We start from the raw sequence: 144,179 nt of genomic DNA, 5'->3' as shown, positions 1-144,179 counted from the left end.
CGAAGAAATAACAAAGTTTGCGCAGATTTGGTCGCACGACTTCGCATCAGCTGAAATAAGAACATATACCGCGCATCGGTTTGAGATGTTATAAATGCGGTTCAGTGAACTAGTGGTTTGTACGGTGTGGCTGATCAGGACAATCGTGTACAATTCCACAATACCTGCTATGCATATGGGGACACCAGAATGCTCGCTAAAACAAAAGAAAACGCCGAATCTTTCTTAAAAAGTCCGTTTAGGCGCGGCAAAACTAAGAACGTTCCGTCATTGAAAATAAACCAAGATTATTATTAATGGATTAAAATAAGATGAAAAAAGAACAATATTTAAGAGATTTATATTATAACCCAGAAAGTGAAGTATCATATTCTAACGTTTCAGAATTATGGAATAAAATTAAATCTGATAATGAAAATGGTGCCGTACGGCACCCACACGGTGATTTAAAATATAGTGAACTAAGATTATGGTTACAAAATCAACTAACATATCAAATCCACAAGAAAATGGATAAAACTTATTTAACAAGAAAAGTTATGGTTTCATATATCGATCAACAATGGCAAGCTGATTTAATTGACATGAAGAACTTAGAGGAATACAACAAAGGATATTTTTGGATACTGAATGTTATAGATATATTCAGTAGATACGCATGGTCAATTCCAATCAAAAATAAAACTGGAATAGTAACAAATGCTTTTAAGAATATATTTAAAGAAGCTTTTCCAGATAAGATACAATTTGATGAAGGTAAGGAATTTTAGAACAAACATTTCAAAAAACTATTATCTGATAACGATGTAGATTATTTTTCAACACATTCAGATAAAAAAGCATCTATTATAGAAAGATTTAATAAAACATTGAAAACTAGAATGTGGAAATATTTTACTGCTAATGAAACATATAAATATATCAATGTGTTAGATGATTTAGTGAAAGGTTATAATAATTCTAAACATAGTTCTATAAATATGAAACCTATACAAGCTAGAAAAGAAGATAATTCAGAAATAGTTTGGAATAATTTATATGGCGCGTTTGTTACACATGATTTCGGCGAACCTAAATTTAAAATTGGACAACGCGTTAGAATATCTAAATATAGAAAAACCTTTTATAAAGGTTATACCCCTAATTTTACTGAAGAAATATTCAAGATTAAAAAGATAATATTAACTAAACCTTTTGTTTATAAACTAGAAGATCTAAAAGATGAAGAAATATTAGGTTATTTCTATGAACAAGAATTATCACTTGTACCAAATCCAGATGAAATAGAATACAAAATAGAAAAAGTATTGAAAACAAAAACTCTTAAAGGAAAAAAGTATTCTTTGGTGAAATATAAAGGATATGATGATAAATTTAATGAATGGATTTTATCTAGTAAAATTAAAAGAATAAATGAATAAAGATTTATTTATATTTGAACCGCATAATATGTTAGTTACTGGAGTAACCAATTGTGGTAAAACACATTTCATATTAGATTTGTTAGAAACTATTTATAAGAATCATTTTGATAACATAATATTATTCTGCCCTACTTATGAAATGCATAAAACATATAATAGAAATATAGTTAAGATGAAAAAGTTTATTATATTAGATCCTAAAACAGTAAAAGAAAATTTAGATAATTGTATTAAAATCGCAATTGATACTTATAAAGGATCAAATACATTATTCATTATAGATGATTGTGCAAATTTACAAATGATTCAAAAGTGAGAGAAAGTGAGTTATGTTATCTAGCTTTCTCTGGGAGACATTTGGGATAACAACATGGGTTTTAAATCAAAAATATAATTCAATTGTTAAAGACTTTAGGGAGAATATAAGATTTCTAGTTTTATTTTATAACAAAGATAAAAAATCTACGCAACAATCATTGGAAGAAAATCAAATTATACCTACTGAATTACATGATGAATAAATTAAAGAATAATAAAGGTTCAAAATTATTACTGAGTTTACAATTTCCATATGAATATAAATGTATAAAATAATTAATTATATATCTATCTAATACGTATTAAATACGTATTAAATACGTATTAAATACATTAATACTTAAAACCCCCTTTTTTAAAATAAATATTATTCATACAATTTTCAACCAATTTATTTTTATTTTTTTCAACTAATATATGAATAAGTTTGAAAATAATAAAGGTTATTTATTATTACTGAGGTTTCAATATAAATTTAAAAAAGAAATATAATTTAAGGTATTTTCAAATAATACGTATTAGATACGAATTAGATACGTATTAGATACGTATTAGATACGTATTAGATATGTATTAAATACCTTAATACTTAAAACCCCCTTTTTTATTTACTATTATTTTTTACAATTTTCAACCTTTATTACTTTTTGAGTGTTAGATAATCAATTTCTGAATCACTTTCACTATCAGACCCTAACAATTTATTCTAATGCTCTACCGTATCTTCATAAATAATTGGTTTATTGATATACTTATTAGTCATCTCAACTATATCTCTATTTTCTGATTTAAGTTTGATAGAATCTTTATTATCAATGCGCTTTCCTGTATTTTCATTATTATCTTTATTAGTGTTTGCTCCTAATATTTCATTTACAATGTTTGATTCTAATTTAATAGCATCGGTTGAATCTAATTAGGTGTTGCTAATAATAAATCTTCATATAATTCTTTACCATTTACTTTTTGATTTGAAACAAACTTTGTAACATATCTAAATGGGTGTTCTATAAATTCTTTTTTACCAACACGTTCTATAACATTAGTAATATGTGAATTTGTATTCATATGTTTATTCCAATTTGATGGAGCGTTTGAAAATTCGCCTTTACAATAATCACAATAATTTCTATTTTCACTAACATTTAATATTATTGCATTATTAGATGTAGAAGGTATTACATTATTAGATGTAGAAGTTATTACATTATTAGATGTAGTAGGTATTACATTATTATATATAGTAGGTATTACATTATTAGATGTAGTAGGTATTACATTATTAGATGTAGAAGGTATTACATTATTATCAATTACATTACTTAAATTATCAACAACACCACTTTTATTATTATCTATTTCTATTAGTTTAGTTTTATAAATTTTGAAAATAGGATCAAATATCAAAGCTATATTACAAGGTATTACATAATATAAACCATCATTATTTTCATGTGTATCGATGTATGGAATATGTTTATATACTTTACCTCCTTCCATTTATTATATATATTTTTATTAAAGTTAAAATTCTAATACATAACACTATTTAATTGAGAATTTACAATATTTAATTGCGCGTCAGATATAATATAAATGTGCATTTTAAAATTTTTGATTCCTTTATTCTTTGTCATGAATAATTGTATTCCATCTTTAGTGTTTTGTAATTTTTTTCCAGAACCATGTAATGAATTATCCTCTGTTGTTCTAAAATCTAACCATAATGCATATTTATTGCCGGTATAATAATCAATTTGATTAATATTACAATTTTCAGATGATTTTACTTTTTCATTCATAAAATGTTTTCTAATTTCTGGCCATTGATCAATCATTCTCATTCCTTGACAAAATACTTTATTTGCTATTCCTTCGATAGTTATTTCTACTTTTGTTATTTCAGGATTATAATAATTATCAACATTTATTGCGCCATTAATATATGTTGCAATGGTAAAAATATTAATATACCTTTAATAGATCTTCTTGGGAAGTTAATATTCTCATTAATAATTTCATCATTTGCATTAATAGTTACAGTTTTAAATTTATCAATATAATCATATAATAATGAAAATCCTTGATTGTATTGAGTTTGAATTATACTTGCAATATTTTCATCAGTTACTGTATCATATTCTAAACATATATTCGATAATTTATAACTCATATCTTTATTAACGCTAGATATTACAAATTCATTAACAGGAGCAAATGTTATTTCGAATATAACGTCTTCTTGAATTGCGTATTTATATAAAGGTGCATTGTTATTTATCAATTCAAAGTCTAATGGAATTTTATATTTGCTTCCATATATACTTTTTATCAATTTATCTGCGGTACGAGTTACTATTGCGTCATTAGCTCTTGATCTTAATTTATTTTGGTTTTCTGATTGAATGCCTTGAAATATCATGTTATTTCTATTTTCTTTAGTTAACCATAAATCTTTATTATGCATAAATAAATTATAATCATCTAATGAGAAAACTGTTTCTGGACCAATGTTTATTGTTAATTTTTTAATCAAATATCTTCCAACATTATCAACAACATAATTATTATTATTATCGATTACTTTTATATCGGCTGATGAATAAATACTATTTGGAACATAAAAAGTATTTTGTGTTTATCTCGGAATTCTAACGTATAAAGTTTCATCGGGATTAATATTTGAAGGGTTATGAGTAATTATATGATGTGATCTTTCTGCTTTAATAGCATTAGATATTCTATGATTCTTAGAAGGATTGATATAACTCCCACTCATTTATTTAACAAAAGAATTAATTATTTATTTTTATCATGTTTAATTGATATTTTTTGATATCATATTTACTAACCCAAAAATAATAGCACTTACAACTGTAATTGAAAATAAAATAATATGTTCAGCAGCAAAATTAATAATATTCCCTGCAGATTCAATATAAAACCAACAATTGATGCAATAATTCCTGGTAATGCTGCAGCAGATTTTTTAGATAGTTCCCATAAATATTTTGCTAATTTCTTTAAACCATCTTTAACTTTATCTTGTATAGAATTATTATCTGGGGGTTTATCCGGTTTATTGGGAGTAGGAGTAGGAGTAGATTTTAAAGCATTTGATATTGCTAAACCTATTGTTGTAAATACCATAGTTACAGCTGTTAGAATTGAAAGAATTGTTATACCTTCTAGTTTAAATAATAATGCTATTCTATCTTTTAATGATATTTTAGAATTTGGTTTTATCAACAAATCTTTAGAAATAACTTTTGATTTTTTAATATGATTAAGATCATATGATTTTAATAATGTATCTCTTTCTTCTTTTTGTAATTCTGTGTTATATTCTAAATCATCTATTTCTTTTTCTACAGCTAACTTTCTGCTTTCATAATCAGCTTCCTCTATTACTTGAAGATTTTTATTTAATTCTAATTGTTTTAATTCTTCATTTGCATTAGCTAATTCTTTATCTAACATGGTTATTTTAGAAAATCTCATCTTAATATTAGCAATTTCACCAGCTGATATTTGTACACCTTTAATTTCTCCACGTGCTTTTTCAGGAAATATGTTCAATTGTTCTTCATTTAAATCAAGTAATCCTTTTTCTAGTAAAGATAGTATTCGATTTATTCCAGTTTCAGGACCAGATGTATCTGATATACAATTCATCTGTTCTTAATCTGAATCTCTTAATCTATCAAATTGTTTTTCTAATGTTAATTGTAATTGATTTGAATCATTATCAATTTGTTGAATATCTCTTCTCGATGTTTCTGGTGTTGAAGATCTTAATTTATCTAATCGATTCCCATACTCTTCCATTTCTGGATCAACATCATTAGGATTTGGATTTGGATTTTTAAATGGTGAATATTTGTTAATATCAATATTAGGAATTGGTTCTTCTTTATTTATTCTATCGAGTGCATTCCATATAATTCTGAGAAATTCTCTACCACCTTTTGAACCTTCAATTGTAGATAATGCTCGCATTCCAGGTTCAAAAATATTTTCTTGACCCATTCTAGATAATTGAATTGATACAATTTTGTTATTTAAATTAACATTATAATACCAGGAATCATTTTTAAATTCCAAATTATTCGTGAAATATGGGTCATCTTTAAAAATTTGTTTTACAACATCTTCAGTATCAATTTCATCTATTACAACTTTTGGTAATAATTCGTTAACAATTGTATATGTTACTCTAGATTTCATTTTATATAATTCCATATGTTTATCAGGATATTTTTCTTGTTGTTCTACTAATAGTTCCATAAATTCTTTTCTTTCTGTTCTAGTTGAAATTCTACCACTTTCAGGAGCTTGTAAATATTTAATTAATTTTTCACGTAATTCGGAATTAATTCCATCATAATCATCATCTTCACCTAAATTAGTATTATATGCCGTTTTATTATCATTACTGAAACTTGTTTCATCAAAATCAGGTTGTTGTTCATCACTTATACCGGGTTCATCTAAAGGATCCATTCCAATATCTTCTCCACCTTCTGCCATTTACATAATAAAAAAATTTAAAATATAATATTCCTCCGATTACGATTCCTATACAAGTTAAAGCTAATTTAGTATTTTCATGGGATTTATTATCATCATTTAGTTTAATTATATCATGTTGAATAATATCAGTTTTAATATCTTCTGATGTATTGTAATATTTCATTTCAGAATCATTATTTAATTTAATATTATTAGTTTTAGTTTCTGTTGATTGAATGTGTTTTTTATTTTTTTCACCTTCCATTAATTTTGGAGCAGTAATTATCTTTTTATTTATATCATTTAATCCAAATGAATTATTTATTGTTGCAGTTTTAATTAGATTAATATAACCAATTATATTTCCCATCTTTAGTACTAAATCATTAGAAATAATTAATAGATTAGGTCCTATACAATAATTAAATCTAATATGTGATTTATCTAAATAATTTTGATATCTTTGTTATCAATGTTTTCTGGAATCGATCTATTTTTATCATTATGAATGGAATCTTCAAATAATACTTTAAATTGTTTCTGTGCATCGAATGAAGTGTTATCATTTCCAATTATTGGGGATCTTGTTTCAACTTGTGCACCTAGAATACATATCAAATAAGTTCTAATAGATTGATTTATTCTTAGTATTCCAGCTTTAGTAAAACCTTCACTATTTTCTAAAAAGAAATTAACCCAACCATTATTGTTTTGTTGTTGTATATTATTATAATATTTTGGTAATTCATTCCAATTTAGTGTTCTTATATCTGAATTTGTCATTATTTTTCCAAATTCTTTAGTAAATAATATTCCTAATCCACCCATTGTTCCAATTTTTGCTCTAAACTCTTTATTTGAATTAATATTAAATTCATTACATATTTTATAAAACTTAGAAAAATTAATATTATTATTCAATTCTTTAAAATATTTTGAACCCGGTAAAGGACATTCTAATTCATCTAATATTAATTTTATTTGAAAATATGTATGAAATCTAAAAAGTGATAACATCAATGGTAAACTTGGTTTGTTTAAATGATCATTCCAACTAATTCCACATCCTGTTGTTGCACAATAAACAGCAAAATTTAATTGGTTCTGCCAATACTTCATATTAGATTTTAATAACCATTGTTTTGCCTCATTTAAATTTTTGAAATTAATTGTATACACATGAAATATATTTTCCATCTTTACATGAAAATTATTACTTTCAGTAACATAAATATATAAATCAATTAATGAATCTAAAACTTCATTTCTATATGTAATATCTTTATTAAAATCTATTGCTGGAATATTATATTTAATTGATTTATTTTATTGGAAAGCTTTTGGAAAACTATCTACCATTTATATAATAAAAAAATTAATAATTTATTAATTCTTTCAATAATTTATCATGTTCTTCAACTGTTATATGACCATTTAAACTTATTATATAATCTAGTGTATTCTTTAATTTATTAATTTCTTTTATATTAGTTTTAATTTTTTCTTTATTACTTTTTATATTTAATTTTGAACTTATACCGGTTAAAACACTTGAACTTAATCCTAATACACCAATTGATATAGCTAAAGGTGTTAATGGACTGAATATTGCTAGAAATGTTATTACAGAACTAATTGTAACCGAACCACTTATAATCAAATAATATATAATTTTACTTTTTAAATATTTTTTCTTTTTTATCTTTAAGTCACTTTCAAATTCTAATATTTGTTTTTCTAAATATATTTTTAATTTAGTTTTATTTATATCATGAGGAATACTATCAATATTATCAACTTTATCATCCATTTATTTAGCCAAAAAAATTAATAATTAGTAAACTTATACGCTACAAATATAACAATAACTGTTCCGCCTAAAATCCAGATTATTTCATATTTCTGTTGTTCTTTACTCGGGGTATAATAATCTGATGATTTAGGTTTGTATAGATGTAATTTTTCTTTATTGGTTACCGCGTTATATAAACTCATTGCATCATCAACTGATTGAAAATCTCTATGTGAAATCTTCTGATCATATAATTCCTTGTTAATATAATCCATATAGTTTTGCCTCTTTTCTCTATATTTTTCTGCTGCTTTATTATATTTCTCTAATGCTAAGTTATGTCTTTTTTGTTCTGTTAATGAACCATTTTTATCAATATGTTTAAATAAATAACCACCACCAGTAAATGTTAAAGCGTTAACAATTGCCGATCCTATAATAGTTATAATTGCAGAAGCCATTTATTTAGCAAAATAATTACGCATTTATATGGGAGGAATATATTTTTGTTTTTCCAAATAATCAATAGTTAAATTAGATAAAGTAACTGCTAACGTTAATTTTTAAATATCATTTATATCAAATCTATCAACATTATCACTTCCCATTTTAAATACTTTTTTTAATACCATTGAATAACCAACAGTTCCAACTGATAGTAATGCGCCATTATATAATCCAGTTATTATCCACTTATTATCACTCATTTATTTATCAAAAAAATTACTATCATCAAAATATTTAGTTATCTTAGTGATGATTAATTCAACATTTATTTCATTACTAGTTTTATGATTATCATATATTTTGGTTAATATGTTTTTAATATCATCAATAATTCCAACTTCATTTAATTCATAATATTCTAAAGGTGATTTAATTAAATAAATTACTTTTTCTATATTATAATTTTCTTTATTAATCATTGATGCATTGTTAAATGATTTACTTTTTATATCAGTGATTACATCATTTAGTTTAATTCTCATTTCTTTACCATATTTAAAATCAAACCCAAAACATATACTCGGTCCAACAGTTATATTCATTTATATAGTGAAATAAATTACTCTCTACATCTTATTACAGGAAAGTTATTCAAATCAATTAAATATCCATTGTGATTTCTAATTTCTAATCTAAAATTATTAAAACGAGGAATGCATGGTTTGAAATCACATTCTGTTAAATTATAATTTATTTGCGTTCCAAATTCTTTAACATTCTTCAATGGTAAAATGTTTAGTAAACCAGAATTACAAGTTATATCTTTAGTTGCTTCGAATGTTTTTGTAGGATCGATTAAATTGCAATAAATATAAAAATGTGTGTAAGGTATTAAGTTTGGTGTAGCATCAACATTTGAATAAAGTTTTTCTGGCGTAATTCCTAACAGTTTAGCTATAGGTTTTTTAACTAAAAATTGATATTTTTCACTACGAGTTAACCTAATCCTTATTTTATCAGAACTATCACTTTTTAAAAATCTAATACTAAACCCGGAATTACTACCTATTTTGTGCCAGGCTTTTCTATTAATTTTTTGTGACAATGTATCTAAATTATATAACCATGGTTTTAGATATAAATGATACCTTTTATTTTTTCCTGAACTATAAACAATTGATGATCAATAGTTTTATCCGTTATATTATAAAAAGAATTACATAAACTTATATTAACTAATTTTAAATCTACACAATTCTTAAATTCTCTATCTAATTGTACTAGTAAATTATGTGATTTATAATCTGTAAGTTTTCTAGAATCAACAAATATTCTGTATTCTTTTAATTCTACCATTTATTTTACATATTTTCTCATTCGAAATCTATATCATTGTGCCCTTTTTCATTCTTACCTTTGTATACGAAATAGAAATCACCAGAACATAATTCTTCTAGATCTTCACTTGATAATCTATGAATTCTATCCGGTAAATATGTTCTGAATTTATATGTATTTCCTTTTAATCCTTTATATTCTAAGTGTATAACTAATTTATCTCCATAGTTATTAGTAACTGTATCAATATTTGTAATTAGATATTTCTTATGGATTGTTAATTCTGTTAACTTTTTGAATTTATAATCTACAGATTTTACATTTGTTATATCTTTAATTCTATCTAGAAATAATTTGTTGTTCTCACTGTGTGTTTGTTAACTCAGTAATTGGGAAAGTAGGCTTTCAGATCAGAGGGCGAGAGGGCGAGACACCACTCATCACCACAAGTAATTTTTTTTCCTAATAAATGGGAGATAGAAAAGCATTCTTAGCAACAATAAATAACAGAATAAAACCAGCAAAAAAACAATTTGAAATAAAAAAGTTAGTTGATGTTACAAAAGAAATTGAACATAAAATATTGAAATTAGAAAAGATAAAAACTAAATATGGAGAGAAAGTATCAGCTAATTTAAGCTACTGTAATGTTAGTACATCGCGAGAATTTAAAGTGTTTTTACCCGATAAATGGGTTTCATTGAGTACGGAGGAATTGAAAGATTTAGTAGGATTTAAAATAATATATCATGGGAAAAATGAAGACGGTCATCATGATTTAGAAATTGTTGATTGAATAAAAAATAAAAATAATGAATATCTAGAATCCAAAATGACCTTAGTCGTTTTATAAACAACTACAATCATACAGTACATCTGTTACATGTTATTATAAGAGAGTGCTTCATTTGAATATTGATCAACCAAACAGGTGTTGCACATTGTTGTTGTTATATAATAAACACGCAGTACATACAACACACACAAGCCAGTTAGCCGGTATTGAACTACCGCGTTTTCATTAGTTGCTGAAAGCGAGGTTTATTTAAATTAGCTCAGCCGTGACGACAGGAGGATAGTCATCATTCTCTCGTGATTAAAAGGAATATTTCAATGTTTTTACAGTAAGTTTTAGCAAAACCACCCGACTTGACTCACAGAGTTTTTAGGGGATAAGCATCCCGTTATTGAGAGGCGCCACGAGATACCTATCCCCAAGCATTTCTAATTACACCCCTGTGACCCACACCTCACCAATTCTCCTTCAATGGTTGACAGGAAACACATTATATTTAAGGCGCCTAATGCATTTCCTATCAACCCCTTACCCCCGAAAGGAGGAACGAAAGTCGAAACTGAAGGAGAACCACGGAGGGTGGACAAAGGTGCATTTTCGAAATGCCCCTGCAAGCCAAGCCCGGCGGCACTCCAGTGGTTGAATGAATTGCCTTATATACTTAGCTAAAACACCTAAGTAAATGTTGCTGGTGCTAAAAAAATATGTGAAATTTGAAATTATAAATTATTCCGAATGAAAAGAATATAAGAATGAAAACTGATAAATGAATTATGGATTTTTAACTTAATTATGATATAATTTTTAATCAAATTAGTAATCAATTACTATGTTAATTGATTAACAAATTCAAATTCAAATATTCAAATAAAAACAAAATAAATTAATAAAAATAATGAATATCTAGAATCCGAAATGACTTATCTGGACAATTTAATTGCTCCGCATAGATAGACAAAAGTAGTGAGATATTCAATTATTTTTTTTGCTTTTTTTCTAAAATATTAATCCATTTTTTTTTATTATCAATTTTGGAATTTCAGAAGTACTTTCATTTTTGATAGCAGTTGGTTCAGAATTATTAATAATATCATGAATTTTATTTGATTTCTTATACCAATTACACCCAATCAAAATGAATACAATTACAAATCCAACTGTAAAATATAAATATTTATCAAATATTCTACTATCAGAAGGAGTAGAAATAACAATATTTTCACCATTTTTATTAACATTTTTATTACTTATTTTTTCTTTTACAGCTTTTTTATATTCTTGTGATTTAATTCCTAATTGCCGAGACCATTCAATTTGTTTCTGAGTTCTCGGTTTTTTCTTCACAGTTAATTCCTTCACTTCTTTCACCTCGCTCATTTATTATAGAAATATTTTTACTTTCAATATTTGAAAATGTTATAACCCCAGTTGATAATAATGTCATAAATCCAACTTATTGAAATGATAAATATCCAATCCATTTATTTAATTCAGTCATAACTAAATAGTCATTTTTTAAATCGGAATATAATCTATTTTCATTTTCAATTGGTAGTATATAATTACATAATTTACTATAACCTTTTACTACATTTTCTGATATCGCGTCATTAATTTTAGCTGTTCTCGCGGCTTCATGAATCTTAAATAATCTAATAATTTCAACTGATTTCATTGTATCTAATTCATTATAAGTTAAATTTTTATCAACAAAATTTTTACATTTTCCAGATGCTATTAATATTTCTAATTGATGTTTACAATAAAGATAATATTCATAATCATTATTTGTTGTAACATTATTTAAAGCACCATCATCTGGAATTAATTTTGTTTCTGTTATTCCTAAATCATCTAAAGTTTTTTCAATTGGAACATCACCATTTTTAGATTTTATTTTCTTTTCACCTACCATTTATATAACAAAAAAATTAATTGTGTGATGTTGCAACTAGAATTTAACTAGAATGTAACTAGAATTCAACTAGATTAACAAGCTAGTTGAAATATTGTTGTGTTTGTTTATTTCTTGTTAAATCTAGTTGATTTTTGTTTCAACTACTAACAACTAGAATTCAACTAGAATGTAACTAGAATTAAAATAGATTAACAAGCTAGTTAAAATATTGTTAAATCTATTTGATTTTTGTTACAACTACCAATAACTAGAATTCAACTAGATTAACAAACTAATTGAATTTAAATAAATTCATATTTAAATGGGTGTTGTAATCTAAATAGTAATTTTGATCTTTTAATATTTTTCAACTTATCCATATATTCATTATGTAAATCATGTGGAATAATATCATTTTCCTCAAGTGCATTTTTCATCGATTTTCTATCTTTATTGTAGAATAAAACTAGAAATCTTATGTTTTCTCTAAAGTCTTTAACAATTGAATTATATTTTTGATTTAAAACCCAAGTTGTTATCCCAAAATGTCTCCCAGAGAAAGCTAAATAGCATAACTCACTTTCTCTAACTTTTGAATCATGTAAATTAGCACAATCATCTATAATAAATAATGTATTTGATCCTTTATAAATATCAATTGCTATTTTAATACAATTATCTAAATTTTCGTTTACTGTTTTAGGATCTAATATAATAAATTTATTATTCCTAGTAATATTTCTATCATAAGTTTGATTAAATTCATATGTTGGGCAAAATAATACTATATTATCAAAATAGTTTTCATAAACAGTTTCTAATAAATTTAATATAAAATAAGTTTTTCCACAATTTGTTACACCAGAAATTAACATATTATGAGGCTCAAATATGAATAATTCCTTATTCATTTATATATTTTTAATTTTACTTGATAATATCCATCCATTGAATTTATCTGGCCATCCAACCCATTTTACCAAAGAATATTTTTTTCTTTTAATAGTTTTTGTTTTTAATACTTTTTCAATTTTATATTCTTGTTCTAGATTTTCAGTAGTTAAACTTAATTCTTCTTCGTAAAAGTAGCCATCAACTACTTCACCATCTAAATCTTCTAATTTATAGACATATGGTTTTGTTGTTATTACCTTTTTTATTTAATATATTTCTCTAGTAAAATTTCGATCGTATCCTTTATCAAATATCTTTTTATACTTAGAAATTCTAACATTTTGACCAACTTTAAATTTAGGTTCACCAAAATCATCTACAAGAAATGCTCCATATAAATTATTCCAAACAATTTCAGCATTTTCAGGTTTTCTAGCATCAATAGGTTTCATTCCAATAGAAGAATGATAAGAATTATTATATCCTTCTATCAATTTTGGTAAAACATCAATCCATTTAAAAGTATTATTTGCTGTAAAATATTTCCACATTCTTGTTCTTAATGTTCTATTAAATCGTTCAACAACTGCTGCTTTTTTATCTGATTTTGTTGAAAAATATTTAATATTATGATTATCTAAGAGTTCATGAACAAGTGAATTATCAAACTCTTTTCCATCATCAAATTGTATTTTTTCTGGTTTTAGTTTATCATCCGAAAGAAATTTTCTTAAAACATTTGATGTTTGTACAGCATCTTTTCTATAAAGTGGGAAGCTCCATACATAACGACTAAAAATATCAATTATATTCAATAACCACCAATAATCATCATTATCTTTCTTAACATTTTTCATATCAATTAAATCTCCTTGCCACTGTTGATCTACATAACTTACCATAGTTTTACGAGTTTTATATTTTCTAACAATTTTTTTATGTGTTGTATATGTTGGTTGTTCTAACATAAATTCATTTATATCTTTATATTTAACTAAATTTTGTGGGATTATCTTATCTAATTTATCTTGTTTTACTTTACGCCATATATTTTTAGTAGAAGAATAAGCAACCGAACTCTCAGGGTTGTAATATAAATTTCTTAAATATTGTTCTTTAGTATTAGGAGTTTTTTTACCACCCATTTATATATCCTTAATTTTAACTTTATATTTCTAATATTGAATACTATCTAATTGTGAATTTACAATATTTAATTGCGCGTCAGATATAATATAAATATGCATTTTAAAATTTTTGATTCCTTTATTCTTTGTTATGAATAATTGTATTCCATCTTTTGTATTTTGTAGTTTTTTCCCAGAACCATGTAATAAGTTATCTTCAGTTGTTCTAAAATCTAACCATAATGCATATTTATTACCGGTATAATAATCAATTTGATTAATGTTACAATTTTCAGATGATTTCACTTTTTCATTCATAAAATGTTTTTTAATTTCTACCCATTGATCTATCATTCTCATTCCTTGACAGAATATTTTATTCGCTATACCTTCAATAGTTATTTCTACTTTTGTTATTTCAGGATTATAATAATTGTCAACATTTATTGCGCCATTAGTATACGTTCCAATGGTAAAAAATATTAATATACCTTTAATAGATCTTCTAGGAAAGTTAATATTCTCATTAATTATTTCATCATTTGCATTAATAGTTACAGTTTTAAATTTATCAATATAATCATATAATAATGAAAATCCTTGATTGTATTGAGTTTGAATTATACTTGAAATATTTTCATCAGTTACTGTATCATATTCTAAACATATATTCGATAATTTATAACTCATATCTTTATTAACGCTAGATAATACAATTTCATTTACAGGAGCAAATGTTATTTCGAATATAACATCTTCTTGAATTGCGTATTTATATAAAGGTGCATTATTATTTATCAATTCAAAATCTAATGGAATTTTATATTTGCTTCCATATATACTTTTTATCAATTTATCTACATCATTAGTTAATATTGCGCTATTAGCATCTGATCTTAATTTATTTTGGTTTTCTGATTGGATTCCTTGAAATATCATATTATTTCTATTTTCTTTAGTTAACCATACAACTTTATAATGCATAAATAAATTATAATCATCTAATGAGGAAACTGTTTCTGGACCAATCTTTATTGTTAATTTTTTAATCAAATATCTTCCAACATTATCAACGACATAATTATTATTATTACCGATTACTTTTATATCAGCCGATAAATAAATACTATTTGGAACATAAAAAGTATTTTGTGTTAATCGAGGGATTCTAACATATAAAGTTTCATCGGGATTAATATTTGAAGGGTTATGAGTAATTATATGATGTGATCTTTCTGCTTTAATAGCATTAGATATTCTATGATTCTTAGAAGGACTTATATAACTCCCACTCATTTATTTAACAAAAAAATTAATTATTTATTTTTTGATATCATGTTTACTAACCCAAAAATAATAGCACTTACAACTGTAATTAAAAATAAAATAATATGTTCAGCAGCAAAGTTAATAATGTTTCCTGCAGATTTCAATATAAAACCAACAATTGAAGCAATAATTCCTGGTAAAGCTGCAGCAGATTTCTTTGATAGTTCCCATAAATATTTTGCTAATTTCTTTAAACCATCCTTAACTTTATCATGTATAGAATTATTACCTGGAGGTTTATCTGGTTTATTGGGAGTGGGAGTAGGAGTAGATTTCAAAGCATTTGATATTGCTAAACCAATTGTTGTAAATACCATAGTTACAGCTGTTAGAATTGAAAGAACTGTTATTCCTTCTAATTTAAATAATAACTTTATTCTGTCTTTTAATTATATTTCAGAATTTGGTTTTATCAACAAATCTTTAAAAATAACTTTTAATTTTTTAATATGATTAAGATCATATGATTTTAATAATATATCTCTTTCTTCTTTTTGTAATTTTATGTTATATTCTAAATCATCTATTTCTTTTACAAAAGCTAACTTTCTGCTTTCATAATCAGCTTCATAAACTACTTGATGATCTCTATTTAATTCTAATTGTTTTAATTCTTCATCTGCATTAGTTAATTCTTTTTCTAACATGGTTATTTTAGAAAATCTCATCTTAATATTAGCAATTTCATCAGCTGATACTTGTATACCTTTAATTTCTCTACGTATTTGTTCAGGAAATGCTTCTAATTCTTCATCAGTTAAATTAAGAAATCCTTTTTCTAGTAAATATTGCAGTCGATTTATTCCAGCACTATTCATCAGTTCTTCTGAATCTCTTAATCTATCAATTTGTTTTTCTAATTGTAATTGACTTGAATAATTATCAATTGGTTGAGTGTCTCTTCTCGATGTTTCGGGTGTTGAAGATATTAATCTATCTAATCGATTTCTATTCTCTTCCATTTCTGGATTAAAATCAGTAGGATTTGGATTTTTAAATGGATTTTTAAATGGTGAATATTTGTTTATATCAATTTTAGGAATTGGTTCTTCTTCATTTATTCTATCGAGTGCATTCCATATAATTCTTAGAAATTCTGCGCCACCTTTTGAACGTTCAATTGTAGATCTTGCTAGCATTTCAGGTTCATAAATATTTTCTTGATCCTTTCTAGATAATTGAATTGATACAATTTTGTTATTTAAATTAACATTATAATACCATGAATCATTTTTAAATTCTAAATTATCTGTGAAATATGGGTCATCTTTAAAAATTTGTTCTACAACATCTTCTGTATCAATTTCATGTAATACAACTATTGGTAATAATTCGTTAACAATTGTATCTGTTACTCTAGATTTCATTTTATATAATTCCATAGGTTCATCGGGATATTTTTCTTTTTGTTTTTCTAATAGTTCCATAAATTCTTTTCTTTCTCTTCTAGTTGAAATTCTACCAATTTCAGGAGCTTTTAAATATTTATTTAATTTTTCACGTAATTCGGGATCATCATCATCATCATTATAATCATCATCTTCACCTAAATTAGTATTATATGCTGATTCATCATCATTATCAATATTAGTTTCATTAAAATCAGGTTGTGGTTCATCACTTATACCGCGTTCATCACCAAAAGGATCCATTCCAATATCTTCTCCACCTTCTACATCCATTTATATAATAAAAAAATTAAAATTTAAAATATAATATTCCTCCGATTACAATTCCTATACAAGTTATAGCTAATTTAGTAAATTTCATGGGATTTATTATCATCATTTAGTTTAATTATATCATGTTGAATTTTATCAGTTCTATTATTTTCTGATGTATTGTAATCTTTTATTTTAGAATCATTATCTAATTTAATATTCTTAGTTTTAGTTTCAGTTGATTGAATGTGTTTTTTATTTTTTTCACCTTCCATTAATTTTGGAGCAGTAATAATCTTTTTATTTATATCATTTAACCCAAATGAATTATTTATTGTTGCAGTTTTAATTAGATTATTATAACCAATTATGTTTCCCATCTTTAATACTAAATCATTAGAAATAATTAATAGATTAGGGCCTATACAATAATTAAGTCTTACATGAGATTTATCTAAATAATTTTGATATCTTATAATGTTTTCTGGAATCGATCTATTTTTATCATTATGAATTGAATCTTCAAATAAAACTTTAAATTGTTTCTGCGCATCGAATGAAGTGTTATCATTTCCAATTATCGGTGATCTTGTTTCAACTTGCGCACCTAAAATACATATCAAATAAATTCTAATAGATTGATTTATTCTTTGTATACCTGATTTTGTAAAACCTTCACCATTTTCTAAAATGAAATTAACCCAACCATTATTATTATCAATTTTATAATTATGATAAGCTCCAATTCTATGCATATAATCAATTCTTTTTATTTCATACTGTTCACCGACACCTTGCAATTTACCATGCGCTCTGAAATCGGAATTAATATTTATATTAAATTCATTACATATTTTATAAAACTTAGATATATTAATATTATTATCCAATTCTTTAAAATATTTAGACCCGGGTAAAGGACATTCTAATTCATTTAATATTATTCTGATTTGAAAATATGTGTGAAATCTAAATATTGTGTGAATTAATTTTAAATCAGAATACTTTAAATTTTTATCTAAGTTATTTAAATTATCATTCCAACTTATTCCACATCCTGTTGTTGCACAATAAACAGCAAAATTTAATTGATTCTGCCAATATTTCATATTAGATTTTACTTTATATATATGATATTCATCTCGAGTAAAAGTAACTTCATATGTATTAAATATATTTTCCATTTTAAAAATAAAAAACTGTGATTCATTAACATAAATTTCTAAATTAGTTAATGAATTTAAAACTATATTTTTATATGTAATATTTTTCTTAAAATCTATTGCCGGAATATTATATTTAATTGATTTATTATATTGGAAAGCTTTTGGAAACCCCATTTATATAACTAAAAAATTAATAATTAACTAATTCTTTTAATAATTTATCTTGTTCTTCAACTGTTATATGACCATTTAAACTTATTATATAATCTAGTGTGTTCTTTAATTTATTAATTGCTTTTATATTAGTTTTAATTTTTTCTTTATTACTTTTTATATTTAATTTTGAACTTATACCAGTTAAAACACTTGAACTTAATCCTAATACACCAATTGATATAGCTAAAGGTGTTAATGGGCTGAATATTGCTAGAAATGTTATTACAGAACTAATTGTAACCGAACCACTTATAATCAAATAATATATAATTTTACTTTTTAAATATTTTTTTTTTTTTATCTTTAAGTCACTTTCAAATTCTAATATTTGTTTTTCTAAATATGTTTTTAATTTAGTTTTATTTATATCATGAGGAATAATATCAATACTATCAACTTTATCTTCCATTTATTTAACAAAAAAATTACTAATTAGTAAACTTATAAGCAACAAATATAACAATAACTGTTCCACCTAAAATCCATATTATTTCATATTTCTGTTGTTCTTTACTTGGGGTATAATAATCTGATAATTTAGGTTTGTATAGATGTAATTTTTCTTTATTTGTTACTGCGTTATATAAACTCATTGCATCATCAACTGATTGAAAATCTCTATGTGAAATCTTCTGATCATATAATTCTTTATTGATGTAATCCATATAGTTTTGTCTCTTTTCTCTATATTCTTCTGCAGCTTTATTGTATTTCTCTAACGCTAAGTTATGTCTTCTTTGTTCTCCTAATGAACTATTTTTATCAATATGTTTAAATAAATAACCACCACCAGTAAATGCTAAAGCGTTAACAATTGCCGATCCTATAATAGTTATAATTGCAGAAGCCATTTATTTAGCAAAAAAATTACACACTTCTTATATGGGAGGAATATATTTTTGTTTTTCCAAATAATCAATAGTTAAATTAGATAAAGTAACTGCTAATGTTAACTTTAAAATATCATTTATATCAAATCTATCAACATTAACACTTCCCATTTTGAATACTTTTTTTAATACCATTGAATAACCAACAGTTCCAACTGATAGTAATGCGCCATTATATAATCCAGTTATTATCCACAAAAAAATTACTATCTTCAAAATATTTAGTTAACTTATTTATGATTAATTCAACATTTTTTTTATTACTAGTTTTATGATTATCATATATTTTGGATAATATGTTTTTGATATCATATATGATAAAATCTTCATCTAATTCATAAAATCTTAAAGACTCGGTAATCTTTTCCACATTTAAAGTTTCTTTATCAATTGTTGTTTCATACTCAAATGTTATTTCATTAGAAAATGCAATATTTTTGATATGTGTTATTACATCAATTATGTTAAATTTCATTTCTTTCTCACGTTTAAAATCAAACCCAAAACATATACTCGGTCCAACAGTTATATTCAATTATATAGGTGAAAAATTACTCTTTACATCTTATAACTAATTCATAAATTACAGGGAAATTATTTAAATCAATTAAGTATCCATTATGATTTCTAATTTCTAATCTAAAATTATTAAAACGAGGAATGCATGGTTTGAAATCACATTCTGTTAAATTATAATTTATTTGCGTTCCAAATTGTTTAACATTTTTTAATGGTAAAATATTTAATATACTAGAATTACATGTTGTATCTTTAGTTGCTTCAAATGTTTTTGTAGGCTCGATTAAATTGCAATAAATATAAAAATGTGTAAAAGGTATTATATTTGAATTACCGTCTACGTTTCCTGTAACAATTTGTGGTTTAATTCCTAACAGTTTAGCTAAAGGTTTCCTTACAATAAATGCATGTTTGTTTTCATCATCTAACTTTATTTTAATTTTATTAGAACTATCACTTTTTATAAATCTAATTGAAAATTTATCTTCACTTTTAAGTTTTAATCGTGCTCTCCGATTAATTTCTTGGGCTAATGTTTCTAAATTATATAACCCTGGTTTTAAAATTAGTTGAAACCATTTATTTATATTTCTAATATGAATTAAAAAGTCTCTATGATCAAAACTTTTATCCGATACATTGTAAAAAGAATTACATAAACTTATATTAACTAATTTTAAATCAACACAATTCTTAAATTCTCTATCTAATTGTACTAGTAAATTATGTGATTTATAATTTGTAAGTTTTCTAGAATCAACAAATATTCTGTATTCTTTTAATTCTACCATTATTTATAACATAAAAAAATTACCGCTCATCACTAAAAATTAATTTTAATAAAATTTTTCCTTAATAAATGGATGAGAAGATAGGATGTGAAATTTGTGGTGAACTTCTAAGAAACGTAATATGGCTCGACATATGAAAAAACATGAAGAAAATTATAAACCCCCTAAAATAAACTGCCCAAAATGTAATAAATTATTCTCAAGAAATTATGTTAAAAACATTCAGAGAAGTGTAGAATTAATGGCGCAACGGCTAATGTTGATAGTAATGAAAGTAATAGTAATTCTGCTGAAGTTGAACCTGAAGTTATTTGGAAAAGACCTTTCTTATTCTATGATAAGGATAATATAAAAGATCATTTCTATGAGCCTTGTCGAAAAAAATATAACCGTGAAAATATAGAAGATTGGGAGAATCATCAATTTCGCAAAGTACATATAGATAAAATTTCTAATAAATTTGAAACTGAATTCAATGAAAGAAAAAATAGTTTATTAGAAAAAATAAAATATGAGAAAACGTTACCAGATAATAAAGAAACAGTTGAAAAGTTAGAAAAACAATATAATGAATTAACAAGAAAACATATTATTGTAAATATTGTAAATTGATTATTACAACAAGTAATTCAAATCTACATAATAGAACAATAAAACATAAAGAAAACGTAAGAAAATACCAAGAGCTTAATGAAGATCTATTACCAATAAATTATAAACGAAAATGTCCACAATGTATTTATGCGACCTTAAGGCAAGAAGGTACTGTGTTATTTTGTGTTGATTGTGGATGGCAAAAGAATTTATTGGGTGAAGAAAAAACTAGAGATTTTCTCATAGATCCAAAATTAAATTATCTTGATGAAATTTTTAAAATATTTTCTATAGAAGATCATACACCAGAATATATGCAATGGCTTGAAAAAATGAAAATAATAGAAAATAAAAATGGTGAAATAACTAAGAAAGATATTATAAAAACAATTATTCCATCAACATTTAACACAAAACAAAAGAAAATGTATTTATATTTATTATTTAACGATTATTATGAAAAACCTAAATTAACAGAAGAAGATATGAAAAATATAAAAAAAATATTCAAACAAATATTAATGTATCATTTGGAAAATAGAATAACAGATTCAATAAATTATGAATTCTTTTTAATTAAGATTGTAAATTATTTAAACCTAGATATTATAATTCCATTTGATGAATTAACAAACAAAAAGAAACAAAGAGAGCGAGATGAAATGTGGAACAAGATAGAACTTTATTTAAATGAGAAAAATGGAATGGAAGAAGAACCTGAACAATTAAATGAAAATGAAGAAGCCAATAGTGATTTCGAGTATGATGATATTGATTTTATGTTTTAATGGCCATAAGGTAATGTTTTTATACCATCATCTAAAATATGCCTTTTATCATCAAATGGATTTAAACTAGTTTTTTCAACTTCATTAATGTACATCTCATGATCTTCTGATCTTAAACAATTCATTTTGTGTTTCATTACAATTGATAATCTTGAAATTCTATATGTTTATCAACCACATGTTTAGTTATTCCTTTTAACTTTTTAGCTTCATGATCTTTTGTTCTGTAACTATACATTTAACTTCTTATCCCAACAAATTCAATCATTTCATCACCTCCTAATTCATCTTTAAATTTACCAGGAATCTTTTTATTATCATTGCTAAATAGTTCATGATCTTTAGGATAATTGCTAAAATCAAAATAATGTTTTAATGTTTTTAAGTCTTTTGTTATGTCGTTTGTCTTGATTTTTAGTATGTAGGCGTCAGTATTGACCGCTATTAATGGAAATCCACAGTTAAATGTACCATCTTCAGTTGATAAATCATAAACATAATCTGTTGGGTTATATATTTCAAATAAATCTTTAACTTCTTCAGTTAACTCATTTTCTACATGGCTTAAATTAAAGCAATTTTGTTTAGATTTAATCAATCCAATATTCATATTAAAACCTAATGAATTGCATAATATATTTAATCCTGATATAGCAACTTTTCCTTTTTGAGCTAAAGATATTATTTTTCGGTTTTTGAAACTTTTTGAACCATCTGCAGCATAGAACCCAATGAAGAACCATTTTCTTAAATTATTTTTTGCATTCAATACATAATCTGGAACTATCTTTTCTTTTGTCGAAGTATTACTTTTCACTATTGCATGAATATAGAATTCATCATTATATTCTATAGCAAAATCTTTAGGATTATTCACATGTATTCTATAACATTGCGATGATTTCATAACATCTATGATTTTGAATGTTTTATGTGAATAAACTTCTTCACAGAATTTCTTAATTCTTTCTAATAATTTTAAGTCTTGATTGCATAAATACCAGCAATATTGAGTGCGATTAACATAATTATACACACCTGCTGAACCATCACCCATGAAAAATCCTTTGATAGAATATTCTTTTTCTTCAAATGTTTCGGGTTCTATATTATAAATATTATCAATTATTTCATCAAATGACATATGATTCATTCTTGGGGAAAATCTTTTATGTAATAATTCATCTCCAATTTTTATATCAGTTGGTTTTATTTCATCACCATTTCGTTTAATTAAACTATGATCTTCTGTAACATCAACAAATCCTAATTTAGTTCTAACTCTATAGATTTTCTTATTTGTTTTATGTCTAATAATATTCTTTAATTTTTTCCATCCATTTCTTGTCCAAACATCCATTAATCCATTTATTTGTATTAATTCTTTTTCACCATATGAAATATAACATTCATTTTGTTTTTGAATTATTTCTGAAATTCTTCTTACCAATATTTTATTATTACATTTTAATAATATTGGGGTGTCAGCTGTTACAGAATCAAAATATAATATTTCAATATGCTTTTCCCCAAAAAGTGGTTGTAAAACATTATAATAAAAATCATACATTAATAATTTTGATACTTCTAAAACAGTCGAACCAATAAATATAGGTTTATTAAATTTCATTGATGTTCTTTTTAATTTAACTGCTGTTAAATAATCTTCAAATCTTTTATTTCCTAAATGTCTAGGACTTGATTGTAAATGTCTTAATCTTTCAGAATTATTTACTAATTCAATATCATTTCTATTTCTAATATTTTCACATGTTTTTCCATAAAAACTATTGTTCATCAATTTAAAGAAATCTTTTTCAAAATCTGTTTTTGATATGGTTCTCTGTTGAGTATTGAAATCTATATATTTTTCTAACCACTTCGATTGATTAAATTCAATATATCTATGTACTTTCTTTAATTTCATTCCTTGTTTTAGATAAAATTTTAACATTCTATAATGAACAATATAATTGTATTTATTATTTTGAGTAAGTATTAATTTTTCTGTAAAAACATGATCTTTCGGTTTTATTTTCTTCATCTACAGTTAAATGTTCTGGGCAATAAGGTAAGTTTCTTGTTTTAAACTTTATATTTTCAGGATATTCTAAATCAACTACAAAGAAATAACCAATTGGTGCTTCATCTTTTAAACTCGCAATTGCGTTTTCCCAATCAGTTTTATCACCATTTTCAACTTCTGTTAATATAAAATTTTTATATGGTTGAGGTTGCATCATTGCCCAACCATATAAATTATTGGCGTCAATATATAATAATTTATATTCATCATTTGCTTTAAAATACCTATCTCCCATAACACCACTAATTCCACCTCTAATTGATTTTTCAAATAATAAAACCATATCTGGTTCTTTTAATAAATCTAATTCTACATTTGTATATTTTAAACCACATTGCCAGGTTAAACCAGGACTAGAGTAGCAATAACAAGGATCAACATTAAAATGATTCAAATTAACTTCTCTAAATTTTTCAAATATGTCAGCCAATATCATAACGTCTGATTTTAAATATAAATCAACTAATTCGCCATGATTTTTCATCTTAAAATGGTTCCAAATATTTAATGTTCTATTAAACACTTCGTCTTTCACATACTCCTCTTTTAATTGATCATAAAATTGATCTTTTAATAATTCTGTTACATTAAAATCATCATGTGTTTTATAAAATGAATAAGGAATTGCGCCTTTATATCTCAATAATTTAAAATCTTGTTCATTTGGATAATAATATCGAGTTATAACAAAATCATTATCAACTAAACTTTTTGATAAATTATCTAATGAACTTGCTAGAAATCTATAAGAGTCTAAAAATCTAATGCAACCAAATTGAAATGAAATATAATTTTCAGATGTTTTAGCTAATAGTTTAAAATCATATTTTCTTACATTTGCTTCATTCATAGCATTATATTCTTCTATTTCTTGATTAATTGCGCCCAATTTTCCCGATAATTGTTTTATAAATAGATGGGTATCATATCCTGATAAATTATGAAATAATATTGGTATGAAATTTACTTTTTTAGCTTGTAAATTGCAATCTTCATGAGCAGCTCCACGATATTTTGAATTCAAATGATTATGATCTCTAACTCTTTTATCAAATGAATAAAAACGTTTTTCACAATAACAACAATGAGTTGCATAATTAAAATCGATTTCATCTTCTTTTGTCATAACTATTCTTTTATTTTTGTTTAATAATTTTGTAAAATCACTTTCTAATTCAATCATTTTATCACAAAAATCATTAACTACATTTTCACCTCTAAAAGAAATATATTGACTTTCATATAATTCGGGATAATTTGATATGATGTCAATTCCATAAGCAGCAGCTCTTTGATGAACTTTTTTAATTGTATTTATAATTGGTGGGTCTTGTGTTGCGTCTTCATTTAATTCATTTCCTTTATCCATTGATTTTAATAATTGCTTTTTGTTATATATTTCTTTTCTATCTTGATCAGTTAATTCTTTATTCAACGATTCAAAATCCCCATAAATTACAAATGGAACAATATTCTTAAATTTATGATTAGTAAATTTCAATTTATAATCTTTTTCTGTTGGCATTATTAATTTACAAAAATCTTTATTATCACATAATTCTTTATGTTTTAGTAACGCATTCTCAGTCATAAATTTAGATAAACATTTTCTACATAGATAAATTTTATTATGATGATCACTTTCTGTTCTAAAGAATAAATCAATTTGTTTTAACCACATATAATGTTCATTTTCATCTTTTTTGTAATATAACAAATCTATAGCATTTTCATCATCATAATATTCTGTTAAATATAAAGCTTCCAATGTATAATCTTTAATATTTTCACCTTTTGTCTTTGGTAATTGCATTAATTCAAATACATTTATTTTTAAATTATTAACTTTTTCTATTTTAGGAATCATTTTTATAGTTACTGGATATTGATCAATTTTATATAATGTTTCATATTTCCGATAATCTGTTATTCTACAAACATTTTCCTGTGATGGATGTAAGCAACTAATAATTGACCATAGAAAACATTTATTATCTTCATTTTGAACATTTATTACTGCTTTTGTTGTAAATGGTAATTTAATATAAGATGATGCTTTAATATCCTTTTCTGTTGTAAAGTTTGAATCATTTTTAAACATTTTATTACTTTTTGATGTTTTATTCCTTTTTGTATTATAAACATTTAAATCTAAATATATAATTTCGTTCAATGTTAAGCCAGAACCCTCAAAATATTTTTCTTCAATATGACGTTTAAATTCATCAAATATTTTTTCAAACTTCTCTTTTATTTGTGTTTTTGAAATTATTTCTTCAGAGTGTGTTTGAATATTATAATTCATTTTTTCTTCTGACTTTATAAAACTTACTTTCCCAGAGATACTAATTTTTGGATATTCAACATCTGTTATCAAATCTAGTAATTTTTCTATTATTTCATTAAATGTACTATAATCTTCTATTGTTGTACCTTTAAAAAATCTAAATATAATAGCTGCAGGACCAATTTTACTATGTAATGTTTCTAAAATTTCAATTGTATCTTTTATTTCTAGTGAATCAATATAATTTCTAACATTTTCCATGTAAGGTTTATTTGAAATGGATTTAGTTTTTGAAGTTGGTTTTTTACTTTTTGAGGTTTATCGTCAAAATAATCTTTTCCTAAAACATTATTACTCAAATTTTGGCGGTGTTTTTGTGATTCGAGATGTCTATTATAATTCCTTTTTACTATAAATTCATTACAAACTTCATATTTTATTTCATCCACATTCATATTTTCTAATCTTTCTTTTCTTTCATTGGAATTTTCTGGAGTTTCAAAATCTATTACATTTTTTATATGATTTGCAGTTTTTTCATGTCGTGTTTTATGAGATGTATCGATGTATTTTTTACAATATTGGCAATAATATTGATTTTTATTAACATTATTGTTTTCTGGCTGGTGTTCATTCTCTCCCATTTATTAGGACAAAAAATTACTTGTGGTGATGAGTGGTGTCTCGCCCTCTCGCCCTCTGATCTGAAAGCCTACTTTCCCAATTACTTAACTCTCCATTTATAATACATATTTTTATTAAAATTTGATTAACACGTTAGAATTCTTTTCATTATCTCGTTCTCTTTTGTTTCTTCTCTTTTAAATTTTAAGTATTCATCTAAATTGCAACCATAAGCAACTGTATGAATTCCATCATCCAGAATATATCTTTTATCATCAAATGGGTTTAGACTTATCTTTTCAATTTCTTCAATAAACATTTCATGATCTTCAGATCTTAAACATCTCATCTTATGTTTTCTAACTTCTTCATTGAATATACAATTGATGTAATCTTTGAAATGAATATTCTTTTTTCTACTACACTTTTGGTTATTCCTTTTAACTTTTTAGATTTATGTTCTTTAGTTTTATATGAATACATTTTAGATCTAATACCAATGAATTCAATCATTTCTTCACCACCTAATTCATCCTTAAACTTCCCTGGAACTTTTTTATTATCATTGCAAAACAATTCATGATTTTTATGATAATTACTAAAATCAAAATGATGTTTTAATGTTTTTAAATCATCTGTTATGTTATCAGTTTTTATCTTTAATATGTAACTGTCGGTATCAAAATATAATATTTCTATATGTTTTTCTCCAAAAAGTGGTTGTAATACATTATAATAGAATTCATACATTAGTAATTTTGATAATTCTAAAACTGAAGCACCAACATAGATTGGTTTATTAAATTTCATTGATGTTCTTCTCATTTTAACTGCAGCTAAATTTTCATCAAATATTCTGTTACCTAAAAATTGTAAATGCCTTATCCTTTTACCATTACTAACTAACTCAATATCATTTCTATTTCTAATATTTTCACAAGTCTTACCATAGAATGCATTATTCATTAACTTGAAGAAATCTTTTTCGAAATCAGTTTTAGCTTCAGTTCTCTGTTTGGTGTTAAAATCTATATATTTTTCTAACCACTTAGATTGGCTAAATGAAATATATCTATGTACTTTTTTTATAATCATTCCTTGATTCAAATAAACTTTAACATTCTGTAATGTACTACATAATTATATTTATCTTCCTGAGTTACCATTATTTTTTCTGTATGAATATGATTTTCGGGTTTAATTCTTTTTTGATAATTTGATAGTTCTTCATGAGTTACAGTTTTATGTTCGGGACAGTAAGCTAGATTTCTAGATTTAAATTTTTTATCTTCAGGATATTCTAAATCTACAACAAAGAAGTAACCAGTATCTGAATCATCTGCAATATCTAGAATTCTTTTCTTCCAATCAAATTTATCATTATTTTCATTCTGTAAAACTTCAGTTAATTCAAATACTCCATAAGGTTGTGGTTCCATCATTGCCCAACCATACAAATTATTTGCATCTATATATAATAACTTGTATCCAGGGTTATCATTTACATTGAAATATCTATCCCCTAATACACCTGAAACTCCTCCTCTTATAGATTTTTCAAATAATAGTAATTGATCTATATTTGTTAACAAATCCATTTTTATATCTGTAAATTTTAATCCACAATCCCATGTTAAACCTGGACTTGAATAACAATGACAAGGATCAATGTTAAAATATTTTAGGTTTACATCTCTAAACCTTTCGAATATATCGGTTAATAATAATACATCTGATTTTAGATATAAATCTACTAATTGTCCATGATTTTCTATTTTGAAATGATTCCAAATATTCAATGTTCTATTATATACTTCATCTTTAACATATTCATTTTTTAATTCATCATAGAATTGTTCTTTTAATAATTCAGTTATGTTAAAATCATTATGATTTTTATAGAAAGAATATGGAATTGCTCCTTTATATCTCATTAATTTAAAATCATCAATATTTGGGTAATATTATTTTAATATCTTTAATTCATCATCAACTAATGATTTTGATAAGCTATCCAATGAACTATTTAAAAATCTATATGAATCTATAAATCTTAGGCAACCAAATTGGAATGATATATAATTCTCAGATGTTTTAGCTAACATTCTAAATTTATAAGTTGGTATTTTATCTTTTGATCTATTTGAATTTAATCTTTCTATTTCATTGTTGATTTCTTCTATTTTATGACATAACTGTTTGATAAATAAATGTGCATCATATCCTGATAGATTATGAAATATAACTGGTACAAAGTTAATTTTCTTAGCTTGTAAGTTACAATTCTCATGTGCGGCGCCTCTAAACTTTCCGTTCAAATGATCATGGTCTCTTACTTTTTTATCTCTAAAATTAAATATCTTTTCACAATAATAACATTTATCTGCAAACGCAAATGCTTCTTTATCTTCTTCTGTCATTATAATTTCTATATTTTTATTTAACTTTTCATTAAATTTTATTTCATATTCAATTAATAAGTCACAAACATGATTGATAACATTTTCATTTCTATAATTATAATATTCACTTTCAATTAGTTCTGGATAATCAGATTTAATATATAACCCGAAAGCAGCAGCTGATTGATGAATCTTTTTAATAGTATTTGTTTTTGGTGGTTCATCTGAAAAATCATTTTCATTAGAATTTAATTTCTTTCTTTTATGATATATTTCTTTTCTATCTTGATCAGTTAGTTCTTTATTTAATGATTCAAAATCTCCATATATAACAAATGGAACTTTATTTTTGTAATCATATTTTTTTAATTCTAATATTTTATCCTTTTCATTTGGTAAAACTAATTTACAATAATCACGATTTTCACATAATTGTGTATGATTTAATAATGCACTTTCATTACTGAATTTATGTAAACATTTTCTACAAAGATATATTTTATGGTGATCATTTTCTGATTTAAAAAATAAATCGATTTGTTTAATCCACATATAATGATTCTCATAATATAGTATATCTATAACATCGTTTGAATCATAATCTTTTGATAGATATAAAGGTTCTTATGTATAATGTTTTATATTGTTACCTTTTGTATTTGGTAATTTGATTAAATCAAATACATTTATCTTTATATTATTATCTCTTTCTATTTTTGGGATGTTTTTAATTATAACAGGATACTTATCTATCTTATGATTATTTTCAAATGGTTTATAATGAGTTAATCTAAAACTATTTTGTTTATAATCTTCAACTGGGTGTAAACAACTTATTATAGCCCATAGAAAACATTTTCATCTTCATTTTGTACATTTATTACAGCATTAGTTTTAAATGGTAGTTTAATATAACTCGATGCTTCAATATCTGGTTCTTTATAATATGATAAATTATTTTCATCTATTGGTTTTGATTTAGTTAACTTATTATATTTTGTGTTATAAACATGTAAAGTCATAAATATTATCTCATCAAATATTAAACCAGATCCTTCAAAATATTTCTCTTCTATTTTAGTTTTTACTTCATTATAACATTTATCTAATTTATCATCTATATGTTGTTTAGATATAATGTATGATTCAAAATCTCCATATATAACAAATGGAACTTTATTTTTGTAATCATATTTTTTGAATCTAATATTTTATCCTTTTCATTTGGTAAAACTAATTTACAATAATCACGATTTTCACATAATTGTTTATGATTTAATAATGTACTTTCATTACTGAATTTATGTAAACATTTTCTACAAAGATATATTTTATGGTGATCATTTTCTGATTTAAAAAATAAATCGATTTGTTTAATCCACATATAATGATTCTCATTATATAGTATATCTATAACATCATTTGAATCATAATCTTTTGATAGATATAAAGGTTCTAATGTATAATGTTTTATATTGTTACCTTTTGTATTTGGTAATTTGATTAAATCAAATACATTTATCTTTATATTATAATCTCTTTCTATTTTTGGGATGTTTTTAATTATAACAGGATACTTATCTATCTTATAATTATTTTCAAATGGTTTATAATGAGTTAATCTAAAACTATTTTGTTTATAATCTTCAACTGGGTGTAAACAACTTATTATAGCCCATAGAAAACATTTTCATCTTCATTTTGTACATTTATTACAGCATTAGTTTTAAATGGTTGTTTAATATAACTCGATGCTTCAATATCTGGTTCTTTATAATATGATAAATTATTTTCATCAATTGGTTTTGATTTAGTTAACTTATTATATTTTGTTTTATAAACATGTAAAGTCATAAATATTATCTCATCAAATATTAAACCAGATCCTTCAAAATATTTCTCTTCTATTTGAGTTTTTACTTCATTATAACATTTATCTAATTTATCATCTATATGTTGTTTAGATATAATATGTTGTGAATGAGAATTTATATTATATATTGGTTTATCTTCAGATTTTATGAATTTAACTTTAGAAGATATACTTATTTTAGGATATTCAACATCAGTTATTATTTTTATTATTTCTTTCATATTTTCTAAATGTTTTTTATTTTCTTCTAATGTTTTTCCTTTATGAAATTTAAACTCAATAGCTGCTGGACCAATATCACTTTTAAATGCTTCGGTTATATCTATGTCTTTTTTATTATCTAATGAATTAATATAATTTCTTACATCTTCCATGTATGGCCTTTTATTGTTTAATTTATTTTTTATGCTTTTAATTGTCTTCTGTTTCTTATCTTTATCAAAATAATCTTCACCTAAAATATCATTATTCTTATTTCTAATATGACTTTTAGATTTTAAATGTTCATTATAATATCTTTTATCACTGAATGATTGATTACATGTATCACATTTGTATGTTTCTTTTTCATTCTTTAATTCATCTAATTTAGTTTCTAATATATCATCTTCATATTCTAATTTCAATTTATTCTCTAAATGTGTTTTAGTTTTATTGTGTCTTGCTTTTTGGGATTTATCTATATTGATATTACATGTTGGGCAGTAGTACTTATTTGCTTCCATTTTAATACTAAATTTTTTATTAAAATTGATTTTAGAAGTTCAATGATTTATATCATGTATTATTTCAATCACACTTTACTAACACTTTTAATGTTTAAAAATCTAACTCACACAAATATGAATATTGAAATAATGTTGTAAATATATACTTTTATATTGAATAATCTGTCAATTTAAATGTTATTCATTTACATGAATATTTTAAGAGTAATAGGGGTAATGGGCTTTCAGGTTAAAGGTTGAATGGTCGAGTTCATTAAAAACAAAACATTAAAAGTAATTTAAAACTATAATATATTTTCATAACCGTGTGTATTTCAGTTGAATAATAGAATAATAATTATTATTAAAATATATTTGATTATATGAATTTGCGTATTGTAAATAAATCAATTGGTCGCGGAGCGGAGCGGTAGCGAAGTGGAGCGACCAATTGATTTAATACAATATGCTTTTAAAATTAAAATTATTAATATCTTAGAATAAATATTTAGTTATAATATAAAATACACACGGTAATGAAAATATATTATAGTTTTAAATTACTTTTAATGTTTTGTTTTTTAATGAGCTCGACCGTTCGACCTTTGGCTTGAAAGCCCATTACCCCTATTACTTCCGTTTTGGTAACAGTGTCGTCTTGAGATATCATAAAAGCGCCTTGGCCGACTGGTTTGAGGTATCCCCTTTCTAGATTTTGTGGGTTAGAATCATGCATAGTTTACGGCAGATTTCGTGTGTTATTCATCCCCTTTGATTACCGCGATAACCAGATGCAAATATAATAGGCAAATAACTTACTGTTTTTGCTACACATGGATTTACTGCTGCTGCTACGGCTGCGACTGCTGCTGTTGCTGCTGCTGCTTCGGTTGCTGGGACTCGTACCGGGAGTGGTCGGTCCATCATCTCTCTTCTGAAACAAATGTTAATAATAAACGTATTAATTCACGAAATCATTTTGCATTAAGAGACAGAAACGTAATATTTTATTTTTTTCATGTATTTACTTATCTATCTATTATAGTGACTTGTACATCACATATTAATACATAGATTTAGAACCCACCCGTAATTAAGACTTATAAGTCACTTTATACTAACTGATGTCATAATATCATGAAAAATAGACTTCCCTAAAGCGCAAGACCATAGAAAGTATATATCATACTGTAAAGACTGACGAGGACGGTACATTTCAGTTATAACAGTTCTATATCTCATCAACGAACTAACTCTTTGAATGACAACTTCAAAAACAAGAGTCCAAGCCACATTTGTTAGTTTCGAGTCCCGACCTCGCACTATTCTGCATCCAATTTTAAACAAGTAAAATCGTTACGATAAACTGCTTTAATTAGATACCCGCACCGCTACTGTCGCAATCGAGGATTCCACGTATGGCAGGCGAGGATGCGCCAGGTGTCGCTTGTAGATAGTTGGTCGCCAACGTTCAATTTCCTTCTACATTTCAATTAAATCTGAATGAACTCTTCGCTTAAATGAATCGATTATTCGTATAATGTGTTGTATATTTGGTGGGTGCTGTGATAATATATGGACACAGGAGTCTAAAAATCAAGTTCAAAGTTTACTGTAACAGTTATTGAACTGGATCATTTCTTTTTGCGTTGAAAGATTTTTAAAATTCTAAGAATGCATTCAGTAAATTGTTACTATGTCTACTGTAATTTACTTGATATTTAGTATTTGAATGAACCTACCTTGTAGTACTTGGTTATGCCGTTGATGGCACTGCACGCGTAGTCGGTGTTGACGTCATACAGGTAACGATATCCTCCGTTGAACGACATGTCCGAACATTTCTGATCTTTCATACAATCACGAGCGCACTTGATGATGTTTTGAACATTTCTGTTTGCGATCACGTGGTTTGTTTTCGCCCAGTTTTGTGAGTTTATCTCGCGGTGTTTGTCGCCTATCAAACATTCTGGCAGTCGAGTGAATTGTTGAATACGGAACTCGGTTAAAACCGCATCAGCGACGACGGAACAGAAAACACCGACCAGTAAAATGTTGATCGCGTTCATGATCTCGTCTGATGAAATTCTCATTTAAATGCGGCGGATGACACCAAAATACTGATTATATGTGCATTCCGAAATCTGGACCAACCTCTAAAAATCTGATTGGTTTTTAAACTAATCATGTCATATATAAATACAATTTTCATTGGCTTTTTCCCAAAGATTTTAACACTCCCCAAATGTATTTCTAGGACTGCGTACGTACGAAAGGCGCATGGTGTTTCAGTCTGATTGGTCCAACACATCCTCACAGCTCGTATTGTTCAAATTTCTGAAATCCAATTGCCTGAACATTTTGCCTAGAGCACCTAACTAAATCAATTAGTATAAAAATCGCTTGGAAAAAATGTATCCCTAAATAGAAAACATGAAGAAGAAGATACTGGACTTGAACAATGCAGTAGAATAAGTCTCTTCTTCTAACAATTATAATTTATAGTCGACTGTAATATAAACACATTCAACCAAACACCTGCACGCTTGTAGTTGTCTGAATTGAGAGATAGGGCTTTCATTTTGAATAGAGTTGATCTCACTGGGAGGCGATGTTTTGTTAAAGTGGATTTTCTGGTTCCCATATTCGGACCATACAGCCCAAACATTTTGAACATTACTGAATAATACAAAGTGAGCTTGTGTTCCGTTGACGAATTCCACTATCTAAAAACGAAGATTCTCTCTCTTATTTGAATTGTTTAACATTATTGTAATTTTAATCTTCTGCTTTTCTCTGAAATAAATTAAAATCAAAACTAAAATATAGCTGCAAAGCAGCGATAACGGGTTTTCTGCACAGTCTTAGAATCCTGTTCAACGGTGGATTTCGACAAAGCATTTGATAAGGCACAACATCAGCCATTACTAAACAGGCTATTAGGAAACAGTATCAATGATAAGTCGCCCAAATGGCTCAGAAGTTATCTCTGAACGAAAACTTGTAGCCGAAATCAACGGAACGCCTCATCTTGGAATAAGTCGGTCTAACTAGTGGAGTCACGCAAGGTCCTAACCCGTCTTCTGTTTAATGTCCTGGCAAATGACATACACAGTAATCCAATATATACCAGACCGAGTAAATTTCCAAAACAAACTTTACACGTTGTTCGACCAAAAAACTTAACGTTCCGACAAGAAAATCTTGTTCGAGTGAAAACAATTCTGTTTGATCGAACAATACGCTTTTTGTTTGAACCAAAACTTTCTTCATTATGACATAAAAATGTATTCGAATGAAAAGCTTTGTTATTGTTGAAATGAAACACATTTTGTCCCTGCAAAAAAATCTGGTTGAGCGAAAACAATTCTTTTCGAACGAATGTTTGAATGAAAACAATTCTGTTCGATTGTCGAAATACTTAATACTTTTGGTTGAAAAATTTTTTTACAATATACTAGTTCGAATGAAAATCTTTTCGAACGAATGTTCAAATTAAAGCGATTCTGTTCGATCGAACAATTGTTCGAACGAAAAACCTTTCGTTTGGACAAAAAAAGTTTGTTCAACTTTGTTCTAACGATTTTTTCAAATTGGTTCAATCGAAAAGAATATCATTGGTTGGAATGAAATAAATTTTGTTCCGACGAAAGAATTTTCAAGCGAAAGGTCGTTTGAACGAAAAAAAAGATATTTCTGTGGCTCCGCATTAACTTATCGCCGGACGTAGGTCAGCCTTGTGACGCGATGCGATCCTCGTGTTGCATCGCAAGTTTTGGTGCAAGTCGGTTGCGATACGATTGTCAGCGACTGTGTGCGACCAGTTTCTGCCAGTCGCAAGAGCGCGTCGTGTGTGCGACCAGTTTCTGCGAGTCGCAAGAGCGCGTCAGTCGGTTGTGACAGTCGTGTCGCGTCGCAGAAAGTAGAACACGTGCGACTCCTTGTGACTGGCGTTGCTGAAAGTCGCAACCCGTCGCAAGGGAGCGTAGGTCGATGAGTCGTTGCGAGAAAATCGTCGCTGGCGGTCGCAGTGATGGCATCGCAGTGAGATACAAGCCGTCGCAAGGCCGACCTACGCCCTGCTTAAGTCATTAGGAATTAATGAAATACCAGTTTCATTTATGATGAAAAATTTCAAATGAGAAGTCTGGCTTATAAAGCTGTCTGCTCAAAAAAATTTTCAAAAAACATTTTATTTTTGGCAATAAAATTGATAATTGTGATTGATCGTTGCAAGTCACAACCAGTTAATCACTAATTAACATGCATTTTAATAAATCTGATTACTCCTTTACAGTGAACTTATTTTTAACCTAGTAGAGGCTACTAGCCTATGTAGGCCTATGTATATGCGTAGGCCTAACATCTGGACAGATTGGTCGTAGGCCTATTGAATAACAACCCACCTAAATATCGTAAATTTTCTTTTGAAGTTCAATCCAATGAGTCCGTTAATAAACGCAACAATTATACTGTGTTTGTTTGAGACAGTAAAGCTCAGTACCGGTAGGCCTAAAGCCGCATAAAACTCGATAACCACTTCAAGCGACACAGCAAACGGTCTCCTTTCCCCCACAGCGAACGCTTACTCCGAATGTCAAGTGTGAGTCCAGCATACGGAGTGTGTTATACCCGTTTACTGTTCGTACAACTTTCCAAACAAGAAGAAATCGTGCGTCTCGTTTTTACTATCGGCCTTCATCGGCGGGTTCATCATTCCTCTCATAGCTATGTTATTCACGTTCTATAAACACCAACAGAGGACTTAATTCGAAAGGACGCAAGAAACGCCGTAAGATGGCGCTCGCTACTAACCAAGACTCGATGTTGTTGTTCTGCGCGGCGTGGACGCCCTACACGATCCACGCCGTAGTCGACGTGTTAAACTCGTCATCGATTTCGTGGTTCTCGATTTTGCTTCCGATTAAGATATCCATCATACTGCATCCAGTCATGTTCGCGCTGCTCAACCATTAAGTTCGCGAACGCGTACATGCCATTTTCTTCACGATACGATGCCCCGTAAAAATTACAAATCGGCGGAATTAGAATTGTACGACGCGTTTGCAAGTCGATCGAATACCAGTCAATCAGATCCAACGACGAAATCGAGGTATCAATGTGCAGCCTTGCATTCCTTCACACTATATTCTGTCCTGAACCCTTCAGTGCATCCCCTTTAAAACATTTTACAGTCCTGATCCGTCTTCGGGGGAATTTTCAACCCAGAGGTTCTGAACACATGTGAAGTATGGGCGATCAGCTATGGATAAATATGATAAATATGTGAGCTGATAAAATGTCTAATGTCTGGTGTTTGTAGTTCATTTTCAATTAGAAATGTCTCAGGTGAAGTTCTGAACACATGTGAAGTGTGGATATTCAGGTTTTTGAAATTTGAAAGTGTTCTGATATAATGTCTTATATCTTGTGTTTCTAGTTCATTTTATTAGTCCTCAGGTGAAGCCCTGAATATTTAGAGTGTGGGCGAGGGGTTCAGACAGCTAAACCTTTTCGGTGCCAAACTCACAGACCACTCTTTATGTAAACGGTTGATATTCTTTAGAATGCTGCGTGCAGTTAGTATTCCAGAAACCTCAGAAAAATTTGAAAGGAATAAATATGAAATTCGACGAAATTGAACGTACATATATTGGTTTAGAATGTAATGTTTTGTAATATCATAAATGATTTCAGGCGTTATAGCGGCGAATCGAGAGTGTGTTTTTATAAATTCCTCCACAATAATTACATTTATCTATAGGGTAATTTTGAATGTCAATGTAGTTTAAGACGATGTTATGTATTGAAAAACGATGTTTTCTGTCAGGTTGGATGTAATTCAAGACGATGTTTTCCATCAGGTTTGATGAAATTCAAGACGATGTTTTCTGCCAGGTTTGATGTAATTCAAGACGATGTTTTCTGTCAGGTTTGATGTAATTCAAAACGATGTTTTCTGTCAGGTTTGATGTAATTTAAGACGATGTTTTCTGTCAGGTTTGATGTAATTCAAAGCGATGTTTTCTGATGTAAGTGAGACGCAGTTCTTGAGTCGTAATTATTTTGTAAATGCGATGTGGCCGTTATTAGACCTCTGCGACACAACTGCCGGTGACGTAAATGATATATACACACGACGTGAATATTTAGGGTTTCTGCTGCTTTCGCAGAAACCCTCTTGTATTCCTGTTGAATATTATTATTATTATAAATGGTCCACTTTCCAGCCAAAAATTTTTCATAAAATGTAACTCCTCTCAGATTCGACTACCAACAGCTTATAAACGTAATTTTAAATTCTGCCAGAAATATAACTCAGCGCCTGACCGTTTCGAATTTGCGTAAAGTAATCTATTATGAATTAATCCCGCATAATTACCGGGTCTAAACAGCGACAGGAATAACGCAAAGAATCGTCATCCATTGATAAAAGTGCACTCCGAAAAGCCTAAAATTTACCGCACGACCTTGAGCTTCAAAGTCAACCGTTAAATCACGGAATCGGACTTACAATCAGTCCGGATCCGTCATTTCCCACGAACGATAACTACAGCCGGTGCGTAATAAGTGTCTTATGAATGAAACATGGCGGATGGTTGAAATCATTTTCGGCTTAAATTTATCGCGAGTTTTAGGACATCAATGAATTTCACGAAACCATGATCCTTAAAATGAGTCAATTGGTCAATTCTATTCGTAAATAATTTACGTTGGCTACATTTCCTGAAGATTTCTGGCTCGATTCAACGTAATATGGACAGAAATAGTAGGAATTTTCATACAGAAATTTACTTCCGCGTTCAGTCGACGACTCAGATCGATGACAACGACAGCAGTTTTTTGGTAATTTAAGGTGAGAATCCGTTAACCAGGGAATGTTTTACATGATTTCTTTATAATATTAGTACATATGGTAGCAAATGAGTACTCGGTGAAGCAATGATCATTGTTGGCTTGCTACTTGACCTAGCTTTTTTGGGGGATACACCTAGAATAGACCCTAAATGTAGTGAATAGAGACAGTGGAAAGCCTAAGTTGTTAGTAAGGGGCTGGTTTACACTTATGTGTACGACTACTTATTTCGATTACTTTCTTTCCAGCTATTATTCGTGGAATGAACTGGTCACTACGGTCTTCAATTTCTTTGCCGATTCCTGCAGCTGGTGGAAATAAATTTAAACCACAGTGTGCAAGTGTACGTTCCACAGCAAGCTTTTTCGTCATTGTCGTAACTTAAGCGCAACTGTCTCAGATGCTGTAAGTACTTGACGTTTTATGTAATTGTTATTTTTTTTCAGTTGCCATGTTTGTATATTTGGATAAGTAATCAGTTATTATACTTTCTTTCACTCCTCTATGATATTATATAACCGAGTAATTATTACATTTCATTGCTTAATTGCAGGTGGAAAGAGGTCAGATGGCATAAAAATCGACTGTGGCTGACTAATTGGTGCGATTAGATCAGGCGTTAATGTTTCATCAGGGGGTAGACAAATATTCGAAGAAAAATGAAAACTTCACCTCGTTGATCATCAGTTGATTTTGCTGTAATTTTTTCGCCTGGATAAATCAACTAGTCATTCAGTTCAAAATCTGTGTTCAATAGAATTTCTTTCAATGAAATGAAAATTTAATTGACTTATTTTTATGTAATCAAGATTGAAATTGAATGGATCTTAAAACCAGAGAAAGCATTCTTCAGAAATTTAGAAAATCCTAGACTCATAATCAAATTCTGTGAAGTCAGTTAAGGTCTTTTGCTCGAATCAAGCCGAGGGCTCAGATGGCTAAAATTCAATTCCTCAATGTCATATAATGCAGAGTATGAAAAAGTTTACACACTAAAAAACGTTGGGCTGTGTAAGTGTAATTTGGATAAGTTAGCAATATAATGACCGTCCTGGCGCGCTGCATCTGAGACATGAACAAGTTAGATTGTGTTGCTTCGATGCTTTGCCCAACGGACTCCTAAGCAAGATTACCTGCCAAATCAAATGTAAATTAAGAAAGAAAACAACACAATTGATCAATCAATGCCTTGCGTCTTCAAAAAAATCTTCCCGGAAATATTTCTTTTTCTGCCCACCACCTGCCTCGACACGCGACGTTCAAGTTGATACAAATGCCACCGGGGGACCATATCTTCGGTATCCTCAAAGCCATTTTGATTAGACTTTGTACATCAGTACTTTTTACATGGTAACCCTTTTGGATCCACATAATCCAGCATATTGTTGACCGAGGTCGCGCTTCTTTTTTACGCTTCCCATTGCAACATATGAACCAGGTTAGGCAGAAACCCGTTATCGCTGCTATGAAGCTACATTTTGTTTTAATTGTTATTGACGGATATTTAAAACCAACGGAAACAAATGACGTCTGTTTTGACAGGACGCGTTGCCGAACCGTGTAACCGTGTTAGATTTCTGCCGGTTTGTACTGGCAACTTTCAATTCTATGCGAAAGTGATTCGTCGCAGAAAAAAATGCGTTTTGACTTTGTTTTTCAGTATTTTTCGCGGTGAACAAGAATTGTCTTCAGGTAGAAATACGCTGTATAAGAACGCGTTTTTAGATTAAAATTAAGGCATTTTTCCTTAATCACTTGGAGCGCGCGTGGATCCGTATCTTATAGACTTCTGCTAAAATCACAAGTTAAAAAAAGAATCTTTTTAGTCCTTCGTGTGTTCATCACGATTTTCAATAAACAATTCTTCTTCATATGCCAGTCTTAATTTTCAATCTAGTAAATTGTAAAAGTTATGTAAATCGTAATTTTTTTTCTATCCTGTGATTTGCTAAAACGTAAGTTTTTTCATTTTTGATTTGCAAGCTTAGTTTTTTTTTCATTTCTCCCATCGTTTGGATCCAATTCATCACAACTTTAACCTATTAATTTTTTTCTGCAGTCCCTTTCAAGGATCTATGTAGAACATGATAAGAAAAAAGTGATTTTTTTATTATTTTTCTGTTACCTTCCATTTTAAAACGCCTATTACAAAAAAATATTACTTTTATTTTTGCCTTTGCTCTCCTAATTTTTCTTGAAGAAAATCCGGGGCGGATCCAGTGGTAGACTGATCAGAGCACAAAGACATTGGCATGAATACTGGAAAATGACATGTTAAAGTATCCACGCTGCCCAAAAAGGGTTTGGAGAATTCAACTCAAATTCCAGTGCATTTTCAAGCAATTTCTAAGCACTTGGGACATTGAGGAGAAGCAAATCGAAATCTTGTGCCGCGAACTTGTCTATTTGGTCAGCGGTTATACAGCTTGTCGTGCACGTGTAACATCAAAAATTCATAAAGATGGTATTTCGGTATCATGTGTAGGTAGTTTGTATGTATGCTGTAGTTGTTGGGGCCAGTTGCACAGTCGTGACTTAAGTCCAAAAGTATTCTTAAATCTTAAGACAGGTCTTAAGTTGTTAGATTGGCTAAAGAACTAAGTTGGTCTTAGACTGGTCTTAAGTCTAAGCCAGGACTGTGCAACCGGTCCCTGAAGTCACAACCCGTGATAACAACGGCAGTGACCATCGAATGCCTTCATGCGAGTCTGTTAAGATATCAAGAGTAAAAGTATGAAGAATATTCTCGATAAAGTGAATGCGTCAGTGGTGGTTTAATCATGCTCTCCGTGTTTCAAGCTAAAAAGGCCCGTAGATGCTATCAACCTCTATTCTGGTTTAGTGTTAGTTCTGATAAGATTATCGCAACGAATTCCACGTATTCGTCTATATCTTTTTAAACATAGCCAATTACGGGTAATACTCTGGGGCGTATGCGAAATTTAGTTGAAAATTTAAACCAGTTTTTTTTTTTATTTAATAGAAATAATTGCAGCTGGAAAGAAAAATATTCATTTCGTGTCTTTGCAGTAACGCGTAATTGGAGGAATTGTAATTAGCGTCGAGTTGGTGTTCGACGAAACGAAATCAGAACTAGAATTTCTAATTATTTTGCTTATTCGGTCACGTATTCGTTGTTCGGTATGGAGCAGCGACTGAGAGCGCTGTTTGTAGCGTCGCTGATCGTCTGGCGAAAATCGCACGCGCCGCCGATCTGCCCGACTCAGTGACGGTCGAGTCGTCTTGTAACAACACTTGGTACCCCGTAGGTTCTATGTCCGGTTACATCGTTTCACCGAGTTACCCGTCGTTAACGCGCGGTGTTGAATGTGGTTGGTTCGTCAACGGCTCTTCACCCGGGGGAACTTTCAACATCAAACTTTACTACGATATCGAGTCGTCGATATTCTGCCAGGATGACTACCTTCTCGTCGGCGAGTCTGACAGCAGATTCTGCGGTGACGGAGAACGAGAAATCCTCCGTAACGATTCGATCTCGTTGATATTTAGAAGTAACGTCGACGGTGCGCGAGGAAGTCGGCTTTATATCGTATATCGCCATCAACGAAGCCGTTTGAATTTGAGTCATAACTGTAGAACACCCTATCTTCTTCACTTGAGCAAGTTACAAACATCGGAAGGGTACAAATTCGCGATAAAAACATTACAATGCCAGCTCTATTTAGAATGGATCGGACTGGCGGATGATTATGCTCTGAATCTGACATTCGTAGAGGTTAGTTTCAAATTAATACGTATTTTTGAATCGGCTACGGTTAGAATTTATGACGGCTGGAACACCAGCAGTGAACCTATCGCCAATATACACGAACAATCCGGACAACCATCGGTAACATTTTATACGAAATCCAACAGGGCTACCATCTCAGGCTTGTCGTATTATTTCAAATTTCATGCGCAGTTAGTAGTGCAAATTTACCAAATATCCGATTGGAACGTCACTAATTCGTTGATTCAGATCTCTGACAACGAATCGGGAGTGCTCATTCCCGATGACAACAGTTTACACATAGTAACTCGATCAAAACACTTACACTGCTGGTCTATCGCAGTGCAGGTGTTACAGTACGTCGTCTTCAACTGGACTAGCGATGTCGTCACATCCGGTGACGTCATTGGTGTATATAAACTAGAAGGTTTACGCGTTGTAGGAACGGCTATTTTACTCGGTTACAACTCCCTGGAATCGCTTAGCGTAAAATCTGAAGGCTTTCTCGTCATACTGTGCGTTTTAACGAAGGGCGATAAGATCAAGTCTCGAATCGATGTTTACTTTCACACGGAATCGCTTTCCATGGCAGATGTTAGTGTTTTGTCGATGTCAGTAAGTACAACACAGTCGAACCACAATCGAAGCCTTCTTCCCTTCTATTGGGCTTTCCTTCACTAGAAGAATATATATATATATATATATATATATATATATATATATATATATATATATATAACCTGGTTAGTACGATTCGGCGTGCAGCGAAAAAAATTGTATACCGGTAAATGTTGGCTTAGTCGCAATCACGTTAATACGAAATTCCCGGTAATACGATGTAAAAATTTCACGATCTCCTATTCATTTCTATAGTAAATAAAGACTATTAGTACTATCGTCCACTTGAGTTCCCTTTTTTAAATTGACAGTGACAGTGAAAACAAATAGCAGGAGTATGATACGGCGTTTTAAGCTAAAGATGAAATATTGAGGTAATTGAGGATTTGTTTTACGAGGGTTACTACGAAATTCGGTTAGTACGGTCATTATGAGCGGGTTCGATGTTTCTTTTTCCAATGGGGGAGAGACCAGAGAAGAACCTTTGACCAAGAAACGCTGTCGCCACCAGGGTTCGAACCCATAAACCCTGGATTGACGAGACCAATGACTGGCGGCTTTAACCATACGGCCTCTGCGACTCTCACGTTTTTTTTCCATCGCACAAATCGTACTAACGAGGTTCCACTGTAATACAATCTACAGTTTATTTTTATTTTCTTCGAAATATCATGAAACGCCAAAATATGCATTTCCAACGACTTTTAATATATTTCTCCGCAGCCTTTAAATCATTTACCACTTTTTGCAACGTTCCGAGCTAGAAACGAGCCGACGATTTCGTATCGCGTCGATAGAATAATGTTCACATCCGAGGTCGACATCAACGACGATGAATTACGCATGTTGATTTTATCGGAGGACTGCGAACGAGCCGGATTTTACATATACGACGGGGGTAACTTAACGGCCCGACGCTACGGTCCGTATTGTCCCACTTCGACCAGGTACGACCGTAACGTCGTCAGTCTGATTACATCAGGGGGCCCGGTTACTATAGTAGCATACGCTTACAACTGGGACGGACAGTTGTTGGAAGACGGATATTACCAAGATATAGGATTTCAACCGACGGACTGTACGGGATACATGCTACAGGAAGGAGAACGCCAGATCGATATTACGTCACACTGCGTCGTAATTACGCCTGAAAACCGACGCCTTCACTTGAAGAACATTCATATACTATCAGAACACGAATATCAGATCGATCGATGTTTTCCTACTGATCAGAAACTACCGTGCCGCAGATTTATGGTTTTAACAAGTCAGTATCTCGATAACGGTCTCTTATTGAACAGCGTCACGATAAACAGCGATAACAGGTTCTGGCAGTATGCGCTGATAGTTAAACTGCGTCGTAAATGTCTAGGTTTGAAAAAGGTTAGGACATTCGGGGCTGGAACAATTTTCGAACGGTTTAAAGACAAATGCGGGATCATGCAGTCGCCGAACTATCCGGGGTTCGCGGGCTTCTTAGCAAGCTCTCAAATCTATCGCTTCGACTTTATTGATATGGAAGCAAGAACTAGACATGAACAGGGGTATTACAGATTCGTTATCAAACACATAGAAAGAACGCCGTGCTCAAAAACTTCTCCAAGAGATAAAGATGCGATTTTGTTCACTCAGTTGATTGGCAGCACGCGGCGCCAACCACTTGACTCGAAAATCTGTACGCTTGAATTTTCATTACTCGGTAGTGTATTTCACAGTTTAATCGCTAATGGAGTCTCTTTCCTGCTTAAAGACCGAGTGCCGACGTTCCAAATACAATATGCTATATTAAAAGAAGCAGCCGAAAGCGAAGGTAATCGCTGTAAATCTGGATTCATCGAGTCTGGATATCTTTCTTGCGTGAAATACATCAGACACGAACGTCAGAATTGGGAGAAGGCTGAATCGCACTGTAGATATGAGTACGCGGGACATCTACTCAGTATCAACTCAGAACAGGAAATGATGGCTATAAAAAGATTATTCGCGACAAAACTTCTGGACGAGGCATATTCGCAGAAAGCGCTCGTAATAATGGTTGGATTGAAATTGCAGGTAAATTCCATTCTAGAATTTCTTTTTTATTCAGGGGCATTTTAAGCGAATTGTAACTTATTTGAACGGCCCCGATCATATAGTAAATAGGCAAAATTTACCGATTATTGATACACGATTCTAGAAATCATGAACATAAAGGGAAACTCAATTGCTAAAGGAGGCATACAAACTAACTGTGTATTTTACAGCCGAATACTGATGGGCATTACGCGTGGACTGATGGCAAACCATTGAGCTACACGGAGTGGTATAAACCTACTAGTAACGAAACGATACCAGAAGTTATTCATGGATTGATATCTCCTCCTCGAAAACAACCGATAAATGACGTCAATATGCCGTGTACGGCGATGATACTGAATAATCCGCGAGGATCGGCGAACTGGGTTCGATTCCCGTGTCAAATCGAGGAGGTTCACACTAGTTTTGTTTGCGAATCAGATCGATATGATAACAAGCAAGGGGACATTCTAACAACGATTGCAAATGAAACAGAAGTAGCCATTAGTGACAATATGACGCTAAACACTATCACTTTAAACTCAACCTGTACCCGAAATTGGCTAGGTATAGCCGGACGGTGCTACCAAATACTGACAGACTGGAACAAACAACGAGGTTTAGATATCGAAACAGCGACGGAGATGTGTCGCGCTATTCGTGGTGAAATAGGCACGTTCACTTCTTTAACGGACAATAAAGTGAATAACGTTATCACTACGTTTAACTATCAACACCAATATGGCGCTGTGTTAGTAACTGATGGATGGAACAGATTCAGAGCGATAAGGCCAACACTAACCAGGGATGAAATCACGTATATTTATTCACTGGTTTGGTCTGCTCCAACCATTGATAACGCAACAGAAATAGGCGTTGTACATTCTGTTTTGTGTTCCTACAATGTAACTGATGAAGAGTTAGCTTCTATAAGCGGTTGTAAATCGTGGCAGTTTCGATGTAACGACGGAAGATGTATCAGCGACCATCGCGTATGTGATACCAGATACGACTGTCAACGCGGTGAAGATGAACTTAACTGTACGGATATACATCTAGACAGTCAGTTCAGCTGTAACGATGGACGGGTCATATCGATAAGTGGGTTCTGTGATTTCATACAGGATTGTCCGGATGGTTCCGATGAGAACTTGTGCTTTCATATTCCATGTTCGCCCGGCCAATACCGATGTAAAAGTGGTCAATGTGTCAGTAGGTCTAACAGATGTGACGGAGTAATGAATTGTCAAGACGGCTCCGATGAAATTTATTGCACCACTCAACTATGTGAGGGGTTCATGTGTAACAGTGGAGAATGTATCAGTTCCCAGTTGAATCAGGATGGAGTCGTGGATTGCAGTGGGAGTCTCGAAGAAGATGAATTAATATCAACTAATAATGTAACAGTAAATCCCATGATTCATTGCAATATTGAGAATCACTGTGTGAGCAACTTCACAAATCTTTGCGAGGAATCTGATGAACAAAGATGTTCTTTCGATTCTCTGCATTGCTATTCTAGACGTCACAGATGTGTTCTAGAAAGGATGTCATCTGGTTACCCGGTTTGTAGAAATCTCGAAATATCGTATTGTATACCGATCAGACAGGTGTGTGATGGTCAATCAGATTGTCCCAATTCAGAAGATGAACACAATTGCGAGACATTTTCATGTCCAGGAATGTTTAAATGTGGCCACGAAAATCGATGCATTCCGCAATCGGAAGTTTGTGATGGTGTTATGAATTGTAAATATACGACCGATGACGAGGCTTTCTGCAACGTCACATGCCCTAACCGTTGTAAATGTCAAGGTCATTCTGTTGACTGTAGAAATGTCGGTCTCACCGATATCACTGACCTCCTAGCGATTACAACTCGAATTCTAATGCTGTCAAATAACAGTAATTTTCAATGTGTCGACATTTTCTTCATTCGTTTATCTTCGCACGCTCAATATCTCCTTCAATGGTTTATCGCACGTTTTGCCAAACTCGTTCTCAAACCTGCGTAATCTTAACTCCTTAGACCTTACTCACAATAACATAACATCCTTATACGCGAAATCATTTTCAGGCTTGGGTAGTCTGAAGGAACTGTTTATAACAGAAAATCCAATTCGATATTTAGAAGAAGGAAGCTTCAGCGGTTTAAGATCGCTTCCAATGTTTGATCTGCACGGACTGCACATTTCGGTACTTGGTGCAAATGTATTCTCAGGTCTCTCCTCAATGACTTCATTAAATATCAGCAGCAATAACATCAACTTAATATCTAAACATGCTTTCTCTGGTTTAAACGAACTTTTGCATCTTGATTTAGCAAACAATTCAAATTACATTTCTACAGACAATGATACTTTCGGTAACCTGACATCACTAGTCTCCCTTAAATCTGATGCGTACAAATTTTGCTGCATGGCTCCGAATGTCGACCAGTGCCTTCCCGAAGCTGATCAATTTTCCTCCTGTTCCGACCTGATGGGTAATTCAGTTCTCCGAGCGATCATCTGGGTCATCGCTGCGTTCAGCTTTTTCGCCAACAGCGTTGTCATTTTACTTCGCATTCGACTATCATCATCCAAAACAAACAACAGTTCCTCTGATATCCTCATCATGAATCTCGCAGCTTGCGATTTTCTGATGTCGATTTATTTATTCTTGATCGCGGGTGCCGATTACGTTTACAAAGGCGTTTATTTCTTAAATTCTGAAATGTGGACGGGCAGTTCGTTGTGTCGTGTTGCCGGGATTCTAGTAACCGTTTCGTGTGAAGGCTCTTTGACTTTCCTGCTCGTATTAACACGTCATCGATACTCGAATATCACAGATCTATTTTCCGACAGTTTTTTCGTAACCCCAAAACACGTCACCGGTATTTGTTGTATATGCTGGCTTATACTTGTTTTAATCTCTTTGTCACCGCTTTCACAATTGCCGTACTTCGGTCATAATTTCTATGGCACAACCGGAGTTTGTTTACCTATGAATTTGCTCACCATTGACGTACACGCCTGGCAATATTCTCTGGCGATTTTTGCCGTGTCTAACTCGGCAATACTCGCTACGATAATGACGACTTATGCGCAGATGTACAGACTCGTATCTGGAAGCAGGTCCGGCTCCGGTAGAATCGACCCTACCGAGCTGGTTTTAGCGCGTAGGAGTTTGGTGATAAATCTTTCCAATTTATTTTGCTGGCTGCCGATAATAACCGTTCAGTTTTGCGCGGTGTTCCGGGTGGACATACCGAATCAGGTGGCGGCTTGGCTGGCGGTTCTTTTCTTGCCGATCAACTCGTCCCTGAATCCCCTTCTTTACACGATACTGACTATCGATTTGAAATCAATACAGGCAAAATATAAACGTCGTCGACAATGAAATACTAAAATGAAAGCTCCTTGTACAAAGTTCACATGTAACCGATTCAAATTGTGGATTCAAAAAGCCCCTTTTGAAATACGAATTTCTCTGCGTTCGTTAGAAAGAAGATAGCTCATTTTCCTTAGGCCAAATTTTTTCCAATGCTGCTCCTAGATGCAAAGATTGTTCTTAAATCTTAACTGTCTTACGGATGTCAATGTGACTAGAACAAATATGGTTTTATGCAGCTGTCAATCTGCTCTCTCTGTAGCGACACAACCCTCAGACCATCATCTTTCGAATGGCAAAAACTAGACGAGCACATTTTTCACAAAATGGCAAATGTCTGTCTAAAACTGATTGTTCAGACATGGCGCCCTAATTTATTTACAAAGAATGATATCTGGAGCACTGCCACAGGAGGTGGCGACACCTGGACGAATGCGTTTTGAGAAAATTATGAATGTTTGTCGAACCGTCTGGGTGGATGTGTACGGACAAAAGGTTGATAGCTGGATGAGACTGGCATTAGATATAAGCCATGCCTAAGCTAAATCTAAATCGAATAGGACTGATGAAGTCCGGGCAATCTAATTTTTGCTGCATTGGATGACGAATAAATTATCTCTTTCCATTGGGGTAAAAAAAGAGTAATCTTTGATTCCGACAACCTTCGATGAAGTCTTTTGACATTCAGTCATTCTGTCCGTAGTCTGAATTGGGAACAACATATACTAAAAGTGGATTAATTTGTGTGCATACATGGAAATTCAAGCCAAGCTGCTACGGTCTATATTATCCGGATTGTCGTTGTTTACTTGTCGTTTCAAAAGCCTTTTTCCTGAATAAAGATCTACAGTAGAATAATGAAGTGGAGGACTGCTGTTATAGTTTTTGGCCAACATATTTTAGAACCATCGCAATTATAATATAATATCGATTAGATTCGACGTACTCACGTGAACTCAAACACAAATCAGCGTTCACAAATCAATCATGTTAAGAGCAGCGTTAGGAATCAAACTTTGCTGTAACGATGTTCCAGTCGCCAAAGCCCGACCTTATTATCCTAAACAACAATCCGTTCGAACATCTACCCAAACGATTCTTGACAGAAGTTTCATTGATAAGTTATAATCAGTTATTTTCCCTGTGATATGTGACATTTTAAACTATCCTGGTCAGGTTAGTTCAGTCAACAGCAATCATTAGCACTGATCAGTTACCGAGGAAGCTCCGGAGTCCATTTTATATTTACTGGTATAGTCAGTCCGGTTGATTAAAAGCTCCAAACGACTCGAATTTAGTACCAGGGAGTATTCTACTTGCGATTTTGTTCAGAAGAAGTGTATGGTATTGATTTCACTAAAAATTGATTTACGTATCGGAAAAGTTTGCTCGAATTGAATTATGGAAGGAAATTGCAAAGCGAAAACCCAGTACCACTAACGCCGGTATCACATTCGTCGAAACTTGCGGGCCGCGTCGCGCGGGTAGTTTAAATACGTGAATGAAGGATTACAAAATGATTTTGTATAATTTTCAGAATGGATTCGAATCCCACAAAAAGCACAGGCCCTTAGCAACGAGCCGAATTTTTGGTTGAACTTTGTTATGGCTGTTGGTTGGCAGTGTGCCAAGAGTATGTTAAATCGCGGCACAAAATTTAGTGGTTATACTAGCAAGTAGAATTGATGCGCGGAGGTCAGGCCAGTAAGTGAATCTAATATTTTTCGAGAAAAATGCGAAAATCAACAAAAATTCTTCGCTTTCTACAAGTTACTTGTCTGTAATCTGTAAATACAGTTCAACGTTAATTAAATATTATATTATGTTATTATTGTTTGTATTGTGGCTGAAAAATGGGTATCTACACTTCTCGAAGATAAACCTTTTTCCCTTTTTACTAAACTGATGAAACCAATCCATTGATCAAAAACCTGTTTGACAGAACCCTACCGAAGGTGTACTACAGAAATTTCAATAAAAATGCAAACGGAACCATCTGGACAGAACTCAGGATTTAGACCTCAAAAATGACCCGATTAACTCCCGGTAAAACAGAATAAGCCGGAATTGCATTCAGCCAAGCAGGCTATAAATTACCGATTAGACTTAGGATGATTAACTGCATTCGTTGAGACCACAAATTTGCTTCGTCATATTCTGTATCCTGGTTTAAATCTACCGAGTGGATGATTTGTCGCGTACACCGAATAAACCAAGAAGTATAGATCCTTCGATTTGCAGCAATTTCTTGACCACGTTCAATGTCATGCGCATTTGAATTATCTGACAGACCAAAAACCATTCAACAATGTTGGGTAATCTTGCAAAGCTCCTTGAACACACTCTGAAATGAAAATGTTACATGAACAATCCAATAGGATTAGTTTGAAAAATCAGCAGCGCCATCCATTTCCGACTGGTTGCCTGACCATTCAATATGAAGTTCTAAACCGGTAACCAGTCTATCTATTTCATTACCGAATCACTGCGGACTGCGGCACGGACACGAAGCGGGTGTTTACGGAATATTTTCTGACGTGAAGTGGGTATCATTGCCGCCAGGCACTTTACAAACTGAGTCTGTTCGCCGCGAATCTAGTTTTGATCTACTAGTTTCGATCATATCTTATCCGTAGATCAGTAAACGCAAGTTCAATCCTTTGTCGAAGGTCTCGCAAAGATACCGCACGGCGCGGATCCAGACTATCGCACACCTGCACCACTGGCCTCTGTAACCACAGGGGTTTGGCGATGGGCTTGGATTTTATTTCCGGGTTGTTGATAATCTCGCGAGAATGGCGCTAAATATGAACTGCGAATAAATTCAAAATATCACGGAAATACCTTGCGTTATATTGTTTAGTTATCCGCTATAAAGTTTCGATAAACAATTGGTCGTTAAGAATCATTATCAGACGGTCGTCACGCTACTATATAAAATAACAAGGGATGAAACGCCTTCAGAGTTGTGCCAGCCAGAAAGTTGGGACAGTCACGTGACATTCTGATGATGCCATCACATTTAAAACTTTAACATGAAAAGTTAACATATTTACAGACCGATATCAATTGTCAGATTATGATTCATATGAAATAAATAACTTATAAAGAATAAATTATGATGAAATATATAATTCATAGTCAAAAAATGCATTTGAATGTAAGTTATTCTCAAACATTTTTCGTATCATAGTTTCCGTCTTATATGCTTCAGGTTCGCGTTCAGTCAAATGAGAAGCGTTAAGTCACGTGACTGTCCCAACTTTCTGGCTGGCACGACTTGAACTGCGTTTCATCCCTTGTGATTTTATATAGTAAAGCGTGACGACCGTCTGATAATGATTCTTAACAACCAATTGTTTATCGAAACTTTATAGCGGATAAATAAACAACATAAACACAAGGTATTTCCGTGATATTTTGAATTTATTCGCAGTTCATATTTAGCGCCATTCTCGCGAGATTATCAACAACCCGGAATAAAATCCAAGCCCATTGCCAAACCCCTGTGCGCCAAACCCCTGTGTGTGTAACCAAAGACAGTAGAAACGAAAATGGAACAGGCGGGGCTCCACGCACTCCGACGTGAACTATGTAGCGTTGCGTACATAGTTCACTTAGGGATTTAGGTCAATTTCTTGGATGTTACTATGAATTAGGCGTTATGCGTTTTCCGATTCGGTGTTTTTCATTAGGCGTTTTTCGAATACCGGTTTATACCCGAAGATATGCAGTTGGATAGATCTTTTTGTTTCGAAAAGTTGTCCGATTCGTGTGAAATAGGGGGCTCGCATGCGACAGTAAAAACGGTACTTGTGTAAGTAAGTGAACTTCATCATTGATATTTTCACTAATCTACTTGAATTCCAAAAAAGAACTGACAATGAAAAAGGGTTACAGCTGTGACTGATATCACTCCAAATTTCAATTCCTATGAACACTTTTCATATAAAGAAAACTATCAACGACGGTCATCCTTATCACCGAGATGATGTATTTTACCGAGATGACAGTTTTTAGAGGCCGACTAATGATGAATCCGCGGTCCAACAGATTTTCATTTCGCGACCCGGTGTATCGGTACAGTATGGTCAAATACACACCAGCAATTGTTTTTGACATATTGAAGTCGCCCATAGTCAAAGCAATAGTCAATGTAGGAATTTTCAATGGCGAATCCTTTCTAGTTTCACACCAAACACCATCTTCACCCTCGGCAGGCGGCGTTCAGACCCTGGCAGGTGAGGATGCCGTGGAGCGGATTCGGTCAATTTCAAATTGCCGGAGCAAACCTTATTTCGTCATGGCGGCTGAAATGAATCATGCTAGAAAACTGAGAAACATTTCCTAATAACTCTGGCTCTAATAAGGTAAATAGAAAGCGGAGAAGACCAGCTGTAAGCTGAACAGATTAAAATATAAGTTTCTCGTTTGGGAAGATGTGCTTTTTGTTGTAGGCCTATAATGGTGTATTAATTCACGAATTCCTGGTTGAATGGGACAGTCAGGAACACTTTCCAAAAACGGCTTAATTCTGCCAATTTCGGCGTTTTCCGCCAATTACGGCAGAATCAGCCGTTTATGGATCACTCAGTTTTGAAACTTTCACAGTCGTTTATGGCTTAATCAGCCAGTTTCAGCTCACTAAGTTTCGAGTTTTGCTCACAGGGGCTTGTAATTGGCTTGGATTTTACTTCCAGGTTGTTGATAATCTCGCGAGAATGGCGCTAAATTTAAACTGCAAATAAATTCAAAATATCACAGAAATACCTCTTGTTGATGTTGTTTATTTATCCACTATAGAGTTTCGATAAACAATTGGCTGTTAAGGATCAGTATCAGCGGGTGCGACGCCTTAGGCTACTATATTAAAATAACAAGGGATGAAATGGCTTCGCTTTTGCCTGTGACCGTATTGATGCGGCGAAAACCACTGCGCATGCGCGGCAACTTCCGAGCGCTAGTGAGCTGTCAATCAAACTACACATTATAGTTTTTCTACATCAATTCAAAAATTGATAATTTCCTTAGAAGTGTGATTGCCTTGGCTTGACATAGGTTTTTGAGAAGAATCAATTGAACTTGAACTGATCTTAACCTTTCGGAAAGTTGCCGCGCATGCGCAGTGGTTTCCGCCGCATCAATACGGTCACAGGCTAAAGCGAAGCCGTTTCATCCCTTGTTATTTTAATATAGTAAGGCGTCGCGCCCGCTGATACTGATCCTTAACAGCTAATTGTTTATCGAAACTCTATAAATAAACAACATCAACAAGAGGTTATTCTGTGATATTTTGAATTTATTTGCAGTTTGAATTTAGCGCCATTCTCGCGAGATTATCAACAACCTGGAAGTAAAATCCAAGCCAGTTAACAAGCCCCTGTGGTTTTGCTTTAAAGTTTTTTGCGCACTTCCGGTTCAATTAGCGCATGTTGCCGATGACGTCATAATCTCGAGCAGATGATAAGCTTTCATATGACGCTAGGATGGAAATTTTTGAGCTAGGTAAAGTGGTCAAATTTACGTTTTTCTAAATGATTACGTCATATGAAGCCAAAAAACTCCTGGAAAACTCTCAAAACTACTACAGCATGAAACAAGTTTATTAATCATGATTTTTGGTAAAAATAAATTTGGGAACTAGTTTTAAAAACTATTATAAAGTTTTCAAGTAAACGTTGCCATGGGTACACATAAAAACATTCGCCATTTCTGGCGTATTCCGCCGTTTTTGGCGTAGTTAGTTTTATAATCATAAACTATTAAGCCATTATTGGCAGTCCACTTGTTATATATGAGGATTCCCCCACCCACTTAGACGTTTTCCCTAGTGTCTACACGGTACCTTTGTTCGGAATAAAATAATTAATTTGCTGAGGTGAACGGATGTGTAAATATTATATGTTAAAAATAAAAAATAAAATTATTATTATAATTATCATTCTCATAAGACAAATCAATCATGGATGTATAAACTAGTGTATCAAAAATCTAGTTTTAAGTTTTGCCCATGGTCTTATCTTGCCTAATAAAGCATAGAATGGTTGAGGGATATATTGGACTGCATATGATGTTGGTTAATTGAAGGTAATTAACATCTTCGATGCCTCCAAGCTAATTGGACTTGTGATGGATAGTGATTGAATGAATTGGTGGCCGATGACGTTACAACTCAAAATCAATACAGCTGTATCTAGACTCATTTCAAAATACAACAAACATTTTCGAAACAATTTGGGATACATGTATGTATATATTTATTACATAGAATACAGGTATACAGAAGAACAGAATTCAAATACATTTGCCATCGGAAACCCGTACATTTATATTTAATTCTTTCTTGAAGCCTGGAATGGATCAATGAGATTAATTTTTCGGCGCAAATATACAAATGTATGCCAGCAGAAAAGCGATGATGTCATAATAGGGACTCCCATCGAACTAAGCACTATAAATAGCACCTGTAAAACTATCTAAGCTAAAAACGCCGTTTCTGACGATGTAGTTTAAAAAACTGTAACAGCTGAAAATGGCGGAAATGGCGTTTTTTAAGAACAAGCCAAAAATGGCAGAAAACGCCGATTTCGGTTAAATTGGCAGAAGCAGTTTAAAACTGAGTAATCCATAAATGTCTGATTCTGCTGTTATTGGCGGAAAACGCCGAAATTGGCAGAATAAGCCGTTTTTGGAAAGTGTTCCTGACTGTGGGATGTGGATGAAAACCTATTCAATTCAACAATAGCCATAATGGGCCTATTGTCAGGATATCATATTTAAACGATCGCAGTGGATATTTTACCATATACGGCAGAGTATTTATTTCTGCTATTTACTGTACATCGTTGCTGATTGGCTGATTTACGCCGCGCATGCGCACAGAGGTGCGTGTCTTCAAGGAAAGTGTCGAGAACAGAGTTAGAGAAAATCGGATGGAGCGGACTCGATCCCGGGCCAGTAAATAACTAGCGCAGCGTCATACCACTAGACCGCTTAGTCAGTATCCTGACTGTGGTTTAGTTTCACGATCGGATATTTTCACAAACCACAGTCAGGAATGGGAAGGAATCTTCCTCAGCCAATTTGACTGACGAGTAATTTGGCTGGCATTTCATTGTCTCTTAAGATATCCGTCTAATTTTTGTTGTAATCAACGCACAACAGATTCGTAGTTTGTCTGATACCTATAACACCTCACCTGACGATCTTAATCCATGTGCAAATCGGCCATAAAGTGAGAGTAAATTCAACGGTGGCCATTTTGAAAACGTGTGCATGGTAGGCCTACTGGCACCTGTGGACTGAGGCCAGGTCCACAACAACTAATGAAACAAAACGACAAAATTGAAAACATAAAGAAATCAACTCTTTTCACATTTTTCTTTAACCAGAATTTATTTTTACGTTTTTTATCGGCCTAATGGAAAACACGAACATTTGAAATATAAGTTGGAAAACCATCAAAAATAAAAATTGTCGTTTCGTCCTGGAAGTTTTATATAAATCCTTGTAGGTCACCTAGTCTATCATGCCACATGTATGCAATACACAGAAATGGCGGCTAATGGCGAAATTTGTGAAGAAATTTATTAATTTCTCAAAATAATGATGATTAATCGCTCGAAACATACATAAAAATTGGATTAGGCCTATTTCAAAAGGTACCTGTGTTAGTTTGTGAATTAAGCCATCAATTGTGGACTGAAGTGAATGGAAAGTATGTTTTTGAAGTGTTACTTTTTTCAACCGTGTTTTGGCCCTTGTCATCCCTAACGTTGGTATAAGCTCATCCGATTATTAAAAGCTTACCACCAATGATTAGGTAGGCCTAACTAACTATAGACCACTAAGCTCGCTGAAAAACATAGAATGTTTTAACTATCTATATATAGTACCTCACCTTACCCTAATCCTACCTATCCCTAGGGTTAAAACGGAACCCTCTGGACCCTCTTCTCACCTTCTCGTCTCGACACTTACCCTATCGAAACCCTAACCCTAAACCCAATATAATGATTTTATTGTTACTTTTTATTAGTTGATACTATAAATATATATGTTTTGTACGGTAAAATAGCGGAAATAAATACTTTGCCGTATACGGTTAAATATCCACTTCGTTAAAGGATTGCGCATGACGATGTATAGTGAGTAAAATATCGCTCATTGAAAACTTGAAGCGAGATATTTCATTGCAAATGAACTAGAACATAGCAGATATAGGTTCCAATTTCCGGTTCTGACAAACGCCATCAAACGAGTAATTCAAGAACTTGAATTTGTCGACATCCCGTATTGGGCAGGTGATATTTTGCCAATGGCGCGTTCTGATTGGCTAATTGATGCCGACTTCAGGGCTTCTAGTGGTCCTATTTTCCAATTTTTTACTGCTTGTCCTATTTTTATATGAAAAAGTCCTATTTGTCCAATTTTCTCTCATTTTCCAGCTCGTCGATCACTTTTTATTGACAAAAATGTTCTTTATATCTTTTCATATGATGTGCAACACCATTTTGAGTGTTTGGTAGAACCTGCAGCATTCATGTTCGGTAAGTCCTGGCTATATAACTTCTTTTCTAATCTTTATATCCTAACATGCCCAATCATTTTGTTCCAAATGTCACATGTTGCAGTGCAACTGGGCTTTGGCTATAGGCCTATGGGGGTTACAATCATGTATAACCAGAGGTAGTCGAGAAGTCAATCTCTTTTCATCCAAACATTTCGTTATATCAGGGTTCTTTATAACGAGGCTCCACTGTAGATAAGATTTTGAATAGTAATACCGTGATACCTGTATTTACCGGGTACCTCACTGCAATGTATTATCAGTTGCTGCTGTCAATCAGTTAATTGTGAAATGTTTCTTTCGAAAAAAAAGAAATGAAAAAATGTAATGAATTAATTTTGTTTTCTAGTTTCAGATTACTGAAGTTCATTCAAGACATCTGTGAATATGATGCTGCAGGTTGTATCCTCTCTTGATATATTAAAGTCCTATTTTCTGATGGATATCCTATTTATTCTGTGAAATTTTCCTATTTCTGGACACTCTTCCTATTTTTGTTTATGGACCAGATCACTGGAACCCCTGCGACTTAGAAAATTCAAGGAAAGTTTGGTGGAAAATAGCAGCATAGAGTGGGATTCCAACCCGGACCAGCAGAAAGCTAGCCTAACGTCTTTCCACTAGACCACCAATCTCACTCAAAACCACCCGTAAGTTTTTCACTGTCAAGTTCTCACCTTACCCTAACCCTATCCCTAGGGGTAAAAACGGACCCTTAACCTCACCCTTACGCTAACCCTATGGAAAACCCTAGTGAGTGAAGTGCATCTGTTTTCCTGAATAGGCCTATGATAGAATTAGGCCTATCTAACGTATTGTAGGAACCCTGTTAAGTAGACCTATGGCCATACTGGGTCCAATGTTGTTGGAATTCTGACTCACAATTGTGGAACTGGATCAAGGCCTACTGATTATCAAGGTAGGTGTAAAGGATTAGAATGAAATCGCAAGTTCCAACAGCTACAGTTCTCATATTTTGCATATGGGTACATCTTGGCTTGATTAGACGAAAAAATTAGTTTTCGCATAAATTATGCAAATTAGCAATCCAAGATGGCCGCCGAACTACCAAAAAACTAGCTTCTCGCTAAACATTCTAGCAACTTTCATTTTGGACTTAGGGTATTGTAACTTGGCAATAACATAGATAACAATGATACCTAGTGCATAAAACTCTTAGAGTTAGAATATTTTGAAAAAATATATACAAATTAAGGTTTTTACTGTGACGGCACACAAAACCACATATGGGTTTGGCGGTTAAAGCTTGATAACTTTACAACTAATACACATAGAGTAAAACTCAAAGTTTTAGGCACAAGAGTTACACATTGTCATTATGTATGCCAAATTTCAAGGCAATCCAATGATTAGTTTTTTCTCCACAATGTTTCAAAAACCTGAAAAATCCTGAAAAAGTGATTTTGAGAAAAACGACAAAATGTAACAGAATCAAACATTTCCTTTTAATTGAACTCTCCAGCAGCGTACATTATTCCTTCTTTATCTTTAGTTACATCTGAATACCCCTTTTTTAATGATCTTAAAGTCTTTCTTCGCTGTTTTACCCCCGCAGATGATTTACGGGTCGATTTATCGCACCGAATTTTGTCCGCGTCGATACAGGCTGCGATAGTGAATCGACCAGCGGCTATTCCGAGATAGCTGTACATACGGATAACACTTACAGATCCATCATTGAAATGAGAAACTGCATTGTATACTGCCTCTTCAACAGTTTCTTTTTCAACAAACACTTCCTTTTGGCAACGATCCCAAATAAGTTTGTTCAGGCATTCATTGTTATTTTGCGTTTTGCCGTGAACGCACTTACTGAGTAGTTCTCAATTAGACAGTTCATCGAACATCGGTGTCAGGAACTGGTACACTGCATCTGGTAATCCATGGCTGTGCTTATAAGTGGAGTTGTCTCGTTTAAAACCACACCATGAATCTGGGCCTTCTGGACAGAGTTGATGCATCGGTCGATCAGCGGTTGATGCAACGTGAGGAAGGATAGCTCTGGCGTCACGAACCATCGCATCAAGATCACCAGCGTTTGACCTTATTGCCATACCATAGTAATTCTGTAAAGTATCAACTTTTTTATCAGTCAATCTTCCAGCACTGCCAATAGTTTTACCATCACTGAGTTTTTTAGATTTGAACTCTGCTTTCTTTTTACGGCACCGAGTCCCCACTCTTTTTTGAACGTGTCCACAACACTCAAGTTTTTTCAATCCAATATCCGGACCATACGGCCTTTCTTTACACAGAGAACTAAATGAAGATGAATCGCCATCACCAAGGAACTCAGTATATCGTAAATTATGGCTGAGTTCGGAACGCAAAGCTATTCGCAAGGTTGCAACTGTTTCCATGGAACCGGCACTTCCCGTGTGATTTATACGACATCGGTGATCTGCTTTCCAGCGAAGATAGTCCATTGAATTATGATCTTGTTTCTCCCAGTACTGACAGCCTTTACATATATTTGAAAGGATTTCGTAGTCCAGACATTTACCGGTATCGACAGAAATCGAAGTGACAACCCCGTGGTGACTCGCGAAACCACGTCGCTGCCACGTTCCGTCAAACGATGCGGCGCAATCGACAATCGCGTCATCTGTCACACCTTTCTGTTGCCTAAGTTCATCGGCTGCTTGGTGTATACTCTCCTGAGCTACTGACTTGCTTGCAGTGTGTAAGTGACGAAATATAGTAGCATACGCTGGTCTACTGAGACCAGGAGGACTATTAGGATGGACGGCAAACTTTTTCAGTGCACTCCAACCACGACCGATCGATCTCGCAAATCCTACTTTACGACCGTTGATTTCCTTAGGACTCTTGGTTTTCGAAATCATTGTATTTTCAGAGGAAGGTAAATAGAATGTTACCGGACATTCAGTACATCGTATGAACAGTTTGTGATAGAATCCCATTCGACGAGACAAGTCTAGGTCACATTTCACGGTTTTCTGACATGACTTGCAAACGGTATTGTTTTCAATAAAATCACATAAGTTTTTAACACTGAATAGGACATATGCTTCTTTCGTAAGTTCATTATCATTCACAGACGGATATTGTTCGCGATTACGGCTTATTTTCGAAGTAGAAGCAGGTGTTCCATTTACTTCCTGGTTTGTAGACTGGGGGCCGCCATCTTGTTTTTTCACGTTACCCCAATAATGCCTCTTTTTACCTCGATTTTTGTTCCTTTTCGAACCCATATTAAACACCAATCCACCGCATTTGTCTTCACAATAGATATAATTCACTGAGTAGATGTATAAAAGTTGGATATAGAACGTTTTTGCGCAGTATTTTGAAGATTTTCAACAGACTTGAAATTTTCAGCTACAGAAAGGCTTCCATGTTGGATTCCTGGCATGAGTTTTGTAAGAGCCACTGTGATTGGCTGTTATTTAAAGATTCTTGGGGATGTCCTCTTTCATAGCCTGTTCTCAATTTATTGATATCACAAAGGAAAGTATACGTATCCAAGGCCCAAAGACGTTGCCAAGGGCCAAAAAAAAAATTTCAGAAAGCAGATACTAATTTTTAAATGGTTTTTTTTGCCAGAATCCGTTAGTTATTGTACACCAAATGTTATTTTTCAATAAGATATAAATATTTGCTGTTGGAAAATGCAATAATTGACATTTTGAAAATTTTCACAAAAATTGACATTCTAATCCTTTACACCTACCTCAAGTTTAAATTTCAACTTAGGCCTAATTTTTTTCGCCTTGGACTTGGAGAAAATCTGCTCTTGGCAATGTAATCAATGTTTGGTGGTATTTAATGCATCAATTCTTGTTTTTGTTGGCTTGATTCATTTTTAATTATCAATTACACATGTATCTACCCTAGACACATCTTCAGCCCAAAAACTGGCCCTGTCAGAATCAAGATGGCCGACTGGCAGCCATTGTTGTTCGCCAAAATCAGCACTTTTTACACATTTTTGAACTTTTTGAGGGAAATTTTGAAGACGCTTCGATCAATTACCTTGATCTTTCGATTATATTTGAATCTACCAAGGGCCCATCAGCATAAGAAAAATTGGGTTGATCGGATTCAAGATGGTCGTCCTATGACCTTTTTAGTGCCCAAAAATGTCAATTTTGGCCGGAATTCTGGGTCCTGTAGCTTCCTACTGGTTTGCCATTTCTCATTGCAATTTGTGATGGGTATTCTTTAGAAAGGGATGTTTTATACCTGAGACAGGTATTTTTGATCAGCCAATTATGACGCAATTGGAAAGTTGTAGCCCAAAACGTGTTCTATAGCCTAGCGCACATCGAAACTGCGATTGGAGACAACTAGTTGCAAGGCAGTTTTCGGCGCATGAGAGGAACTGGCTGGATACGATCAGTTGCTTGAATGTGTCGATGTGAGCGAGCTTACGATTGGTAAGCGTCGATCTATCTCCAGTTCCAGCCAGTTGCCCATGTTCTACTTTTGAGCAACTGGTTGTACTCAATTGCAGTCATATCCGTCGATGTGCGCGCTCTGGATCTCGACGATCGACACACGCCATGCAGTTGCTGCAACTGACCGGTTGTAACTAGATTTCGATGTGCGCGGGGTAATCGTTCGGTAGCAACTAGTTGTCTCCAATCGCAGTGTCGATGTGCGCTAGGCTCATGATTTCATAGAATTTCAAGGTCATTGGTTTTTTGTATATGGCCACCGGGGGGTGTTGAATAATACAATATCTTAGCATTTCTTTATTAAGTAGCCTAACTAGTGTTTCTATATTATATTCGTACCTATGCATATTTTGTAACCACAATCAATTGGAAAGTTGTAGCTCATGACATCATCTATGATTGTTGTGAGTTTTAAGGACATTAGTTATTCTATATGGTCACCAGGGGGCGTTGAATAGTAGAATAACTAAGTATTTCCTTATTATATTGGTACCTAGGCATATTTTGTTACCATGATCAATTGCAAAGATGTAGTTCGACATGTTCGATGATTGTGGTGAGTCCAGGTCGTTGGGTTTTTATTATGGTCACCAGGGCGCTTGAATAGTAGGATAACTTACTATTTCCATATTATATTGGTGACGAGGCATATTTTGTTACCACAATGAATTACAAAATTGTAGCTGCTGACATGTTCTATGATTTTGGTGAGTTTCAAAGTCATGGGTTTTTGTATATGGTCACCAGGGGGCCTTGAAATTGAAATTGTTAGATTGTTGAGCATTTCGAACCTCTTCCCAAGTGGGCATGGTGTCCCTTGACCCCTAGTTTTTCTGCTGTTATTTTGAGGCACTCTATTTTTAAATCCCTTAATATTCATTTACTTTCATAGGATTTTATATTTCTACAGATTCCGTTGTTGTTTTCAGGATGTACTTGTATTTCTATTTTCGTAGTAATTTAGTAAGTAGCCTAACTTAGTGTTTCTATATTATATTTGTACCTATGCATATTTTGTTACCACAATCAATTGCAAAGTTGTAGCTCATGACATCGTCTATGATTGTGGTGAGTTTAGAGGACATTAGTTATTCTATATGGTCACCAGAGGGTGTTAAATATTAAATTTTTTAGATTGTTGAGCATTTGACCACTTCCCAAGTGGGCATGCTGTCCCTGGACCCCTAGTTGTTTGAGTCATCATCTGATTCACACGGATTTTCTGGTTGTGTTGATATTGACCTTTTCGTTTTGATTCCCGCCGGTATCACATCAGAACATACAGTAGGAAGAGAATAAGTTTCTATCAACCCAACATCAATCAGATTTACCTGAGGATAATATTTAGAATTTATCATTTTTGATGGACATTTCCGTTTGACGTACTTTTTAGCTCTGCTGTGACCAAATGAGCTTCCGTCTTTGTCCTCATGAACTAAAATTCTGTCAGGGTTGTTGGAGCATTTGAAACCACCTTCCGAGTAGGCATGGTGTCCCTGGACCCCTAGTTAAGAGTACCTGCTTGTTGCAGTCCCTCAGAAATGCTGCCTTTTTCAACCTGAATAGACATGATGTTAACTGTGCAGTTGGATCTGTCACACCCTTGGCATGTTGCAGGAAGTTTGAGTCCTATCCCCTATCTAGATACATTCGATCTCCACATGACCTTGAAGGTCAGGTATGTTGATGTCACCAGAACTTTGGGCCAAAGGGCTTTCTCACTGTCAGGCTCACTTGCGGTCGTGTCCGGGCTGGAAACTCACGTTACCATATCCAATCTCGACCTGGTGACCTTTTACGCGGTGCTTGTCTCGGATATGACCCCTACTCCTGAAAAACACATTCAATCAAAATAAATTCCCATCCCACATGGGTCCATCAAACGTATTAGTACATACCATTTGTATACTCAACACTTTCCTTTGAAGGACATCTGTCAGCCAATGCACAGGTCGCTCGGCATTCATTGATCGTTGAAATCTGGCATAATTGTCAACCATAATCCTTGTATTGCCGATATTAACCGGCATGTGTTTTAATGTTCACAATTCCCTGTTTGTTGCAGGTTGATGTCTGTTTTCAGACAATTATAGTGATACCAGTTGCCACAATAATCGCACTCCACCATACGATCCCCATCGTTTAGTTCCTGACAGTAGCAATATTTAATATTTTTTTATTCTGTATAAATATTTTATTACTGAATATTTACTGAATTTATATTTTATATTCTGTTGCGAAACTCCAATGCACAATAACTGCGGACGACCAATATCACCTGATGCATCAGCACCCATAAATGATGTTACAATGAGCAGTTTGGGCAGATGAAATATTTTTCCTACATATCCGACTACTCCTGTTTCACGCCGACTCTTGTGTTGCACACTAGGGACATGGCGTTAGCAGCGCCTGCGTTTTTTTTTTTCGCAGTTACCATAGCTGTCATCATGTCATCAACATCATAAAGTTCGTGATGAAGCAACGTTTTTCCTGGCAATCATACGTGATAAGAAGTTTTGTCAATATTTGGCGCAAAAACATCACAGTCAAACATGATACCCCAGGAAAGAGTTCATTAACAATTTAAATCAAAATGTCCATAAATTCCCATCCCACATGAAAAGTATCGGTACATACTATTTGTATACTCAACAATTGATCTTTAATCGAGAGGGTTTTCCTTTGAACGACATCTGTCACCCAATGCACAGGTCGCTCGGCATCCATGGATTGTTGAAATCTGGCATAACTTGTTGACAAAAATCCTTATATTGTCGATATTAACCGGCATGTGTTTTTTATGTCCACAATTCCCTGTTTTTTGCTGGTTGATGTCTGTTTTCAGACATCTATAGTGATACCAGTTGCTACAATAATCGCACTCCACCATACGATCCCCATCAGTAAGTTCCTGACAGTAGCAATATTCAATATTTCCACTGTGTTAAGTGATGAAAGACCATTGGACGATTAAAGCTGGTATAATTATCTCAGTCTTGTTATGGATCCAAAAATCAAATCTTTGCTTACAAATGAGGTTGTAACTTTGACACAACGTCATGCAATGCTATGTTTATGTGCAAAATGTAACTCGTGCGGCAAATATCTGTTGGAAATGAAATTTTGAATGTCGCATTCATTTAAAAGAAATTAACGAATTTGTGGCTATCTTTTGAAAAATACCATGGATTATTTGATGTAAAATGAATGCTCCCTGCAGTTGGCTGATCTCCCGCAGCCAATCAATCTCCCGCAGCCAATCAATGTAAGGGCATATTCGATTATACGAAACGGGCAAACCGGTCTATTAATCTGCTCAAATATTCGTTTGCCATTTTGTAGGATTTACTTTCTCATTTCCCAGTCATTGGAGAGTCTTACTGTATATTTATTTAAATTTGATAGTTGTCCAAAACTATTGTATTATGCCAAAACCAGAGATTCAATTGATACGCTGCATCGTCAAACGCACGCACAATCAAACGGACGGCTGATGCCATCTACTTTCGACGCATGAACTTCCTGTATACATGATAACTTGAAAACTGTTTGAGATATACAGTCATACCTCGATTTTACGCCACATTTGGGTATTACTGATTTTGGAGGTAAATGGAGTGGCAGCAAATCAGGTCAAGTAGCTCAAATCCCTGCTAAATACCTACTATCTGCTCAGAACGATGTATATTGAAAGAATCTAAAACACATCCTTTCAAAATTAAAAACCTTTTTACAAAACATGTCGGGGTGCATCAGAACATCGTAGGCTGCAAGTAGGAATCATATCACATGTAACATTTACGGTACGTACGATATTAATCGGGATCGATACAAACATAGACATCGCTACTGTACGCTGCCTTAAATCATGGTCTTATTCCATTGTACGGAAAAAAATGGTCTGCTATTTTCTGTTGCGATGGATCTTGGTTCCTACATTTTTTTGTTTTACACTTGGCGCTGGCGGTGCCATCTAATGAAATAGTTTTGATTATCGTACCTTTGTGGGAGGACTCGACATGCAACACAGTGAGGTCATCGGATCGATGAACGAGGTCATCGGTATCGTTTTACGGTGGCGTTTCGTAATATAATCGAGGGCACGTTACTCGACTTTTATGATGGTGGTAAATCAGGAAATATTGTAGTGCATTTGCATATGATTGTAGTAGGAGATTACGTTAGTGGTGGTGGTACGCGAGGGGCGATTAATCGGGGTTTTTCCTGTACATTTTAGATGTTCAGTTTCCCATTAAATTTAGGCGGTAGGCGAGGTTGTCGTTGAATCGGGGGGGGGGGCGTTAAATCGAGGTATGACCGTAATCATGTAATTTTTATGGTACATTTGTGTATGATAATATGAAAAGGAAGTGTATTGTAGTGGGAACTTCTCCGATTCAAGATGGATTAATTATGGCCTACTTTCTGGTCGAAATAGCATGTTTTGAACTTTTTATTGATACGCTGTCTTCTGTACTTATTGCAGGTGCTTCCTCTGTTTCTTCACTCACCTGGGATTTATTAATGCTGTATGAGCATGCATTTTCACATAACTATGTTAATTTCCTACAAGCTATATTCTATAAACTCCGCTGGTCACATGCTTTTATTTGATTCAACAATTGCACTTTTATAACTCTTCAACACGCTTTCAGTGTCTGAAAGAAAGGTGAATTGAATCTAAGAACCATATAAATGGGTCTCTAAACAGATTTCTAATCCTAAGACCCCAGAATTTCTCAGGGTTCTGATTAATGAAGCAATGATGGATCATTTTAACTGATACCTGTATAGTATAACCATTTTAAATCGTCCGAACTACACAAATCATGATTGAGACAGAGGTCAGTCAATCATCTTACCTTCCTTTTCCAGAACTCAGTCCAGCGCCGCCAAAGTGTAGTTTCCGCCAATTATCTCAAATTCTCTCGCTCCATTTTCCCGTAGAAACATAATTGTGTAGAATGCGCGATTCTCCAGAAACTGTTTTTCTAGATAAAAAACATGCTCGCCGTTCAATTCCCTCACCCAACGGCACCACTGCTAATTAACCCTTTAGCACTTTTCTATTTTGATATTTTTTACTTTTGGGTACTTTACTTATTTCTAACGGAGTTATTTTTGCCAACAGTGTCCCATATAGTAAATGCAACATGTGCATTCAGGTCCACAAAGGTTATGTTTTTCTGTTAGAGAACATAAATGTCTACCGCACAGGAATGAAATTTCAAAGTTCATGACAAATATTCCCATCAGGTGGTTACCATGGAAACCAACAAGTTTTGGGAAGAAATTGACATATGAAATGTGTCTTTGTAAATTTATTATTTTTTCACCAAATAACATACATAATTCACCACATTTGGAGAACCATAATATATCAACAAACATACAAATATAGTAATGACTTAGTGATTATTTGCTTTTACACACAATTATTTCTCATTTCGGTGAAATATTACCCGAAATGAACTAATGAGAAAAAACAATACATTTTCTTTTTCATGTAAAGACACTGTTTTTGTTCAACGTGTCATGTTGATAACTATATGACAATAATAATGAGTTTATAAACTAATAAGGCCAAATTATCAAACCAAAAGCAATTGTTTATTTTCTTTATAGCACACTGGGGACTTTTGTCCCAGCGGGCTATTGTGTTCACTTTTCGTCCGTCGTTCATCCGGTCGTCCGTCCGTCCGTCCGTAGACGGAATCCAGTTATTTTGGGAAGTTTTGAAGACCCTTCAAGGTAATGTCTTGATATTTGGGTTACACATGTATCGACCCTAGACCCATCTTCAGCCCAAAAACTGGCCCTGTCAGAATCAAGATGGCCGACTGGCAGCCATTGTTGTTTGCCAAAATCAGCACTTTTATAACGTTTTGAACTTATTGAGCAAAATTTTGAAGACGCTTTGATCAATTACCTTGATCTTTCGTATATATTTGAATCCCCCCAGGGCCCATACACGTAACAGAAATTGGGTTGATCGGACTGAAGATGGTCGTCCTATGACCTTTTTAGTGCCCAAAAATGTCAATTTTGGCCTGAATTCTGAGTCCTGTAGCTTCCTACAGGTTTGCCATTTCTCATTGCAATTGCTGATGGCTATTCTTTGGAAAGGGATGTTTTATACCTGAGATCAGCCAATTATGACGCAATTGACATCTTGGTGTTATCGGTACTCATTCGAAGGTGGGAAAAGTTTTTCGACATTATATTGATAGCTGAGAATTTTTTGTTACTGCAATGAATTAGAAAGTTGTAGCTTAGAAGGTGTTCTATGATTGTGGTGAGTTTCAAGGTCATTAGTTTTAGTATATGGCCACCAGGGGGCGTTGAATAATATAAAATCTTAGTATTTCTATATTATATTTGTACCAATGCATATTTTGTTACCACGATCAATTGCAAAGTTGTAGCTCATGACATAATGTATGATTGTGGCAAGTTTTAAGGCCATTAGTAATTCTATATGGTCACCAGGGGGCATTGAATAGTTGAATAATTTAGTATTTCCTTATTATATTGGTGCCTAGGCATATTTTGTTACCATGATCAATTGCAAAGTTGTAGTTCATGACATTTTCTATGATTGTGGCGAGTTTCAAGGTCATTGGGTTTTGAACATGGTCACCAGGGGGCGTTGAATTGTAGAATGACATAGGGTTTCCATAATATATTGGTAACGACGCATATTTTGTTATCACAATCAATTAAAAAATCGTAGCAAATGACATGTTCTATGATTGTGGTGAGTTTCAAGGTCATTGGTTTTTGTATATGGTCAGTAGGGGGCGTTGAATATTGAAATTGTTAGATTGTTGAGCATGTGAAACCACTTCCCAAGTGGGCATGGTGTCCCTGGACCCCTAGTTTATACATAAAAGGTCAAATATACAAATTCATAAGAATCAACATCTACATATACTTGTGAGAAGAAATATTCCAAATACCTCTAAGTTAATGTCACAAAATCTTTGAAATATATGTGTGTTATCAGGCAAAAACCTCTTATGCAAAACTACTGTCAAGTGACAACTTCTGTTTTGATATAATCAGCTGTTTCATGCAAATCGATTGGATGGTTCCCAAAAACGAAGAAATATTACAATACCTGTTTTTCAGTGGAATCCAGCAGCATATGCAGTTACAGTTAGCATGTCCAATATTAAAACTTCAATATGAAAAGTGAACACATGTTAGTCCATTGAAAGTCAAAGTCTTCCGATTCTCCCCCATTACACTCCGGATGAATAGTGGTGTCACATTAGAAGAGAAAGTCCAAGAAAATAAGTTAATGAGCTTACTTTTTAATGCAGACTCAAACAATGTATCCAAATTGACTTACTTTTTATCTTTGCAAAAACAGAAAACCTTCTTATGAGGAATTAAAAAAATTAAATTAATACTCACTCATGTATCACCCCCTTAAACACAAATTCATTCTAATTCACAAATGTAAAGATTTATATCCTATCAGATATTCATGCTGTTATTAAATTTTGACTTACTTTGGCTTCTGTTCGTGTGCTTAAGTATGCAGACAAATTATGAGTTGTTTTTGCCTTTTAATTTTGAATAAAGAATAAAAAATGAACGGAATATCATTTAATGTAATTCTCCAGAGGACAAAATGTCTCATGTCCCTTAGATAGATATGACCTTAGAGAAGTCAAAGATCGACTTCTTCATATCAATATGGCAAACCAATAGAATTTAGTAATTGCCAAACATTCTATTGAATAAATGAATATACCTTTCTCTGGCTTAGTTGAGTCTCAACTATATCATCAGGATGTGAAGAGTTCTACAAAACATGATTTATTTTCAACTGATTTCACATAACTTCATATATACGTTCGGAATTATTCATCATATTAAATTCATCAAACTGTAAAAATCTAATCTTGCCTCACTTCAGTATAACTTAAATCCCCATTATCCACACGTTCCTGTTTCTTTGAATTACGACTGCCTTCATTTCCTGATCCTCAAACATCAGATGTGGTTATGCCCTACAAAATGTTAGCATAAATAAGCATAATTCACAATAATCTAAAACTGAAGAAACACAAGTGAGTACAAAATCCAGAGAGTAATCGAAATTCATGAATATTGATACTTACTCGTACATGTTCGTCATTCTCATGTACGTGTACATGTGGCCTAAATACTGCATAGATCGCCCCATTCAAACTGTGATCCTTCAGAAAATAATGAGCTGTCATTTTGTCCAGAATTTTTTAAATCCGAGAACTCGAATCAAGTAAACAAAACAATTTGTTTTTGAGTTTCAGGACAAGCCAATGGTCGCTATTACCAGTCTTTATCAGAAAATTTTGATCCTGAGAATCTATGAAGGCAGCAGATAGTATGCCTTCTAATTCTAGCAAACTTGCACACCTTCTTATGGCTAAAAACTATATTACAATAGCTGTAACCAAATCTTTGAAGACATTCTATCAATACATCTATGTTATAAAATCCTTCACGATCTTGTAAAGCTGATATATTAATCAACGGTCCAACTGTAGAATTTTCAAACTGACGTATCCACATTGTGTCAGCAATTTTGTCTAGCATATCAACTGAAGCTTGAAATGTACCATCTGAGGAGCCAAGGATGTTGTTATTCACAGCACACAGCCCACAATAATTAGTGGTACCTTGGTATTGAAAATAGTTTGAAGAAGTAATTTGAATTCAGATTTTCATCACTCAATTCGGCAACTACGATGTCTGACACAAGATAGCCCTATGGATGTCGCTTTGCATTTCCCGTAATTGCTGCAATATGAGTTCTGCTCGATTGATGATTTGCTGCCTTCAGTGATCAGGATTTAATGTACTGGTATTTATCTGAGGTTTATCTTGAGAAGATATGTGTTGATCATCAGTCCTTGTGAGGAGATATGATCCATCAGATAGATAGATAGAATAACTACATGAATAATGATGATCATAGTACAAATTATAGTAACAGTATTCATGACAATAATAACAGTAATAATGAATTATAATACAAGAGAAAATTAATTCAATAAATTCATGGTTAGAGGCAACGGTTAATGATAAATTCTTTACAATGATTTTATAAACGAACTTAATTTCAATAACTATGAGCAGATAATTTATTAAACCTTGAGACAAGAGAACAGATACTAGGCACTTTACGAAGATGATCAGGAGTATTTTGCCATATAATAGGTACTTGAGCCAAGAAAGAATTATGAAAAGTTTAGTGGTATGCTGTTTAACCCTGGCATAATTTCTACTTCTAGTATTGTATTTATGAAAGTCTGAGTTTATATGGAATAGATCAAAAATTGGGGTTGGTAATTTCCTATAAAAATGGTTGTATCCCAATTTGAGGACTTCAAACTTAATCAGGTCATCAAATTTTATGATTTTATATTTCTTGCAGATAGGTCCAGTTGCTGCATTAAAAGCTGTATTATCAATCTGTCGGATAGCTTTTTTTTGGATTTTGTAGACAGCATTTGATTATTTTGCAGATAGAAGTAGTCCCCAGACACTGAGGGAATAATTGATATGGTTTTGAATATAAGTAGTACATAATTAATTTGCTAGAGACCGGAAGTTTTTTGGTTTACCTTTGTCAGCAATATGAAGTTGGCATTGAGCCAATTCATGTAAAATCGTGGTACGTTTTTTTATGTGAGCATTTGTCTATTTGGTTCTCGGCTTAAACGACGTATAATCGATGCGATTAAAGATATGGCGAACCTCCGTCGATGACATGGTCAACATTGTTTAAATTCTATAAAAAACTGTTTTTGGCGGGAAAATTCTTAGCTCTCGCGTATATAATTGCAATGACCTCGTTTGAGGGGCGTTGTCTCTACGAGCGAATGTGATTGGCTGTTTTTGGGATATACGGGGAATTCCGGCGCTACTAAAATAATCATGGGAAAGCCATAGAATGGCGAACGTTTCATTGGACTAGGTGCCGTACGTGCAAATTTCAAATGCTCATTGCTGATGAGAATGTAATTATTGTCCGCCATAGGTATTGTTTCATTTTGATACCCGGTGATCAATTTGATCCAGACTGAAGTACAAGCGAACATTCACTTACACAAGGCCTATAGACTGTGCTATAGACTGTTGCATACACAAACACACGCTCGTACAGTATACACTACTATAGTGATACTGTAAACGCTGCCTGCTGGCGCGTCTGAAATTTCATCAACAGAAGATGAGCGCTATGTTTTCTGTTTGATATAATTTATAATAAATTGTAATTTCTTGTGACCTGAAAATATTAAGCAGCAAACTATAGGTATAGGTCGAGGTCTGAATATTGTAATGGTTAATTCCAAGATTTAAAATGATCTAATACTACGCTCCGGTGTTTTAGATTCCACGGCCATACATTGGAAGAGTTTCGTTCCCAAGACTCAATATTCAGCCACTCTCTGATATGTGACATCATATGAATTTTATTTGAATATTTTTTCATATTGTGAAAAATATTTCTTTGAAAATATAAAATAGTTTCCCTGCCGCGCCTACCTGTACCCTACGAAATTTTGGACGTGGACCAAACAAATGTATATTTTTGGTCTTATTTGACTACAAAATATTTCTTTGAGAAAGATGAAATACAATAGAACTTTGAAGTCACGAATTAAAAAGATTTTTCAAGCAATGCCCTTACCCCAAACAACCTCTAGCTTTCAAGGTAAACCACACTTTGCCCATGGGCAATTTATTTAACAGTTCTTAAAAGATATAGATTTTTGTTTAATAAATTTATTAGTTGTTTAGTGTGTAATTCCCAATTTAAATCCTCATCAATTTGAAGTCCTAAAAATTTACAGTTAGAAGAGAGGCCTAGGTTTAGGTTTTCAACTTCAATAGTTAATTCGTCATTACACACTACAGACCGTCTTGGTTTATAGAGTACACATTTAGTTTATTCTAAGTTTAGTGTGAGTTCATTGGCGTTGAACCAGACACTAATAGTTTTGAGGTCGTGCTTAGTGTTCTAAAAAAGTTTGTGTAAAAAAAAACATTTTTCGATTTTCTCTAACCAATTATAAACATGTCCTCTGATTCCGTAATGATCTAATTTTAATTAAAGCTTATTAATATCTAAGGAATCAAAGGCCTTCGATCTTCGATAAATCCAGGCAAACGCCCAATGAATAATATTTGTTTTCTAAATTGTTAAATATATTGCCAATAAAGTCTATTATTGCATGCGTGGTGGGGTGATTGGGTCTGAAACCATATTGTGAGGAATTCAGAATACAATAGGCTTACTTATCTAAAAAGGAAAAGAGACGCATGTGCACAAGTTTTATTAATATTTTGGATAGTACTGGTAGAAGTGAAATTGGACGATAGTTATTGAAAACTTGTTTGCTACCCGTTTTATGAAGAGGGATGACTGTGGCTATTTTCATGTTAGCGGGGAATACACCTTGGACTACGAATTGACTAACCATCGACTCCTGAGTGTCCTTGAACTTTGAGGTTCGTTTGAGGTCCATAAGCCGGCATCCCTGGAATCGTCATGGACTCTAAAAACTATTCTCTTCGTTTTAGATTCCATGGTATAAAATTCAGTTTAAGTCGTAATGTATTTAGGTTTTCCATCCTCTTCTTGGGGAGGTAAATAAAACAGTTGTTGTCCCAAATTCGAATTACTAGAATTATCACAAACAATGCTGGATCCAACTCTTGGGTACGATCCCCAGTGATATATGATATATATAGTGGCTATACAAACTATGTCTATTATGCAATCACTCGGCATTACACACGTGTAAATGCTTCTTCAGCTCGGTCAATTTTCATTTGAATGTTTGTGCAGCCCTGTTTCTGCCAGTACCTTCTAAAACAGCAAAAATGCATATGTCTCATACATATACATTTAACGGCTCAGTTTTATAGACTGGTATTTACTTGAAGCCAGGGATAAACTCAATTGAAAATGAATTTAGTTAGCCCCCAGGTAAAAGTTGATACCCAGTCTTTAAAACTGGCCCAGGATATTAAGTATTAATTGCTCATGATTGCTTTATAGTTTATAAAATGATGATTAAGTGAGAAACTGTGAATATGAATTATGATTGTCATACCAATAGTAGAATGAGGGTACATTAAGTACTATTTGTTACGATACATGCCATTGTACCTTTCGATCGACTCATGCTTTCACGACATTGCATTAAATATGACGCTCTCCTTTCAATATCCATCTTGTTAAAAATTGGATAAGTGAGTTCATGCGTATCCCTTGAATATCCACAAAAACATCCACTTTCAATAAAGAATATTAAATGATGTCTGATATTTCATCGTAACATTCAGTATCACAGAATGTGAGGAATCGACATATGCAGCCAGATCTAAAATTACATTTCAGATTTGAGTATAGCTGCGATTGCAGTGCGCGTCCAGTAATGATTTGTCGATTTCATACACACAAACACATGCATTGTCAATTCTTGAAAAATCTGTAAGGAAACAATAGAAGAAAAAATTGAAAATTTGCCTAAAATTTTTTATCAATAAATTTCAATAGCCTAGCCCAGTCGATGATCCAAACTATCTTACATTTTAGATTGAATAATGTTATATCCGAATGATGTATATTGTATAAATGGCTGAGCTATGAATGGAGTTTATTTGATTCAACTTAAGACATGAGCTAGGCCTATATCGATGCAATATCAATATGCTCTAATTAGAGTATTAGGCTACAATAATGCTGGTATCGGGCTACTAGCCTACGTGGATATTAAGCTAATGCTCTTAACGCGGGTATCCAGCTACAAGCCTACGTGGGTATAATTGAGCTACTAAGTAGTCTTATGCGGGTATCCAGCTACTGCTCTAAACGCGGGTATCCAGCTACTAGTCTAACGCCGGTATCAGGCAACTGTTGCTCTAACGCATGTATCAGACTACTGCCCTAATGCTGGAATCAGGCTACTGTCCTAATGCTGGTATTGAGCTACTAGTCTAACGCCGGTATCAGGCAACTGTGGTTAGTGCAGGCAACGATAGAATTATGATTTAACATTTCCCTACGAAAACATAACGATATCCCGTCAAACACTACAATGTCTTGAATGGTGCCACATCCAAAGCACATAAATCCATCCTCAATGTAAATGTGCAACAATGCTAAATAAGCATGCCACGCAAATCTGAAAGGTGCATATGAAAAATTCTTCATTATTTCTTCAGAGCTACACCCATAATCGTGTAGGCGCCAGCGGAAGTTATTGTGATATGAATGCAGTGTGGTTCCATCTGACACAAAATATTGCATATAGTCTTTGAAAACAGAATGGCACACAAGATACTCGCCCATATTAAGCAAACCGACCGAGCATCCGTCAAAATTCAGAATATCATTGCAGTTTGGACATTTTGATGAAAATAATTTACAAAATTTAATTCTATCCCTCAAGATGAGTGGAACCACAGTTGGTGGTTGCGTATGCAGAACTGTATCGAGAGGATAGCTACACTTACAATTTACGTCTAACGGCTTAAAATTAGGATCACCTTCTAGTGGATGCTATTTGTGATCACCGAAATATATTTTAGAAACAGACAAACACTGTCCCATGTTCACCTTGACTAGTTCAACATTCTCTCTGAGAAGGACTCGAATAACATCCCGAATATCTGGTACGACATCGGACTCATTATTAATAGATTGTGCAACATGTCGACAATTTTCTTTATTCTTGCAGCAGGTTAAGCATTTTAATGTCCAATTCCGTTTTGATTTTCTCTTAACTATTGTAATGGCTCCATATGTTTCTCCATCAAATCCGATACATTTGTTCCATTAATATGGACAATATTCTGAAGGAAAGCCACATTATGTCAATAAACTAGAGATATAGATATGATCACATTAGTTCGTGTGACTCGACTGGAGGACACATCAGTTCGTGTGACTCGACTGGAGGACACATCAGTTCGTGTGACTCGACTGGAGGACACATCAGTTTGTGTGACTCAAATGGAGGGCACAACTGTTCTTGCGATTCGATTGACGATGGTTTAGCATCCCCAAGACTACTGAGATATAAGAAAAATAAAAACAAATTTTCTCGGCTAAAAATGATACTAAAAAGAACCCGCAGTTTAGTGCATAGGACAATTTATTTATTTCAGAGATAAATTGCAACAATGTGTACAATATGAAAGATAATACATAATGTTGTAGAAAAATCACACGTGTAAATGTGAAAAATCAAAGGCGTAAATGTGAGAAATCACACGCGTAAATTTGAAAAATGGCACGTGTAAATGTAAAAAAGATAACACGTGTAAATTTGAAAAATTCACACGTATGAATTTGTAATTCACACGTGTAAATTTGAAAACCGTGTTAATGTGAAGAGATTCACACGTGTATGTGTGCTAATTTTCATGCGTTAATTTAAAATTGTTAATTTCAATGTAATAACGCATGAAAATAATCATGTCAATCGGAGAATTCGTGCATGGTAATACAAAAATGTTCCGTCATGAGTCATGGAATCTCCACACATGATGATTTAAATATGATAATCCTTAACATCTTTGGTTCATTTTTTATACCTTTTTACACAATGTTGTCTTCATATAGTTCATGTATGATCTTTTCACTTTTTTACATAAAAAATAACCCTAATTGAAACCTATTTTAAAGAATTAATCAGGGAATGTAAACTATCTTTGATTGTTCTGCATTAGACTGCGAAAGTTGGATAGGAATCTATGTGGGTTTTTTGCCATGCCCGGGAAGTGATGCTAAAACCCCAGTTAATTTTCAGTCATAATTACAATCTGGAAATAAAATATCAATTTTCATTTAATCTTTTATGTAAGTATAAGCAGGGTTTGTTTGTGGAGGGTAAACTCGAAATCTACGGTGACTCTGTGACTCTGAAATCTTGATTGATATGAATATTTAAGCTAGGAAATGCTGAAAATCATTGTGTTAAACGGGTTCCATCTCTAACAGAATCGTATCAACTCGAAGGTTCCACTGGAATCAAAATTTTACCTCTTTTTTAACATTTTTATACGAACCTGTTAAAAATAGGCAAATTGGCTGCGACTATCGAAAATTGCTTCCAACGTGCCTTAAAAAATAGCTTGAAAATGGTATAAATCTAGCTTGAAATGGCTTGAATTTCACCTGAGCTTGAGACAATGAACCCTGGTTATGTGTTTCTCCGTATCGCGTTTATTCCTTGTTGGAAGCAGTACTTCTAGCAGTTTAACAGTTTTCATGAACGTCAGTTTCCCATTAAATTTAGGTGTTTATGAATGTCCTCAGGGGAAGGAAGTTCAACGGGTCCTTTACAACAAACGCTTTGCAGCAATACATTTCTTGCCATGTGGGTGATTTTTTCAGACCACTCTGAATGGATGATTTTGGTCAGCATTTCCCAGTGATGAATGGGTGTGGAATCTTCTTCAACCTCCATTGTCCACACCATATACATTTTTAAGTCAATCACTCTGATTAGGTCATATTTTATTTACATTATGCTCTTTATACTATGGCACCTCCTGAAATGTTTGCTAATTGCTATCACTTTAAGCTAGATCTTATGGACAGGGCATGGTCATAGTCCTTAATATAAAAATCGTCAACCATTAGAAAGCTACAGGTCTTGCACATTCTAGTCAAAATAACCTTTTATCACATAAAAAAGTTACAGGATGGCCATCTTGTAAATATTGACGCAATTCTTCTAATGCTGGTGGGTACAGGAACACATATATTGTTCAAGATAATTGATCAATTTGCTTGTGTGTGTCTGACAATATATATATCAGTTAGAAATTTCAAAATTAGGTCACACTGATTGTCGCTGTACAGTTGCGATGGTACCTGGTACATCGGCTGTAAGAACTGTGAGAACATTCCCTTGATCTCCTCCATTGTCTTGAGAAAAGTCATGTCATTTGTGGAAGCTTGGTTCACCTGATCCCGGTCGGTCAACTGCTCCGCAGTCCTTGCGTGCTCGACTACCTTCCCGTACATGTCAGGCCTCATCATCATTACGTCTAACCTGATCGCCCTGTCCAAGCCGTTGAGGAAAACAACCAATTTGTCCCTGACTGATTTTTGAGCCAGTCGGTCTACCTGCTCCATCATTGACTGACTCCCCTTTCTTCTGCCGAAACCCGGAGAAGACTCTTCTCGGAGTTGCAGACTGTCTGACTCGAAGAGTTCTTTGAAGGAATGTATGATGCTAGTAAATTTAGTTGATTAATCTATTACTAAATCGTCATAGAACCGTCTAGCTGAACCCTCCAAATACTGAAACATAAAATTTGGCATTGGTCGTCCGTCCAACCTCTCGAGTTTGCTACATTTTCTAACAGATGAAGTGAGGCCGTCACTCATCAATGTAGCGAATTGCCCCTTGTGGAGTGGTGGTTTTTGTAGACTAAGGAGTGTGGTATCTTCTTTGACTTTCTTTTCTTTATGATAACGCCGCGACATGTAATTACCAAAAACATTAGCTTTGGTCGTTAGAGTCTGACACAGTTCAGCAGCAAATTCAGCAACATTTCTAACAACCACAATGCCATCTAGATGTCCAATATGCTTTGCTGACGTTGCTGCGGTATAGAAAGTTGACACCCATGATTCGGAGACCAATTTTCCCAAGGGACCAAAGACTTGGAATTGTAGACGAGCTTCGCTGTTCACAAAATTAGTTAAAAGGTGGCACCTACCTATTCAACAAAAAAATCTTAATCCCTTGTCCATGTCGTTTTTATTGGGTATATAGGTTCTAAGTAAGTAGATTTAGCGGTTTTTGTGGGTTTTGCATAAATTATGCAACTAAGCAATCAAAGATGGCCGCCATATTTTGAAATAACCATAATTTTCGTCACATCGTCCTGAGGCAAAAACCGTAAAGTTTCCAAAGTCTCTGTTTATAACGCATGCTCATCAGGATGTGTTGGGGAGATCCTCTAAGTCCAGAAATTGGTCGCGTGCGCATGCATCGCTACATGTGTATTTTTTCCTAAACTGGGTCATGTCAGAACTCTGAAACATAGAACTATAACGGAATGAACCTGCGTGAAATTTTGTGCAGCGGGAAGACACAGTTTGTTTGGTCAGAGGATCATTTGTATTTTTAGGTATGACAGGTGGTCAAGTGGTCTTGCCATAAGCTGAGAATCTAAGGTATATATCGGTATATTAAAAAGGATGAATGTATTTTTCTGCTACACATTCTGGATTTGAACCTAGGCTTAAGCATTTAAAAGTAAATCCTGGGGCTATCAAAGTTCATTATTTCATGTTCGGGATGTTGTAACTTTTTTACTCGGCAAACAATAACCCAGCGACACTTTAATCATCAAAGTTCATGTCGTAACGCTTGAAATACAATCAGTAATTTTCGAGTTTCGAACCTGATAGCGCCCCTTATAAGATGAACAGCGTAAATAAGATCAATACTTTTACGGGATTCGAACCTAATGGAAACTACAGCGACTATTAGTCATTAGAGTTGACATGCAGTTCACATGTAGTGCCGCATGCGCAATGTGCCGATTTCTCGACTTAGAGCAATTCCAGCACTGACTAATGCGCATGCGTTAGGTAGAAATGGAGACTTGGGAAACTTTACGGTTTTTGCCGTCCTCAGTCGATCAAACTGATTCTTATTTGACTAATTTCAAGTAGACATGTATATAAACTGCATGAAACTCTTCGTTTTTTATGTAGGATCACTTAATTTCATAAGACTTTAGAATTTTGTAAATAATCAACAAAATATTAAAATTTTTTTCAAACCTTTATAAGTTCCAACCAAAAGTTTCCAATGTATTTTATGCCTTTAAAAGGGTTTCGTGCAGTAGAATAGTTTGTACTTGAGCTACATTCCAAATTTTATGAGGATACCTTGAAAACTACACAAGTTACAGTGCAGCAAAAAATTTTAATATATCAAAAATTACAAAATTAGAATATAGCTGCGAAGCAGCGATAACGGGTTTTCTGAGCAGGCGTGCTATTCATAGTTTGAAAAGTGGATAATAGAAATATATCAATACGGGATACGCATTTAACGTGTCAAGTCACACCAATGCGGTTTAACATAACATAATTTATAGTTATAGTCAAATTGGGGGTTACTCGGGTCGTTTAGTTGTCTGCGGAGTCGAGTAGATTGGTTACCCGTCTGTAACATTGGTTACGGTAATGACTCGTCAGCTTGATGAGTTGAATGTATTATGATTGTGCGCCACCTGCATCTTCCGAAATAATGTTCATATAATTATTTGAAGGGAGGATTGAAATCAATCATCAACGTACATCTGAATATGTAATAGTCCTTAGTAAGTTTCTGTTGCAGAGGGCATAGAAAAGATTTTGAAATTATTTAATTAAAATATAAATTTTATTTACGAAAAATAAACTATTATGGTCAGTACAAATTGAAAATTCATAGTGTATTTTTAAGAACAAGCTTACATAGCTTTCAGAATACATCACGTACATTTGAATTTTATAAGTGATGGGTAAAAATCAACGTGTGACAGAAAAAAATGTAGTTAATTATTTAACAATATCGAATGTGCTCTCTTTTTAAACTCATGGAGTGATACGCAAATTATCACATGGCCTGTATTAAAAGATAGAACATACAAGTTGGATATTTATAAGTCGAAACATGTGAACAGAAACTAAAACTTTGATTTCAGTGACCAGTATCGAATTACACAACGACAATTGGCTTTAAACTCAACAAACATTATTAAAGAATGTTTCAAACAAAATGCTTTATATAACCACATGAATAAACTTGTTTTACAAAACAAGAAAGTACATTTTGAACTTTTGAATGGTCGAATCCCATTTATTCACAGTAACCTGTGATGTGGCGATCCTCGGAGCCATCATTCTTGATGACGTCACTAACAAGTGGTCACGGCCGTCGCGTGCACTCATTTCTTTGAAAATCTAGCTTCCTCGCGGAGCGGGACCTGGTGACGCTGCGGCCCGCCCCCTTCGCGCTGAGAAGTATCTTATTCCCAGTCAGCAAAGACAGGTTCTAAAGATCATAGAGTGCATCGCTGGAGGGTTTCCAATCCAATTTGAGTTGGTGCGGTGGCGCACTCAATGCAGAAGTTTTTGTGAATTTTTCAGTCAGCGACGGACGTTTATCGTTGTAAGTGATGTAATATGTAAAAAAATGCAGGGAAACCTATCTCAATTTGTTTTTAGCAATGCAGCGGAACTAATAAGGAACATTTTGATATATAAAATGACTATAGTACACTATCCCTGATGGAATAATAAGCTCCACTCGACAAACTCGTTCCCGTGCATTTTTATCTCTCTGTTTCACACACACAGCCCCTCTACCATCAATGCCTAACCCCTGTTCGACCAACTGTGGGCGTTTTCCTTTGAAACATAAGCCTTATTGTAAAAGATAAGCATTAATCTATGTTAATGCTGCATCTTTATCATGAAACCTAAGAAAGATTATTCTATTATTTAGGCCTATTCAAATTTTCTGTCCACTACCACGTGGAAATAAGACCCAGTCAAAATTGTGCATCACGCTTTGACGAAGAAATTGGTTCTAGGCTATAAATTTTACGACTCAAACGAATCTTTTCCTCAACAAAGCCGCTTTTAGTTTGATGCAAAATGAAATTTGCTTTTAAAATGTGTAACTAGGCCTAATCAAAAGGATATTTCAAAAGCAAACTTTGCCAGGCCAAGAGCCATATTGAATTCAATTTCTTCCGAACCATTATGCCTCTTTCATCATAACATTATTTATCCTATTTCAAGATCTTAGGCCTACAAGTAGAGAGAGGGCCTACGTTGGGTTCAAATCGGAATTTTAAGATTTATTTCATTTAATTCCAGGTTTTCACTGTAGATTATCAAAGACATGTGGCGTTTTGGGAGTTCATAGTTGTTTGATAATCCATCATTTGTAAGTGTAAGGCTATTTGAGGGATTCGAAACCGACATTTTGTAAATTTTTTAGCTTTATTACGTTTAATTCCAGATGTTTATCATGACACGTTTCATTTTGGGGGTTTGTCAGCGAGTTGGTATGCTGTCGGCAGAAGTAGTTTGATAATTCGTTTCATGTAAGTAAACAGCAATTTGAAGGATTCGAAAGCGAAATCTGTATTGTGAATTTTTTAGTTGTATTTTGTTTGATTCTAGGTGAATAGGACATGATTCATTTTGGGAGTTTGTCCGGGAGTTTGTATACTGTCAAATGAAGTTTCTTCGTCAATTTGTCGTATGTAAGTATCAATCTTTAGGTTATATAGGCCCTCATATATAATTCCTCAGATTTATTTTAATTTATTCCAGGTTGTTATCAGAAAAATATGTACTTTATTTCATAGGTTGGTCTTTGATTGAAAACTAAAAATGGATGATAGTTCTAAATTTGATGTTGATTCACATGACAGGCTATACAACCTTTTATACAGATATTTACCTTATCAATATAAACATGTATTTGCCATTTGCCATACAATTCAGAAAAAAAATTTCCCGTCCAAATTTTGAAACATCATTTGACTCAATTTTTCCTCCTAGAAAATTGCTTTAGCTCATTCCAATGTTCGCAGTAAAAGTGAATATAGCATGTATGATTCCCATCCATCAATTTTGTCTTGTTTCGTATTTTTAGCGAAAATCTCGAAAAAGTCTGACGTCGAGGCAGGTGGTGGCCAGACAAAGACATATTCTTGGGAAATATTTAAAGACGCATGGCAAACACACTTATTGTTCAATTTTTTCCTATCTTCATTTTGAAATTGAAGTATTGTAATAAACTATTGATTTATTTTTGTTGATCAACGCAACTAGTTTTGTTGTTTTCTTTCTTAATTTACATTTGAATTGGATGGTCATCTTGCGTAGGAGTCAGTTTGTCATCGAAGCAATACAGTCTAACTTGTTGACGTCTCAGATGCAGTGAGTATTGAGTTGCGCTGCTGCGATTGTTACCTGAATAATGCATTCCCCGATAGAGCTTTTTCTCACCGGAATTCATAGACAGAAGGATTCTTCGAGCACCTAGCAAGTCCCCTGTGCCTACCAAAGTGTTCTTCAAGAGGATCCTGGCAAAATGTGTTGTTAAAAACAAAGGACACTCCATTGTTAAGTAAATATTTGGTTGCGCCAATGAAACCCTTCACTGACAAAACATATTGTACATTTTTCAAAAGACCGGATAAAAATGTAAATTTGTCCAAAAAGAGTTGTTATTACCAGTTGTTTAGATGCCTTCATACGTCTATCTAGATAAAAACATTTTTTCCTTCTCAGCTTTTGTATATTCTGGTCTCTGTCCTCATCAATATGACTGTCCGTATGTTTAGATCTGAGAGTAGTGTTGCCGCATAACAAAAATCCGCACAATCCAAATAATCATTTGAGATTTCAGTCCAACATTGTAAACGCATAATGAATGAAAGAATCAAATATATATATAAATATATATATATATATATATTTACATAGGTAGAGTAGCGGGACGTCTATCTAAAACCGATAAATGGGGTGTAATTTTAAAACCAATAAATGGGGTGTTTATCATATATATATATATCCCATAGTGTCAAATGTCCCTCTTCGTGGTTTCGTACTGACGTCCCGCAACTAGAATCATATCGCATTTACGATATATATATGTCCCAAAGTATCAAATGTCCCTTTTCATGATTTTATACTGACGTCCCGTAACTTGAACAATGACGCATTTGAAACCAGTGCCATATGGAAATCCCGTAGTATGTAGTCATCGACTCCACCTAAATAAGTAGGTAGAGTCGAGTTGAATATCGATAGTACAGGTATATCACTTACTATCATCTCAATTTTGCATGAAATCACTCAGAGATATGCGCTGTGCTGCTAGGACCAATTTAGACCATCCAAAATACGACGAGCAATAATAAGACCTCAAAAATGTTTTACGTGAAACGCTTTCAACTTGAATGCAGAACATTCAATCATAGCTATCTCATGCATGTAGTACGTTCTTCGGTTGTGATTGTCGTTTTACTTATTCCTTAATTCGTACACTTCTTTTCTAGACATGACGAGGGCTGGCGAATTTTTTGGTTATGAGCTTTTTTAAAATAAAGTTGCATATCACCTTCTATATCTATTTTCAGAGTAGACCTTCATTAATAATCATGCTCAATCTAACTATAACAAACACAAAAATTTTGATAGGTATTCATTTTATTTCATTCGTAATTGTACATGTAATTCATTTTATTTCATTCGCAATTCATTATGTTACTCATTTTATTTTATTAGTAATTTAACATGTTACTCATTTTATTTCATTCGTATTTTACATGCTACTCATTCTATTTCATTCGTAATTTTACGTTACTCATTTTATTTTATTCGCAATTTTACATGTTAGGCCACACCAAAAGAAATCCCTGTTTCTCGGCCCAACCGACCCAATATTTCGTCGTTTCAAATAATCATTTTCAGAAAAAATGTAATTGCCTGCCGACCCTTTTTCAACATTTTGGGTGAAATAACTTTTTTCAAAAAATATATATGCAGCCGACCGACTACCAAATTCTCCATTCTTGTTAATTCTTGTAAACATTTTTTCTTTTTAATCAAATCGTGATGTCGGCACCGAGATCAACACCATAAAAATATTATATTGCATCGGATATAACAATTTGATTCTGGAAATGGTGCAGCCATGCTCAGACAACTTTGCTAATCGGACATCGATGGCGACCTTGGATTGTAAAATTCCAGGATTTCCGTGAAATATGTTCAAAATATATCTGTATAGATTGTGCAATAGGTTTTATAGGTTGTATAATTGTACAAACACCTCAATTATTGTAGTCTACTAGCTGTTAATCATGTTCCTGACTAAACATTTGGTCCAATAAAAATTATTTACGGCGATCTACCCTAGAATGTCGCTGAAGACGACTGATGCCCCCACATCAGGTGAAACGCCTGAGTGTAAGATACACCCCAAGCGTATGTCGACCTATTTATACAGGCAGGAAATTTCACAAAGTTATCTTGTACCATTTATGAACAAGGAGCCCGGAAATTGAAAATACAAAACAGCTCTTCGTGACCTTGACCTTTGACCCTACAGAACACGAATGTAATCAAGTTACTCACAGTCTCTTGGAAAACCCATCCAAAAAAGTAACCAAATTAACTCAAACCGTCTAGAGATAGAGCCCGGAAATGAAAAATACATAACAGCTTCTAGTAACCATGACCTTTGACCAACAGGACCCGGAATCTATTCACTTACCCACGGTGTCTAGGATAACCTATCCATAGAATTTCATTAAGTTATCTTAAACCGTTTTTGAGTTAGAGCCCGGAAATGAAATTTACAAAATGGCTTCCTGTGACATTGTCCTAAGACCTACATGACCCAAAATCTAATCAGTTACTAACCTCATATAGTACAACACAACTACATGTATAGAATTGGAAGGAAATCTGTCATAGGGTTAAGGTGCCAGGGCAAGGAAACCACTGCGAACAGACGCCAAAGTGAATACAGTGCCACCACAACGTGTTGTTCGGCATAAACATTCTCTACCTACCTACCCATTTTGGTGATTGCCCCGTCCGAGAAACAGGATTTCTTTGGTGTGGCCTTACTCATTTTATTCGTAATTTTACATGTACTTCTGGGGAAGCATTTGCTTTCCAGACAAATAATTATGTGTCCGAGTTCTCAACTGATTGACGCTTCTTCCATTTAATTTTTCTTTGAGCTCATTCAAAATGCAACCTGGCGCTGCTTTCCTCTTCTTGAGGTATGGTATTACAGCTTCAAAAAAACCTCATTTTTATCATCACTCCATCTACGCTTTACTATAAAGAAATATATGTGAAATAATTCCAATCACCTAAAATGACCATGAAACTCAACACAAAGGAAACTAGGGGTCCAGATACACCATGCCTACTTGGAAAGGCTTTCAACAATCCAACCACCATTTCAATATTCAATTCCCCTGGTGACCATATACTAAAACCAATGATCGTGAAACTCACCACAATCATAGAACATGTCAGCAGCTACAATTTTGCAATTGATTGTGATAACAATACATGCCTCAGTACCAATATAATATGGAAATACTAAAGGCGCTTTTATGAAATTGAATCTGATTCGGATTAGCTAATAGATGTCTTTAGCCTGCAGTCGAAGAGGACGCCACTAATCGCCACTAACTTGCAGGCCGAGCAAGTGAGTCGATTTAATAAATCAATTTACTTAATCGTTTCCATAAACGAGTTGATTTACCAAATCGGATTCACTAAACCGCGTGCCATAAACGTGAAACTTAAATCGATTTACAAAGATTCAGTTTCGTAAAAGCGCCTTAAGTTATTCTACTATTCAACGCCCCCTGGTGACCATATGCAAATCCCAATGACCTTGTAACTCACCTCTACCTCCACCTAGAACATGTCATGAGCTACCACTTAACAATTGATTGTGGTGACAAAAAACGCTTAGATATTAATATAATATTGAAATTCTAAGTTAATGTATTATTCCAAACACCCTGGTGGCCATATACCAAAAACCAAAGACTTTGAACTCACCAAAATCATAGAACATGTCATGAGCTTCAACTTTGTAGTATTTTTGATCAGCCAATTATCACGCAATTGGCGGCCATTATGGTATCATCAGTACTTATGCGTAGGTGGAAAAAACCACATTATGTTGATACCTAAGCATATTTGGTTACCACAATCAATTACAAAGTTGAAGCTCATAAGTACTGATGACAACAAAATGGCCGCCAATTGCGTGATAATTGGCTGATCAAAAATACCTGTCTCAGCTACAGAACCCTATCCATAGAATAGCCACCCAAATTTCAATGAAAAATGGCAAACCAGTAGGAAGCTACATGACTCCGAATTCAATATAAGGGCGCCTGTGATTAGCTCCACATCCCAACAGGTGTTGAAAAACAGATTAGGCCACACTAAGTAATAGTAATACCCTAGTTTCTCATCAGATTTTTTCTGGAAAGTGACAAGGGCGGCCAATTATATTTCTATTGTTATTCTTAAATAAAAAAGTTGAAATAGAGACTTATGGAAAAGATGCGGGAGAGAATTTCTTTTTACCAGTGCGAAACGAATAGCAAGTAATGCAAGTAGAACATACCGGGGTATGCAAAAAACTTTATTGAGAATCCAAAGCTCCCTAAACCTATAAAATCAAACTATATTGTCTCATTTAATCGAGACTGAGACAATCATTTTCGCTATTTGCATCCTTCCTCGAAATGAAGTAAGATGAAGCAAACCCTGCCGGTTATATAGCTGACTAACATATTATATGTCTCTACCTCCAGCATCTGTTTTAGTATATGTTGGCACAATAACTGTAAGGAAACAATATAATTTGTCTTTTATTTTTCTAAAATGAAAAACGTTACAGGAAACCAATAGGGCCCGATAGATTTTGTATGGACTCGGCAGCATCGTTCAATTCAATCACCGTTAACATCTACGGCCTGCACTAGTCCGTTGAATACGGCGCTCGAGGCGGACGACCGCTAAATCGCTGGCGACTATATCAAACATGTTGTCGCCCAGTGTGCCCCCCGCTTTAAAGTCTTTTCTTTACCGAGCGAGGATTAGTGCACGTGTCACTCTGGTGATTTTTTCCCACTTCATGAACTATAAATAATACATCAGCTTGAACATATAAAGCTCGAACTAAGGTTTATATTCACGCGACAGGCCAGATGGTATTTTAAAATTAAATTCACACCTGCTTTTCGAAGGGACCCTGCCAGGATTTTATTTTTACAAATTTTCAGCATGATTTTTCCGACCCGGCAGCTGCACAGAAACAAGGTATCCATTTTTTATTGTGTAAATCATGAAATGTGAAAGGTTACAGAAGCTCGCTGCAGTCTCCCAGGTAGGCTAATCATGGTTTATTAATCTAGTCCACTCACAGAAAAGAGTAAAACAAAGAAACGCCTACCGTTTAAGGTCTGGATCCTGAGTCTTTTAGTGAAGTCATCTGTCACGTACGCTTCCTCTTCGACCTCTAAATTAACACAAATACAGAACAACATTATTTAGTTGCTTGGAGGAACCAAACAAACGACATTGTTTGAACATCCAAGGCTAAAGCATAGATGTTAAATTAATTTCTCGAAATTAATTTATGAAGACTATGGGTCAAGGAACACCTTGCCCACTTGGGTCGCAGTTTGAAATGCTCAACAATCACTAAATTTGAACGCAATGGGCAAAAAATGAACTAGGAAATCATTATTCAAATATCTTATATCAATATCATATTATTCACCTTCATCATCAGAGTCTAGCTCTGAACTTGAAGACTGATCTGAATGTTCCTCTGGCAAATAATCATAATCATCACCACTATCATCGTCAAGTTCGATACCAGAAAGGACATGAACACCCGATGAATCCTCAGAAAACGTCTCTGCACCATCGGATTCGCTGGGTTCTGATGTTGAATTTTCATTGTTGACGTCATTTCTGTCAGCTAACAAAACAAGGACAGGTCATGTGAAGTTCAGAAATAATTTTTGAATAGTTAATTAAATAAATAAGCCCGAATCCTACCCGGGATTTCTTACAATAGGCATATGTTATGGCCCATAACAGGTGATTCTAGGACAATTGCCCCCGCCTAAGTAACTTTTAACCCTAAAGTAGCACAGATACTAACTTCTGATAAATTAGACTAACCAACTTAGAACTAACTAAATTTAGACTAGCTAACTAACTTTAGCTAAACACTAAAACTGATTCCAATAATTTTGTCACTAATAAGTGGACTAACTAAGTTTCCTTTGATATCGTAAGTGGATTATAATTACTTGAGGATTGTTTGTAAGGGTTTTGATCTGCTCAAGTAAACTAAAACTAATTTGAATGAATTTCTAAGTAAAGTTGTTGTTGGTTACATGAAGTATTTAGGTGATGTTAATCCAGATTTAAAAGGATTTACTTTGGGCGGGGGCAATTGTCTGGGGACAAATAGGATAACAGGTATAGGTCCCGTAGCATTATTTCTTACAATAGGCATATGTTATGGCCCATAACAGGTATATGTCCCGTAGCATATTTTACAGTGAGTAAGAAATAAAACTAGGATTCATCGTACCTGTTTCATGATCCGAACAATTAGCAGACCTGTCGACATTACTTTCAGCTAAAAAACAAGGACAGATTACATAAACTTGAGAAAATCGTTTTCAGAGATTTAATATAATCTGTTTTCAATATTTTTTCAATAGTTAATTGAATAAATAAGCCCGAATCCTACCCGGGATTTCATACAATAGGCATATGTTATGGCCCATTACAGGTATATGTCCCGTAGCATATTTTACAGTGAGTAAGAAATAAAACTAGGATATGTTGTACCTGTTTCATGATCCGAACAATTAGCAGACCTGTCGACATTACTTTCAGCTAAAAAACAAGGACAGATTACATAAAGTTGAGAAAATCGTTTTCAGAGATTTAATATAATTTGTTTTCAATAATTTTTCAATAGTTAATTGAATAAATAAGCCCGAATCCTACCCGAGATTTCTTACAATAGGCATGTTGTGGCCCATAACAGGTACAGGCCTATGTCCCGTAGCATTTTACAGTGAGTAAGAAATAAAACTAGGATATGTTGTACCTGTTTCATGGTCCAAACAATTGGCAAGGATGTCGACATTACTTTCAGCTAAAATTAAGGAAAGGTCACATGAATAATGAAAGAAATAAACATTGTTGTAGCTGAGTGTCAAAAAATACATCATGGCTATTCCATATCATAAAGTAAGAAACAAAACGCTAAATTAAAAACAGGAAATATTCAAAATTTACAACTGGTTAGGGTAACATTAACCAGAGTTACCCAATGACGGTTGCGGTCGGGACTCTCGTCGATACTTGCGGGCCGCGTCACGTCGGATAGTTTAAATACTTAATTTTTGTTAAATATCCAAAATAATTACAAAGAATATTCACAAAATAATGTCAAATTAAATTTTATTTTTTTTGTAGAATATTCGCAATAAACTAACCAATTAGATATAGATATAGGAAAAATATGCAATATTTGTTTACGGTTCATGTTCAACATTTGGTAGGGTACAGAGCTTAACGAAGTATCAATTGCATCAATTACGCTGTTTGAATGACTTGTTATAATTCGAAAAAACATGAAAGAGCAGACCTTTGGTCAAGGGGCATTTCTGATTTTTCAATATCAATGCAGACACCGATAGAGAATCTGAATGGAAAAGACTGGTAGGCTTATGCGACCCGCATCATTAATTACTTAATATTCGATATAGGCCGAGAAACCAGACTGAACAATAAGCGTCGATTGTACCAGGGCATTTTCCCTCTGACATTACCCTCTCAAGATATTCTTCTAGCAATAGTATAGACAATGAATTGTCTGTCGCCTTTAAATTGTATTCTACCTGCTGTCTTCTCTATTTTGCTGCATAACAGGCTATCTCCATGAACGCCCTCTGACCATTTGATGAAGCCATTGACTAAATCATCTGTCGCCCGGCAATTTCGGAAAGTCTGAACAATATGAATCATTAGTATCTGGAAGTCCTTTTTAAGTACAGTAACGGTTGCTCCATTGTCTATTGAACTTTTTGATCCAAACGGGGACAATAGGTCCATGGCCACAGAGACATCGACATAATATTTGGTGGCTACTTCAACTGGCTGTGTTTTTATTCATCAGTGCATTTTATACACATGTATGCCTTTACAAAGGATCATAGTGGACTAAAAGAAAGACAGATGAATGGATAAGACACATCCTTACCTTTCAATTAAGTCGCTTTTCTCCTGCTGGTCTTAGCATCTCTTTTTGGAAGCTCTGATTTTAGTTCAGATATTTTTAGATTTATTGTTGATAGACACCATTGAACGGAATGTATTAATGACTAGATTGATATCGAGTTGACTACAAATTACATATTTTTAGATATCTATCAGTATAAATTACCGCAATATACATGTACTTACTATAGGGTTGATAGCCTTTCTGTTACTTCAAATATGGAAGATATGGCCTATTTTCGATGGCATTAAGAAAATCATTCCGCAATTCTTGTTTCTCCTGTGGTAAATGCCTTTCCATTTCTCTATATTCTTTTTTTATTTCCTTGATCTCAATAGTAGAATAGTTCTTATTGAGCACTAAAGGTGCGCCAGTTAGTAGACTAGTTAAACTTGTTAGTTACTGTTGATATACTCCTTTAGTACATCTTTGCTTGCGACTAATCTTGGCTGTCCCTACGAAATAGAAACATTCTTGGTTTCGAATGGTTGTGGTTGTTCATGTTGATTGGATGTGGAGCTAGCCAAGATCAAATATCCAGCAAACCCTCCAACTCGATGCCATCACACAGTTAGAGTTAGAGTTTTCTTCTCAACCTTGACGTACACGCTAAACAGCTGGTCGATGTCTTCGTGTGTGTGACCAATGATCAGAAAACTCAACAGAATCTGAAACGATTAAGAAACTTCGTCTTTTGAATTTTCACTCTTATGTCTCAACTCAATCATAATCCACACAATAAGACCGTTGCACTGTAGTGCTCTTGAATTCGTTGATAATTTTTCATTGCAAGTATTTGGTGATGCAAGTCAAAAAGGCTTATTGTTCGTGTTGCTGTTGTTCAGTTGCTTTGCTGGTTTTCAAGTGCCTCCATAACTTGGCACCCGCTTACCTCTCCAGCCTGTTAACAGTTTACAGCCCAGTCCGAACACTTCGTTCCGGGTCGCAGAACCTTCTGTTAGTCAGATCATGTCGTCTTAATTCATTCGGCGGACGTGCATTTGAGACATTTGCACCTACAGTGTGGAACTCCCTTCCGCAACCTCTCCGTGATATTGACTCTCTGCCAGCATTCAAAGCACAGCTCAAGACATTTCTGTTCAAGTAATCATCTTCGTCTGGAGAGCGCCTCTGATAATAGTTCTGCAATTTACAAGGCGCTATAGAAATTTACAATCCTATCCTATCATGCGTGTATCTTGTTTCGGGGATTGAGACAACATTGGTTTTCTCCCAGTCTCGAGTAGCTCCATTTACTTCGTTAACACTCCCCAGGTTAGAGCTGATGATAGCTTTAACTGCTGCACGATGAGGAGCCTTTGTCTCAAACTCATTCTCGGTTCTGAGTCGTGGCGATATTGCCCATCCGCCGATAACCCAGCTGACTTACTAACTTGAAATTTGTCTTATGCCGAGTTGAATAACCTTGTCAAATGTTGGTCCTCCGTGGTTATTTCAGATCCTTACGATTGGCCTTTCCAGGATTCCGATGCACATCGTCAATCTGAATTGGCGCAAGAATCTATTAGTGTTGTAAATTCTATAGAGGTCCACACCTCTTTCTAATTCTATAGAGGTCCACACCAAAGGTGATTTTAAGTTCAGTCTTTGGCATTCATCTTTACTCTTCGTTGGGTAGATTTTTATGGACCTTCGCTTTAGCCAAGTCCAATTTGCCAAGTCCATATGAAACTTTCTTCCTTTGGCACAAAATAACTTCCAAACGAGGCTTAGTTACTGTTCGGAACTTTCAAAACATTCAATGCAGTTATAGAATCTCTAACCCTATTTCATCGGAATCCGTTGCTTATTTGTTTATTTAGTTACTCATTTGTTGTTGGAACTACATTTCCTTTCGGAATGAGCACATGCCCTGTTACGTATATTCATGCTTCACACGCGTGTATGTCACATATACTGCTGCTATGTAGTATATTGATATAGAAGAGCAGTGAAATTGGGAGAGGGGAGTGAATCTTGGAAATTGTTCAATCTACGAAAATTAATTGTCTAACAAACTTCGTACACAGTGTATGAAATAAATGAAATCGTCATGCCATGAATGTGAAGTGTCTATTCGAGTCAGTGGGGACGAAACTCGCAGTGTTGTTTACTCGGCGGATATGGCTACCACCATTCCAAGGGGTAATCTTAAACACCGACCAAAACCGTCCAATACCGCCTAAAACCGTCCAATACCGACCAAAACCGCCTGATACCGACCAAAAGCCGTCCAATACCGACCAAAAGCTGCCAAACACCGACCAAAATCCTCCCAACCGAAGATTTTCATTCCCAAAGCCGAATAAATATCAAGAATTAAAACTCGAATCGAATTTTGAAATTTTTATTGACAGCCGATCAAAATACAATCTACAAAATACACAATTAGACTTTATACATTAAGCACATTCGATTTTAATCTTCTAGCGTCAGTCGATCGTAATGCATGGGTGTTCCTAGACAGCGCTCAAACAGACCTCAACCTGCTGAAATGACATAGAAATGAAACCAAGTTATTTAAGGGTTGTCAAATAATAAACACAGCATTGAATAAACCTTGAACGGAGTCCACCTACCACATTCGACGCCGAAAAACATCCATGCTGCCCGATGCGCAAAGTTACGAAGTTTGACTTATTTTCATACCGCCGAAACATCGCTGAAATTGAGGAAAGAAATTCATGGTACTTCTTTAGGATTAACTCTAAAACAAAGAAAAAACATGGTAATATATCAAGTATATATCAAACTGAGAAATGAATAATTGAGTCCACTTACCAGCACACAAGTTGAAATATATGACTAAAGAGCTAGGACAATAGAGTAGTTTTGATTTTGAGTAAGGATACAGCATATCAGTAGAATGCAATTGGATAAACCCATTTCAAATGCCAAATCCATGATTAGAATTTTACTATCAAATGTGACAAACCCTTTCCGAATAACTGAAAAACAAATCAAAATGAATGTTGATTAAGAAATCTTATTTACAATCTATATTAACAAACTTTACATATCTAATTTTCTTCGAGCAGGTGTCGTTCGTTCACTTTTGGTTCGCTTTCTCTGCCCGGGCTTCTTCGCAGTTGTAGCCGTTTTTGGGATGCATAGAGTACCATCTGTTGAGATGATTAAGTTGTTAACTTTGCGTGGTGTTTTATATTTCATGAATTTTTCAAAATGTTTTGTTTTTTCATCTTTAGTTTTTGTTGCCCGTACTGCATGGCTGACTGCAAAATTTCTCAATTTCGGGGCGAGTTGGTAATTTCCTTGGCCGTGTAAAGCTCGCCTCATGTCAATATACTGAAGTCGTACGATCTCGTGAACTTTGTAATTAAGTCGGGCACTTTCTGAATTTTCCAGTTTATCGCCATCTTAATAACGTGATTCAATGACTCGCAATTGTTATTTGTCCAATTCGTAGGAATCCAATGGTTTCTCAATTTTGGTTCAAATACATACTTTTTAAGTTTTGGAACGAGTTTCTCAAAATAAGATAGAAAATTTGGAACTACACGCGTGATCTTCTCTCTTATATTCATTACCATGTTCTCGAAATCAAATTCACTTTCGCTATCAAAAATACCGTTTTTTCCAAATATAGATTTAATCACATTGTGTTTTATTTTATCATTCGCCCCGACCTTGTGTTGAAGGTGTCTCCGGACGTTTTCTTCCAAATGTCGATGACATAATACCTGTTGGGCGTTCGGAAAACTTTGTTTGATGGCTTTCAGTAGCGCTGTTTCTTCGTCGGAACCGACTAAAAGCTCAGAAAATCCGACCTGAGTAGTTATATCGCCTTCAAGTGCCGCTCTAAGATGGGGAAAAAAAACGGTAAGTAATACATAATCCATCCCAGTGTAGGTACATAGGGCCCAGCATAATTGGAGGTTCATTAGTTTTACAGCGTAACAAGTTGATATTTTTATGCACTGTAAGTGTTAGATAACACGGACGGAGATTGAAAGTTCGGTCAACACCTAAAACTTCAGGATGCTCGGCCTCAATACAAAACTTGCGAACATCGTGCAATTGTTCATCGGTGTACAGGATGACATTTGGTGGTTTGCCGTCTAGTTGTACGATTTATGAATTTGTTTTCTCCCATCATATTCATGACTGTTTGCATATCGTCCGCTGTATTTTTTCTGTTCGATTTTGTTGCGGTCTGGGCATCTCGTTTCTCGCGGTCGACTTTATATTTCGCATTTAGGACTTGCTTCAAATTACGTGGAGCATCGATCGAGTCATCCGCCTGAGCCATTTGCCGATATACTGTGCTTGGGTTATTATTCTCAACCTCTCTACATATCGTTTCGATTCTATCTGGTGCCGTGCGGATGTATTCATTTGTTGAATGCTTTGCGTGGCCATGAGCGCTTCTATTGGTAGGGAATCCACCGATGTATTCAACAACAGAAATTGTCTGGTTGAATTTAGCTGGTCCGTTTTCGATCCAAGAAATGCGCTTCTTATAGTCGTTTTTTCGTTTTAATGTTGCGTAGAAACGACGAAGATCAACGATATCATCGCGATTTGGCTGCGGCTCCAATGGTAACCATTCACCCTTGATTTTAGTACAATATAGACTGTTTTTTAGTTCTGTCACTTTGTAGCGATCACCTTCGGGATAAAGGAGGACTTTCTTTGTGGATGACGAGCTCGATACCCAAGCGCCGCAATCATCTGTAAAATTACTTTCATATTGTTTCTTTCTCCTATCGACATTCTGGCTATTGTCGAGCACGTAAAACAGATTTTCTTTAACGCCACATGGGATTTGAGTTAATTTTGGTGTGTTTTTTGTGTTTTCACAAATACCAAGTATATCCATGCTATCAAGGAAACGACCGTTCTGAAGACGTTGGTAATTGATCGACGTATCTTCTATAACTTCTTCTGACATTACTGAAAATTCATTCGTTCCCTCGACATCCACACACATACTGATTTCTCTTACTTTTCGACTTGCATTCAGTCCATCGGTTTCCTGAAATTCATCCTTTTCCTCAAGACTTGATTTCGGTGATAAATCCCACGATTCATCAAGAATCGGAGATGATGTCAAAAATTCACTTCGGTTGAACTCTTCGACTGGAATGGTTTTCTTTTCAAACTGGTTGCTGATTTCTGGTGTTGATGTGTGTCGTCGGACTGGACTGATATTTCGGCTCCGCTTTTCGGCCATTTCGTCGATTTCACTTTCTCTTTTGGTTGGAGTAAAATGGACATTCCTTTTCTTACGTTGTTCAACTCGTTTCTGCTCGGGTGGTGGCCCTATGTTTCGTTCCTTCATTGCCTTTTCTTTTTCCAATAGTGGAACGAAATGGTTTGGTAACCAAGTTTCATCTGTTCTTGGCCTTTCATCTGTATTCGACTTAGTCCACATTAAATAGATTTCTTGTTGATTTTGTCGTTTTCTTTTCTTGGCGATACCTTTGTCTCTTGGATTAAAATTCCAATTAAGTATTCTAGCGCAATGATAAAAAATTCCGTTGACTGCTGGGTACACGGACATTATTGGCCGTTGTAAAACGGTTGCCAATGCCTGAACTGTAAATATCGAAGAATATGAGTGGTTCTTGGCAGCTTCAAGACATGCCGTGTCGAATTCAGAACACTTTAGGAAGTCAGCATAATTACCATGGTTCTTATAGAATGTTGAATTCAATACCATTTCCATACAAGTTCGTACTCTCAGTTCCGTCGCCAATTCTTCTGTTCCTGAAAGTGCGACGGAAACTGAATTAAATAGACAATTTCCATTTCCTCGAACTCGAATTGGAATCTTATTCGATGGTCCGATCATTATCTAGCAGGTGTTTGCTGTACCCATCGACTTGAAGTTCTGACTCTTTAACTACGGGTAGTTGCATTTTCGACTCTTGGTCAGGGAAAAGTAACGTAAGCATTTTTGCTTCATCCTTTAGACCTTTTATTCCTTTCATCGCAGACTCTTCCAATCGTTTTAGTGCGTGGCCATAAGTTAATGAACCGTTTTCTTCGTGGCGGCACGAGTTGCAGCTATAATTTCCAGGCAGTTCACCAAGACTTTCCAATATATTTGCTGATATTTTCTCCCAGCTTGAATGGCTCCACATTTCACAGAAGGGACAATATATCGAATGATCTTTACATTCCAGGCTGCAAACACTACAAGGCCAACGGACCTTACGACGACGGGGTTGAATTTTTCTCGATGCCATTGTTTTTACGTAATTTTGTCGATGAATGATGGCCCTGTCTAAAAATTGTGACTTTATATAGTATTACAGAAAGTGTAATTACTAACAGTAGGCAACTAAAGTTGTAATTACCTATTCAAAATTGAACTGTCGTCGTTCAGTAAATAATTTGATCAAAGCAAGTTATTGTGGAAATTGAAACAAAAATTAGTCTCAGTTGCGTTTGCTTTGATACGCCAATTACGGAGTAAGTGAGTGACTCCTTCTAATGATCATAAATTGGTTTTTCAATAAGTGAAAGATATTAAATTACTTTAGGCAACTGACTTAAGTTGTAATTACCTATTGAAAATTGAACTGTGGTCGTTCAGTACATAATGATTAAAGCAAGTTATTAGGATATGAATAATTGAAACAAAAATTACTTGTCTCAGTTGTGTTTGCTTTGATACGCCAATTACGGAGTGAGTGAGTGAGTGAGTGAGTGATTCCTTCCAATGATCATGAATTAGTTTTCAAGTAGTGAAAGATTTAACAAAGTTAAACAGTTTCGGTACCTATTCAAAATTGAACTGTGGTCGCTCAGTGATCGAAGTGACACGCGTAGCTTGTTTTGAGAATTATCTGTGTGATTAGTTCAAAATTCTTTTGGTCGGTATCAGACGATGTCGGGTATCATTTTACTCGGCTTAGTTTTGGTCGGTATCATATTCTACTTTTGGTGGTTGTTACAATTTTGGTCGGTACTAATTTTACTTTTGGTCGGTGTTGGACGGCTTTTGGTCGGTATTGGACGGTTTCAGGCGGTATTGGACGGTTTTGGTCGGTGTTTAGAACCACCGATTCCAAGTGCTCTCTCGCACATAGCTGTCCCTCATAATCTCAGGAGCTAATTGCGACTCATGCCAGATCTGTCAAACTAGTCGTATGCTTAAGTGTTGTCAGTAGGGACGGTCAATAGGGGAATGATCCTCATGTAAAACTCAATGGGTTAGGTGCAGCAGGAAAACAACAGAAATCCTCATCCTTCCTTCCAGTGCACGCAAATCAAATAAAAGCAAGATTCGAAGTTTGATTGGAATGTAGTACGGTTGATCAAATATATATTTTCCTATAATTACAAAATTTATCGTTCTCGATGCCAAGACATCACATCAGCACGCAAAATAACTTGTTTCTTTACATTTCGATATGTAAAGATATCCCCTTTTTGGCTTGTGACATATTCAATGGTATAGACAATGTGCGGTTGCATATAAAAGAGACGACGGAACGTCAAAAGGTTGCGATGGTGCGGCGGACTCCGGCGGGTATCTAAGATAAGGTCTAAGTAAACGAGCGTTGTAGCTAATCAACGGTTAAGAAATTTACGACGGAGCGTCAAATAATTAACGACGAGCGTTGTCGTTAATCAACGATTGGCATGGTCAGCTGAAATAACATCTCGGAGTAAGATTACGAAGATAGCACAGAATATATACTATACTACGAGAGCGTTAGGATGGCATCGTCAAAGGATCGAGTTTAGACAGACGACAAATTTATGGAGAATTTATAATATTTACAGGATTGAAAGTAACGAGTTTATCGGCCGCTATGGCCCTGGGGCGCGTCGGCACCCGGGATTCACTGAGGGAAGGATGTCAAAAACCACGCAGCGATCCCGTGGGTCAGACGACCCGGAGACCCGTGTCTTAAATAGAAAGTGAAATCGTCTTCTTACATGATCTATACGATTTGAAGCGTTCGACTTCATAAAACTGTGAAGTACGAAAAAATTTCTTAAGTGGGCTCCGCCAGAGCCAAGTTGCCAATGAGCTCGATCGCGCAAAATTTATAGTCAAGCGTGAGGAGCAGTGATACGGACGAAGTAGATCACTGGAAATCATTCGACCGTGACGAATGATAAAACCCAAATAAAGACTTAAGACGCGAGAAATATAATTAAGTTCTATAATATTTTAAGATGAACGCGAAAAATGACGACTATAAGACCGATACGGAGATATTGACTACAAAATAACCCGGAGTAAACTGCACCACCGCGAAAACGCTCACATGGAGGTGAGGCTGCGCCAGCGAGCGGTGTCGTAAAACAAACGTAAACACGAGCAGGGCTGGAGAATTCCCCGGCGACGAGACGGAACCAAAACGGCCCAAAATCAAAGAAGTTGGGTTCCAAATATACAAAGGTGAACACACACCACTCTAATAGGCAGGTGGAGAATAAAACAATGGCATGAAATCGCTAACATCACCGCGATGTGGCGTGGCCAACATCGCGGGGGCCTGCCCAGGTCGTAAAATTGGAATCTGACAGAACTGCCAAAAATCTCTCAGAAAGAAATTGAGCAGAAAAGATACCGAAACATCGCCGCAGGACACTCAGCCCTGTCCCGGAATATGAACACCTAAAAAGAAACAATGAGAAAAGAATGGCTTAAGGCCATTCCGAGATACATAGTCTAAAACATAAGTCATAAATACATAGTCTGATTTCATAATAGACCAATGTTTTGTGGTCCAACCCACCCAAGATATAGAGAATTTTCGCCACATATGGATATATATGGATGCTAGCCATATTCATCAGAATAAAATGAGAACAGGCAATCTCGTATGTATAGGCTTCATGCTGCAATTCAACATATGATTCATATACAGAATTTCTAAGGTGACTTGAAGCTCACTCACTCATTACTTACAAGATTTATCCCAGATGACCCACAAGCATTTTTTGATGATCTCTTAATGTGTAATACTACACATGTTTGGAATTATATGTTATACATTTTGACCAGGTAGAAAACCAATTATTATTATCAATATTATATTAAAATACATCATTGCTTTATTTATCATTGATTTGATTGTCTTTGTACACTATTCCACAAGAATAAATAGTAAGTGCATACTGTTCAAATTCAATATCAGCATCCTCATCAAAGCGGAAAACCTTATCTTCCGTTTTCATTTACTACTGGCATGTGCTGATTGAATTTAACCAACATATGGTAACTGAGCATGAAATGACTATTAAAGTTTATAGTGACATGATAATTAGGTATCGGTGAATGTACCACTTATTCTTTCAGAATCCTATTCAATCCTGCTCACATCAAGGGCTATTTGAATAACGCGGACACCCGGATACCCGGACACCTTCTCGAGAACGCGCTGTTTGACCAGATGGTCAAATTCAATGCACTTTATTTACACTAACAGATTCAGCCAAAAAAGAAAATAATCTAATGTCAAATGGTCAACCAATCTGGTGGCAATTGGTCGACTCATCTAATGTCAAGTGGTCAATCAATGTGATGGCAATTGGTCAACTAATCTAATGTCAAATGGTCGAAGGAAGCTTCGCAACCCGGCGAGGCATTTTGCCGTTAGGGTATCCTACGGGTAGGGCCTCCGCGGACCGGTCATTGACCGGCCTCGATCGCCTGACGCTGTCGGAACGCGTACGCGACCTGAACTGCCCGATGGGCACCTCCACGTATATAGCAAAATCCGCTATGACCGTTGTCCTTCGAGACTCAGATACTTGGTGCTGTACTCATCCATTTAGTGTCTGGACTCAGTTGTTATCGAGCGAGACGCCGATGATAGCTAGTGCCTGCCGGCCATTACTTACTTCTCGAGCGAACGCTTTGCGATGTCCACGGACGTCGATCTTTTAACTTGCTTCAGTGCGTCGGCCAGTTTGTCGAGCTTCGCTTCGTCGACGCCGATCTCTTGACGGAACCCCGGCCTCCCGGACAGCCATCTGATTAACTTTTCCAGGCCGATCACTTTGAACGCTAAAGATTACTAAAAATATAAAAAAAACTACAAAAAATAACAAATTTAGCGATGACGCTCGAAGCAGCTAACGGAAGTAATGACTGGTGCTGGGTGTCATCACTTTGTTGGTGAGGTCTCCGCCTACACGAGACGAATGGACAAATTGAGTTAGACCAGAGTAATAGGGGTAATAGGCTTTCATACCAAAGGTCGAAGGGTCGAGCTCGTAAAAAAGTGAAAATAATAATAATTTACAGTTGAATTAGTCGCGCACACTCCTAATTCAACTGTAAATTATTATTGTTTTCATTTTTTTACTCACTCGCCCCTTCAACCTTTGATATGAAAGCCTATTACCCCTATTACTCTTAAAATATTCATATATATGAATAAAATATAAATGAATAACATATATAAGTAACGAGTAATTAACGAGCTCTTATAGAATAGATATATAGATATATTTACAACATTATTTCAATATTTATATTTGTATGAGTTAGATTTTTAAACATTAAAAGTGTTAGTAAAGTGTGATTGAAATAATACATGATATAAATCATTGAACTTCTAAAATCAATTTAAAAAAAAAATTTGATATTAAAATGGAAGCAAATAAGTACTACTGCCCAACATGTAATATCAATATAGATAAATCCCAAAAATCAAGACACAATAAAACTAAAACACATTTAGAGAATAAATTGAAACTAGAATATGAAGATGATATATTAGAAACTAAATTAGATGAATTAAGGAATGAAAAAGAAACATATAAATGTGATACATGTAATCAATCATTCAGTGATAAAAGATATTATAATGAACATTTAAAATCTAAAAGTCATATTAGAAATAAGAAAAATGATATTTTTGGTGAAGATTATTTTGATAAAGATAATGATAAGAAACAGAAGACAATTAAAAGCATAAAAAATAAATTAAACAATAAAAGACCATACATGGAAGATGTAAGAAATTATATTGATTCACTAGATAATAAAAAAGATATAGAGATAACCGAAGCATTTAAAAGTGATATTGGCCCAGCAGCTATCGAGTTTAAATTTCATGAAGGAAAAACATTAGAAGAAAATGAAAAACATTTAGAAAATATGAAAGAAATAATAAAAATAATAACTGATGTTGAATACCCTAAAATTAGTATATCTTCTAAAGTTAAATTTATAAAATCTGAAGATAAACCAATATATAATCTAAATTCTCATCCACAACATATTATATCTAAACAACATATAGATGATAAATTAGATAAATGTTATAATGAAGTAAAAACTAAAATAGAAGAGAAGGGTCTGGTTAATATTTGATGAGATAATATTTATGACTTTACATGTTTATAACACAAAATATAATAAGATAACTAAATCGAAACCAATAGATGAAAATAATGTATCATATTATAAAGATGATAGTATAAATGGATCAAGTTATATCAAATTACCATTTAAAACTAATGCTGTAATAAATGTACAAAATGAAGATGATAAATGTTTTCTATGGGCTATAATAAGTTGTTTACATCCAACAGAAGATATTACACATAGTTTTAGATTAACAAATTATAAACCATTTGAAAATAATTATAAGATAGATAAGTATCCTGTTATAATAAAAAACATCCCAAAGATAGAAAGAGATAATAATATAAAGATAAATGTATTTGATTTAATCAAATTACCAAATACAAAAGGTAACAACATAAAACATTATACATTAGAACCTTTATATCTATCAAAAGATTATGATTCAAATGATGTTATAGATATACTATATTATGAGAATCATTATATGTGGATTAAACAAATAGATTTATTCTTTAGAACAGAAAGTGATCACCATAATAAAATATATCTATGTAGAAAATGTTTACATAAATTCAGTAATGAAAGTACATTATTAAATCATAAACAATTATGTGAAAATCGTGATTATTGTAAATTAGTTTTACCAAATGAAAAGGATAAAATATTAGAATTCAAAAAATATGATTACAAAAATAAAGTTCCATTTGTTATATATGGAGATTTTGAATCATTAAATAAAGAATTAACTGATCAAGATAGAAAAGAAATATATTATAAAAGAAAGAAATTAAATTCTAATGAAAATGATTTTTCAGATGAACCGCCAAAAACAAATACTATTAAAAAGATTCATCAATCAGCTGCAGCTTTCGGGTTATATATTAAATCTGATTATCCAGAACTAATTGAAAGTGAATATTATGATTATAGAAATGAAAATGTTATCAATCATTTTTGTGACTTATTAATTGAATATGAAATAAGATTTAGTAAATTATTGAATACAAATATAGAAATTATAATGACAGAAGAAGATAAAGAAGAATTTGCGTTTGCAGATAAATGTTATTATTGTGAAAAGATATTTAATTATAAAGATAAAAAAGTAAGAGACCATGATTATTTGAATGGAAAGTTTAGAGGCGCTGCACATGAGAATTGTAACTTACAAGCTAAGAAAATTTATTTTGTACCAGTTATATTTCATAATCTATCAGGATATGATGCACATTTATTCATCAAACAGTTATGCCATAAAATAGAAGAAATCAATAATGAAATAGAAAGATTTAATTCAAATAGATCAAAAGATAAAATACCAACTTATAAATTTAGAATGTTAGCTAAAACATCTGAGAATTATATATCATTCCAATTTGGTTGCCTAAGATTTATAGATTCATATAGATTTTTAAATAGTTCATTAGATAACTTATCAAAATCATTAGTTGATGATGAATTAAAAATATTAAAGCAACATTACCCAAATAATGATGATTTTCAATCAATGAGATATAAAGGCGCAATTCCATATTCTTTCTATAAAAATCATAATGATTTTAACATTACTGAATTATTGAAAGAACAATTCTATGATGAATTAAGAAATGAATATGTTAAAGATGAAGTCTATAATAGAACATTGAATATTTGGAATCATTTCAAAATAGAAAATCATGGACAATTAGTAGATTTATATCTAAAATCAGATGTATTATAATTAACCGATATATTCGAAAGGTTTAGAGATGTAAACCTAAAATATTTTAACATTGATCCATGTCATTGTTATTCTAGCCCAGGTTTAACATGGGATTGTGGATTAAAATTTACAGATATAAAAATGGATTTGTTAACAAATATAGATCAATTACTATTATTTGAAAAATCTATAAGAGGAGGAGTTTCAGGTGTATTAGGGCATAGATATTTCAATGTAAATGATAACCCTGGATATAAGTTATTATATATAGATGCAAATGATTTGTATGGTTGGGCAATGATGGAACCACAACCTTATGGAGTATTTGAAATAAGTGAAGTTTTACAGAATGAAAATAATGATAAATTTGATTGGAAGAAAAGAATTCTAGATATTGCAGATGATTCAGATACTGGTTACTTCTTTGTTGTAGATTTAGAATATCCTGAACATATTAAATTTAAATCTAGAAATCTAGCTTACTGTCCCGAACATAAAACTGTAACTCATGAAGAATTATCAAATTATCAAAAAAGAATTAAACCCGAAAATCATATTCATACAGAAAAGTTAATGGTAACTCAAGAAGATAAATATAATTATGTAGTACATTATAGAATGTTAAAGTTTTATCTAAAACAAGGAATGATCCTAAAAAAAGTACATAGATATATTTCATTTAGTCAATCTAAGTGGTTAGAAAAATATATAGATTTTAACACCAAACAGAGAACTGAAGCTAAAACTGATTTCGAGAAAGATTTCTTCAAGTTAATGAATAATGCATTCTATGGTAAGACTTGTGAAAATATTAGAAATAGAAATGATATTGAGTTAGTTAGTAATGGTAAAAGAATTAGACAATTACAAACATATCCTAAGTTCATTGGTAACAGAATATTTGATGAAAATTTAGCTGCAGTTAAGATGAGAAGAACATCAATGAAATTTAATAAACCAATCTATGTTGGCGCTTCAGTTTTAGAATTATCAAAATTACTAATGTATGAATTCTATTATAATGTATTACAACCACTTTTTGGAGAAAAACATATAGAAATACTATATATGTATTACAACCACTTTTTGGAGAAAAACATATAGAAATACTATATTTTGATACCGACAGTTACATATTAAAGATAAAAACTGATAACATAACAGATGATTTAAAAACATTAAAACATCATTTTGATTTTAGTAATTATCCCAAAGATCATGAATTGTTTAGCAATGATAATAAAAAAGTTCCCGGTAAATTCAAAGATGAATTAGGTGGTGAAGAAATGATTGAATTCATCGGTATTAGATCTAAAATGTATTCATATAAAACTAAAGAACATGAAGCTAAAAAGTTAAAAGGAATAACCAAAAGTGTAGTAGAAAAGAATATTCATTTCAAAGATTACATCAATTGTATATTCAATGAAGAAGTTAGAAAACATAAGATGAGATGTTTAAGATCTGACGATCATGAAATATTTATTGAAGAAATTGAAAAGGTTAGTTTGAATCCATTTGATGATAAAAGATATATTTTAGATGATGGAATTCATACAGTTGCTTTTGGTTGTAATTTAGATGAATACTTAAAATTTAAAAGAGAAGAAACAAAAGAGAACGAGATAATGAAAAGAATTCTAACGTGTTAATCAAATTTTAATAAAAATATGTATTATAAATGGAGAGTAAGCAAACACACAGTGAGAACAACAAATTATTTCTAGATAGAATAAAAGATATCACAAATGTAAAATCAGTAGATTATAAATTCAAATAGTTAACAGAATTAATAATCCATAAGAAATATCTAATTACAAATATTGATACAGTTACTAACAAATATGGAGATAAATTAGTTAGACACTTAGAATATGAAGGATTAAAAGGAAATACACATAAATTCAGAACATATTTACCAGATAGATTTCATAGATTATCAAGTGAAGATTTAGAAGAATTATGTTCTGGTGATTTCTATTTCGTATACAAAGGTAAGAATGAATAAGGTCACCATGAAATAGATTTCGAATAAAATATGTAAAATAAATGGTGGAATTAAAAGAATACAGAATATTTGTAGATTCTAGAAGACTTACAAATTATAAATCACATAATTTACTAGTACAATTAGATAGAGAATTTAAGAATTGTGTAGATTTAAAATTAGTTAATATAAGTTTATGTAATTCGTTTTATAATATAACGGATAAAACTATTGAAGATAATACTTTTTTAATTTATATTGGAAATGTAAATAAATGGTTTCATATAATTTTAAAACAAGGATTATATAATTTAGAAACATTAGCTCAAGAAATTAATAGAAGAGCACGGTTGAAAATTAGAAGAGAAGATAAATTTTTAATTAGATTTATAAAAAGTGATAGCACAAATAAAATTAAAATAAAGGTATATGATGAAAGTCAACATGCATTTATGGTAAAAAAACCTATAGCTAAACTGTTAGGAATTGCACCAGATACCGTAACAGGAAACGTAGATGGTAATTCAAATATAATAATACCTTTTACACACTTTTATATTTATTGCAATTTAATTGATCCTACAAAAACTTTCGAAGCAACTAAAGAAACAATTTGTAGTGCTAGTATACTAAATATTTTACCGCTAAAAAATGTTAAACAATTTGGAACTCAAATAAATCATAATTTAGCTGAATGTGATTTTAAACCTTGCATTCCTAAATTTAATAATTTCAAATTAGAAATAAGAAATCATAATGGGTATTTAATTGATTTGAATAACTTTCCTGTGATATATGAATTAGTTATAAGATGTAGAGAGTAATTTTTTTCACTATATAAATGAATATAACTGTTGGGCCGAGCATATGTTTTGGATTTGATTTTAAACGTGAGAAAGAAATGAAATTTAACGTTAATGATGTAATTACACATATCAAAAATATTACATTTTCTAATGAAACAACATTTGAGTATGAAACAACAATAGATAAAGAAACTTTAAATGTAGAAAAGATTACTAATTTAATTAGAGAATCTTTAAGATTTTATGAATTAGATGAAGATTTTATCATCGATGATATTAAAAAAATAATAATTGAAATATATACAAATGAAACTAGTAATGAAATAAATGTTGATTTAATCATCACTAAGATAACTAAATATTTTGATGATAGTAATTTTTTTGATAAATAAATGAGTGATAATAAGTGGATAATAACTGGATTATATAATGGCGTTATTATATTCGCCTATAACCTATGATACCTCAGCGTATTTTGCTACCACAATCAATTGGAAAGTTGCAGCTCATGACATCATCTATGATTTTTGCGAGTTTTAAGGACATTAGTTGTTCTATATGGTCACTAGGGGGCGTTGAGTAATAGAATAACTTAGTATTTCCTTATTATATTGGTACCTAGGCATATTTTGTTACCATGATCAATTGCAAAGTTGTAGTTCATGACATGTTCTATGATTGTGGTGAGTTTCGAGGTCATTGGGATTTGAATATGGTCACCAGGGGGTGTTGAATAGTAGAATAACTTAGTATTTCCATATTAAATTGGTAACGAGGCATATTTTGTTATCACAATCAATTACAAAATCGTAGCTGCTGACATGTTCTATGATTGTGGTGAGTTTTAAGGTCGTTGGTTTTTGTATATGGTCACCAGGGGGTGTTGAATATTGAAATTGTTAGATTGTTGAGCATTTGGAACCACTTCCCAAGTGGGCATGGTGTCCCTGGACCCCTAGTCTAATTAATATACCAGAAAATGACTTCTAATCCAGATTTCCGGATGAGATTTGTTGGTCCCAAATTATCTGAATTTTGCTGTATCTGAAGATCTTCTTCCAGTCTATGCTTCTTAGATCCGCATCATTGACAACATTAGCAACGAAGGGTTGCTCATCTGCGGAAATTGTTGAAAGAAATTGCTTGATAGTTAGAAATTGGTCATTGATCGTTTGGAGTTGCTGTGTGTGCGGTAGCTGGAATCGCCAAGCGACAAATCAACTAGCTAATGGGTGAGCGAACATTTATCATGTGATACTTCTAAAAATCGACAACTTTCACGGCAGTTAATGCGGCAAATTTGACAAGTCATAAGATATAGATAATCGCCTCTCCTTCTCCAGTCATAGCACACAGGAAACGTCTAGCGATTGATTGCTCGAAAATTGCTTGCAGTAACGATCACAGCAACTAAAATTGCCCCATGTGTGCCAGGCTTTAGACAGGCACAGTTGACTCAAATTCCAATGAATTTAAGCTAAATTACAAATTAATGCCCTTTCACTATGGTTTGAGTTAAACACTACTTGTACTTAATTTCTTATTAGAATACAATGCATGCTGACAAATTTTCAGATGATATCCTCGCCCAATCACATATTCTTATATACAATGGTTCTATTAATAGATGCAGTAACCACCCCAGCGCATGGCCGTTTTGCTGGTAAGGGTCCACGACATTCCCGGCTTATATAATACAATTGGTGGATTCGGAGGGAAGTGGCAAATCATCTTTATCCGTCCCAGCGAGAAGACATCTGAATGAATGCTCTGGGGGCCCCATTTAAAATCTCATGTGCTATCTGGGGATGATGAAGTCGGTATCTCTGTTTGTCATCCTCAGACAATGAGTACTGCCTGACGTATTAACAAGTGTCGCCTTTCCGAAGTCAAAAACATTGCATATTCTACTGCTGCTCACTAAAACATTGCCTTCATATAAGTCATTGTGTAGAATGCCATGGGAATGAATGTAGTTAGGAGCATCAGATAACTGAGATGAAATGTCTACCCAATGGCTCATATCCCAAGTATTGTTATCCAAGCAATGAGCTAAATCACACTTATTATCGGCAACAAGTTCCATGACTAGCGTCTTGGAATCTACTCTTCCAAACACAAATAGGATACTATGATGTGCAAGAACACGCACCTTTAACCTGAACAAACACATTCCCAATTACTCTATATTACTCTATATATATATATATATATATATATATATATATATATATATATATATATATATATATATATATATATATATATATATATATATATATATGTATATATATATATTTATATATATTTATATATATATATATATATATATATATATATATATATATATATATATATATATATATATATATATATATATATATATATATATATATATATATATATATATATATATATATATATATGAATAGCATATAAATGAATAACATATATAAATGAAAAACTTCTAAAATCAATTTTAATAAAAAAAATATGTTATTAAAATGGAAAGTAAACAAATACACGGTGAATTCTTAAATAGAATTAAAGATACTACAAATGTCAAATCTGTAGATTAAAGAAGTAAAATGAATTAACAATTCATAAGAAATATTTAATTACTAATATTGAAACAGTTACTAATAGATATGGAGATAAATTAATAATTCGCTTAGAATATAAAGGATTAAAAGGAAATAAATATAAATTCAGAACATATTTACCGGATAGATTTCATAGATTGTTCTGGTGATTTCTATTTCATATACAAAGGTAAGAATGAAAAAAGGCATCATGATATAGATTTCGAATAATATAAAATCAATTTTAATAAAAAATTTGATATTAAAATGGAAGCAAATAAGTACTACTGCCCGACATGTAAAATTAATAGAGATGAATCCCAAAAAGCAAAACATAATCAAACTAAAACACATTTAGCGAATAAATTAAAGTTAGAATATAAAGATGATATATTAGAAACTAAATTGGAAGAATTAAAGAAATATATTAATGTGATACATGTAATCAATCATTCAGCAACAAAAGATATTATGAAGAACATTTAAAATCTAAAAGTCATATTAGAAATATGAATAATGATATTTTAGGTGAAGATTATTTTGATAAAGATAATGATAAGAAACAGAAGATAAAAGATTAAAAAATGAAATAAGCAATAAAAGGCCATACATGGAAGATGTTAAAAATTATATAAAATCATTAGATAATTTAAAAAGAAATAGATATAATTGAAGCATTCAAAAGTGATATTGGACCAGCTGCAATTGACTTTAAATTTTATGAAGGCAAAACATTAGAAGAAAATAAAAAACATTTTGAAAATATGAAAAATATTATAAAAATAATTACAGATGTTGAATATCCTAAAATTAGTATATCCGCTGAAGTTAAGGTATAAGTATAGTAGAATTTCTGAATTTTTGAAATAGCAAGTTACAAATATTATACCTATGGTAGTGTGACCTCTATAGAAAATGTTACACATTCAAAAATTAATTTTCTTAATTTATGCTAATTTATGCTAATTAGGTGGATTTTTACGCGCAATTTGAGGGGTTTACCAAAAACACTCTAAAGTATAAACCAATTGATATATTGACACAATTCTCTCAGCATTTGATTCATAACTCTCATGACTAGTGCATGTGCCTTCAACTAGGGTTAACATCAATTAATTTTGTCAGAAAATAATTTCGAAGTTGAAACTACTTTCTCAGGAATTTTTGACCTAATTATATATTCATAGAAGAACCTAACCTAGCCTGATGTAGATATTAACTTTTCCAAGGCACACGCACTAGCAATACGTATAAATAACAAGTATTCCAAATTTCAAGACTCTACCTCAAATACTTTTTTCATAATCATGTTTTTGCTAATGTGTGTCAGCCAAAAATCATGTTTCCGAGAAAACACCGATTTTTAAGAAATTCTTAAGGAATTTATACCTTCTTCACTTAAAATGCACCACTTTGGTAGGTTTCTCCTTCTTACTGTTCATTTGAATCCTGGTAACCCTTTCTTGTAGCTCTCAGCTTTTTTCTTTTGGTTTTTATGGTCTTTGAGCCTTGTTGCATCGATATTAAAACACGCCGAACATCTCGATCAATAGAACTCTTAACGGTAAATCGGCCAGGTTGTATATTCATACTTTCATAGAAACTTGAGGGACGAATGTAAGCCATCATTAAACTGGCAAATGGCCATGGACACAGCTAGTTCAACTGTAAATCGTCCAGCATGGACGCTTTTGGGACACAAGTCCCAAACTACTCCATTGAAATTTTCGTTACAATTTTGAGTGCCGCCGTGCAAACACTTTTTTAATAGGTCCTCCTCCGCAAGTCGTTCATACAATGGCTTAACTATTAGAACTATATCATCTGATAAACCAGAACTATGTCTGAACTTATCACTGTTTGAATTAAAACCACACCAACTGTCAGCACCTTTTGGGCACTTATGATGCTGAGGCCGTGTATCATTAGAAGCAACGTGATATAGTCCCGCCCATATTGCATTTTGCATGTCTTTTATGTTACCACAGTTCTCTCTAATTGCCATACCATAATAGTTTTGCAGTTTGTCGATACATTTTTTTGTCAGTTTGCCTTTGCCACCTATTTTGTGCTTTTTCACTAAGGCGCGTAAGCCCGTTCCAATCCGTTTCTGCACGTGACCTATACACTCTAGTTTTTTAATCTCCTTACTCCCATAAACTTTAGCAGCTTTCACAACTTTGAATGAACTGCTATCACCATCTCATAAATAACTAGTATATAGCAGATAATACTTATCTAAAGAACGATTAAATATTTTTTTCGCACCGACCGGTTCCATGGCATTTGCGGTTCCACTATGATTAAGTGGACAATTGTGTTTCGCTTTCCATCGGAAATATTTTGGAGTGTCTTTCTTTTTTTCCATTTGTTTACATTTGCTGCAATGATTTGACAATGTATCATCATCCAACACTTTAAAGTTTTTGGTAGATAAGACACTAACCAGTCCATTATGAGAACTGTGTCCCCGCTTTTGCCATGATCCGTCGACGCTAACACTCGTTTCTACAGGTTCATCATCCGGTTGCGCCAATCCTGTTTCCAGGGACCTAACACCAGCAGCTGCCCTAGCACAGCTTATATCAGCCTCTGTTTTATAGCTTTTATTAATTCTATACATCACATTTGTATATGCAGCTTTGTTCATTGGCGGAGGCATGTTTGCGAACAGGCAAAATTTTTTCGATGGACGCGTGTCCTTGTCCGATGCCGCGGAAGGCATGTACAGTTCGAATGTTGACTTCATAGAAAGGTGTGCCACTACCAGTTCTTTCAATCAACTTGGAGGTATAAAATGAATGTTCCCACGCACAATTTTCACATTGTAATACTATACAATGTGCCATGCCGGCCTTTTTGGGTAGGTCCGCAGATGCTGTCACTGAAGCGGCACACTCCGGACACTTCACTAAATCACTGAATACCCCAGTTAAAATCGATAAATCCATTAGCAAGTAGCCTTCCTGTAGTTTATCTGTATCTGCAGGTAGCTCCTGTGCTGTCAAATTGTTCAGAAGTTGTCCAAATTTTCGTCCTGAGGCTGATTTTAATGCATCACCCTCAATGACTGGCTTTTTCGGGGCTGGGGGTGGGCTGAATTGATTACCAGAAACTGTTTTTTTCTTCTTTGAGTGTTTCTACCTTTCCCCATTGTTACGTAAGTGTTCACAGTTAGTTATTTTACCAGTTGAAAGTCCAATAAAGCACGAGTTCCCGAGAACGAAAGCAGAATATGCTATAAAAGTCTATGAAGTCAAAATTCTGAAAAATTTCATGTATTTTATATTCGTTCAAAATATGAAAACCAACGACCTTGAGATCAATGTTTTGGGTTATAAAGTTTATTGTGAATCTAAACTAGATGGCAGCACTGCACGGTTATTAATTGTATCGGTTTAACACCACTAAAAATAACTTCGAACACGTTGCCAAGGGCTGTTGCTAAGGGCTTTGAGATTGGAGGGGTCTAGTTTGACCCCCAAAACATGCCTTTACCATAATCTGACCACTATGGAAATTGTAGAGGTTATTCTACTCACTTATAGTGTGCAATAAATGTAGAAATACAAAAACTGAAAAATTTAAGATTTTCCCAAAAATTCTAGTATACCAATACCTTAAATTTTCAAAATCTGAAGATAAACCAATATATAATATTAATTCTCATTCACAACATATTATTTCAAAACAGCTGAAAAATTAGATAAATGCTATTGTAGCCGGTAGTGTCATCCTCTGGTCGCGACCGATAGGTGTCGTGACCGTCTGGTCTCCTCAATAAGCGTGGCTTCAGGGTCCGCCTTGGTCCTGCAGTCTCGGGGAGTGGAATTACAAAGAGAAATCCACGGAAAGTTTCCGCCGAAGGGATGGACAGCCTCAGAGACAGAAAGTAGCGTTCATAAAAGTAATATGGGGGGAGGAGGCGAGTGTCAGAGGTAAGTCTTAACTATTGACCCAATTACACGGACCAGACAGGACAGGTGTCCGCCATGAGGTCTATCGAGTCGGGGCCCTTGACTCGATGTCGGACCTTACAGTCACCCGAGCTCCGGCGCATCTTTTGCTCAGGTCCTCGCTGTGTAACGTCATATCGAGTGCCTCCCTGTACGATCTCCTCGTCCTGGCTTTAGTATCTTGCCCCCATCTATGTGTCTAAAGACATCCTGACACTCGCCACTTCATAAAGAATAAGATTTTGAGACCTGGCCTCAAGAAAGTGGATCCTACTTCGTCCAAACGCCACACCCCATGATAGTGATAAGTCTTGTATTGAATAATATAGATAATTACTATTTTAAAAACGAATAACTAATGTATGATTTATATACATATTTACATATTGCACGTAATGTTTTTATCACAATAATTGAAATTGTACACCTCATTCAAAAAGGTTAAATAAATGGTCTCAAAAACCATAATATAGTCACTAATCTATTTAGTTTAAATAATTCATAATTTATTATCTATGAAAGAGGCTAATGCAAGGATCTCCCTTTAAAAAATCCAAGGTAAATAACTTAGTGGTCGCTAAATTTAGGCCCACGAAGACTAAATCAATATAATGCCCATGGCATAAAATTAAAAGTTATCAGATCTCACGACACATGTCTCATCAGGAAGGAAAAAGCCGCCTGGTTGACTGTTCCCGATAGATTAAAAATATATACATCGATAATCGTCGAGTAGACTGACGTCAGAGCCCGGCCTGACCTGGGTTGCCTCAGGCCAGGAGGGCGCGTGTTATTGTTTACCCCTGATCTATGTAGGTTGAGACGAGAGTGACGTTTGCGCGCGCTGACCCATTTGTATAGATTCCGCGCAGTGTGACGTCACCGTGCATGGAGGATGACGTCACACAGCACAAAAAAATGGCCGCCGAGCAAAAGTTCCTCGATTAAAAAGTTTTGAAGACCATGAAAATAGTATATCGGGATCTAATATAGTAAAATAAGGTGAGAGTGAAAAGTGATCAGCCTAAAGTTTTGACTATTAGAAGCTGAAATTAATTATATCAATATAGGCAGAGAAAATGAGGCGCAGAATGTAAAATGAAAAATGAAAGGGTCGAGCTAATTATCGCCCAAAAACGTAACAATTGAAAAAAATGAGGAGGCCTCCGCAGCGGAAAAACGGAAACTATACATTATAACAACAACTTTCTAAAAGTATTTAACAGGAATTTCCGCTACACAGCCCCCCCCCCCCCCACCAGCCCTGAATGCGCCCATCCAGAACAGGCGACCAAACTACATATAAAAGGAAAAATTCATTATTACATTAAATACATTACATCAACAATACATTAACAGTCCGCACGAATTCTATGATTACGAATCAGGTTTCTCAATCATTCTCTCTTTCATTTCTTCCTGAATGGAACAAAATTTACAGTCGAATTGGTCACCGGGCCGACCCTCAATAGAAATACTGCCGCCCCACAGTTCGTGCCGGTGGATGACCTGAATCGGAATCCGCGGATCGCAGGGCGTTGACGTCGTGTTGTCGAGAGAAATGAGTTTCCACGCGTCGTTCGTGGTGGACTTATCCGTTAAAACGGGAGATACGAGATCGGAATCGGACGGAATCGGATTATTTACAGCTACCGGTTCGACGGGTTTCCTCTTACTGATTAATACGGTTCGCGATCCTTGGTCTTCGTTCACGGACTGTTTCTTTACCTCCTGAACTGAATCGGCAGGTTCCGGTATGACCTTGTCGAGGTCATCAAACAATTTGGCAAGTTCAATGTCCATGTCGTCTAAGGTAAGTATTGGCATGTCTGTAAAATTTTCTTCAGGGACAGCATTGCAACAAATTCGTCGCCAATTTTACGGTCACGGGTGCGGGGTCTGCATTTATTTTTGAGACCGCGCTTTTCAACACCGGTTTCGATTCTGTTTCTTCTAGCAGCTTGATTAGACCTAAGTATTTCAATCCTTTATCTTTGAAGATCTTATAATGGTTGTGTTCGATGTGTGCTTTCACTTCTTCTCGGTCTTCCGCTCCTTCACCGCACGTCATACATCTATAAAACCGCTTGATTATGAACGGCGATGAACCAGCACGAGATTTATACGGCGCGCAGTAGAACTCAAGATGCCTCTTCTTGTTGTATTTGCCGAAAACTTTCGTTTACGATATTTGCAATACCAATTCGTCGGTTTTCTTTCATGGCTTTAGTCTTCATAACTTTAACTGAAAGAAAAAAACAGACCAGAGATTAGAACATCAGTCTCAGTCCCAACCCATGCGTTTAGGTGGGCGAATAGGACGTTTGGTACGGTTGACAGTTGAGATTTGGACCGTCACTAGGAGAAACAGTGTTGCCCCGAGAAATGACATCATTTGTTACGAGATACTCTTTTAACCGGTCGCTATGGACGCATTTCTCATAGGGAAGTCTGACACGAAAAATTACATCGTTAAAATTCTTAAGTATGGTACATGGCCCAGACCATAAGCATGATAGCTTTTTCGTTCTACCCGGCATTGTGGAAGGGGTATACAGCCAGACTCAAGAATCTATCGCAAAGGTGTGTGGTTTGACATTGTATTGTGTTTTGTTCCTTTCAGCTCGCTTATGAGTTTGTTTGCGGACCTCGTGAAAAGACTCTGATAACCGGTGCTTCATTTCAATAATGTATTGACTGCTGAGGACCGGAATTTCGCAGCGAGGACCACCTATGATTACGTCAATGGGTAGGTCAATTTCGCGACCCAACATAAATCGGTTTGGGCTAAACCCGGTTGCATCGTGTATCGTCGCCATGTACGCCATGGTCACGTATGGTAAGTGTTGGTCCCAGTCCATCTGGTTTTCTTCAACCTTAACCCTCATGGGTCTGAACCAACTTACGGTTCCCAAAAAAATGTTTCCCACTAAATACAGACTGTATGGGGTACAACTAGCACATCCCTATTGGTTTCCCAGCTCCAGGCTCCGACGTCACCAAAACGATCAAAATATGCAAACTATTTCAAGACTTTATTCACACTACAGATTAATTTTCTATTATAAATGACACCTTTTCAGTAGATTTATGTATGATACTTCATATAACAATTCCTCTTATCATTGAAACAGAGACGGACATTGCATTTTTCGCAGGCGGTGTATGTGTATCCATCCGTACAGTTCTTACAACGTCCCCGTTTCTGAAGCTTGACTGGCCAATGTGCATAGCGGTCTTTCTGAACATCACTCACTGGACCTTTTCTTACAACCTTTGGTGGTTTGGGTGACTTTTCATCGTCCAAGGGACGTCCCCGTTTCCTTTCCGCATTTATCATTATTAGGGTCGATGCTAGATGAGACTGAAATTTCCTATTTCTGATGACTTCTTTCTTTGGTCTGCCAACCAGCCTACAGTCTCTACGATACAGCTGCTGCCATGCGTTTACTTCAGCTATCATGAGGCTGCGCCCGAACAGATATAGGTACCATCGGCAGGATTTTAGGTTGTACTTGTACAACGATATACAGCTATCGACCAGTTCGACTCCGCCCATTGACTCGTTGTAGATTTTTATGGCATAAGGTCGCTTGACTTTGACAATTTTTTTTGTTTTTTGTCCGCACGGTCGACTTCATCGGTGGGCTCAGTAGCACAGAATGATGAGATCACTGTAACGCAACGGTTGTCATACCATTTTACCATGGCGGCATTTAGATTGGTTTCTACGTATACATCATATGATCCCCTGGATTTTTTTCAAGTTCCTTATCCGTCATTATTGGGCATCCTTGGAGTCGATTTTTTCGCATTGTTCCAGTGTAATGCATACCCATTGACTTTATTTTACGTACCAGCCCAACTGATGAGAACAAATTGTCAGCAGTCACTTTATAATTTTGGTTTCTCGGCAGGGTTTCTGATAATTTCACCACCACATTTGCACCTACACCTAATTCTGATACTCTGCCACCTGCAACTTGGTAAACATCGAAATCCATAACGATGCCAGTGGTACGTGCCCGCACCCATATCTTCAGACCCCACTTGTGGGGTTTATTTTGGATGTATTGACGGATGGAACTATATTTTCCCTTGAAGGGAACCATCATTTCGTCGATGGAATTATGCTCCTTGGGTTCTACTGCTAGGCAATTATCACGCAGACTTTTCAGCCACGGCCGGATCTTCCATACTTTATCTTTTTTAGTTTCATCTGTAGCATTATTGTTGTCAACGAAATGTAATATAGTTTGCAGTAGGCGGAACCGATCCCTACTCATCACATTGGCCACCATCGACACTCTAGTTTCAGTTTCCCACTATGATCGCACTCCCGACATTTTTAGGAGTCCCATTCGGAAAAACATTCCAATAAGCTGTTGTAGTTCTTTTCGTTTCAAATTTGCGCTCTTGCCATTTTTCTGGACGCTGTACAAATTCGTCATTTCACAAACTGCATCCAACATTTCATCAGTAATAAATTCTCTAAAATATTCATACGGTGATTTCACTGCATTTGGAACAGTAAGAGCACTTCCAGAGAAAGTGTGATCAGGAGGAACATAATTCTGGGTTTTCCATACAGTAGCTAGGGCATTTGAACCTTTTTTACCCGTTTTTTTCTTACTGGTACCCGTACCAAACGTCGACAGTGGCACATCATCTTCCGAACTAAAACCATCATCATCGTCATCACTATCAGTATCCTGGACATCTTGATCTAATACATCTGATTCTTCATCATCATCACTTCCATCGTCGAGTTCAGATAGATCACTGACATCACCATCGAGCGCATCGACAACATCAAGTACACTAAGGCGGCTTTTCTGGCTTGCCATGCAGTTTATCTGAAAAATTTAATAGTTAACATTATTTAATAGGTGTAGGTTATGATTATTCAATCACAGTATGGATTGATTGACGCTGGGATTTGAACCAAATCTGAAAAAAAATTTCCATGTGAGCCTGATGTTGCATTTTTGCAACACCGAAATTAACCGTTTCAATCCACAGAGCTAAAAATTCTTTTCTAAGCAAACACCACATCTACATGTTCTAGACTATGTATTTATTATTATAAATGACTTAGTTTCATTTTCACTTACCTATAACTTGTCAGAATTCACGATTTTAGAAGAGAATTTCATGTTACACTGATTCACTTTTTACTAACTGGTTAGTGATGACACCGGTGAACCGATGTCAGCACTGATCGGTGTCTAATATTGCAGAATTACAACATTAGGCCTAAATGGTTGTACAAAACTAAATTGGCCGTGAATTTCGAAACGGAAAAATCTCCATGGGGCCCAATTTTGGGTGTTGCATATCTGCAACCATAGGCCCATGAGGGTTTATAGACAGACACATTAACAGCGTTCGGTTATAACGTTCGACCACTCCGTTCGATTGTGGACGAAATGCGGTACTTCTCGTTTTATGGATTTGAAGGAGTTCGCACACTTCCGCCATCAACTTGGACTGGAAGTTTTGACCCTGGTCCGAATGTATGATTCTGGGGACGCCGAATCGAGTAACAAACTCGTCTACGAGTATCCGGGCGCAAGTTACTGCTTCTTGGTTCGGAATTGCGTATGCTTCGATCCACTTCGTGAAATAGTCACCAATAACTAATATAAAGATGTTTCCATCATATGTTTCATGTAATGGACCCAATATATCCATCGATACTCTCTCCATAGGTTGGCCTACCAGATAGTTGTTCATGGGTGCCTTTAATCTACTCGAGGACTTCTTTGAAGCGCACTTATTACACCCTCTGCAGAAGCACTTTACCTCATCACCAATACCGTGCCAAAAAAACCGATCGTGAACTAGAAAGAGGGTCTTTTTGACACCAAAATGACCCCCGACTGCAGATGAATGAATATTGTCGAGGACTTGCTCCTGAACTTTTCAGGAAAGATTAATAGAGTTGAGTCCGGGTAACGTTCTCTTCTCTTGATTATCTATAAGAGCCCCTCAATCATCTTCAGATCATTCCAGTGGGTCCAATAAAATTTGCAGGCAACACCTGTGAGGAAACTTGGTGCCATCCGGGGCGTTTATCATCTCGTTTATCATGGACAGTCCGGATTGTGAATTTCTTGTCGGCAAGGTAATATTTGAACTGTTTTACAAAGGCGACGACAGCTAAAAGCTCCCTGCGGGTCACGCAATAATTCCTCTCGGCCTTTGTTAAACAACGGCTAGCACAGGCGATAATTCTCTCCTTGCCCTATTGTACTTGACTGACGAACCTCCAATTGAAAATGCTGATGCATCAGTGTCCAGGATAAACGGTAACCTTGGATTGGGGAAAGCCAGAACTGGTGAGTGGGTCAAAATTGACTTCAGCTCGCGGAAAGCTTCTTCGCATTGAGCATCCCATCTGAATTCCCTCCCCTTTGCCTTCAGCCGATGAAGAGGTTTTGCAGTTTCAGCGAACCCTTGGCAAAACGACCGATAGTACGATGCTAAACCAAGGTAAGATCGAGTCTCTGTAACGTTCTTAGGAGTGGGCCAATTCTGGATTATTTCGATTTTGCTTTCTGAACATGATATACCATCAGCGGAGATGTGGTGTCCAAGAAAATTGACTGACGTTCTAAACAGCTCACATTTCTTAGGTTTTAGTTTTAGTCCAGCCTTTCGCAGACGGTTGAAGACAGTACGCAGGTTGGTCATCATCCCAAGGAAACTATCAGCATGAACAATAACATCGTCCAGATAAACCAGAGCAATTTCCGGGATAAGACTTCTGAATACCTTTTCCATTAGCCTTTAAAATGTGGCACCACTATTCTTCAAGTCCATGGGCATCTTACGGAATTGGTATAGGCCTTTCCCACCCACAACAAAAGCTGTCTTTTCCTTAGAGTGAAGGTACACGAAAACTCTAAGAAAAAGCCAGTACCCTGATGCTAGATCAAGGGTGCTGAGGTACTTCACGTCAGCCAGTGATCTGATAGTGTCGTTGATAATAGGTAAAGGATAACTATCTGCCGTGGTTACAGCATTAACATCATGATAATCTAAACACAGTCGAATAGTGTCATCCGGCTTACGAACCACGACAATACTGCTGCACCACGGACTATCGGATTCTTCAATCACGTGTGCTTTCATCGACTAACTTATTGAGATCTTCTTGTGTTGCTAGGGGCAACCGCCGAAAGCGTTGTTTTGTCGGAACGGCGTTACCTACGTCGATGACGTGTGAAGTCCCAGAGTCCTCTCCAAGATCTAGAATAGAGGAGGCGAAAACATCCGAAAATTCACATAGTAGATGTTTCACATCATGACATTTGTCGGCGGACAGACCTTCACAACTCCGGTGGTACAAATCTTGTAGAAATTCAGGTAATTGGTCGTTTGAATTCGACGTTTGCGATGTACTAGTTTCGGTATATATTTTAGAAATTTCTCCGATTACCCCTAAGGGTGTCCCTTTATGAATGATCTTGGGAAGCGAGCTAAGGTTCACCATACGAACAGGAATACGACTACTATTTATATTAACGACCTCTTTAGCGACGAGTACTTCTGGCCCTAGCCTCCAGTTGTTGGTAGATTCTATTAAACCCCATTGTCCAGGTGGTAGCGCCGTCTTTACATGACCCGATACCAGGACTTCAGAATTCGGAGGTAAGACTAATTTCTCATCGTTACGTACGTAGGTAGAGTTCTGTTCGAGATGGCCGGATTAGAAAAAGCTTCATTCCTCAGGCATGTCACAGTGCCGGTACCCGGATGGATATGGCAGTTATATGCGACAAGAAAATCCATTCCTAGAATAGCATCATCTGCGATGTCAGCGACTATCACGTCCCACTTTACGTCAGCTGTCCCTGCGACATCCAGGGAGCTATTATCAGCAGTATATAAATTATCCTTTGTATTCCTCAAGGCGAGTTTCTTCTTTTTGCTGATTTCAGAAAATAATTTCTTATTCCACACTGTGAAGTGGGCACCCGTATCTACTAAATACTTCGTGTCACGGCCCAGAATTCTTGCAGATAAATGTATAGATTCATGTAAAGCGTTCTCATGTGAAAGAAACTTGATCTTTCCTGACTGATTAGATTCGATTGGTAGGTGAGGATGTGTCTGCCCGGGTGTTATCCCTTCCCTCTCAGGAGTAACGGCATCTAGTTTCCCTGCTTCTTCGCGTAACTCGGCTTGGATTATTCCCATGGTCTATTGGCAGCAGTTCGGTCTAGTCTGCCCACTGCCAACTCGTCCCACTCGTCCCGGGGCCTGCTTAGGTCGTAAAATTGGAATCTGACAGAACTGCCAAAAATCTGGCCGATAGAAATTGAGCCGAAAAGATACCGAAACATCGCCGCAGAACATTCAGCCCCGTCCCGGAATACGTACACCTAAAAAGAAACAATGAGAAAAGAATGGCTTAAGGCCATTCCGAAATACATAGTACAATTTCGTAAAAGACCGAAATTTTGTGGTCGAACCCACCCAAGATAAAGACAATTTTCACCACAAAAACCCCCGCCCCGCCCCACCCAGCCTTAAGGCGATGAGGCAAAATTAATTTAAAGAAAATTGGATGTCATAATGACAAAAATCAAAAAGGCCTATTCAAAAGCAAGTATAGCAGACCCGAAAACAATACAAATTACAATAAACATTATTTTTACAAGAGTGAGAAACGGCGTTCCGAGGCCCCGGCAAGCGGGCGGGGCCGAAGAGAACCGACGTGGGGACCAGGCACTCATCCGGACGGAATGCTCCGAATCAGCCTCCTCTCGGCCCTCAACGACCCCACCAGATCCCCGAAACCAACGGAACACCTTCAAAACAGGTAAAAACAGAGCACTAACACACGTATGGAATCTTGGCCGAATTGCAGTCGATAGCGCACAGCACATTCCGACGGTCCAGGCCCCAGGTTGCGACGGGTCCGTGCGGGGTCGGATGCTGATGTCTGAGTCCGAATACTGCGACACGGCGCGGAGCGATTACTTCTTCAGTGGGTGGCCAGTCAATACCATGGTGGACTGCGAGGACCCTGAACGCGGTGCAAACGAAGGTTTCAGTAGGGGTCCCGCAGTATTGATACACTGAGCCCATCGATGAAGGGTGGTTGTGCAAAGTCACATGAAGGCTACGGGTCGATGCCGAGCCGACCTTTCCGTCTCGCCCATGCCAACAATTATCAGGTTGTTTGTTTCTACAATGACTTCTGGCACACCAGCGTCAGCGACGGCATGCAGCCGCTGCTCTTCCCCTTCGATGTTACCTGTAGATATAACCAGCGTGATCTGATTATTCACCAGCTGGAATCGGCCAGCTTCGGCTATGGGCGCGACAACGGGAAGCGAAGGGGTCCCCCTTGCTCCAAACATAAACAAAGTCGGCCGGCATATCCGGGCCAATATCCGAAAAAGCAACTTTGGATAGAATGAAGGGAACTACTGGATTCCATATCTAAACACCTAATACCTGCAATTGACCACTTACGATATAATCTTAGAGGCAACCATGGAAATAGCAGCAGCAATGTGGCAAACAAAAATATATAGTAAGTGCATACTGTTCAAATTCAATATCAGCATCCACGTCAAAGCGGAAAGCCGTATCTTCCATTTTCATTTACTACTGGCATTTACTGATAGAATTTAACCAACATAGGGTACCTTAGCACGTATAGGTGATCGCGCAGGAACTCCTTTACTAAAGTTAAAACCATTTCACGATGACACAAAACATCAAACGGTAAACAGTAGTTCTTCTTCGAAGCCTGCCAATATCACTGCCATCGAGACGTCTAAAGTGCACGCGATAGCGGGTTCTGCCGGTAACGGAATGTCTCAACAGTCGTATAGTGTTGGTGTTGCGATAGGCGGGGTGGCGAACTAGGCGGCGGAGGAGGTGAATATGGAGACGGAGGTGGAAGAAATTGGAATCCCTTCGTTGGTTCCGACGCAACGGTTCCCTTGGTCTCTTCTAGACCGACGTCAGAGACGTAACTCGCAGTAGGGAGGCTCGGAAAAACCGTCCGAGGCACTCCCTCCGGTACGCACGAACGCACCAATCCAACATACGTATGGTTGATTCTTCTAACTCGATTGCGATGCGATTTCGAAATGTGGGTAATTTCCCGCGCTACTTTTGCATTAGTTAACCCACACATAAGGCACAAAATCACCGTGCCGGATAGGTACGATTTACGGCCTAACAAATTTTTACAGGAGACTTGATGTCGCAATTTTCTATATGTGTTGCTCAAACACAAATCGCAGCCGCAAACCAACAGAGGACATGCAACCGTTATGGATCCAAAAAGATATTCAGGTGCGACATGCAACCGTTTTGGATCCAAAAAAAATATTCAGGTGCGAAGGGAGTATTGAGGTACAATGTCGAGTACACCAAGCAAAATCATCACGATTGACATCATGATTTAAGTAGCATATGCAAGAAGTTGCGTTTCACCCACTATTTAAATTTAAAAAATTGTTATTATTTGTGTTCTTACGTTTCGGGTGAATCTTTCCACCCATCTCCAGATTCTCTCTGAAAATAATCGTTTTTTTAAGATTTACATTGTGGGTGAAACAACTTTAATCAGAGTTCCTGCTGACGTTGATCAACGATCTTCCATGGCCACGAAATGAAAGACTGAAAGTGGGGAATTCCCGAGATCCAAATATAATATACTGAATGCAACAAACCCAGTGAGACCGGTTTCGCAATTAAGGCAGTGTTTGCTATACATTAAAGGAAGACATATGATTCGTGCACAAAGTACGTACTATTAATATTAACCCTCCCCCATTGGAAAGTATGTACGTTTTTAGCCGACCCCTCCCCTCCCCCTGTACGCTTTTGTACGGATTTTAAGCACCCTCCTACGGACGTACGTACTTAATGCACGGCCCCTAATGTGGAATTGCAAATTTGAAATCGAAGTTTTAAGAAATTTCGGGAATTATGAGATTTGGCGATTGGGTAGATGATACAGTCTTCGACTGGTCTAATTAAAAAAAAAATTGTCAACTTGTGACTTCGATTCACTTTTGCCTCTATGCTGGTCTGCAACTTCATTGCCTCCATGGTTGAAGAAAGAGCTCTACTGATGTCTGCTTCATCATGACTTTGAGCATATCGTGTAGCCAGCCAGCCCGGTCCTGGGGCCCGGTCTGGCTGTCACTTGATATCCTAGACTTGAGTCTGGGTTGAAGTAGAAATTGTCATTTAAATAACTTATTCATGTTATTCTGTATGAATTACCCGTGTGTCTTGTATTTTCTTATTCTAAAATTTGTAAATTTATTGATTTTTGAAATTTTATCCCGGAATTTCAATGTATTAAGGATCAATAAAGTATTGAATTTAATTGTCACCTTATATACATGCCATCATTGGACGCGGAGCCGTATATGACAGCTATGCTATTATAAATTGCTAATCTCATGGAACCTGCATACGTCTAATATCGAACATATTTTCTAAAACATTTGAATATAGAAATTAAGTTTACACGTTTTTATATAGACCGCTTGTAGCCGCCGATGAAATTCACGCCGGCCCAACTCAGATCGTAGATAGCTTCGTCATTCCACTAGCATCCCCATGTCAGGGTCTGACTTTTATATCAGACTTCCAAATCGTGTATACATCCGCCATTTAACCGAACAATCCGATTTAATTATCATTTCTATTTATCCCTGCCGCTCCTGATATAATCATACATCCTTTACTATTACAATACGTCTTCTCATGATATTCAATGCGATATAACATTTCGACGTTCAAATAGAGGTCATCATATAATCCCAGGGAGCCATTCTACATCTTCATCAATAATATTTTGCCAAATAGCTTGTATGTGTACACACAAACCTGTGACGTTTTGCACATCGATTTACGGTTGTCGTTTGTAAAATGAGCAATCAGCAGGCGGACCCGGGTCTACAGTTACAAAATAATTTTCGTCAATTCGTTAAGTCCCAACCGAGGAACTGGGTCCAAATAAACCAATGCGCTTACCTTCACTGGAAAGAACTCCTGAAATGAGTAACGCGACTGCGACAACCAAAATGAAGAACTGTAAAAATGATAAAGATTGAAAGGTGAACAGTGAACTTACTGTCAGTTCTATCAATCGTTTCATGGTACATACCTTCATGTTTGTAGGGTTGGGGTTCAAAGCTCGTGCGTCAGATAATTCTGCTTTAGAGAGTGATGTTGGACCACGATACACGGGGGTATTTTATACAATAATTCTCACACAGTTAAAGAGGCTTATCTACCGAAAGTTCGAAAGTTCACTTCGACAGTCCAATCTGCTGTGACCTCGCGGAATAAATGTAAATTATTGCTGCATACAAAATGAATGTTTGTATGACCGGTCAAAATTATTTCAAAATCAACAACATCTCATATATTCACACGCGGCAATACGGCATATTTTATCCATCAAATAACGTATCAGTAATAAAGAATTTACAGTTTTACATAGATCTTACAGGGTTTCTGTAAGAAGTAAGATGTGGCTGAAGGTAGAATGCGCCATCCTCACTTATGTCTTTTTAGCAACACTAATTTCTGACCACGAGTCGACGCGTTGATCCGGAAACTAGCTCATTCGATATCGATGAAGAAGACTATGATTTCAATTTTTACACAGATTTGTATGAAATTTAGTTGCTAGGAAAATGACCCCGATAATTATATTCGGCCAACTTGTTATTTTGACTGCAGGGCCATTGTTGTGAACCAGATGTAGGTAAAATGCCCGGGAAAAAATGTCCCCGAAAAAATCTCACCGGAAAAATGTCCCCGGAAAAATTACTAAGTTGGTATTTTAGTTAATTTCACACCATAATAACACCACAGAGAACTAACTTGGTAGTTCATTTTAATTTACAATTTAAACATTTCATAACAAATAATAGCTCTACTTTGATTTACTTGTTAATTTTTGATGTATTCATTAATTCAAGTAACTCTGCATTTACTTTATAACGTTTCATTATTTTCTCCATTAATGTTATGTAATTTAGCAACTGCGCATTCAATTCAACAGTAAAATCTTCATAAATTAGACGTATCATGTAATGAGTTCACATGTTCTCAATAGGCAAAATTAATCGATATCAAAATCCTAGGCCTACAATTCTCATGGTTACTCAATGAATTTGTTTATGGTTAATGTGCTATTTACACAATTACGGTACCAAGTTTTTTCTCTGGTGTTATTTTGATGTGAAATTTATTCTAAATCAGTAATGATAGACCGGGACATTTTTCTTCATATAGGGATGTACGGAAGCCCCTAGGTGACATACGAGATGAATATTTCACAAATCCGACTTATTATGTCGAATTTCGAGTTAATTAACTCGAATTTCGAGTTAGTTATGTCGAAATTCGACTTATTTTTATGTCGAATTTCGAGTTATTTTTAAGTCTAATTTCGAGATAATGAGTCTACATGAGAATAACACCAAATTTGACATGAAAAGAAAACTCGAAATTCTACATAATTAACTCGAAATTCGACTGATTAAGTCGAAATTCAAAATTATTCTGTCGAATTCCAACTTATTATGTCTAATTTCGAGATAATAAGTCGAAATTCGACTTAACAAGTCGAAGTTGTGAAAAAATTATCCAGTATGTCACCTAGGGGCTTCCGTACATAAGTCATCAATATACAATTTAATTCCAATACTTGAATAAAGGAATTATAATCTTTAGCGACAAAACCCTATTTCTCTAGTAAGCGGGCTATTCGAGGGGGTCCATCAACTTACCACTGCAATTAAGTTTAAATAATACTTACATATTGCAAACTTGAATACTTCATCAATACACATTGATTGAACGGATGAATTTCAATGAACCCCTCTAATAATTTTCATCGATATCGTGATTGATATTGATCCCTATAAACGCGATTTCAGAGTAATGGGACTTCGGAGTAATGAGTATGCCCCGATACATGTATAAACCAAAGATCAGGACAATCCATTGGAGTGTCTTCAAAACTTCCCAAAATAACTGGATACCGTCTACGGACGGACGAAAGTTGACGCAATAACCCGCCGGGACAATTCTCGGACAGTTTAAGAGGCTTATGTCTACCCAAAAGTCAGAAAGTTCACTTCGACAATATGTTGTGGACACGTTGAATAAATGTATGTAAATGAGGTGTTGTTGATTTTGAATTCTGACCGGTCATACTGTATACAACCATTCATTTTGTATGCAGCAATAATTTACATTTATTCCACGCGGTCCACAGCAGATGGTTGAAGTGAACTTTCGGACGTTCTGTAGAAATTAGCCTCTTAAACCGTCTGAAAATCATTGTATAAAATACCCCCATTTATCGTGGTCCATCATTACTCTCTTAAGCAGAATCATCTGACACACGAGCTTTGAAAATATCCCAGCACGGCAATGATCCGACGTAACTTACTGGCGAGTGCGCGGTATTCAAATGAGGAGATCTTGACCGTTTTGGGCATTAAACGCAATTTCGAAGTAATGCGACTTCGGAGTAATGAGTATGCCCGATACATGTATAAACCAAATATCAGGACAATCCATTGGAGTGTCTTCAAAACATCCCAAAATAACTGGATTCTGTCTACGGACGGACAAACGCTATAACGGACGAAAAGTGGACGCAAAATAGCCAGCTGGGACTAAATTCTTGGGAAGTGGTTTCAGATGCTCAACAATCTAACAATTTATTGTGGTAAAAAATATGGCTAGTTACTAATATGATATGGGAATACTAATTTATTCTACTATTCAACGCCCCTGGTGACCATATGCGAAGCCCAATGACCTTGAAACTCACCATATTCATAGAACATGTCGTGAGCTACAACTTTGCAATTGGTCATGGAAACAAAATAGGCCTAGGTACCAATATAATAAGGAAATACTAAGTTATTCTACTATTCAATACCCCCTAGTGACTATATAGAATAATTAATGTCCTTGGAACTTACCACAATCATAGACAATGTCATGAGCTACAACTTTCCGATTGATTGTGGTTACAAAATATGCATATATACGAAAATAATAAAGAAATACTAAGTTATGGCATTGTTCACCGCGACCTGGTGGCCACATGCAAAAACCAATGACCTTGAAACTCACCACGATCATAGAGAATGTCATGGGCTACAATTTTCCAATGGGATACCGGCAAGGCTACTGAGGGAAGCGAAGATTCAGTGATAATCCGCCAGGATCGCTAGTAGCACTGGGCTACCGCGCTTCAATTTCTTCTACATTTCTATAAACTTCAAATTATCTGACTAGTAAATCAATATTCAGTGAAATCAATACCATATACTGAGAGATAAAGGAAATCTCATATCAATTCGATGACTCGTTTGATAATTTCCGGGATTGGAAGGTTAAAATAATGTTCAAATTTCACCGCAAATGAACTGATTTTCATCACGAGTAACCCAGTGTTTTGTTGCGCCATCTGGTGTTGCCGGTATCCCATGATTGTGGTAGGACCATAGGTACGAATATAATATACAAGTTATTGCATTGTTCAACGCCCCCTGGTGGCCATATACAAAAACCAATGCCCTTGAAACTCACCACGATCATACATCATGTCATGAGCTACAACTTTCCATTTGATTGTGGTAACAATGTGCTTAAACCGTATGAATATAATGTGGAAAAACTTTTTTCCACCTACAAATGAGTACTGATGACACCAAGATGGCCGCCAAATGTGTCATAATTGCCTGATCAAATATATCTATCTTGGGTATAAAACATCCCTTTCCAAAGAATACCCATCACAAATTGCAATTAAAAATTGCAAACCATTAGGAAGCTACAGGATTTAGAATTCAGGCCAAACTTGACATTTTGGGCACAAAAAGGTCACAGGACAGCCATCTTGAGTCCGATCAACCCAATCTTTCTCATGCCATTGGGGGATTCAAATACATATGAACAATCAAGGTAAATGATCAAAGCGTCTTCAGAATTTTCCTCGAAAACTTCGAAAATGTTTCAAAAGTGCTGATTTTGGCGAACAACAATGGCTGCCAGTCGGCCATCTTTAATCTGACAGAGCCAGTTTGTAGGCTGAAGATGTACCTAGGGTAGATAAATGTATAAACCAAATATGAAGACATTACGACGAGTTGAAAAAATTATCCGTAGGTATCCGCATCGGTTATATGACGTATTCTTTGACTAATTATAACCGCAATAAATGGACACATAGGATCAGCGGCCGGCCGGGTCAAAGCTCAGCAGAGCTTTTAAGCCCAGCAGACAGAGAAAACCAGTATCATTTTTTTCTAGCCTAAAATTCATTTGCAATGTTTTAATGAGTCGAATTAAGACAACTTTTCACGGGGTTGAAATATAAGAAGAAACAAATTCATTTGAAGTTCTGGAAACTGAAGAACCAGACCCAATTCAAAGAAAAGTTAGGATTTAAGTTGAACAATAGTATTAGATCTTAAGACTGGTCTTTAGTTGTCAGATGCCTTATAGAACCAAAATGAGCTTAAACTGGTTCTAAGTTGTTAGATTGGTTATAGACCCTAAATGAGCTTAAACTCTCCTTGATAGTATTATGGCCCCTCTCTATTAATGAATCATAATAGTTGAGTTCTTTGAGGATATCATGGCCTATTTCTGTTTTTGAGAAATCGTCGCAAAACCGGGAGTTTCGTAACAGAAAAACAGTCTTTAACTTGACTGTACTATGGACTGGAGCACGCACGGCGCGTACTTGTAATAATTACAGGCCGTGTTCCTTATAAGATGTTCTAAATGGCCTCACGGGCCGGGGACCTATTTACAAAAATGTTGACAATTCTGCCAGGTAATTATCATCATACCTAACAAACTACCTGCGTTAAGTAGACAATCGTGTTCCCTTTCTTAAGTCAAGGTTATGTTTCAAAACAACTCTATCTTTTAGAAATACAAGGTGCGTGATTTCTGCGTTGGTGACAAATCAGGGGCTGATCCAGTCCGCTACTACCGCGGTACCCACGATTGCCCTACTATTTTTCAAGTTCTTGTTATAGAAGTAAATTTGAATAGCCAATTTGAATAATCGAAAATGGGTAAACTTCTTATTTTTATGAATGATTTTCCATTAACATGTCAAAATGTCTTGTTTTGTGGATGCATAGATTTGGTGCCCCAAAGTGACTTAGATTGCCCTAAAGATTCAAACTTTTCTGTGACAAAGGTGCCCTTTCACAGCCGGGCAGCATTTGACCGGCTGACTGCGAGTAGCATTTCATTGTATACACGCTGTTCTGGAACCCTACAACTGGTTTAGACTTCGATTCTAAATCGGGGGAGTTAATACAGTGTTTATATTGTAGTCTCAGTGAGTGCTGATTATTACTGTTATCCCAGTGAATAACTACAGTGTTACTGTCACACATTTTATGTATCTCGCATATCATACTGTCTGTGGGGTTCAGTTCTATACACGTGATCATTATATCTGATACTAATAACAGCTCCTCTGTAATAAGTATTAGAGTTTGCCGATAGTAATACATGTTCATCACTAGTAACACACGAGCGTCCAGCACACGGATCCTTTATATCCTTTATATACACAATCCTTTATATTGATAAATCCCATCAGTTCCGCTTCAGCTGTTAGAAACAACAATCTATGAGTCTCGTGACAGTAAATAAACATGCGTCCCCGTGTGTCGACATCTAAACATTTGAAAGAGTAACCTCCATCCGGGAGCTGATATTTCTATCAATCAAACTGTTTTCAGGGTTTTCTAGTAAACAATGTAAAACATGAACGTCTCTCAATGACTGTATATAGATATTGTGACCGTGGATTACTAAGGATCCACAGTCTCCAGACCGGGTCCTAGTATCACATCACCATCAATCTTTATGTATCTCTTCATCTCACTATTATTATACCATAGTAAAGTTGGTTACGTGTTCCTTATTCCTTATTCCGTTACTTATTGAGTTCTCTACTTTTGCGAGGTCGTTCGATGGCTCCTCTGTAGCCTGTTGTCAATGATTACCACTTGTGAATTGCGTGCCAATTGATGCATTGTTTCACTGCGATTTTCACAAGAATTGAAATTTTCTCTAATCTCTAAAATCATTCATTCTCGCACTTAGGAAGGATGGTTTAAGATAATTTGGTTACATTTTTTTAATTGGGTTATCCTAAAGACTGCGAGTAACCGATTACATTTCGGGTCCTGTAGGTCGAAGGTCAAGGTCCCAGGAGCTGTTTTGTATCATTCACGCTTGTCAGTGTAAACGCCATCTTAATTTTGGCATTGATTGCGATCAAATGTTCACGAATTGGTAAAAGTCGTTAATCACTTCGGTTTTTTGTTCGTATTTCAGAAGTTTTCCCGTCAAGCTCGATGCAATTCCAACTTCCTGATCTAGAACCATTAAATTCGTCGCTTCAAACGATAAGCATTTCACGAATCTAAGTGTTTTGTGTTCGATATCTGGGAATTTATTTTTGATTTATGCGTCAAATTGGGAGTAAATTTAATCTGGCTGAACAATTGTTGAATGGCTGCTTTCATTCAAAAGATTGTATCAATATATAGATGCGCCTTTCTTATAATTCACTTGAATAGACGACAATTCGTGCATCTAGCGAAGCATCCAATCAATAATGAATTCTACTCTCTTGCAGATTGCGAGACCTTATAACAGCTATATCGCTATCTTATCTGTCGTAAACAAGTCTGGCATCTACCGTACCGCGTCACTGGTCATTCTGCCTATCTTTCTACTGTTAGGCGTTTTTGGAAATTCGGCTACTTTCCTGATAATGATAAGTCACAGATTCCGCAGTTTATCTTACGCTAACTATCTGATCGTTTTGTCAATCAGTGATTTTGTGGTTGTCGTCAGTTTAAGTCTGATGCCTGTTTTACAGTTTGTTTTCGGGCATCTTCACATAAGTGCTATGGACGCTACGCTCTTGATAAATTCACTGATCAGCTGTCAAATATATGAATTTGTCATATCATTTTTGATTGCCTGCAGTTCATGGTTTATAGTAGCGATATCTATTGAACGTGCGGCAGTTGTGCTCTTCCCATTCACATCTCGTTTGATATGTACACCTGGATTCGCCCGATGCGTCATTGTAATCATTCATCATGAATATTTTAGTAGCGGGTATTTTTCAAGTCGTATTAATAAAGTTTTCGGAAAAAATTACCGGATGCTACTTAGAAATTTCTAACCAAGCCAAACTTTTCACCACATTTGTCGTTCATGTTTATTTTGTGCCTTTAGCGGTGATCAAATTCTGTTACCATATTTCAGTTATTCAAAGGTACGAAAATGGTTTCGTCTGACAAGAGAACTACAAAAGCAAAACGTACAACAATTATGCTTGTAACAGTTTCACTCGCATTAGCAATATTCACTCTTCCGACCTCTATTACAGCATTCCAAACAATGCCTGTGGACCAAAAACAATTACTGTTTGATATCTGCACCCATATCCAAATTTGTAACTATGTCGTTAATTTCTACATTTATCTTTTACTGGGACGAGAAATTCGTGAATATTTCGGTGCAGTTATTTCCTGTAGAAACTTGTCGAAATGATTATCATCGTTATTCTCTGTCCAATTATTAAGTAGTGTTGTAGAATGATGTGTGTTGTTTGTACTTTAGATGGAATTTGAACTATAGATGGATTGAAAACCGATTTGCGTATATATCTCGTGGAGAGAGATGTTGAGCTATAATTGAGATATAATTTGCAGATAAAAGGGCAAGTCACATTGAAATGGTGATGCGGCCTATGGTAAAACTTTGACAAAAACTCGCCAGCGAAACTATGCAAAACGTGGGTGACAAAGTACTACACACGTTGCTGGAGAAAATCATAGCAAGCATTGACAAAGACCACTTGGTAGATCGTGCTAACTTTGTGATGTAGGCTGTAATGAAGCAAAAAATGGATGCCTTCTTAAACTGCAAATAACATAAATTTTCTGATTAAGCAATGGAATTATACATTGTGCAGTCACATTGCAAAATCCACACAGTAGAAAAGAAAGCCAACAGCCAGCTGCTGTTACTGTCGACGACATTCAAAGGTATTTCAACGGTGAACGAGCTAATCAGGGCATGCACATCTACAGCAAAATTTAAAAGGTTATATAAACACAACAGACATTTTCCATCCCGGTATCATCACTGATCGCACAGTACGGACCTTACTTCACAGCAACGCTGCGAATGCGATATCTTATGCGATAAACACAAACTGGTGTCTATCCGGTATCAAATTTGAAATACAGGACCTCGAAGAACAGATAATTGTAAATATACGCAAAAAGAAAAATCATTACATCGAACATTAGCTAACATTTTCATATTCATCTCAGAACCGGAAAGACCGATGTTTTAACCTGTAAACGAGGAGATGGTTCGAAAGATTTAGTAATCGCTGCATCTATCTTCCTAACAATGATAATGATGTAAATTATTCGAAATACAACCCTACAAGTGCACACTGCCATCATCTAATGTCACAATCATTTATATGTACTACTATCGACACTTTAATGTAATATAAATAAAGATTTTGATAGGCAAGATTGGACTGTGTCACACTAATAAACATGTCTGCCTTGTGCAGTATTACTGGTGAATAGATGTTGAAATACCTTGGCAATTGTTTTGGATGCCGATATTCTGGCACACAGGTGTATAACATCCGTGGAAAATATATGGACCACCTAGATTTAGAATTCAATTTCGAATGCAGTGTGCTTCGTGTAATGGTGTAACGGGAATCTACCAGCGAAGTACGTGTGGAAGATCCTGAAATATGACACAATCTACTCGGCCTGCATTCATTCGAGCAATCTTCGGTGCATGCTTCGTATCTCGCCACCCCCTGGAAACCATACCGATTGCCCGGTGTTATCATTTCACGGAACGACGGAATCGCGGGATCTTTCAAAAACACAGAATTTCTTCATTTTCACTATAAATAGTAATCGGGTTTTCCCGTGGGGTTACCCACTGTCGGACAAGGCATCGGACACATGTTTTCATAAACGGGTACCAGTAGGCCTTTGTGATGATTCATTATATCGCCAGTCAACTACTTAATCTGTGATGCAGAGTATCGCCGTATTGTACTATACTGAAGGAATCAAATGAAATGTTGGTAAATGAATAAATAGACGTTATGTATATTTCATTCTGGTTTTAGGATTATTCATGCGTGTTGTGTTTCTACATTGTTATAAGCAAAAGTAGTGAATCTGGGAACGTTTATGGAAACTAAATGATATTAGAAATTATAAAATGGTTTCGTTTTTTAAGATGTTTTCTTAATGACTGCTATTTCATATTTGGTCCTACGAACTGAATATTTGGATCAAATAATAAGTATCTTATTGGTACTAAATCGGTACTTGTTTGGTCTTAGAATCTCATGTTTGCAACCACGTAGAAATACGGCCCGACCTACCGCGAACGTGCTCAAATTCGACTGACAATATTCGTTCTGAAGTTTGCAAAAAGTCGACTAACCTCGATAACCGATGTTTGTCTAGGTTGTCCCTTTCTCCTATTTGATTCTGTCTGCTGCTGCGGGTAGCAGCAGACAGCCAGTCAACGGGTCAACTTATTTCCGATAAAATAGCCTGCAAATAATGGGATTCGAACCTAACAGTGCATCGATCGGTCCGGTGCCTTGTCCGACAATGGGTATCCCCACGGGAAAACACGGTACTCTTTATAGCGAAAATGAAGAAATTCCCTGTTTTTTTAATTCCGCGATTCTGTTGTTCCGTGTTATGACAACACCGCCGATTGCCAAAGTTTACAAGATTGTCCACGAAATCCGACATTAGGATATGACATAAAGTTTCTATGTATAACTTTTACAAAATCGATGAATTAGTTCATAGCGAGTCTCCGAATGTTAAGTTTTTCAAAAAACTGAATTTTTCCTTAGCCGTACTAACACTATGAAATTAAAATTAAGTATTAGTAACACTCAGAGAAGAGAAGATATTGATATTAGAGAAGGCTTTTTGAAACAACATTTTGCGGTCATATTGAATGGATTTGACTTACTATCGTATTATTTTCATCTTTTTTGAAGTTATTACATAAATTATTATTATTGGGTATTTGGTTTTTATTTCAAAATTTGATTATTAGTTCATTATCTTATTATTATTTGCTGAGGAATTCCTGATTATTCAGTGTATCCCTTTCACGTAACAAATTGTGTATATTGCCCTGGGTTTATAATCTCTCTCGTTATTTATGTCTCCTTCATTCGGTAGTGCGACTTCATGTGTTGTCTCTCCGCCATTCGAGGTCGGTGAAATTGGGCCGCTGTTCATTTAAATTGAAACAGCTTTGACATAGAGAAGTAAACTACAAGTGGTGAAAACGACATGATACGGATGATACCTTTAATTGACGTACAATGTATAATATCTATTGTGTGTACCTAATATAGCTGGAAAAATGCTGAAAATCGCTTAACAAAAAGATTATTTAGCTTTTGATTGAGAACTTTTCATTGATTTATATCTCTATCTGATTCATTCATTTTATCCTAGAACTTTGTCCTAGAAAACGTGGGATGTTTGAGTCTATGCACGTGTCTCGAAATATGGAATTTCTATTCGGAAATTTAATTTTGAAGAAGGATAGGACAAAGAGTCCATTACTGTCTAATATTGTCGTTTCATGTGTCAAAATCTAGAAGGAGAAAATCATATTGTAAAGGATTTACGTTTGTCTCGTCTGGCTGTGACCATTTATTTTCAACGTTAAATTTCTGATTCGGGCGTTACAAATAGTGGTCATTTCTGTTCGAACATTTTTGCAAATTCCCGTCTAAATCTCGAACCGCACAGCATGTACAGAACGAAATTGATAGCACTGTTCGTGTACTCCAGTAGCCGCAAGAGCGGCCCCAAAACCTCAACGAATCCGCCATAAAATGCCCCGTTGTTTCGATCACTGTAAACACGTAAAGCCTTATCAGGCATCGTCGTAACGATGAATACGATGCTAATTGCTAGTAACGTTTTGGTCGTGTTATTTTCTGCTTTCGAAGATGTTTCTGATTTGGAAATCGTCTGTCGTTGTGACGAGGCTGATATGAGTCAGCGGATGATGGCGGCGTTCATACTCGTGATAATTAAGAAGGGGCAGAGAGCGCCGAACATTAAGTCCATCCAAACGAATACATTGATGTAGAAATATTTATATGAATCGGAGACTGTTTGGCAGTGATAGCCGACTAGCGGGGGGCGTTTCATATACCGGACACCAAACAGAATATGGCCGTCGATAAAGGTCGTGGCTATCACAACGGACAACATCCCTAATGCGGAATTTCGGCGAGTTGCTACTGTCGAAGCCTTCAACGGAAACGTGACACAACAAAATCTTTCAAGCGTCAAGATGACGATTAACAAAGAGCCCGCGTGCAACGAAAATATGGCCAGAAACGCGGAGATGGGACACGTGAACGCGCTAACAGTAGCACCTAGATGTTTACGAATATCGAATCCTGATGTTCCAGGATGTGCAAGTAAAGCGTTATAGTGAATAACTAGACGAAGAAGACCGTGATCGAGTGTGATCGTGTCGATAATCGCCAGACAACATAACATTAGAATCGTAGATGACATTTTGCTGCCACGCGGCGCCGTTCTTTTTAGAACGACAATACTGAGGATGTTGCCTACAGTGCCGAATATCACTAAAACAATGCCACCCAATCCGAGTATGTAGTGACCTACTCGATTCGTTCTCGTTACTTCGCTACCGTTCATTATAATATTCGGCGCAGTTCGTTGTGAATATATCAGTTATGTGTTGAAATTCGATGAAATGCATTTATTGCCGGCGATATTAACTGTGTAAAAGTGCAATATGCATAAATGAAATCTCACTCGAGAAAAGTGTTAAAACTAATGGGTGTATATGTAACATGTTCTAATGTAAGTAGGAATGATATCTGAGGAATATTTAACGTGAAAACCAACACCAATATTGTCAATTTAAAATCTATACTAAAAAGGGTAAACTAGTTTTTCATAACCAGTTTGCGCAAAACCTATTCATTGTTTGATTATGAAACTTGGCATGCACACAGAGGAATAGATTTTCGTGGAAATTGCATTTGGATCCATGGTCTAATTCCACCCGAATTCGAATCCCTAAAATCCCAGTAGATTCCAGAAGCTGGCAGTAGATTTCTACGAATATCGAATCCGGACTTGCCACGACTTGCACCAACAGCTGTATAGCGAATAACTAGACGGAGAAGACCGTGATCGAGTGTGATCGTGTCCATAATCACCAGACATAATAAAGTTAGAATCGTAGATGACATTTTTGCAGCCACGCGGTGCTGTTCTTTTAGAACGACGATACTGAGGATGTGTCCTACAGTGGCGAATAACACTAAAACAATGCCATCCAATCCCAGTATGTAGTGACTGTCATGAAATACTGGCTTTTGAATAGTGTAAACCCGGCAATCCCTTAATTGTTGGTATTGTGATTGGAGATTAATCCAGGTTGGGTCGAATGCACATATACCGGTGTGTAAGGTCAGACGGGCCCATTGAGGCCCGGCGTGCACACGAGAGTGTGTGTTGTTGTGCAAGTGGCTAGCTATGGGAACGAGTGTGTGAGAGGATCTCAGATCACCACGGAACCGATTTTGAAATCATACGGTGAAATGAATTACAAAATTAGAAATATATATACCAATTATAAAGTTTAATTTCGTTTGTATTATTTCCTGTCGTGGTGGTGTTGCAGGAGACTGAGGGAGGATTAGCAATTCTATGACATTTTGGTGGCAGCGATGGGATTGTCAATTGCAAATCCTATCCAGTCTAACTTGTAGCATAGCTAACGTCGGAAATAATACATATTTTACAACTGTTTACTCCAAGTATACCTTAGTTGGTAAACACTCTCGTAGGATGAAGTTTATTCAGTTAGTATAGACTATAATAGTAACATACGTATACCGGAATACCGGTCGTTTGTTTTGAAGGTATGTTTGTTTCGTTACGTACGTATAACGTCGTGGAGTCGGGTAAGGAACAACCAGTATCGTTGAATAATTATTAGTTAGCCTCTTGTTTTAAGTCTGTTACGGTGTTGTGAGTTTTCTTGTGAAGACAAGACAAATTCAACTAGGATGTCTGGTGTTACCGATTATTTTGATGCGGGAAAAGGATTGGTCTCGAAGGGCCCGATTTAGAGAAGTTTGTACAGCAGCACCATTAGATTTAGGGTACTGGATGATTTTACATGTGTCAATGACACATTCGAAAGTTTATTCATAGAAATCCAATTAACACAATTTGCAATTTTACATCAACTAGGACGGTTAGTTATCGAAAAATGTCAGATCATGATATCGCTCGATTTAAACGAAAGCTCATTGCACATGATTGGACTCATGTGTTTAATATTCATGATGCTAATGTGGCCTATTACTCTTTTTATATTGTATTCTACAAATATTACACGGAATGTTTCCTTATAATCAAAGAAAGTTTTCGATATATAGGGACAAGAAACACGAATGGTTTTCTAATGGTTTATTGATGTCTTTAAAAAAGAAGGATTCTCTTTATAGAAGATACCTGTCTAGTAAATTTCAAACTGATAGAAATATCTACAATAGATATAGAAACTTTTTAATACATGTATCAAAAAGGCTAAAAGGCTTCACTATAACTCTATGTTAAGCAATGCGAGAGATTCCAAGGAATAAATATAGCTGCATAGCAGCGATAACGGGTTTCTGCCTAACTTTCATATGTCGCACTGGCGAATGACGAACTACTTACTAGCAACCTGGCGGATTGTCACTAGCTATGAGTGGAATCCTCAATTGCCACAGCAGCACTGCAGGAACCCCATTGTACTGTGGCAGTCGCCATGCCATCAAGCTCAAATCCTTGCCAGGGACAATGTAGTAAATGACATCAGAACTTGGCCAAGCATATGGGGATAAGCACCAAATTTGGAAACAATAATTATACACAACACATATCATCATACCATCCACCTTTTATTTATATTTCATCCCACAACATTGATTACAAACATTTCTGAATACTATCTCACTGCACAATACAAAATACATACATCGCCACAAATGATTGCTACATGATCAATTACCATTTCCTATATATTCAATACAATCCTTCATACAGTTCCATACATAATCATTCATAAGACTGTACATATGTGTTTAGTAATATTAATGGTGGTAATATATGTACAGTGTTATCACATCAAAACCTATGGCAACAACGCATCAATATCCCCCAGCATGAAATAATACTCATTTTGTACACTGTACATAGCTGTTACATTCCAACACATCCATTCCACACAGTGACTGCTTCATCCCCATGACAGCTAGATATATACATCCACCACCATATCTTACTGTTACATTGCTACATATCAATCACAATGTCAAATATCATTCATGCCCCATTACAACTATCTACATACTTTCCCCAGCTTATACCACTGTTACTTAACAACATATCAATTCCAAATACACACTGTTTCATTCCCTAGAAACTAGGTACATCAATTTACCCATTTACTATTGTCACACAATCTTCAAAAACACTAAAATATAAACCCTGTCACTCATAAATGAATTCACATAAAGGTCACATAAAATTAAAATCATAACTACACATGCCTGTATATACAAAACCCCACTTTGTAACACACCTGACCCTCCTATATACATCCACATAGATGTTTCCACATATCGAAATCAAAACATACACTACATACACACCACTACACAACACCCTGCTTCATTAATACGCGTCACCCTCTGACATATATTCGCAGAGGAGACTCTACAGAACGAAATATTATAACCTCCCATACACATTTACACAACCCAGTACCATAACCTCCTACACATGTGTCATGATAAGCAAACAACATCGAAATTCAAATGTGTACAAGTGGACAGAATTAAACAACATAAACCTATTACCAACTTGTGACATTATCATATTATAACATTACAAAACCCATCCAAATAGGAGACTCTGATAATCGAAACATTTACTACATTTGCACCAGCACACAACTCCCCTATAAACAAATCTGCCTGAATAACCATAAAAGCGATAACATTAAAAACCTCATTTTCTAATGAGTAAATACAGTTTATAAACTGTATTTACTCATTAGAAAATGAGGTTATTAATGTTATCGCTTCTATGGTTATTCGGATACTTGAACTCTCTTCCTAAGATCTAAATCTGCCTGACCCTCCTACATATATCAACATAGGAGGTTCACAGAACGAAATATTATAACCCACTTAATCATACACACAACACGCCAATAACAGCACAAACCATAACATCCTACACATCTCAGTCATTATAAATAAACAACATCAAAATTCAATGTGCACAATAATTATGCAAACGTATTACCAACACACTAACACACTACACTATGACATTATGACTCTGTTAATTGAAACATTCACACCAAATACACAACACCCCTACAAACATATCCACCTGACCCTACTATATATATCTGCATTGGAGAATCTGCTAATCAAAACATTCACTACATACACAACCGCCCCCCTTAAATAACACGCCTGATTCTCCTACATATATTGACATAGGAGACTTCGCATAACGAAATATTATAACCCACTTAAACATACACACCACACGCCAATAACAGCACATACCATAACCTCCTACATATACAACATCGAAATTGAAATGTGTACAATAATTATGCAAGTGGACAGAATTAACTACATAAACCTATTACTAACTAAGACATTATCGCACTATGAAATTACAAGACCCATTCAAATAGGAAACTCTGATAATCGAAATATTCACTACAAACACATCACCCCCACTAATAACACCCCCTGACCCTATATCCACATAGGACATTCCACATAACGTACGCTTATAAAATAAAAACCACCTATACATCCACACACCACTCCAGTTACATAACAAACTATAAGCTCCTACAAATATGAGTCATGACGAATGAACAACATCGACATTCAAATCTGTACAATAATTACGCATGTGGACAGCATTAAACGACATTACCAACTGACGACACTATGACACTATGAAATTGCAAGACCCATCCAAATAAGAAACTCTGATATACCATAACCTCCTACACATGAGTCATGATTAATAAACAACATTGAAATTCAAATCTGCACAATAATTACACAAGTGGAAATAATCAACCTCCCACAAACATTAACACACCTCCCCATAGTACAACCGCATACCACGCTCCAATGATTGGTATATTTTACATATTCATATCCATACATCTATCACCCAAAATGTCCGTAACCACAGCAATCACCACTGCAATAACAAAAATACAACATTCATCACACAATTCCCTCATTGCATAACCATTACCCACAAATATTCAAACCACATACGTACAACTATTCAGCAGGGGCCAGCGACTCAACAACATTGTTCTCTATGATTGCCATCATCTTCGATGGCACACACTCCAAAATATCATCTTCCGTCATCATCACACCAGCACCACACACAAATTCCTTGCCGCTATCTGCCACCACAACCAATTTCCTGCAATTCCAAATCACACATAATGACATAAATACCTCAACTCCTAGCCACTTATATCACCCATACACAGTGTCCATACACAACCTATACATATTATACCATGCCCGCACATTCCTATACACAGAACTACACCACATTTGCAATACAGCCACAAATCTATAGCAAGCCATATTAACTAACACAACCATTACTAAATCATGAAATACAATTATTCTACATACCCGTCCTCCTGCGTGTCTACACCAACTACAAGTAACTCAATAATATTAGATTCCTCATCTGTTACATCCTGCAACATATATCAATAGCACATTAGACACTTATGAATTCAAATATAAATCCTCATACCCACACAAACTATCCAGCACAATTGGCCATACCTCCACATGAATCATCCCTGTACTATCTAACGAACTGATCCCTTTAAACACACTAACGATGACATTTTCAATTACTACTTCCCGACCCTCGTCTTTTTCGCCCAAAACGCCATAATTTTCGTTCCACAATTTTAATCGTATCGAAGAACTTGTCTCCTCATCACTTATAAGCACATCACGACGCTTCCATTCCACATCGTCACCGCTGACACCAGATGTTACACCATACACCTAAAATTTAATACAACAAACCATTATTTTGGGAACATAATGCCACTACATGCCACACATCCTAATGCCCTCTCAACAACCACATTTACATCACACAATCAGGATCCAGTTTCTTAGTTGTGAATTAACTCTAGTTCATTTGGTCAATATAAAATTCAAACTCTGAACTCAGAATCCAGTCTCACAGTTGTGAGTTAACTTTAGTTCATATCATCAATAAAGAATTTAAACTCTGAACTCGGAATCCAGTTCCACAGTGGTGAGTTAACTCAAGTTTATTTGATCATCAAGAATTTAGACTCTGAACTCAGGATCCAAGTTTCACAGTTGTAAGTTATAGAATTAACTCTTCACTTTCAACGGATTAACTCTGCGTCATGTAACTGCATTCATCCAGGCAATACCAACTTAGGGAGTCTGTCATTCAAATCAATTTATGTCCTACTTCAATACGGCACCAACAACATTGGTACTACATATGTGTAGCATCTAGTGCTACAACAAATCCTTACCAAGTCCTACGCATCCCATCCCAACTACAACAATAGGCATTTACCTTTGTCACCTTGCCCTTTACACTAACCCTGCGTCGCTTCGGGGAACGCAGAGCATCAGCGACAGACACCTTAGGGGCATGCAGATATCCTGACACCACATCGCTGTCAACTTCAAAGTCTTTAGTCTTAAATATCTGAAATAAATCAAAAGTATGACCAAACACATCATCCATGCTATTTACTACAAAACACCGCACTAATCAACCACTCCCTCTTCAATCATGACAACATCCTTTCGTAAATAACTGTCAACCTCACAACATCCCCATACTATCTTTTTAAAGATATTCCACATAACATTATACCATCCAAAAAATGAATCTGGTCTATCCATGCAATAACAACCAACAGCTACCCAGCCACCCATTATAGAATCACCTAAGCAACCATTTTCAACACGAACACTACATACCTTGGAATTCTTTGTCCCATAACATACAGGACCACTTGTAAATTTTAAATTGGTTACAGTCCTGAATGCACCAACAACCAATTTACATGCCAAATCCTTTGTGAGAATCAATTCCTTGACCTCATTACTCATTGTTATAACAGCTATCATCATAGACTTCTTTCGGTCTTCCGGGCCTCCGATCACTTTCACCCTAGTGCTGTTGTTGCAAGACATAGCCTACCTACAACATAACAATTCACAATCAGTCACATTGCAATATCTATAATTCCTACTGCAAAGCAGAAAACAACAGGATAACACATAGCAGAGCTTATTTCTATGCATGATTTGTCCACTTTCAAATCCAAAATCGCTGCTCCAGACTGAGAATGTCTTCACAAAAACATTACGGTGGTTTATCTTATGATAACTCCACAAGAACGTAGATTTGTAGCCTGGATTATATCTCAAATTTCCACAATCTTTGAACAACACCTGATCACATGCGTCAAACTAAAGGCAATGATATCAGAATTTTTGATG

The 144,179-nt window shown here is 34.5% G+C and overlaps 2 protein-coding genes and 2 long non-coding RNA genes across 4 annotated transcripts in view; 2 read left to right on the top strand and 2 right to left on the bottom strand.

Annotated features, from left to right (window-relative positions):
- The first annotated feature begins 53,416 nt into the window (after nt 1-53,416).
- LOC141910181 (uncharacterized) lies at nt 53,417-133,937 on the top strand. The gene is made up of 3 exons (XR_012619854.1): nt 53,417-53,479; nt 58,188-58,328; nt 133,076-133,937. It is a non-coding gene; the product is annotated as an uncharacterized LOC141910181 (long non-coding RNA).
- Nucleotides 59,149-60,914, bottom strand: LOC141909901 (uncharacterized). Its single transcript, XM_074800585.1, has one exon. It carries the CDS (start codon nt 60,912-60,914, stop codon nt 59,523-59,525), a length of 1,392 nt encoding a protein of 463 aa, XP_074656686.1. The 3' UTR covers nt 59,149-59,522.
- LOC141910250 (uncharacterized) lies at nt 81,307-82,380 on the top strand. The gene is made up of 4 exons (XR_012619883.1): nt 81,307-81,322; nt 82,036-82,105; nt 82,181-82,265; nt 82,345-82,380. It is a non-coding gene; the product is annotated as an uncharacterized LOC141910250 (long non-coding RNA).
- An 8,457-nt stretch (nt 133,938-142,394) lies between the features above and the next one.
- LOC141910021 (uncharacterized) overlaps nt 142,395-144,179 on the bottom strand; it is an 8,374-nt gene continuing 6,589 nt past the window's right edge. The window contains exons 4-6 of the mRNA XM_074800711.1: nt 143,655-143,877; nt 143,242-143,376; nt 142,395-142,685 (exon numbers count right to left, since the gene is read on the bottom strand). Of these exons, the coding sequence (XP_074656812.1) occupies nt 142,395-142,685; nt 143,242-143,376; nt 143,655-143,870 (642 nt within the window). The 5' untranslated portion in view covers nt 143,871-143,877. The remainder of the gene's footprint in view (nt 142,686-143,241; nt 143,377-143,654; nt 143,878-144,179) is intronic.

Source organism: Tubulanus polymorphus, chromosome 8 (assembly GCF_964204645.1).
Source record: "Tubulanus polymorphus chromosome 8, tnTubPoly1.2, whole genome shotgun sequence".
Lineage (NCBI taxonomy): Eukaryota > Metazoa > Nemertea > Palaeonemertea > Tubulaniformes > Tubulanidae > Tubulanus > Tubulanus polymorphus.
Note: the sequence above shows the minus strand (reverse complement) of the source record. Positions and strands in the feature narration are given on the sequence as shown.

Excerpts from the sequence above, each read along its gene's own strand:
- LOC141909901 (XM_074800585.1), bottom strand. The coding sequence starts at position 60,914 with ATGGGTTCGAAAAGGAACAAAAATCGAGGTAAAAAGAGGCATTATTGG.